At 43.9% G+C, this 144,179-nt stretch overlaps 3 protein-coding genes across 6 annotated transcripts in view; 1 reads left to right on the top strand and 2 right to left on the bottom strand.

Annotated features, from left to right (window-relative positions):
• Positions 1-7,181, bottom strand: part of COL14A1 (collagen type XIV alpha 1 chain) — a 121,749-nt gene extending 114,568 nt beyond the window's left edge. Inside the window, exons 1-3 of the mRNA XM_083359816.1 lie at positions 7,051-7,181; positions 5,028-5,144; positions 1,700-1,843 (exon numbers count right to left, since the gene is read on the bottom strand). Of these exons, the coding sequence (XP_083215942.1) occupies positions 1,700-1,843; positions 5,028-5,144; positions 7,051-7,150 (361 nt within the window). The 5' untranslated portion in view covers positions 7,151-7,181. The remainder of the gene's footprint in view (positions 1-1,699; positions 1,844-5,027; positions 5,145-7,050) is intronic.
• A 33,118-nt stretch (positions 7,182-40,299) lies between these two features.
• On the bottom strand, positions 40,300-126,590 carry DEPTOR (DEP domain containing MTOR interacting protein). 4 transcript variants are annotated; one of them, XM_083359825.1, is made up of 11 exons: positions 125,902-126,589; positions 124,250-124,351; positions 98,317-98,495; positions 97,655-97,778; positions 79,616-79,794; positions 78,433-78,618; positions 74,568-74,702; positions 67,279-67,349; positions 65,295-65,399; positions 46,656-47,962; positions 40,300-41,775 (listed from the first exon to the last, which is right to left on the bottom strand). In XM_083359825.1, exons 2-10 carry the CDS (start codon positions 124,336-124,338, stop codon positions 47,834-47,836), a joined length of 1,197 nt encoding a protein of 398 aa, XP_083215951.1. In that variant the 5' UTR covers positions 124,339-124,351; positions 125,902-126,589; the 3' UTR covers positions 40,300-41,775; positions 46,656-47,833. The 4 variants fall into 4 exon arrangements, with proteins under 4 accessions (XP_083215951.1, XP_083215953.1, XP_083215952.1 ...); XM_083359827.1 differs by lacking the exon at positions 125,902-126,589 and adding an exon at positions 124,388-124,493 and having other exon boundaries at positions 40,300-41,769; XM_083359824.1 differs by having other exon boundaries at positions 40,301-41,769.
• An 11,994-nt stretch (positions 126,591-138,584) lies between these two features.
• The window catches only part of DSCC1 (DNA replication and sister chromatid cohesion 1), a 9,364-nt gene continuing 3,769 nt past the window's right edge, over positions 138,585-144,179 (top strand). Inside the window, exons 1-5 of the mRNA XM_083358004.1 lie at positions 138,585-139,114; positions 139,649-139,817; positions 140,852-140,986; positions 141,627-141,717; positions 142,994-143,132. Coding sequence (XP_083214130.1) covers positions 138,945-139,114; positions 139,649-139,817; positions 140,852-140,986; positions 141,627-141,717; positions 142,994-143,132 — 704 coding nt within the window. The 5' untranslated portion in view covers positions 138,585-138,944. The remainder of the gene's footprint in view (positions 139,115-139,648; positions 139,818-140,851; positions 140,987-141,626; positions 141,718-142,993; positions 143,133-144,179) is intronic.

Here is a 144,179-nt window from a genome sequence, read left to right as displayed (position 1 = left end):
TGCAGTCCAAGGGACTCGCAGGAGTCTTCTCCAGCACCATAGTTCAAAGGCCTCGATTCTTTGGCACTCAGCCTTTCTTATGGTCCAACTTTCACAGCCATACATTGCAACTGGGAAGACCATAGCCTTGACTCTACGCACTTTTGTTGGCAGGGTGATGTGTCTGCTTTTTAGTGTGCTGTCTAGATTTGCCATAGCTTTCCTCCCCAGGAGCAAGTGTCTTTTAATTTCTTGGCTCCAGTCCCCATCTGTGGTAATCTTGGAGCCCAGAAAAATAAAATCTGTCACTACCTCCATTTCTTCCCAATCTATTTGCCAGGAATTGAGAGGGCCGGATGCCATGATCTTGGTTTTCTTAATGTTGGTACTAAATGCTGACGATCTTAACTGGGGCTTATTTTGGGGATGGAGCTTATATTACGAGCATCCTAAAAAATCATGGTAGAGCTAATTTTCCAGTTGGGTCTTATTTTCAGGGAAACACAGTATGTGCATTGCCTTGAGTAGTAAAATCTAAAAATGGAATGTCTAATAAACAAACAATCTTCCATATGTTCATTTCATGGTAATAGACAGCATATCAGCCCAATGTCTATACACTCTAGTTCAGGGGTCACCAACCTTTCTGGGTTGGCGGCAGGTGAGAAAGGGAGGGGCAGACACCTTTACGCGGGTATGCGCACAAATGTAGCTGCACATGCATAAGCGTGAACGGGGCTACAAGCAAGCGCACTCTGTAAATGGAGCTGCTAGCGCTGGCGTGAGGGTCACACTGAGGCTAGCACCAAAGCGAGAAGGGTTGAGCACCTGCGCACACGCATTGCCCAGCCACTTACGCGGCCCGATGGCCAAGAAGCCATGACCCAGTAGTGGGCTAAGGCCCATAGGTTGGGGAACCTCTGCTCTAGTTGTTTTAAAATTAGCTTCTAAAATCCTTTGTGTAACACCAAGCAAAACCAGATCACCCTCCTATGAATACCATGGAAATGCCCAGCTTCATCATATAAAGGGACCATATAATTTATTGTCCAAACAGAATCTCTTGTAGGAACCAATCTGGGTGGGTCAAGCTTTCGGACTCATACTAAAGTCCATCCTCAGGGACCTTCTCTCTAGCAGAATGTGTTGAAGAGAAGTTTCCTGGGGATGGGCTCCAGCACAAGCCCGAAAGCTTGGAAGACTAAACCTCTCGTCCCAGTGACTGATCCTGGAACACATGTGTTTGCCATCACTCGTGAGAATCTCTTGTGTTGAAAGAGCTTGAACCAACTGGGACCGATGGCTCAGAGAAAACTGAAGGTCAAGACGTGCAAACTGACGATCACAGGGAAGAAGATGGACATTGCCTGAAGCCTTACAAGGAAGTCCTAGCAAGCCATGGGTTACATGAGGAACACGTTGTATGCATGGAGAGAGATTAGAAAAGGATGACGACTGAGTCTTCGGAGAAGGGCGGGATATAAATGGAATTAAAATAAATAAAATAAATCTGTAAGATTGCCAACATTAACATTGCTCCACAAGTAAATTATTATTAAGAATAATAATGAAAAATCCAGGGGGGAAAAGTGTTAAAATGGGTGGGATGGTAGGAGGAGAGGGATAAAGTGGAACTTGTCCCAGGCCAACTGGGAGATATGGTCCCCCTACCCGTATAGCCCAGTCTTGTGAAGCAGACAGACAGAAAGTGAGGACATACTTCGGAACTGGCCTTGCGCTGCTTTGCTCTCCTGATCTTGAGCAAAGGCCACTATCTGAACGATGTAGCTCTGATCGGGGATAAGACCTTGAATAATTGCCTTGTTTGCATTGTTCTGAAGCATCAACTCATTTGTCTTCCCTCCTGCAAAAGAGAAACACGATCAGCACTACGCTTTCCATTTAATTATAATAGTATGAAGTAGAGTGTATTTGTTTATATACATGGGCAAGATAAAGCAATGAAGTTGCCAAATTCTAATTATTCCCTCATCTAGTCCAGTTCTGCAGCCCACCCTAAGCAAGATTTCTTGGACTTCTTTCTGATCCTTCCTCCTTTAATTTCTAAGGGAAGTCTTGAAAGGAGCTGGCTAGGAGTTTTAAGTGGGCGTCTAATGAAATACAATCATTGCAAGAAGTCACTACTTTGGCATACCCTGACATGATCTAGCTTTCAGTCATGTTTCTACATGGGGAATTACCTCCCCTTAATCATTCATCCTTGCAGGCAACTATGCAAACATGCCTGAGCATTGGGATTTCTGCCTACGAGGCCACTAAAATAAGGCGTCTTCAAGCCAAGTTCAATTTCTGGTGACTTTACTGACACATCTATGCAGCTTCCTTTGTAAGAACACAGGAAAAAAAGGTTGAGATTTCTTTTTTCCAGCCTAATTTGTTTGTATTTCCCAATGTAGTCTGTACTCTGGGGTCCCAAGTGGTCTCCCATACAAATATTAACCAGGCTTAATCCTGCTTAGCTTTCAAGTGCAGGCAGACTCATCAAGAGCTATTAGAGCCATCTATTAAGTTGTCGGCCACCCAGAATCACTTGACAGTGAAATGAGAGGCAAATAAAATAATAATATAAAGAAAAGAAAAGAAAAAAAGAAAAGAAAAAGAAGAGAAAAGAGAAGAGAAAAGAGAAGGAAAGGAAAGGAAAGGAAAGGAAAGGAAAGGAAAGGAAAGGAGAGGAGAGGAGAGGAGAGGAGAGGAGAGGAGAGGAGAGGAGAGGAGAGGAGAGGAGAGGAGAGGAGAGGAAAGGAAAGGAAAGGAAAGGAAAGGAAAGGAAAGGAAAGGAAAGGAAAGGAAAGGAAAGGAAAGGAAAGGAAAGGAAAGGAAAGGAAAGGAAAGGAAAGGAAAGCAAGTAAAATATAATAGCTATTCTGCAAAGGGTAAAGTAGTATATCTGATTTTGGGACTACTCCCCAACTAATTAGTAACTTCATATACAAAGATAACATACTAAGAACAAAATCTCTTAGGGGTGAGTTCAAATATGATACTTTCATTTGCATTTGGAAGGATTTGTTTATTTTTTAAACAGCACTTCATCCTGCAATCCCAAAGCAACGTAAGTTTTTATTGATTATATCAATTTATCTAACCTCCCATCTCAAATTCATGATTCTAGGCAGTTTGCATGCAATTAAAAACAATATAAAAATATCAAAGCAATCTAAGAATAATAAAAAAATGTTTTAATACCATACAACAATTTAAGGCACCACAATAAAAAAATGTGAGCGTACCGTACTCGAAGGGTTTAGTACATGTTGTATTTTTTCAAACCATTTATAGTAATTGAGTTTAGCCACTGTTTTTTGAACCACGATTTGCTGAATAAGCCACAACTAGAAGGCATCTGCTACAAAATCCATGCAGGGTTTTTTTTTAGAAACTTACAGAAGTTTCTAAAATGTGCAGGAAACCATTTTGTATCTGGAGAAAGAAGCTTTCAAAAATATTTTCTTAGTTTGGGAAAAAGATCCTCAACGGATTTCAGTTGGGATGCACCAGACCCTATTAAAAGGTGAATGTAATGTTACATTGGGTAATGATAGCCCGTGCAGACTTTTATTGTACAGTATATTTTCAAAACTGTTTCTTTTGGTTGTTATCTTATAATCGGTTCCATCTTTTCCTTTATAACTGTTTTATTACTTCCATCTGCTTTACTCGTCCCTTGAGTTCGCAGAAACCAAAATCTCATTAATAACCAAACATCTTTTAATCATTACATCAGAAGGAAGCAATTTTGGTCACTGAAGAAAAACAGGCACCATAGAACAGAGCTGAATTAAAAAATGGATTAGGTAGAGCATCTTCATGGGTGAGATGAGGATTACCTGGGAGGTAGGTTTTGGACTGCCAATTTTTTTTAAAAAAAGGCTTTTCAGTTAAGAAAAGCACCCCTCACAGACACCATCTGTTTCCTATAAACAGGATTTATTCATTGATACACCTGATGGGGAAATATTCTTCTTGTTCCGTGAAAGTTTTGTGCATTTCCTTTCCCTGTGCACTGATAATATTACCTAGTCGGGTAATGAAATGTTTGCAAGAAAGTTCAGAGAGCACCAAGGACCTCATAGTTCAACCCTGAGTTCATGAAAAACTAAATTCTTCATTGTCAATAAGAGGACAGGGAGAGGATAAAACCAAATGTTTCTTTCTGCACTACGTTGTCTCTCACTGATCTTTTGGGTGCCATTCTTCAGAAATTGGTCAAGGCTCTGATCAACTAGCTAGGACAGACATGTCAAACACAAGGCCCGGGGGCCGGATGCGGCCCGCTAAGTGGTTTTATGTGGCCCGCGAAGCCATCCTGGAAACAGTGAGGGAACGGCCCCCACTACCTTGGCCCTGGCCCAGAGACCCTCCTTCTGCCAGAGACCCTCAGATCTGTCCCACTCCTGCCCAGGCCCCCATAGGCACCCTTGATGCGAACGATGTAGAGCTGGCCATGCCCACCCAGTAGGCCATAGCACTCTAGCCACGCCCACCCAGTAGGCCACGCCCACCCTGCCCCCTGAGGGCAACCGCAATGCTGATGCGGCCCTCAATGAAATTGAGTTTGACACCCCTGAGCTAGGAGAATAATTTAAGGCACTTATTACGATGATAATTCATTGCCCATGGTTTTCATAATTTTCTCCTGTAGCCTTCAGAAGAACAACTCAGTGATATAGGTAGTCCTCAACTTACAACAGTTCATTTAGTCACAGTTCAAAGTTACAATGGCACCGGAAAGGTGACTTATGACCGTTGCAGCATCCTCATGGTCAGGTGATCAAAATTCAGACACTTGGCAACTGGTTCCTATTTATGACAACTGCAGTGCCCCAGGGTCATGCAATCACCTTTTGCAACCTTCTAACAAGCAAACTCACTGGGGAAGCCAGTGGAGCAGTGGGCTAATGCCTCCTTATATCCAGCTTCTGTGAGTATAGCACAATGGGGTGTGCTGTTTTGTTTGAGTTATGCACTTAGGCCAGGTGTGAACTTTGGTATTCAGGTGGAAAAATTCCTTCCCCAATTCTGCTTACCTGAACTAGGAGTGATGAGAAGCTTATATCCATCAAACCTCCCTTTAGGGGCTTTCCATGAAATTTGAATACTGTCAGGACCAATAACATTATATCTTAATCTTGATGGTGGAGCCACTGAAAGGGATTTTTTTAAAAAAGCATTGTTAATATTATTATGGTTTATCATATTTTATTAAAAATACAGAACCTACAGGCATTCAAATTCATCATACATTTTTCAGAAAAAGCAAAGGATAATGAATATCAAAAGTGTCATATGATACGAACTTCTAAAACGATATTATATTGTGATAAATGACATGATATACAGTACACCTGTGCAAAATGCATTATTTGTTCCCCCAAACAAACTCTATATAACAAATTAAAAAGGAACAGAGAAATTAGATATGAAAAGCAAGCTGAGCTATATGCTTTGTTTCTATAACTTTTTTGTTAGATATGTGGGTAGGAATAATATAAAGTTCTATCTAATGTTTTAGGTTTCTTGTAAGGAGGAAAGTAGAAATGATTTATAATCATACTTTCAGTCATTCCTAGGGCATGAAATACTCTTAAGTATATTCTATGTTTCACAAGGCTTCAGGAAAAATCATGATTTTCAGAAGAAAGTAAAGATGCTGGGTATGCATTAAATTAATAGTATGAAAGGAGCTATTTGGCTGGAATGCCTGAAATTTCAAGCAATTAAAGTTGTTAGATATTCCCTAGCCTAAAAGCAGAATGTCACTTAGGACAGAGCAAAGTTAATCTTTCTTGCCCTCCAGATAAGTTGCATTATAGTTTGATCATTTTCAGCAACTATAGCTATTCTATGCTGGCTGGGATAAGTGGACATTTTTATCCTACGCATCTGAAGATCTGGGATGGTTGATCTCTTGCTCTGAGAAGCAGAAGACAACTACAATCAATAAAATAATCATAAAACTGTTTATCTATCATGGTTTCCTGGTAATGAATCCTCAAAAGTACATACACATAGACCTCCATTGTCCAGCATTCCCTGCCCATGTGTATCCTTGCACCTATAATCCATCTAGTCCCTGTCTTACAACTGGTCACTTAGCAACCGTTTGAAGTTGCAATGGCTCCTAAAAATGGAATTTACAACTTGGTTTCAAAGTTCCAATGTTCAGGACACACACACACACACACACACACACACACACACACAGAGTGATCATTTGCAGTACCCCACAGTCACATGAGCACAATTCAAAACCTTATTGCCATAAACCAACATTTATTTCCAGTTTCCAGCAAAACCTGAGCCATAGCAAGCAATGGGTTCCCTTGATGCTTAACAACCACAGTGTTCACTTTAAGCTATCATGCTCACTTTAACAACCACCACAAAAGGTTATAAAATCGGGTTTGGTTATATGGTTCATTTTACAGCCATTAGGAGCTACAACCATAATTGCAGGCTCAATTATGGCCATAACACAAGGATTGCAGATGAAGTACAGTGTTTTCAGAATTGCATGATTTACCCAATGCACCTTTTCACAATTTGCCAAAGATCAGCACATCTGCAAAAGACCTTTATCCAAACCTGCAGAATTGATGATTCGTCACATCAAAGGCAGCATTGCATATTCTTTTGTACAAACCTATTTCTGCTACCTGTCCTGCACCAAAACAAACAGGGATCTGAACTTCGTTTGAGGCAATGGCATGTAAAAAATTGTATTGGTTTGCCTTAGGTTCAAAAAAGAAGCAAAATGAAGTTTACTGCTTGGGATGGATTGCATATGAGTTGTCTTTCTCCTCCATCCATCTCTATTCCCTCATTAAACTAACAAAGCCTCTGAGTGTTTTTCAGCTGAAGCAAAAACACTTTGGCCAACAAATGAGAAAAGAGGACTCATTGGAAAGGGCCCTGGAATTGGGAAAGATTGAAGGCAAAAGACTTAGATTTAACATCTAAATGACTTTAAATAAACTTTCAAGGTTTCTTTAAAAAAAGTGGAAATCCTTTTTTTTTGTATCCCAGAGAGTCACTAATTTCTGTATTTACCTTGACTTAAGACAGGATCACTCAGTTGAATAGACACAGCTATGAAGCCAAAGAGGAACCAGCTCAGGACCTTTGATTGACGGGTGTCCATTCTTCCCATGGCTTACATATAGCATCAATGAACCTGGAAATGTGTAAGCAAAGGATCAGAATTTCAGGGACCAGGCCTAGGAAGCAAGATTCTTACCAAAGTTAAAAGGATGGTCCTGGAATCCTAGGGACTATGTTGCGAAATAATAATATTTTTTTAACAAACCAGGAATAGTTGTTTTTAAAATTTATTTTTGCAGTGTACCTTTGTGATCACATGACCTGAGGACACCTGCAACTGTTATAACACATGCCAGTTGCCAAGCATCCGTATTTTGTTTACAAGATCACAAGGATGCTGCAACAGTTGTAAAAATGGTCATGCAATGCAATCTCCAGGGTGGAAATGCAGAATAACAGAGTAACAGAGTTGAAGGTCATCTAGTCCAGGGCTTTTCAACCAGTGGTACGAGTACCACCTGTGGTACATTGGCACCTGGCAGGTGGTACACGACCATCCTAGCAAAGTGGTAGCGGGGAAGGGGAATGAGCTGAACCAGTGGCAGCACCGCACAAGCCTGAGCAAGAGATGGCTGGAGCTGCAGGGCTGTCAGGGCTCAGCGGAAGTGCCAGGATCAGTGCTTCTTTGGGGCTGTCAGGGCTCAGTGGAAGCGTCAGGATCAGCGCCAGGCTCCAGCTGGAGCTTGGCGCTGTTTTTTGTGCTTTTGCTGAGCCTAGAAGAAGTGCCGATCAGCTGGAATGTTGCAGCATCTCCAGGGTCTTGAGATTTACATTCAAATGCTTGGCAACTGATTCATATTTATGACGGTCACAGTGTCCCAGGGTCATGTGAAGTGACCAAACCCTGCTGCAACCACCCAGCAGACAGGGGGAATAAAAACCAAACACCCCCCACCCCACCCCCACTGCCAATCCTCAGCGGAAATGCTCACAAAAATGAAAACCTCGGACAGGAGGAAGAGCGCCGCCAAGAGGCAGGCAGGTGTCTTGCTCAGCTGTGGCTTAGGGGGCACTTTTTTCAGTGCCACTGGAACTTCAAACAGTCACTAAGCGAACTGTTGTAAGTCAAGGACCACCTGTACTTCACTTTTTTTCCTTTTTTTGGTCATCAAGTTTTTGACACCTTGCTAGGTGACTGGTGGTACTCGGATGTTGCCACATCCTAAAAGTGGTACAATGGGTGAAAAGGTTGAAAAGCCCTGCTCTATACCAGTGATGGGGAACCTTTTAGAGACTGACTGCCCCAAAACCGCCTCTGCCCCACCCCCTGCCCCACCCCTGCCCTGCACACACCCCACTTTGCCCCAGCCCTGCCCACTGGGGCAACCCCCCCATGGTGGCCACGTCCTTCACTGCATCCTGCAGCATCAACTGCATGCAATGGGCTACGAGGGCTGAGTCTTGTCCCCGCTGCCCGGCTGCCATGTCCTTGGCTGCACTGCTCCGCATGGGCCCCGCTCAGAGTCGACTCTCCTCCGGGGAGGATGCTGGTGAGGAAGGGCCTGCAGGGGGAGGGGCGTGCATGGCCACAGAGAGGGCTCTGAGTGCCGCCTCTGGCACACGTGCCACAAGTTCGCCACCACTGCTCTATACCATTTCAGACAAATGGTTGTCCAATCTTTTCTTTAAAACCTCCAGTGATGAAGCATCCACAACATTTGGAGGCAAGCCACTCCGCTGATTTAACTGTTCTAACTGTCAGGAAGTTTCTCCTTAGTTCTAGTTTGCTTCTCTCCTTGATTAGTTTCCATCCGCTGCTTCTTGTCCTGCCTTCAGGTGCTTTGGAGAACAACTTGACTCTCTCTTCTTTGTAGCAACGCCTGAGATATTGGAATTATGTCACCCCCTAGTCCAGACATGTCAAAGACAAGGCCCGGGGGCCGGATCTGGCCTGCGAAGTGGTTTTATGTGGCCCGTGAAGCCATCCTGGAAACAGTGAGGGAACGGCCCCCACTGCCTTGGCCCTGGCCCAGAGACCCTCCTTCTGCCAGAGACCCTCAGATCTGTCCCACTCCTGCCCAGGCACCCTTAGGCACCCTTTATGCCAACGATGTAGAGCTGGCCATGCCCACCCAGTAGGCCATATGCACTCTAGCCACGCCCACCCAGTAGGCCACACCCACCCTGGCCATACCCACCCGGCCTCTTGAGGGCAACCACAATGCTGATGTGGCCCTCAATGAAATTGAGTTTGACACCCCTGCCCTAGTCCTTCTTTTCTTGAACTAGGCATATCCAATTCCTTGCAACCATTCTTCATGTTTTAGCCTCCAGCCTCCTAATCATCTTTGTTGCTCTTCTCTGCACTTTTTCTAGAGTCTCAACATCTTCTTTATATCATGGTGACTAACACTGGACGTCATATTCCAAGTGTGGTCTTATCCAGGCATTGTAAAACTTGAGCATAAGAATTTCAGGTTAAATGAACTGACTGTCAGAATGGAGACAATATGAGAGTTAGAATATCTGGACAAAGAAGTTACAAAGTCATTTATCTGCCCAGAAATCAAGTAAAACGAGTAAAGGTCAAAAACGTTAAGAATGACACCTTTAGTCTATCACCTCCTTGTCAGAACATGAGTTTTTCCAGTGACCCATTGGCTAATATGATTTTGAAGCTAATTTAGAATTCAGCTCAAAAACTTTAAGAATTACATCCTTAGTCTATCAGCTTCCTGTCAGAACATGAGGAATTTTACCACTGAAGCATTCACTAATGCGATTTTGAAGCTAATTTGGAATTCAAACATTTTGTCTTTGAACCTGGGCAGGAGAACTGACCCAAAGAGAGACTTACGTGACATCAGGGTCATTTCAAGTCAAGTGAATTCCATAAGCTGCAATGTAGCTACAAAGCTTGGCATGGCCAGTTTAAAAATAGGCAGTCAATTCTGAGAGAGCAGCAATTGTGAATTTACATAAAAAGTTGTAAAAGCCAGCCATGGTGGAGCAGTGGTGAGAATACACAATTGCAGGCTAATTCTGCCAACTGCCAGCAGTTCGATTCTCACCGGCTCAAGGTTGACTCAGCCTTCTATCTTTCTGAGGTCGGTAAAATGAGAACCTAGATTGTTGAAGGCAATATGCTGACTCTGTAAACCGCTTAGAGGGGGCTATAAAGAACTGTGAAGTGGTATAGAAGTCTAAGTGCTATTGCTATGTATTTTTTTAGTTATTCCTCCTAAACCAGGGGTCCCCAAACCCTGGGCTGCAGAGCATTACAGGGCCACAGCCTGTTGGGAAGCAAGCTGCTGAAGCTGCTGGCGAGCACACAAAGCTTTATATAATAGCTATTGTTATTACACCACCTGGTTCTTATTAATAGTGAACTGCAATTACTGGATTTATATCCCTCATTTCACTCAGAAGCTCAAAGCCGAATAGGGCTCCACTTCTTATTTTATTCCACACAGAACAGGTCCCGCTGGTATTTATATTCTTTGCTTTCTGTTTTTTATCCTTCCATAAAAGGACATATAGTCAAGGCTACGGTCTTCCCAGTTGCAATGTATGGCAGTGAAAGTTGGACCATAAAAAAGGCTAAGCGCCAAAGAATTGAGGCCTTTGAACTCTGGTGCTGGAGAAGACTCCTGCGAGTCCCTTGGACTGCAAGGCGATCAGTCCTAGAGGAGATCAACCCTGACTGCTCTTTAGAAGGCCAGATCCTGAAGCTAAAACTCAAATACTTTGGCCACCTAATGAGAAGGAAGGACTCACTGGAGAAGAGCCTAAATGCTGGGAAAAATTGAGGGCAATAGAAGAAGGGGATGACAGAGAATGAGGTGGCTGGATGGAGTCACTGAAGCAGTAGGCGTGAGCTTAAATGGACTTCAGAAGATGGTAAAGGACAGGAAGGCCTGGAGGAACGTTGTCCATTGGGTCGCGATGGCTCGGACACGACTTCGCAGCTAACAACAACAAGGACAGCTCCTCTTATCCCACAATGGCAATTTTATTTTGACCTCGAATGAGGAATTTTTTTCTGAGACTCTTTGAAAATCCAAGTGTGTCACACCAACAGGTCAAAAGTACAGTATGACCAGCCCCAAGATGAATGGACTTAGTTACAATGGTGATGGGTAAACCATTGGAAGAGCTGAAGGCCCAGATTGGAGACAGTTCCTTCTGAAGAAAGTCTATCAGGGTATTCCTTAAAAATAGACACTGACATGATAACACATGATTGATGATTCGCATCATTTCTCTACATCAGACATGTCAAACTCGTGATGTCACATGACGTCATGCAACGTATCAGGGTGAGGGGTGACATGATAGCAGTGTTCCAATATCTCAGGGGCTGCCACAAAGAAGAGGGAGCCAGGCTGTTCTCCAGAGCACCTGAGAGCAGGACAAGAAGCAATGGATGGAAACTAGTCAAGGAGAGAAGCAACCTAGAACTAAGGAGAAATTTCCTGACAGTTAGAACAATTAACCAGTGGAACAACCTGCCTCCAGAAGTGGTGAATGCTCCAACACTGGAAGTTTTGTCTGAAATGGTATAGGGTTTCCTGCCTCAGCAGGGGGTTGGACTAGATGACCTCCAAGGTCCCTTCCAACTTATTATTATTATTATTAGTTTTGCCATTGCCGGCAATGGGGTGGGCGTGGCTTCCGGATGACCCGTCCGGGCCCGCAGGCCGGCAGTTTGACACCCCTGCTCTACATCTTCTCCCCTCCCTTGTTAAGACTCTATTCATCCTTTGAAGGAAGTTTACTGAGCCATATAGTTCCTTTGATGCTCAGGAGCTAAGCCACAATTTCCATAATCTTCACTGAAGCAAATGCTTGACCAATAGCAGTTTAATAGTGGAACCAATTTCCAAGACAGATAATGGACTTCCTTCCCCGGAATATTCCAGCAGAGTGTCAATCTATGTCGAATTCTTTAATACGGATTTCTACATTGAGAGGAAGCTGTTTTAAGCGGCTCTTTTCCATTATTTCTACAAACACGCTAAGTCCTAAATCATGAGCAGCAGTTCTGCATGGGAGGTTCAGGGAAGGCAAGATGGATGCTGCTACGTATGATTCTCAAGGGCCGAGTTCACAAACTATTGAGCCAAAACCACACAAACCACATTATGACTTAGCATAAAGTCCTTCCATGTGCAGTGTCAAAGTAGCTTGCGCACCGGTCACATGTGGTAGTATTTCAGTGTAATTCTGCACCAGCATTCTCCCCCTGGGACTAACCAGATGTGCTGGAGTTGAGCTCATAGAATTACTAGTCCACCTTGGAAAAAGCAGAACTACACTCAGGCCCTGTTCACAGGACACTTTCAAACCTGGCCTATTCAATGAGTTTCCTTTGACTCCTCGACTTTCAGTCATTCAGTCATTCATTTAGCAACCGTTTGAAGTTACAACAGCACTGGAAAAAAAGTGACTTATAAATAACCGTTTTTCACATCCCCATGGTCACCTGATCTAAATTCAGATGCCAGACACCTGGCATGGATTACTGATGGTCTGCAGTGTCCCGTGGTCTGATGATTCCCCTTTTGCAACCTTCTGAAAGCGAAGCCAATGTGGAAGCCAGATTTCACTTAACAACCATGTTACTAAATGGGGCAAAGTTCACTTAACAATCATCTTGCTTAGCAACGGAAATTTTGGGCTTAACTGTGGTGGTAAGTCCAGGGCCACCTATAGGACAAACCGAGTCAAAATAATTTCACCAACCACAGAGGCGGCTGAGACATGATTGACTAATGGGTGCTTCCCGGTGTCACATGGACACAGCTGGATTGTGGGACCTGATATGAGAGCTGTTGGCCCTTTAAGAAAGCCACCCATTCTAGGCCATGGATAGGCAACCTTGGCTCTTTTATGACTCGTGGACTTCAACTCCCAGAATTCCTGAGCCAGCCATGCTGAGGGAAAAGGGAGAAGTCTCCAAGCTGAGCCATGCTGGCTCAGGAATTCTGGGAATTGAAGTCCACAAGTCATATAAAAGAGCCAAGGTTGCCTACCCCTGCTCTAGAGAAAAAGACTGGGTAAAGGCCCAAATTTTAGCGGGATTTCTAGGGGAGAGGAAGCTGGCAAGAAGTCTTGACTTCATTTTTCCTGCCAATTTATATCCGGGATGAATCCTGAAGGTCGAAAGAGATATGCGGAGACACGTCTAGCTCAATGTGAAGCCCTGAGAATTGCAGTGACAGACAACTAGCTCTCTGGACATGCTCAGAGACACTCTCCTTTGTGATTCCAGGCAGTCCTCGACTTACGTCCACAACTGAGCCCCAAATTTCCGTTGCTAACTGAGACATTTGTTAAGGTGAGTTTTGCCCCATTTTACGACCTTTCTTGCCACAATAGTTAAGAGGATCCCTGCAGGTGTCAAGTTAGTCACACGGTTGTTAAGTGAATCTGGCTTCCCCATTGACTCTGCTGGTCAGAAGGTCGTAAAAGGGGATCACATGACTCCGGCACACGGCAACCGTCATAGATGTGAGTCAGTTTCCAAGCGTCCGAATTTTGATCATGTGACCATTGGGGACGCTGCAATGGTTGCAAGCCTGAAAACCCATCCCACGTTTTTTCAGCCCCACTGTAACTTTGAATGGTCACTAAATGAGCTGTTGTAAGTCGAGAACTAACTGTACTTCGTTGACGGGGATATAGAGGGAGAGGTCCGAACAGGATCCACGCCCGCAGCCAAGCCGCCAACCTCTCCAAGGCGGAAAACTAAAGGCAACTCCTGCCGCCTCCCGAGGGAAGAAGCGAAGACCAGCGCTCACACGACACGTACCTTGCGTGTCTCCCGAACGAACGCAAGGAAAGATAAACGCGCTAAAAAATAATAAAAAATAAAAAATAAAAAAGCAAAATAATCCGTCCCACAGGCAAGCAAGGCACCCCTCGCTCTTATTAAACTCTCCATCTCGCTCCGATCCTTATTTCTGCCCCATCAATAAACCTGCCTTTGTTCGGGGGAGAAAGTCGCCAGTCCTTAAATGTTACACAGATCGGCCAAAATATTGAAGGCTTCGCGAAGCGCTGCGCCCTGCCAGCCTTCCTGGGATTTAAATGCACGGTTGCAAAAAAAAAAAAAAACACCCCCAAACAAAAACACCATCTCATTCTTCGCACACACACACACACACACACAAAGACAGACACACACAAAACACGTGTGCCATGCCCCCAAAAGAAGAAAATGAGTTTAGGGGTTTTTTGGGGGTGGGGTGGGGAGGGAGGGGGGTTTAAGAGTGAGAAAGAGAAACAGAATTAAAGAAACTTTCGGAACCGGGCTTAATTGTTCTTAAAAAGCTTCATGGGAAAATAGGAGGACTTGCCTGCAAAGGAAAAGGGACCTTCGCGGAAAGCCCGCGGGGAGCGCGCGTTGCGCTGGGCAAGCACGAGCAGCGGCGGCGGCGGCCCAAGAAGCGGCGTTTTCAAGCGAAACTTTTTTCCCCGAGTTGTTTTTTTCTTCTTCTTCTTCTTCTTCTTCTTCTTCTTCTTCTTCTTCTTCTTCTTCTTCTTCTTCTTCTTCTTCTTCTTCTTCTTCTTCTTCTTCTTCTTCTTCTTCTTCTTCTTCTTCTTCTTCTTCTTCTTCTTCTTCTTCTTCTTCTTCTTCTTCTTCTTCTTCTTCTTCTTCTTCTTCTTCTTTTTCCCGGGCCCTCTGCAGCGGCTTGTCCCTCCCTGGCGCTGAAACAGCAGCAGGGGAAGAGAAAGGAGACACCCAATTGAGGCTTAGAAGGTGGGAAAAAAAATGAGAGAGAGAGAGAGAGAGAGAGAGAGAGAGAGAGAGAGAGAGAGAGGAAGGGGGAAAGCGGGTGGGGACAGAAATCCAGACACATCAGCAAAGAGGAACATTCATTCTCTTCTTTCTCCCCCCCCCCCGCCCGCCCGACCCCCATCTTGGTCGACCCACCCTCTTCTACTCCCTTACTCATTTCGGAAAGGGGAGCCTCGGAGTTGCCAGGTGGCCCCCAAGGTACAAAAAAAAGAAAAAAGAAGAGGATTCCGCGGAATGTAAAATGCTTTCTCCAAGTCAAGAGCCAAACCCATCTTGGGAACAGAGGGGAGTGAAGATGGGAGGGGTCTTTATTTGGTACTGCAACAGCTTCCAAAGGGGCGGGGGGGGGGAGAAGGGGAGAGAGAATTTATAAGATTCGGTTTTTAGCTCTTCGATTTGGAAATGTCCCCCTTGGCCCTGTGAAAGCAGACAGAGAAGAGAGATGTCCCTGATTGTCCATGAAAAATCTTTATTTTCCAGCTTTGGGGAAAGCACAAGAGTTAGATGGTAGGTAGGCAGGTAGGTATTTGAAACATTTGTATTCATATACATATACATAAAAAGGGACGCGGTGGCTCAGTGGGTTAGGACGCTGAGCTTGTCGATCAGAAGGTCAGCAGTTTGGCGGGTCGAATCCCGAGTGCTGCGTAACAGAGTGAGTGCCTGTTACTCGTCCCAGCTTCTGCCAACCTAGCAGTTCAAAAGCATGTAATAATGCAAGTAGAAAAATAGGGACCACTCCGGTGGGAAGGTAACAGTGTTCCGTGCACCTTTGGCGTCTAGTCATGCCGGCCACATGACCACGGAGACGTCCTCGGACAAGCGCTGGCTCGTCGGCTTTGAAACGGAAATGAGCACCGGCCCCTAGAGTCGGAAACAACTAGCACGCATGTGCAGGGGAACCTTTACCTTTACCTTTACATATACATATACACCCAACCTGTGGGTTTAGTTTTGGGTTCTATAAACATGCCAGAGCACTGGCTTGAGTAAACCATGGTTATGTTAACATGGTTTTGTGTGAGCCATGTGAGCTGTCTGTGCTGTGTGAGACCAGTTGTTAATAAGTGTATCAGACATGTCAAACTTGTGACGTCACGTGACATTGCACGATGTACCGGAGCTTTTACCCCATTGGCGGCAATGGGGTGGGCGCGGTTTCCTTGTGATGCATCCGGCCCATGGGCCAGCAGTTTGACACCTCTGGCGTAGATGATGGATGATGCAAACAAGAGTGGCTTTTATCCACCCAAGTCATACTGTTGATACAGGAAGACGCCAGCCTTCCAGCTTCAGCAGGGAAAATACTGGTAGTCCTCAACTTACAACAGCTCTTTAGTGACCGTTCAAAGTCACAAGAGCACTGAAAAAAGTGACTTCTTCTCACCAGTTTTCACCCTTAACGACAGTTGCAGCATGCCCATGGTCACATGATTAAAATTCAGATGCTTGACAACTGACTCACATTTATGACGGTTGCAGTGTCTCTGGAGTCATGTGATCCGCTTTTGCGACCTTCTGACAAGCAAAGTCAATGGGGAAGCCAGATTCAATTAACAACCATGTGACTAACTTAAGAAGGGCAGTCAATCACTTAACAACTGTGACAAGGAAGCTCGTACAATGGGGCAAAATTCACTTAATGAATGTTTCACTTAGCAACAGAAATTTGGGGCTGTACTTCATGGATTGGTTTTTGAAGTGTGGGGCTATAGCAGTGTTTTTGTGATCTTGGACTTCAACTCTCCTGCTGACTGTGGAATTCTGGGAGTTGAAGTACACACATCTTAACTGCCCTGAGTCCTTCGGGAAAGGGTGGTATATAAATCTAAATAAATAAATAACTAAAGTTGCCAAGGTTTTAAAAACACTGGCCTAGAGTTTAAAACTATGGAAGTTCAACGAAAGGAGAGGCCTGTGAACAAAATTTAAGTCTGGCTCACCTTTTGGCATTTTCCCCCCAGTTTAGAACTTCACATACTTTCTGTTCCTCTCAGATCCTTCGGCTGGTGTATGTTTTAGGTTCAGAAGATTTGCTACTGGGTCATTTCCTCCTAAGAAAGCAAAAGACCTACACACACCTCTTGTGCCTGTTTATTTGTAACATCTAACTGGGCGACAATTTTTGAATCGACATACCTCAAGTGGGCTAAATTGCAGAAGGCATCCAAAATCTGGGACCTTTGACTCCCGTGGGAATGAAATTTGGAAAATTTGTGGCTGCTTCAGTGCTGCCGAGCGGCCACAGTCATGTGATCACCATTTTCAATCTCACCTTCCAGCTTCCTACAATCCCCGTTTAAAAGATGGGAAACGGGGGACTGATTTTAATTAAAGCTACGCTTAGGACAAATAAAGAGAAATCCAGGCTTTCGTTTAACAATATATATTTATGGCTCACCCCGGTTTGGCCCAACATTTGTACGGAAAATGCTGCATCATCCATGGCTTTTGTGGGGAAAGCCCTAGAGAGCTTCATCACGTATTAAAATATGGCAATAATACAGAGATGTTTCTTTTACTGTACTCCACGTTTCCAAGAAGTTGCAAAAGAACTTAACAGTGGTGTTTTGGTTTTTTTCCTGATGCACAGCTGTTTTCCAGTTATGGAGGGAACCAGTACGGACAGATGACAAGAATGGGAGCTTTAAGTTTCCTCATCACCTTAAGCAACAGAGCACCAAAAATACCTGAGCAGTAAAATACGGCGGGCCTACCCTATGGAATGCCCTTAGCGAAAATGTTCCCGTTTTTGCCATAAGCAACTCCCATTTCCTCTTTTCCTCTGGGGAGCAAGAGTTTAAGGCATTGAAGGCCAGTTCAGCATTCAATTGATCTAAAACAGGGGTCTTCAAACTTGGCCCTTTTATGACTTGTGGACTTCAACTCCCAGAATTCCTCAGCCAGCATGCCTGGCTGAAGAATTCTGGGAGTTGAAGTCCACAAGTCATAACAGGGCCACGTTTGAAAACCCCTGATCTAAAATAAAACCAAATCCTATACTTGTGGGGGAAAATGCTGGGAAGAAAAGGAAAAAAAAAGCAAAACTTTTAAGGAAGGGATGAAGCCTTCTCCTGCCAGTAAGAAATCCCAGCTGAGTACATCTTGAGTAAAGATTTTAAAAAAAAAAGAGGAATACAGATAGTCCTCAACTTACAACCATTCATTTAGAGCAGGAGTCCCCAACCATGGACCGGTATCAGGCCGTAACATGCCAGCAACCGGTCTGCACAAACAAGCAAAGCCCCATCCGTGGGATGCAGGCAGCACACAAAACCACGCACACTCTCCGGTCCGTGGAAAAACCTTTCTCCACGGAACCGGTCCCTGGTGCCCAAAAGGTTGGGGACCTCTGCTTTAGTGACCATTCAAAGTTACAGCAGCACTGAAACGAGTGACTTAAGTCCATTTTTCACACTTAACAACCATTGCAGCATCCCCGTGGTCACATGATCAAAATTCAGACACTTGGCAACTGGTTCATATTTATGACGGTTGCAGCATCCTGGGGTCATGTGATCCCCTATTATGAACTTTTGACCAGCAAAGTCAATGGGGAAGCCAGATTCACTTAACAACTGTGTGACTAACTTAACAACTGCAGGGATCCACTTAAGAGTTGTGGCAAGAAAGGTCGTAAAATGTCTCAGTTAGCAACAGAAATTTTGGGCTCAGTTGTGGACGTAAGTCAAGGACTAGCTGTAATCACAAAGGAAAGTGTCACTGAGCATGTTCAAAGAGCCAGTTGTCTGTCATTGTGATTCTCAGGGCTTCAGGTTGAGCTAGAGCTGTCTCTGCACATCTTTTTTGACCTTCAGGATTCATCCCCAGTATAGATGGGCAGGAACAATGAAGAGAATTCCTTTGGGTTTTTACCAAGTCTTTTTCTCTAGAGAAATGGGTGGCTTTCTTGAAGGGCCAACAGGTGTCATATCAAGTCTCACAGTCTAACTTAAGATAATCTTTATTGTCATTTTTTACTGTGGGCACAACGGCACACATCAAAAATGAAATTTAGTTGCCCGCTCTCAAAGTGAAACACATACATGACACACCCCTAAAACATACTACATACAACCTATGTATAGACCCACACCCCTACATATACATAGCAATAAAATATTAAATACTGTCCATCTTGAATATATAATGGAAGCTTGAGAGAGTTCACGAGGTTAATGCTGTATGGAATGAAACTATGGCTGAATCTGGATGTTCTGCTACGGATACCACGAAGCCCCCCTCCTCCCAGAAGGTAACAAGGAAAACAGATCGTGAAGAGGATGAGTCGTGTCCCAGATAATCTTACGGACCAGATAATCTTACGGACCCTGCTCAAGCAACGCTTCTGTGCTATGTCCTGGATGGGAGGGAGGGAACTGCCAATGATCTTTTCGGCCATCCTCACCACTCTCTGCAACGCCTTCCTGTCTGGAGCAGTGATGCTTCCAAACCAGACTGTGATGCTGTGTGACAGGATGCTCTCGATCGTCCCTCTGTAGAAAGTGGTCAGGACAGGGGAAGGAAGATGAGCTTTTCTCATGCGATGCAGAAAGTGCAGACGCTGCTGTGCCCGCTTGACCAGTGTCTCACTGTTGAGCGACCAAGCCAGCCTACTTGTTATCTGCACACCCAGGAATTTGATGCTGGTATAACCATCTCCACCGGTGAATCATTTATGCACAGAGAAGGGTGGTTGTGCCTGCCTTTTCTGAAACCGACAAATGGGTGGCTTTGTTGAAGGGCCAACAGCTGTGATATCAAGTCTCACAGTCTAACTTAACTGCAGTGGCAGGAAATGAGGCAAAACTCACATAGCAATTATCTCACTTAGCAACAGAAATTTGGGGCCCAGGTGTCATAGGTCAAGAACTGCCTGTAGACTGAAGAAGCTGGTTTTGTGGAAGAAAGGAGAAAACACTATTTAGACACGGATGAAGAATTTGCGCTGGATTCAGTTTGAAATGGTAGCTGTCGCAAATGGGAGAAATTGTGTGTTGCATTCCCACAAGCGTCTCCAGTGACTGTAATTTACCTTAACTGTGATTAGAAAGCACAGTACTTTGGTTTTTGCCTCTTCTGTAATATGTTGCCCTAATATAGAAGTAAATTCTTAAATGCCGGCAAGTATTAACAAGTTTGTTTAATACAGATCAATTTGTCATCCTTACAATCTTGCCTTTGCTTATTCATTGGTAGAATTTCCACCCAAGCTGTTCTCTAATTTTCACTCTGCAAACCTGTACAAAGTAGGTCCCTCAGGGATCAGCAAATTTTAATGCTTTTAATAATCCCAGATTCAGCGTGGTTAAATTTACTGCTGGTATCAAACTATTTAGGATAATTTTTTTTAAGAAAAAGATGCAAAAGCTGTTTCAAAATGGCAAATACAGATTTATTTATTTATTTAATTCAGTTTATATACCGCCCTATTCCCGAAGAACTCAGGGCGGTTTACAGGACAAAATTAAAACAGTACAATATAAAATTAAAATAAAATTAAATTAAATCAATAGCCCCAAAAAGTTTAAAATTAGAATTTAAAAAACCTTAAAACCCCTCAGTCCAGGCCAGATAACTCAAAAAGCCAGGTTTTTAGGTCCCGGCGAAACGAACGAAGGTCGGGGGCAGTCCAGAGTTCCACCGGCAATTGATTCCATAGGGCAGGCGCGCCCACAGAGAACGCCCTCCCCCTGGGGATCGCCTGCCGGCACTCCCTGACCGGCAGCACCCTGAGGAGGCCCTCCCTGTGGGAGCACACAGGACGATGGGAGGTTGATGCTGGCAGCAGTTGCTCCCTAAGATAATCTGGACCCAAGCCATTTAGGGCTTTATAGGTCATCACCAGCACCTTGAATCTCACCCAGAGGGCAACTGGAAGCCAATGCAGCTCACGGAGAAGAGGCGTTACATGGGAGTATTGGGAGACTCCCATGACAACTCGCGCGGCTGCATTCTGCACCAGCTGAAGCCTCCGAGTGGTCCTCAAGGGCAGCCCCATGTAGAGAGCATTGCAGTAGTCTATCCGGGAGGTCACGAGCGCATGAGTGACTGTGCGTAGGGCATCTCGGTCCAGATAGGGCTGCAACTGGCGCACCAGGCGAACCTGGGCAAAAGCCCCCCTGGCCACGGCACCTATATGATCTGCCAAACTGAGCCGTGAGTCCAGGAGGACGCCCAAGTTGTGGGCCCTATCAACGGGGGGTAACACCTCACCCCCCATAGTTAGGGCAATCGATTACAAATGTAATTTACATTTCATTTTTATATTTATTATCACTACCCGTATAATCTTGGATTCCCAGCAGTTTGTGTTTATAAAAATGTATATAAAATACACATCATAAGAAGAAATATGAAACATAATATAAAATGCAAGGATAATAAAAAGCACAAATTGTAAGTGCAAATGGAAATCACTGTTCAGTCTCCAAATACTCTCTGAAACGTTTTTAGCAATTTTTGGAAGGCCAATAAAGAGAGTACTAACTGAATGGGGGGAAAAGGGGGGGGGTCGTCCCAAAGAGTAGAATCCAAAATTGCAGATTTTGCAGATCATCTGCAGATTTCATAAAAAGAAGGGACAACTAAAAGATTTTTTAAAAAATGTATGCACTACATCAATGTTTCTCATCCATTTTAAGATGTGTGGACTTCAACTCCCAGAATTCCTTATTCACACTTCTGGGAGTTGAAATCCATACATCTTAAAACACTGGACTAGATACCTCAGGTGGGTTGTTTCTATGTAGAAAAGATATTATTTATAAGTTGAGTCTCTAGGTATCAAATTATGTAAGAGCTTGAAAACACATCACTGGAAACCTGTTGCCAAGCAACCACTGTGGGAATTAGAACATAGCAATTGCATTTGCTAACATGCAGACCCCTTTATTTTGAATCAATTACAATTTCCAAGTAGTCTTCAAAGGCAGCCCCATGTTGAGTGTAATGCAGTACTCTAAACAAATTCATGATTCACTTTTGCCGGAGCTTTCTTCTTTAGCCTGGCTGTCCAGAATTATCACTGAAGCTGGGAAGAGTACTCATTTGCATAAATAATTGCTCTGTCTTGATGAGATTCAGCTTCAATCTATTTTCTCTCATCCATACTTGACAACTTCTAAACATTGAGCCAATAGTTCCACAGTATCTCTGGTTCAGCCTGGGATAGACATGGTATATGTGCATCATTAGCACTTCATATCTCACACCAGGCAACAAATTACCGTATATACTTGAGTATAAGCCAACTCGAGTATAAGCCGAGACCCCAATTTCACCCCAAAAAAACTGGAAAAAGTTATTGACTCGAGTATAAGCCGATCCGCCGTTCTGCAAGCCTCTGCCGCCAGCAGAGGCTCAATCCGCCATTTTGCAAGCCTGAATACACAGGAATACCGTGTGGCCGCGGCTCTCGGGGAAGCCCTGGCTGTCCGCTTCCTCGCTCCACGCTGCCATTCGGGGCCTGCGCGTTCCCCGGGCAAATCGCGGCGCCCAGCAGGCGAGGAAACACGCCCGCTCCAGTCGCCCCCCCCTTCCCTCAGGAGACGCGAAGCAAGTGACCGCCCGGAACTTACCGAGGACTTGCGCGCGGCCGAGGCTTCGGTGCTTCCAGGATCGCGCGCATCTCTCCCAAGCCGCCGCCGTCCGGAGACCTGCCGAAGTTTGGGGAGGTTTGGGGAGGTGCGCGCGCACCTCCCCAAACCTCCCCAAACGTCGGCAGGTCTCCGGACCTCCGCGCCTTGCCTGCCTGCTTCTTTCCGCAGCGGAAAGAAGCAGGCAGGCAGGGCGCGGAGGAACGGAGACCTGCCGACGTTTGGGGAGGTTTGGGCGCCTCCCCAAACCTCCCCAAACGTCGGCAGGTCTCCGTTCCTCTGCGCAGACCTGCCGACGTTTGGGGAGGTTTGGGCGCCTCCCCAAACCTCCCCAAACGTCGGCAGGTCTCCATTCCTCCTGCCGACGTTTGGGGAGGTTTGGGCGCCTCCCCAAACCTCCCCAAACGTCGGCATGTCTCCGTTCCTCCTGCCGACGTTTGGGGAGGTTTGGGCGCCTCCCCAAACCTCCCCAAACGTTGGCAGGTCTCCGTTCCTCCGCACAGACCTGCCAAACGTTTGGGGAGGTTTGGGCGCCTCCCCAAACCTCCCCAAACGTCGGCAGGTCTCCGTTCCTCCGCGCAGACCTGCCGACGTTTGGGGAGGTTTGGGCGCCTCCCCAAACCTCCCCAAACGTCGGCAGGTCTGCGCGGAGGAACGGAGACCTGCCGACATTTGGGGAGGTTTGGGGAGGCGCCCAAACCTCCCCAAACGTCAGCAGGAGGAACAGAGACCTGCCGACGTTTGGGGAGGTTTGGGGAGGCGCCCAAACCTCCCCAAACGTCGGCAGGTCTGCGCGGAGGAACGGAGACCTGCCGACATTTGGGGAGGTTTGGGGAGGCGGCCAAACCTCCCCAAACGTCGGCAGGAGGAACGGAGACCTGCCGATGTTTGGGGAGGTTTGGGGAGGCGCCCAAACCTCCCCAAACGTCGGCAGGTCTGCGCGGAGGAATGGAGACCTGCCGACGTTTGGGGAGGTTTGGGGAGGCGCCCAAACCTCCCCAAACGTCAGCAGGAGAAACGGAGACCTGCCGACATTTGGGGAGGTTTGGGGAGGCGCCCAAACCTCCCCAAACGTCGGCAGGTCTGCGCGGAGGAACGGAGACCTGCCGACGTTTGGGGAGGTTTGGGGAGGCGCCCAAACCTCCCTAAACGTCGGCAGGAGGAACGGAGACCTGCCGACATTTGGGGAGGTTTGGGGAGGCGCCCAAACCTCCCCAAACGTCGGCAGGTCTGCGCGGAGGAACGGAGACCTGCCGACGTTTGGGGAGGTTTGGGGAGGCGCCCAAACCTCCCTAAACGTCGGCAGGAGGAACGGAGACCTGCCAACGTTTGGGGAGGTTTGGGGAGGCGCCCAAACCTCCCCAAACGTCGGCAGGTCTCCGTTCCTCCGCGCCCTGCCTGCCTGCTTCTTTCCACTGCGGAAAGAAGCAGGCAGGCAAGGTGCGGAGGTCCGGAGACCTGCCGACGTTTGGGGAGGTTTAGGGAGGTGCGCGCGCACCTCCCCAAACCTCCCCAAACTTCGGCAGGTCTCCGGATGGCGGTGGCTTGGGAGAGGTGCGCGCGATCCCGGAAGCACCAAAGCCTCGGCCGCGCACAAGTCCTCGGTAAGTTTTTTTGTTGACTGGAGTATAAGCCGAAGTGAAATTTTTCAGCCCAAAAAGTGGGCTGAAAAATTCGGCTCATACTCAAGTATATACGGTACTTCCCCAACTATTTAGAACAGAATAGAATAGCAGAGTTGGAAGGGACCTTGGAGGTCTTCTAGTCCAACCCCCTGCTCAGGCAGGAAACCCCATACCATTTCAGACAAATGACTGTCCAGTCTCTTCTTAAAAACTTCCAGTGTTGGAGCATTCACCGCTTCTGGAGGCAGGTTGTTCCACTGGTTAATTGTTCTAACTGTCAGGAAATTTCTCCTTAATTCTAGGTTGCTTCTCTCCTTGATTTCATGTAGATGTTGATCAATAGCAGAGTTAACACTGAACCTTAAAAATTTGAGCAATGAGTTCTTCCTCTTCAGTGCTACTGACGTTCACTCAAAAAGGAGTTAACCTCCCCACACACACCAACCCAATCCCTAGTAGGCAGACCAAAGGGATGCCATAGTCAATGGTATCAAAGGGCTGCTGAGAGATCTCAGGACCAAGAGGTGCATATTTCTTTCATCCAGGGCCCAGTGAAGATAATCAACCAGTGTAACGCCTGGGCAATACCCAGCCCAGATTCTAGACTGAACGTGGTCCAGATAATTTATTTGTTCCATGGTATTGTACACCTGGGTCCCCATCAAACTCTGAACAAAGAATCCCTAAAGAATGAATGCTGATAGTTTCCATCATTCCCAGATTAAAGAGGGCTTCTTGAGAAAGGGCCACTATTGCCTGGAGGGGGGCATGGGATAAAGTCCAAAAGCAGCCTGGGAGCTCACAAAGTCATCCCACCAAACAAAAGGGCAGCTGGAATGCCAGCAGGATCTCCGGCTTGTTGTTTTGCCCATTCCTAAGCCACAGACACCATCCATCTCACAATAATGGCTAACCCCCCTGCCCAATGTCCACTCTTGGGGTCAAGGGTGCTGAAGAAACTGAAATTCATAAGGACAGATCTCCAAGGAGGTCATATCGCTTCTCTCACATGATGCACGCCATGTCCTATCGCTTATCCACCATTAAATTATGAATGAACATCTTCTAGATGCACATGGACCTGGTATTCACCATCAGGTCAAGGCCAAGATTATCCCCTCTGCCCAGATGTGCTGGTAGTCTTCTAGAAGGCAAATGGAGAATTTTCATGAGGTTTTTGTTTCATGCTCTACTACACTACCCAGAATACTTTGAGACCAGGATGGGTTACGAGTACTGTAAAATAAATATGAATTGATGCATTGGGTATAGTAATCAACTATTTTGATTTGTTGTCTACCTCCCAAATCACAAGAAGCACACCTTAAGTATCAACTACTGAGGAATTATAATACAAGAGGGAGAACATTCATCTGTTCCTGTTGGTGAGCTTCCTGAATGAACCTGGTTGACGGAATGCTGGACTAGATGACTTTCGCTTGATCCAGCAGAACATTCTGAATGAACATTCATTCATTCAATAAATTAGTAGGCTTACATGCTGCTTCAATTATGTCTGAATGGCTTCCAGGCCTCCAAAACGGAAACAGATTAAAAACTGCAAGGCAGCAATATAACAGAGCACGCAAAAATAACCAAAACTACAATCACACACACACACACACACACACACACACACAGAGCCCAGAAAAAACAAAAAACAACCATCAACTCCCACAGGTTTGACAGAAGCCAGCTAGGAAGATTACAAATGGTGATCACATGATCCCAGGACAAGGCAACTGTGATAAATACAAGGCGCTTGCCAGGGGCCCAAATTTTGATCATGTGACCACAGGGATACTTCAATAGCTGTAAGTATGAAAATCGGTCATAAGTCAGTGCCATCAAACGCTCACTAAACAAATAGTTGTAAGTCAAGGACTACCTGTATATTAATTACTATGGATGGTGCATTTTGGGGGAAATGTGACACGAGTGCCACCATGTGGTGAATTCCAACCTTTGACTGAAGCTGGAATTGTCAAGCCAAGCCCTGAGTCACAGACACAGCAACCCCGAGTGAACAAATTAGTCCAACATTTCTCAATCTTGTCAACTTTACATCTGCTGGCTGGAGAATTCTGGGAGTTGAAGTCCACACATGTTAGAGTTTCCAAGGCTGAGAACCAACTGAATTATCCCATTTCTTCTGCGTTTTTCCCATCAGTTCTTTTGATGAAAGACAAATTGCTTTTGAAATTTCTTTCAAAGAAAATTTAAAATATGGTGGCATTTTCTCTGGTGGAACGTGGGGTCATTCTCATTCCTTACAGAATAGCTGTATGTGGGAAGGTCTTGGAGTGTCCTCTTTCATCCCAGTGATTCGCAGACCTTCCTGCCACCCCGCGTTTCAGTTAAATTTCAAAGACATCACAGGACTGCTCGTTTCGTGGAGATTGTCAATTCAGGTCCCGCCTTAGAGATGAAATCCAGCTGGGTGACTTTGAGCCAGTCACTCTCTCTTAACCCAACCCACCTCACAGGGTTGTTGTGATGGAGAAAAGAGGAGAAGGAAGGTTTGTTGGATAGGTTCACCACCTTGAGCTATTTGCAAACATAATAAAGGCAGGATAGCTAGCTAGATGATAACTAGCTAGCTAGGTAGATGATAAGAGATGATAGATAGATAGATAGATAGATAGATAGATAGATAGATAGATAGATAGATAGATAGATAGATAGATAGATGATAGATAGATAGATAGATAGATAGATAGATGATAGATAGATAGATAGATAGATAGATAGATAGATAGATAGATAGATAGATAGATAGATCCAGTGCTGTAGTCTAAAATACGTCCTTTCATTCACAGTTATTTTAAAAAGACATCGGAGATGCTATAAAACAACAGAGGGCAGCATTGTATAAAATGTGACAGCAACATTGTATAAAATGTGACAGCAACATTGTATAAAATGAGATTAACAACTTCCCAATGCTGTAACTACTTTGTTGAAGATACATATAACGAAAATGCAACAAATTTTTCAATTAAGGAATATATATACTGTATTCTTTTCCTTTAAAAGTTACTTGTTTTTACTGAAATGGCAGGGAAATCAGAGGTAAAATATTAAAATGTTGCCCTGGAAATATAAAATTGTTAACAAACTTTAGCAGAAATCTAATCTGAACAGTTGCCAGGACTAAATAATACAGTTTATGTTTCAATGATATATATATAGTATATGAGAAGCAGCATCTACTGCTCATTTAAGCAGAGTCCCAAATTCAGAGAATGGGGTAACACTTTTTCAGTCTAGCAAATATTATTTAAAATGCTGAATTTTCCTGAGCTACATGGCTGTTTAATTTTACTGCAAGCCTTAAAGGCAGATTGCAGTTACAAAAAGAAAAGTTGAAAAGAATTTTTCCAGATTCTGCTCTGCTCACATATGTGCTGTAGCTTTTGACTTCCCCAAATGTAAATTTGGCCCCAGAGTTTGCTTCTGTATATAATTAAGATTTAGTTCATAGTTTCTAAAGGTCATTGTCTAGATTCATCTAAGATAACTCCTCCATTACCACCTCCTCCTCCTTCAGGTGTCAGGGAGATACAAAGTCTGGTGGCTTCAACCATTGTTATTTGATGTTGCTGTAAGGTGTCTTTGACATTGTCTCTCCATCTTCTTTGGTCCTGCCTCATGTTCTTTGAATAAGATAACATCGGAGAGCGAAATCCATGAAAATAATGAAAAGCAACTGGCCACATAGTTATGCCCATTTCTGTCAATCTTCTTCATTTCCAAGGTACACGTAGTATGATTGGGAGCTTAGTAACCACTTGAAGTTATAAACTACTTAAATAAAGGGATTTATAATCCAGATCTGAAGTTCCAATGGTTGCCCCCACCCCACGGTCATGTGACCACATTTCAAACACTTGGCAGCATGTTCCCATTTATGACCATTTGCAGTGTCCCCAGCCACATGACTGTGTTTTATAATGGTTTTCCAGAAAACTGGCACTTCTAGTTTTTAACAAAAGTCTGCCATAGTGACCAATGGGTTTGCTTAATGACTGTGGTATTCACTTAATGAGCACAGCATCATTTTACAACCACCAGATTTACTTGATGACCACCACAAACAACATTGCCAAATTGGGTCAGGCATTACTGTCATAACTTGAGGACTTGTGTAGCCGTTCTTTCTCCTCAGATGTAAAGCAAATGAAAAAACTTCCTGCACCATTTGAACTAGTTATGGTTCCTTGCATTTTGTATATCACCTTAGAGACATTCATAGATGATGCCTTTCAGAGGGGAAGATATTTTTAGCCCTAGAAAAATATTTAATATTGAATCAAGCAATCTCTGGACATAATCTATAATCTGTCATGAGGAGCAAATATTTTTTTAGCTCAGGCTAAGCCAGCATCTTAGTCTTAATAACTTGGCTTCAACTAGCTACCTTGGATATAGGAAACCAGAATAAATATATTGCTAAGAAAGCAATAATAGTTAAACCATAATACTATGACCGGTTTTCTAGAAAAACAAAACAAAATCTACCTTATTTACTGTATTTTGCTAGCTTATACTAATTTATTCCTTTCATGTTTGGGTATATAGGTGGTCCTCAAATTACAACCGTAATGGAGCCCAAAATTTCTGTTGCTAAGTGAGACAGTTGTCAGTTGAGTTTTGCCCCATGTTACGACCTTTCTCGCCATGGTTGTTAAGTGAATCACTGCAGTTGTTACGTTGGTGACTTTGCTTGTCAGAAAGTCGCAAAATGTGATCACATGACCTCGGGACTCTCCAACTGTCATCAATATGAGCCAGTTGCCAAGCGTCCAAATTTTGATCGCGTGACCAAGTCATAAGTATGAAAAATGGTGACAAGTCACTTTTTTCAGTGCTGTCATAACTTCGAAGGGCCACTTAACAAAAAGTTGTAAGTCGAGAACTACCTGTCCAGCATATCAAGATTCAGAGACATCTTTCAACGCAAATAGTGATGGGGAAAATTAGAGAGCTGAGAAATACTGGGATATCCTATTTAAAAAAAAACCCTGGAGAATATGTCATCCATTGATTTAGGAGAACATAGAATGAAGGATAAGCCTAATTCTGTTGGATATGCAGACAAAGATGTGTGAACAGTCGAACTGCAGAGACTTTGGTTTCCAGATCGGTTGACAACCCACGCAGAAGCCCCGAGGAAGCAATTTGACTAAGATGAAAGCAGCTGAGGTTATCAAGTTTCAGAACTGATCTTCTGCCAGAAATAGATGGAGCCACCAAGGCCTCTTCTGCTTTGTTTATTTTAGATAATGTCTCTCTTAAGTAGGGAAGAAGGACTCCCCTGTAGATGGCATTCAGGTCAAGAGGCACTGGAGTGCACACTCCATGGCCTGAAATTAGAATCTGGCATAGCTGATCTAAGATAAAAGGCTGGATAAGATGCCAACCAGCTTGAGAAATGTGTAAGACATGTGTTCAGATCAGTTCTACCTTATCAGGGAGGAATTGAAGCTGAGGGGTCGTGCAGGTATTTTGCATGCAAGAAACATTTCTAGAAGGATCTGGGGGGAAAAAAGATTTAACATACTGGCAAACACCAGTGCTAATAGAAGGGTCTTCCCCCACTGCCGAGTTGAAGTGCTGAACATCCAACCATGAGTTGGCAGAAATTTATGCTAGCATGGACTTCCAATTGCCAACCCCTTATTCTGTCTCTATGGCCTTTGTTTCAAAAACCTGCCAACACCTGGTTTCCGTCTCAAGGAAGCCTAATGGATTTATACTCCTTGAAGTTGCTCCCAGAATGGTGTTAAGAAGAAGTATAAAGGTAAAGGTAAAGGTTCCCCCGCACATGCGTGCTAGTTGTTTCCGACTATAGGGGCCGGTGCTCATCTCCGTTTCAAAGCCGAAGAGCCAGCGCTTGTCCGAGGACGTCTCCGTGGTCATGTGGCCGGCATGACTAGACGCCAAAGGCGCACGGAACACTGTTACCTTCCCACCATAGTGGTCCCTATTTTTCTACTTGCATTTTAACATGCTTTCAAACTGCTAGGTTGGCAGAAGCTGGGACGAGTAACAGGCGCTCACTCTGTTACGCGGCACTTGGGATTCGACCCGCCAAACTGCCGACCTTCTGATCGACAAGCTCAGAGTCCTAACCCACTGAGCCACCGCGTCCCTCTAGAAGAAGTATTGTTGTTGTTAGTTGCGAAGTCGTGTCCGACCCATCGCAACCCTATGGACAATGTTCCTCCAGGCCTTCCTGTCCTCTACCATCTTCTCCTCTAATTGCACTACAGCCTAAGGATGCTTTAAGCCTGTCTCCTTCATGAGTAAGGTTGCTCAGGCCTTTCTGAGGAAGCCACCAGGGAACAAGATAAGTTGAACATTTAGTAGCTAGCAGCTTTGTGCGGATAAGGAGATCTTCTTCAAAAATGGGCTGACGGGCCTCCTGCCGAGTTTATATGTATTTGTTTGTTTAAAACATTTCTGTGACACCACAATCCAAAAAGATTCTTGGCCTTTTACATAGAAAAGGAACAAGCTAAAACATTCATGGTGGAAAAAAAACAATGAAAGCATGTAACAATACAAAAGTAACACTGTGCAAATTAAGAGTAAGAGATGACAACATAACACCAGGAGGGAAGGTCAGTCTTTAGGAGTTTCCACGACCCTTCAGCTTCAATTCCTCCCTGAGAAGGTAGAACTGATCTGAACATGTCTTACATATTTCTCAAGCTGGTTGGCATCTTATTCAGCCTTCTATCTTAGATCAGCTATGCCAGATTCTAATTTCAGGCTATGGAGTGTGCACTCCAGTGCCTCTTGACCTGAATGCCATCTACAAAGAGGGAACCGGTGTTCTTTGTTTTCCATAGTAAAACTCAATTGCAGTGACAATGAGTTCACCTTTGGAAGATATGAAGGACCACGTTAGCAACAGATCATCATGGAGAAAAGTCTATTTGTGTGGTTGCTAGGAGTTGACAATGACTTGATGGAACATCTTCATCATCATCATCATCAGTCTTATGATAAGATTTTTTTTGTAAATTATTGATGGTTGCTCATGGTACTGTATGTGGGAATGACCTCGAGATGAAGAATAGAACAGGATAGAGTAGGATAGGATAGGATAGAGTAGGGTAGGGTAGGGTAGGGTAGGGTAGGGTAGAGTAGAGTAGAGTAGAGTAGAACAGAGTAGAGTAGAGTAGAACAGAACAGAACAGAACAGAATAGAATAGTTGGAAGGGACCTTGGAGGTCTTCTAGTCCAACCCCCTGCTCAGGCAGGAAACTATATACCAGAAGTGTCAAACTGCCGGCCCACAGGCCAGACGTGTCATCCAAAAGCTGCGCTCATCCCATTACCGGCAATGGCAAAACCATCCTGATACGTGACGTCACAAGTTTGACATGTCTACTATATACAGTACTTTAGATACTGAGCTGAATAAACATATTGGTAAAGTAGCCACCACATTTTCCAGACTTACAAAGAGAGTACGGCTTAATAAGAAACTGACAGAAGATACAAAGATCCAGGTCTATAGAGCCTGCGTCTTGAGCACACTCTTGTACTGCAGTGAGTCTTCACGTATGGCAGGAGAGAAAGCTGAACACCTTTCATATGCGCTGTCTCCGACGTATTCTCGTCATCACCTTCCAAATAGCGCAGTCCTGGAATGTGCTGGAATTTCTAGCATGCATACACTATTGAAACAGCGATGTCTATGCTGGCTTGGGCATGTCGTGAGAATGGCTGATGGTCGGATTCCGAAAGATCTTCTGGATGGAGAACTAGTGCAGGGAAAGCACCCCAGAGGGAGACCAGAGCTGCGATATAAGGATATCTGCAAGAGGGATCTAAAGGCCTTGGGAATGGACATTAACAGCTGGGAAACCTTGACCTCTGATCGCTCAGCTTGGAGGCTAAAGACGCAGCATGGCCCTTCTCTAATTCGAAGAGACACTTGTGGGGCAGGCTGAGGCAAAGAGGCAGTCCCAGAACTAGCGAAATCTGGGGGCTGGGCAGGGGACAGATTGTATCTGCCCTCAGTGTGGAAGGGAGTGCCACTCTCAAATTGGCCTTTTTAGCCACATCAGATGCTGCTTTAGGACCTCTTTCCAGAGCACGATACCATAGTCTCTCGAGACTGAAGGATGCCAAGAGTCCAGTAAGAACAGTCCTACAGTGTGCCTGTAATACAGGTAAGTCCTTGACTTTACAACAGCTCATTTAGTGACCGGTCAAAGTTACTACGGCATTGAGAAAAGTGATTTATGACTATTTTTCACACTGATGACCATTGCAGCATCCCCAGGGTCATGTGATTTACATTCGGATGCTCGACCAACTGACTCACATTTATGATGGTGGTGGTGTCTCAGGGTCACGTGATCACCTTTTGCAACCATTTAACAAGCAAAGTCACTGGGGAAGCCAGATTCACTTAACCACCATGTTACTAACTTAACACCTGCAGTGATTCCCTTAACAAATGTGGCAAGAAAGTTCGTAACATGGGGAAAAACTCAACAAAGCTCCCTCACCTAGCAATGTAAATTTTGGGTTCAATTGTGGTCGTAAGTTGAGGACTACCTGTGTAACATACATATGCTAGTACACAGTGAGCTCGTGCCCTAATAATGTTGATTAATTCTAAAGGTGCTACCACACATCCTGCCTCTTTTGATGAAAACACATATTTTATGAGGGTGAATCTTGCAATTAATCTTTAAAACCCACCCACACAAACTTACCCCTAAGGCTAAGGCATTTCACCGACTAGCATGCCAGAGTTGGATAAATGACTGCAAACAAAATCATCTTTCACACAAGTGAAATATTGTGAGACAGAAGGAGGCTCCTGACGTATTGACGCTCACCATCCGACCTCTGCCTCCTCGGTTGCCTTGCTATAGCCTTCAGGTGTGGTGGAGGAAGGTTGGAAGTGAAATTGCCTGGTTTCCGAAACTAGAACAGCAGAAGCAATGCAGTCAGTTCCATTTGCGACCTTCTCAGCCAATTTCCATCAAGCAAAGTCAATGGGGAAAGCTGGATTCAGTTAATGATCACATGATTCACTTAACAACGGCAGGGATTCGGTTAACAACCATGGCAAAAAAAAAAGGTCATAGCACTGGGTGTGACTCAACCGCCTTGCTTTGCAGCAGAAATTCTGCTCCTAGTTGCGATCATAAGTCGAGAGCTACATGTAGTTGGGTCCCTCTTACCTGAAGGTATGAATGTTGAGGGCTATGTGCATGGATGGGATAAAGCAAGCCATTTTCCCAAGACTGGTGGCTGTATGTTTTGTTGAAAGTCTGCAGAATGGAAACAACGGTGGTTAACCAGAACAGAAGATCACTTCCCCCACCCACGCAAGCCTGCCAGGTTTGGCTCCAAGCCCACATTCTGGAGAGTTAATGAGAATATCTGTTTTCTCTTTATCTTTTAATAAAATGGCAAGCTAAGGAAGAAGAAGAAAAAGAAAATTGTCTCGCTGCAATAGTTTTGTGGAATCTCGGGTTCATCCTGGGGGCTATTTTTCCCCCCAATCAAACTAAACAAACATCCCACTGTTGATCGGAGGGTGTGTAAAACGAGCAAACAATCTGCGGTGGCTTTGCAAACATTTAATACTTGAGTGTATATGGAAGCTCTTGCTAAAATGTGTATTTTGCCCAGATCCTGAATCCCAAAGGAGGCTTAACAGTTTGACCGAAACATTTTAGAAAGCTCCTATTGAATCACAAGTCCTATTTACTTGTGTGAAGGGGCAAATCAAAAGCTACAGCATCATCCTTTTGCTCACGCTGATGACACCACTAGAGACAACCACTTTGGGCTGCAAAACTTCAGGTGACCCCTAGAGAGCAACAAAGAGCAGGAATTTTCTGTACCATGTGGTGGTGGTAATTTTTGCAGTACAGAACTGGAAGCCGAAATTGTTATATATTTATTCCCTCACAATCACATAATTGTCCTGTCTTTGTTTTACCATACACACATCAGTGTAGTTTGTTTGGATTGTTGGTTTATGCCACCTGAAACACAAAGGCTGTCTGGTTCTTTGAGTTTTTCAATTTCTCAGGAAATCCTAGCTAATCAATGTCAGAATCTTAGTCAATTTCACAACACTCATTAAAAACCATGCGGCTTAATTTGCCCAGCTTCCTTCAATAATATTTTGCAAGTCAAATCCCACACAACTGCAGTTTTGAAATATGTTATACTTGGCAAAACATAGAAACCACAAGTTCCCCAAAGATCAGTCAACAGAAAAAGTGGATCTGAGGGAAAACCACATGAGGAAAATGTGCTGAAACACTTATCCTACTGTATGTTCTGTGATGTGGCATAAGTCAGGGGTAGGCAACCTTGGCTCTTTTGACTCGTAGACTTCAACTCCCAGAATTCCTGAGCCAGCCATGCTGAGGGAAAAGGGAGAGGTTTCCAAGCTGAGCCATGCTGGCTCAGGAATTCTGGGAGTTGAAGTCCATGAGTCATAAAAGAGCCAAGGTTGCCTAGCCCTGGGGTAATTGAAACTCAATCTTTACACATAGGAAAATTGTATGTCCTGCAGTTGTCTCTGTAGCTATGCAGCTATTACTATAATACAGATAGTCCTCAACTTATGATCACAAATTTTTGCTACTAAACAAGATGTTTGTTAAGTGAGCTTTGCCCCCATTTTACAAGCCTTCTTGCCACAGTTCTTAAGTGACTCATTGCAGTTGTTTTTTTTTTTTTTTAATCCCATTTATATCCCGCCCTTCTCCGAAGACTCAGGGCGGCTTACAAGCTTAGCAGTAGCAGTAGTTAAGTTAGTTAACATGGCTGTTCCCCCAAGGACCTAGCTTGTCAGAAGTCAGGTTGCAAAACTTGATCACATGACCCTGGGACACTGCAACCGTCATATATACGAGTCAGTTGCCAAGTGTCCAAATTTTGATCACGTGATCATGGGGATGCTGCCATGGTCTTAAGTGTGGGAAAATGTCACTTTTTTCAATGCTGTTGTCACTTCAAATGGTCATAAAAGACCTGTTGTAAGTCGAGGACCACGTATAATGAAGCTGCATAACTGTTTCATAATGCAACGGAAGAAACAAATTATGATGGTGAGGATGCGGCAACAGCTGCATGTGTGAGGATAAGTCATAAATCACTTTTTTCAGTGACATTGCAACTCTGAATGGGCACTAAATGAATGGCGGTGAGTCGAGAACCACCTGCGCTTCCTACACAACCAAAAGTGAGACAGGTTTTTACCAACTTTAATGGTTAAAAAAAGAAGTTTCCCTTTTTTGTAGCTGCTAGTCAATAGAAGTACAGTTAGGGTTGATTTTTAAGCATCAAATGTTGCTTGTTCATATTCTTACAAATCTCGGTGACTTCACCACAGATAAGTTAGTATTCTTGATAAAGGTAAAGGTAAAGGTTCCCCCGCACATGCGTGCTAGTTGTTTCCGACTCTAGGGGCCGGTGCTCATCTCCGTTTCAAAGCCGAAGAGCCAGCGCTTGTCTGAGGACGTCTCCGTGGTCATGTGGCCGGCATGACTAGATGCCAACGCTCTTACCTTCCCACCGTAGTGGTCCCTATTTTTTTACTTGCATTTTTACATGCTTTCGAACTGCTAGGTTGGCAGAAGCTGGGACGAGTAACAGGCACTCACTCTGTTACGCGGCACTCGGGATTCGACCTGCCAAACTGCCGACCATCTGATCGACAAGCTCAGCATCCTAACCCACTGAGCCACCGCGTCCCTAGTATTATTGATACATGGGGATATAATCTTTGAATATCCGCACTGTGGATGCATAACTCGATCACACAATAAATCTTTCATGGTTCATAACAGTTGAGGCTGTCCAATTGTAATGTTCATTCGCATGGGTCTTCAAACCCTTTGCAATTTTTTAAAAAGTTTATTTTAAAAAACGTGACCATACTTGTTGGGTACAGCTTCCACACTTTTGTGGGAAGTATATAAACAGATATACATTCAAATAACATTAATGGCAGATTTGTCAAAGTTGAACTGAGACGTAATTGCACAAATGCAAATAGCTGCTCACATTCAGAACTAACCACGATCCTCCTGCAATTTGCAAACATCTTACTCCAATTTTATATATTTGTTTTAAAAAATCACTCCCTCCGTTCTTCATAGGATTCATTTTGAAACCGTGAGCCCCATAAGTCTGATAATTTCAGTTTCCTTCCAAGGCCTTGAGTGAAGTTCAATTTGTCAATTTGATACAAATAGTCCTTGACTTACAACCATTCGTTTAGTGACCATTTGAAATTACAAGCACACCGAAAAAAAGTGCCTTATGACCGTTTTTCACACTTACGACAGTCGCAACGTCACCATGGTCATGTGATCAAAGTTTGGAGGCTTGGCAACTGGCATGTATTTAATGCAGTGTCCCAGGGTCACATGATCACCTTCTGGAAACTTCTGACAAGCAAAGTCAATGGGGAAGCCAGATTCCCTTAAAAAACATGTTGTTAGCTTAATAACTGCAATAATTCACTTAAGAAGTATGGCAAGAAATGGGACGAAACTCACTTAACCACTGTCTTGCTTAGAAATGGACACTTTGGGCTCAGTTGCGTTTGTAAGTCAAGGACTGCCTGTATTTCCAAAAAAGCTAATAGCAAGACGTGGGTGCATTTATGTACACGTTTCTTCAAAAGCGTGTTATTTTTCTCTGAGATTTTGCTAACGTCTCCAGTTTCTGCAAATAGTTTTCCCTCACATGGTGTGTATCTTTGAGCTTTACTGTCTTCTATGCACTTTGTATAGACTTCCCTTAATAATCATTTTTTTTAAAAAAAAAAAAGGTTGCATTGCACTGCAAACGTTGGAAAGGTGCCCGTTCAGAATGTTAGCCAAGTTTCAGTTCTTTACTAATTTCCAACTAGAGACTTGGGAAAGTTCATATTCAAATGCAAACTAAATGAATTTCTCCTTTCCCCTTGCCAGAAACAAGGCTGAAAACCTGAGATTTTAATTGTTCCATCTAACAGCTACATAGCTCATGAATTTAAATGTCGTCTTTAAAAAAAAGACAATAGATTATTCAAGCTAAAAGGGATTTAAGAAAAGCCTCGTGTTTCTTTTTCTAGCTGGTTCAGCTGATCAAATACAGGCAGGCAGTGCTTTTTTTGTCACAGAACGCACAGAACGGTGTTCCGGCACCTTTTTATTTTTTTTGAACGGAAGAACCGGTTCCTTCTAAGCTGCCAGAGCGAGTACAGGTAATCCCCGAGTGTTCACTTAACACTCTCATGCTTCCCCCTCCCTTCCTGCCACGTGGGACTCACCTGGAAAAGGCCTGTCTCCTCTCTGCTGCGGTTCCTGCTGCCACTCTGATCTGAGGCAAGAGGACGCGTCCACAGCAGCCCGTGGCCTGATCTGAGCTCTGGTGGCCTGGAAAAGGACCTCTGCTGGCCTGATCTATGGCCACGGAGCGATTTTGCAGATCCCCACCCCACCCCGTGGCTTGATCCGGGCTCCAGAGGCCTTTTCCAAGCCTCCGGAGCCCAGATCCATGGCCAAGGAGCGATTTTGCAGCCCCCAGCAGCCCAATCCAGGCTCTGGAGGCATGGAAAAGACGTCCGGATCCTGGATCCATGGCTGCAGGGCGATTTTGCAGCCTCCCAACAACCGTACCCAGGCTCCAGAGGCCTGGAAAAGACTTTCAGAGACCAGATCTATGGCCGGGAAATGATTTTGCAGGCCCCCAGCGACACGATCCGGGCTCCGGAGGTCTTTTTTAAGCCTCCAGAAACTGGATCCATGGCCGTGGAGTGATTTTGCGGGGCCCCAGTAGCCTGATCTGGGCTCCAGACGTCTTTTCCAGGCCTCCGGAGCCTGGATCAGGCCGCAGGGCCCCCCACAAAATTGCTCCAAGGCCATGGATCCAGGCTACAGAGGTCTTTTCCAGGCCTCCGGAGCCCAGATTGGGCCACGAGGGGCTGCGGACCCATCTCCTGACCTCAGATTGGAGCGGCAGCAGGAACCGCGGCAAAGGAGACAGACCTTTTCCAGGTGATTCCCACGCGGCAGGAAGGAAGGGGGAAGCATGAGGTATCTTAGTGGGTCGGGGAGGCCTTGAGGGCCATCAACAGGCCCTCCATGGCCTTCCCCACCCCGAGATACCTCATGTTTACTTAACGAGCCACGTGTGTTTTAACAAGCAAGAGAGTGATCTCACTAAAGGAACGAGATTCACTCCATTACACTTGTAACTTGAGGACTAACTGTAAAGCTCTGGCTCGGTGAAAGAAGCTGCCTGGGAAAATTGGGGGCATCGAAGATCGACCCGGAAAGACTTCCACGGCCCTGCAAGCGCACTGCATTGGTTCATGGGCCTCCCCTTGCCATCGCCTGTCCTCATCCCTGTGTTGGCCACCAGGGACCAGGACTGACTCCTGGAGTGAATCTCTTCGAGGGACCAGGCGCGCTTCCAAAGCAGCAGTGCCGCCGCCTTGGTCATTCTGGCTCCAGAGGAAGCTTCTGGGTCATCAGAGGCGGAGGAGGACGAGGTGGCAGAAGACATGCCGGCTACGAACAAGCGCCCTCTCAAAAGCCGTGGCAATGGCGTCCGTCAGCTGATGCTGCTCACGTGATTGCGCCTCGGAAGCTCCCTAAAGCGGTTCCTTCTCCCCCCCTCCCCCCTCCATAAAGGGCTTTCGACTGGAGCCGGAGCTGTGCATGAGTTCCGGCACCTTTTTAGTTTGTTTTTTTTACAGAAAAAGCACTGCAGGTAGTCCTCAGTTTACAACAATTCATTTAGTGATCATTCAAAGTTGCAACGGCACTGAAAAAAGTGACTTATGACCATTTTTCACACTTACAACCATTGCAGCATCCCCATGGTCATCTGATCAAAATTCAGATGTCTGGCAACTGATTCGTATTTACAACGGGCACGTAATCACTTTTTGCAACCTTCCGACAAGCAAAGTCAATGGGGAAGCCAGATTCACTTAACAACCATGTTATTAACTGAAGAACTTCTGTGATTCCTTTTCTGTGATGACCTTTTCCACAACCATTTTTGAAAAGAAAGGATGAAAGAGTTCAAAAAGCGAACACTATGCTCCTTTCAAAGCAAAATATCTATCCCACAATGACAAGAGACACATTTGAAGGCAATTGTGCTTGCAACGTTCTCTATTTTAAGTGCTTCCAAAATGCTGCCAACTAAAGCTTCTGCAGATCCACTCCTTTTACCCAAACTGTACAAAAGTCCTTTTGACTTAATGAATGTCTGCCTGTCACTGAAGACTACAGCTTTAAATCCCCTCTTTTCAAAGCCTTCCACTGAATTTAGCATCAAGGCAGAGAAAAAAATGTACTGTATACTAAAGGATTCCCTTGAAAGAAACAGCTTCAATTAAAGCGGCGTTTAAATCAAGATACACTATGGGATCCTGCCACCCAAAAATATTCACTAAGACTTTTTGTGGCCTGGTTAAGCAGTTGTTCTGAAAATAAAAAATTATTGGGGTCTCAGGGTTGGCAAAGGGGCACTTCACAGCCTTGCTTCTTGAGAAAGTGTTTAAACTTGGTGCTGCAAGAGCATTTGTTATGAAGCCCCTATGAAGCCACATTTCACCTTTCACTTAGCTGGCATGGCTGCTATGGCCTTCCACAGACCACAGACATTTCAGTGGTTAGCGCTGCAAATTACAGTATATCGCAGTAGAGATGGTAGAGTTTTGTAGAAGGACCGTACCATATGTGATTGAACAGCCATTTGTCTGAAATGGTATAGGGTATTCTGCCTGAGCAGGGGGTTGGACTAGATGACCTCCGAGGTCCCTTCCAACATCATCATTATATTTTTATTATTATTAGGTCCTTCTCAGTGGGAGCGCCTGCCCTCTGGAACCAGCTGCCGGTGGAGCTGAGAACTGCCCCCGACCTCCGATCATTCCGCCGGGGCCTGAAGACCTGGCTCTTCGAGCTCTTGGGCCCAGGCTGAGGAGAAATTTTTAATTGGGGTTTTTAAGAGTACAGGGTCAATTTAATATTTTTTAATTTGGTTTTTAACTTTTGTATGTTGGATTTTTTAATTCCCCGTAAACCACCCTGAGTCCTCAGGGAAAGGGCGGTATATAAATGTAACTAAATAAATAAATAAAATAAATTATAATTATTATAATTATCATAATTATTAAATTATTATTATTATTATTATTATTATTATTATTATTATTATTATTATTATTATTATTATATCTTCCATTTACTTTAATGACCATTGATGATTTGGTGCAAGATTACCGTAATTATTAGAAGCAGGCTATGTTCATATGGGTTCGGAATCAACCATTTTTCTGGATACCCATAATAAACTGAATCATAAAACAACTAAAAAGGCTGGATTCACACAGCTCACAAAGCCATAGCAAACTAATTCAAGGTTAATATAGGCAGTCCTCAACTTATGAATGGTCAGTTTAGGATTGTTCAGAGTGTCCACAGTCTTGGAAGGAGTGCTTTATGGTCTATGAAGCACTTTCAGCCATCGTAAAATGTCATACTCTCCACCCCACCACTGCAGTCACACTTCTGCATTTTAAGCACTTGGCGACCACAGTTTGCAACAGATTTGGATGCCTTCTGGCATTTTTGCCAGATTCTGACAAAAAGTCCCATTAAGAATGGGTTCACTTAATGACCATGCTGTTTGCTTAACAACCAGTGCAAAGAATGTAAAAAAAAACCACACAAAAAACAAGTCCGGTTACATGGGTGCCTCAATTGATGACCAGATTTCCAGTCTCAACTGTGGTAGTTAGTTGAGGATTACCAGTACTACTTAATGAAATATGAAATATGAAGGCCACATTTCCTTCACCTTTCTGCCCTAAGTCTTCCTTCCTTCCTAATTTAACTGCAGTTAAATTAGAGCTGACAGACTTTTTGCTCTTCCTCGCAGTGCCCAATAAATATGTCCATTATGGCATGGCTTATTCAAAACCGGGCCGAGAAAGTGGAGGGCAAGCGCGAGTGGTGGACTGGCATCATGCCACACCGGCCTACCACTTGTGTGGCCTAGTTCCCTTCTTATCCCAGTCAGGCTGCCAATCTGCAAAGGTTGGGGACCGCTGTTCCAAATTATAAAAGCTCTAAAAGTATTTAGAGAGAAGAGCTTAATTCTTTGTTTCTGCTTGCCATGTTCCCGATATCAACCTTTCTCTGTGGCTATTATGTGTAAGACAAATTGTGTTTGATAAGTGCATTCACACAATTTCAGGTCTAGGTTGGCCATTAGAGATCTTATTAGGGACAGATGAAATGTGTGAATCACAGCTTCTCACGACAAGTTGATTAGGACCTAAAAGAATACCAGTGGGGTCTTTATCCCTTGCAGGAGAGTTATTAACAGAAAGATTGAAGAATACTAAGCAACTGTGATTAATGTACATTTATCTGCATGGCTTATAGGATTCCACTTTATTTGCTTGGGCTTCTGCAACTGACAAACAAGAGTAGATTGGTTTGTTTTTTGCAATATCATAGGTGTATTCAAAACAGTATCTTGGAATCTTGGATGTCTTAAAATTGTGGCATCTATATTTACCCACCTTATTTATAAAAAAAGGATCTAAATTGTAACAAAGTGCTTGTTAGCCAAATTACAGTGTAAGTGTAATTCCAGAAATATGTAGCATGTAGCAATAGCAATAGCACTTAGACTTATATGCCCAAGATGGCGGACGTGCTCAGCTGAGCTCCGCAAGTTCCAGCTCCAGTTCCAGCTGATAGGCGTCCCTTGGGAGCCCCTCACAAGCCTTATGGCCTGCTGAGAAGGGATTGGAGGTTTGGTGAGTGGCAGAGTGGCAACGCGGAGGCTGACGAAGCCGGCAGCGGTCTATCTGGACCTGTGTTTTTTCCGAGCGACCGGCTGCTGGCTGCTGGCCCTGCTGCCTTCCGGCTGCTTCTCCCCGTTTTTTACCTTCTCCGGAGCGTCTGGGCTGCTCGTATCTGGCGTGGCGCTCCCTGCTGCTTCGGGCAGTCCGGGCCACTTTGGTGTTCTCGGGCCGGCTCGGGTTGATGAGGAGGACGCCCGTCAGCGAGGAGTTCGCCCGTGTGGCTATCCGGGCGGCGGTGGTGATGATGGCAGCGACGGCGTGGGTGTCGGCCTCGGCGCGGGTTGCAGCCTGCGCGATGTTTCTTCGGACCGCGCTCGGCGGTGATGGCGGCGGTGGCGGCAGCCCGAGTTTGGCGGCTACGGTGACGATGGCATGCTTCGGACGCTTGGGAGTTCACCAGCTTGCCTTGGGGCCGTTTCTGGCTGTGCCGGCGTTTCTGAGACTGTTGCCTCGTCTGCGGGGGCCGGCTGCTGGCTTTGGTGCCTTTTTTGGGCTTTTGACCCTTTCGCCGGCGATGGGACTCTCATGTGGCCCCAAGCCGCCTTGGCCCGCTTTGGTGCTGGTGTCGCCCTCGGGCCGTTTTGGCGGTGGAGAGGGCGACTATTATTCATCTCGGCGGCAATGGTTGATCCTTACCCTTGCTTCAGGCCGCCTCTTATGGCGACGGCGTCTTCGGACCGCTTTGGTGGCGACGGCGTCTTCGGACCGCTTTGGTGGCGAAGAGGACGACCGGGGGTTATCTTACCGGAGCAAGGATGACATGGGGCTCTTGCATCTTGTATCATCTTCGGATTGCTATTGCAATGACGCCGGTGATTCAGACTATCTCTCTTACGCTGGCCTGCCTATCCTCTTTGCCATGGACATATTTTCTTACCATCCGCCTGCCTACCCTCCCCCCTCTCCCTTTGGACCTTCAACACACCTGGGTATCGGCCACGGTGGGAGAGTGGCTGGACTTTTCCATTTGCAACCTCATAGAGCTGGGAGCTCTATGGGGTTTGCCTACCCAGAGGATACCTGGTCCACCCCCAGGAACGGAGTCTCAACCCGTCGTGAGAGGGCGGGGAGCGGCCTGTCTCTGGGGGCACCCAACTGAGTGGCAGTGAAGTTGGGTGGGGATCCAGACATCTGTTCTTTATGTTCAACCCTCCCATGGACAATTAAGGGATGCCTATCCTGGACAGTCTGGACTTTTTGACTCATGCGGCAATATACTAGCATGGACTTGTACGCCCTCAGGGGTGCCCCACTCTCCTGGGTGCGACCCGCCTCTCTAAACATTTCTAACCTCGATGACGGGCCCGAGTTTTGGGTCTCTGAGAGATGGCTGGGCAGCAGTAGGGGCCGTCTATGTAAATCTAATAGAAGGCCTCTGATTAATTTTTTATCAAATTTTTTTATAGGGCTAGGGAGTGGGGTGGGAGATAGGGGTTGTTTGGCTATGGGGGGTGGCCAATCAACCATGGTCCAGGCCAGACTTGGGTCCGACTGCACGGGGGGAGTACGGGGTGGCGTTGTCGCCGGGGCTCATGAGCGGGTCGTGGGATTAGCAATTCCCACGACGGGGAATGGCAGCAGGCGGATAGACAGGGGGCCGTATCGCCATCGGGAGGGCCGTCTCCGCTACTTACAAGCGGTGAGGCGCTCCGACCCTCTGCGTCTTCCCCGAGATCCCGGGAGCGAGGATGTGCAGCCTCCTGAGCTCCGGCTGGTGTACCTGAATGCCAGGTCCGTGGTTAATAAAGCTCCCCTCGTTAGGGATTTAGTTGAGGGTGAGCATGCGGACCTGGCTTGCATCACGGAGACTTGGTTGGGCCCAGAGGGTGGGGTCCCTTTGGCTGACCTCTGCCCACCAGGCTTCCGGGTGCTACACCGGCCACGAGCTCATGGTAGGGGTGGGGGAGTGGCGGTTACTATTAGGGAGACCTTATGTCCGCGGGAGACCACCGTGTCTCAGATAGTCGGGTGTGAGTCTCTCTTTGTGAGATTTGGCTCTGGGGCGCAGTTGGGCTTGCTGCTGGTGTACATTTCGCCTAGTCGCACAGCAGCAGCCCTGCCCGAGCTGCTCGATATCCTCTCGGGTTTGGTGGTTGAGTTTCCCAAACTTATAGTTTTGGGAGACTTCAATCTACCATCCCTGGGAGGTTCATCTGAGCTAGCTTGGGAGTTCATGGCTTCCATGACGGCCATGGACCTGACGCAAGTAATTTCAGAGCCAACCCATGAGGGAGGCCACACCCTTGACCTGATTTTTTTATCTAGACGGTGGTTGGATGATCTTGGTGGGGGCGCTCCATTTATTATGCCCCTGTCATGGACCGATTATCATCTCCTGCGGCTGGTCTTCCGTTTTGCCACCCCCCGCCGTGGGAGTACGGAGCCAATTAGATGGTACCGCCCCAGACGCTTAATGGATCCTGATAGATTCCAAGCGGCGCTGGGGTCCCCACCTGCCTCCATTGCTCACAGCTCGGCGGATGCCTTAGTGGAAGCCTGGGAAAGGGCAGCCACTGAGGCACTTGACCGGGTTGTACCCTTGCGGCCCCTGACCCGGCGCAGATCCCAGCGAGCTCCATGGTTCTCCGCGGAGCTCCGGGAGATGAAGCGTCGGAAACGGGGCCTAGAGAGCTGTTGGAGGTCTAGCCGATCCGAACCCGACCGGTTGCGGTTAAGAACCTATATTAGGTCTTATCTCGCAGCGATGAGGGTGGCGAGGTGTAATTACTTCTCCACCCTCATCGCGTCCACAGATAATCGCCCGGCCGCCCTGTTTAGGGTGACTCGCTCACTTCTTAATCAGGAGGTGAGGGAGGATCCCTTGCAGGGCCGTGCCGAGGAATTTAGCCAACATCTGTCGGATAAAATCGCTCGGATTCGGACCGGTTTGGACTCCAACTGGGCAGAGTCAGGCGATCAGGACACGGGCGGTCTTGTCAACGTTACCTGGGAGGAGTTTGATTCTGTGACCCCTGATGAAGTGGACAGGATTATGGGAAGGCTGAGCTCCTCCACATGTTTGTTGGACCCGTGCCCTTCCTGGCTGGTTTATGCAGCTAGGGAGAGGACACGAGGCTGGCTCCAGGCGGTCATATCTGCTTCCTTGAGTGAGGGCTATTTCCCCGCCGTCTTGAAGGAGGCGGTGGTGAGACCTCTCCTCAAGAAGCCTGCCTTGGACCCAGCTGTATTGAACAACTTTCGTCCAGTCTCCAACCTTCGCTTTCTTGCGAAGGTTGTCGAGAGTGTGGTGGCGCATCAGCTTCCTATGGTCCTGGATGAAGCGGATTATCTGGACCCCTACCAATCGGGTTTCAGGCCCGGGTACAGCACGGAGACGGCATTGGTCGCTCTGGTGAATGATCTCTGGAGGGCTCGGGACAGGGGACATTCCTCTGTCCTAGTCCTATTAGACCTCTCGGCGGCTTTCGATACCATCGACCATGGTATCTTGCTGCGGCGTCTCAGGGGATTGGGAGTGGGAGGCACAGTTCTTCAGTGGTTCTCCTCCTATCTCCTGGGACGCTCGCAGTCGGTGTTGGCAGGGGGGCAGAGATCGGCCCCTAGGTCTCTCGTTTGTGGAGTTCCTCAGGGGTCGGTTCTCTCGCCTCTCCTGTTCAACATCTATATGAAACCGCTGGGTGAGATCATTCGTGGTTTTGGAGTTGGGTATCATCAATATGCCGATGATACCCAACTTTTCTTTTCGACCCCAAACCACCCCAGTGATGCCCTCGCTGTGATGTCCCGTTGCCTGGAGGCGGTTCGGGTCTGGATGGGGAGGAACAGACTTCAACTCAACCCTGACAAGACTGAGTGGCTGTGCATTCCGGCATCCCGGGACATTCAAAATGTTCCATCTCTTTCTATGGGGGGTGAGCTCTTACCCCCCGTGGATAGGGCTCGCAACTTGGGAGTCCTCCTAGATTCACGGCTTACTCTGGAAGATCATATAGTGGCCATGACTAGGGGGGCTTTCGCCCAGGTTCGCCTGGTGCGCCAGTTGCGGCCCTATCTGGACCGGGATGCCTTGTGTACGGTCACTCATGCGCTCGTGACCTCTCGCCTTGACTACTGTAATGCTCTCTACATGGGGCTTCCCTTGAAGACCACTCGGAAGCTCCAACTGGTACAGAATGCGGCTGCGAGAGTTGTCTTGGGAGTTTCCCGGTACTCCCATGTTACACCTTTGCTCCGCGAGCTGCATTGGTTACCAGTTGTCTTCCGGGTGAGGTTCAAGGTCTTGGTTATGATCTTTAAGTCCTTACATGGCATGGGTCCGGGTTATCTCGGGGACCACCTGCTGCCGGCGTCAACTCCCCTCCGCCCTGTGCGTTCCCACAGAGAGGGCCTCCTCAGGGTGCCTCCAGTCAGGGAATGCCGACTGGTGGCCCCCAGGGGGAGAGCCTTCTCTGTGGGCGCCCCGGCATTATGGAACCAACTGCCGGTGGAGCTCCGGATGGCATCAGACCTCCGAACCTTCCGTCGCGGTCTGAAGACCCATTTATTTGAATTAGCTGGTCTGGCCTGATGGGGGATTATGGGTTTTAAATTGTTGTTTTAGAATGGTATTATTGTTTTAATTGGGCATTGGTTTAATCTTTTTTTAACTTTTGTATTGTTATTTTTATATGACCTGTGAACCGCCCTGAGTCCCCAGGGAGAAGGGCGGTATATAAATTAAATAAAACCTTAAAACCTTAAACCTTATATACTGCTTCAGCATATTGCCCCCAACAATCTGGGTCCTCATTTTACCAATCTTGGATTGATGGAAGGCTGAGTCAACCTTGAGCTGGTCAGTATCGAACTCCTGGCAGTAAGCAGTGAGTTAGTCTGCAATACTGTATTCTAACCACTGCACCACCACAGCTCATATTAAACAAGAAGCAATGGATGGATACTAATCAAGGAGAGATCCAACTTAGAAATAAGGAGAAATTTCCTGACAGAACAATTAATCAGTGGAATGGCTTGTCTTTAGAAGTTGTGGATGCTCCATCACCCGAGGTTTTAAGAAGAAAGTAATCATTTTCTTTTGGGATAGTTTTTTAACTTCCCAGTCTAAAACTTTAGACACAGGATTTGCTAGCGATCTCCTATTAAAGAACTCACCAGATCTAACTGGTTTAGCTTTTCAAGATTAGCCAAGTTACAGAAAAGACTTAATTATGCAAAGCCGGCATGTTTCAAATGTCCACTTGCTTCCTGTTCCATAACTTGTCCAAGAACTGGGTCTTCCTTAGAACCAAATTTGTAACGATCCTTATTTTAAAATAAAAGTGTACAGTACGTCTAGCTGTACATTTGAACTGAAATTGTTACCAGATCCTTAAAATCAAAATGGTATCTGGATATGCTCCAAACAAATTGAACACTGACTTCTTGAATTCTCAGCCAGTTCAGTTATTGCTTCTGCTGGCTAGGAATTCTGGAAGTTGTGCTTATAATATGTCTGGAGATATTACATTGGAAAAACTGGGCTCATCCCTATACAATCACAAATTAAAACACAAATTAAAAGAAAAGACAACATTGAAGAGCTTGGCACAAACATGATTCCTAAAGGAGGGATTTCACAGCTGCATCGGATCTTGTTCATCCATTGGATTGACCGTCTAAGCTTGCCGTGACTTGGATGTGCAACAGTTCCTGTGTGTGGTACAAGCTGATTTGTGCTTATCTAGTTTAGGCTCACCAATGCGTACCTCTGGTCTTAGACTACATCCACTGAAGACTCTATTATTAAAGAGGGGAAGGAAAGTACTTAGAAGGCAAAATTGATCTCTGAGAAAAAGTATGTTTTTATCCCCTTGTGTAATGTTGGTTGGGTTTGCTCAGTGTCTGAATCCACAGTGGGGGAGGAGCAGGTCAAACATCTGTCTCAAGGCTCGATTTCTTCCATCACTTCCATGACGATGGTCCGTGGACCGGTTAAGATGAGGTTGCTCACAGTCCTGTAATCGGCGTGGAGAACGTTGAGCCCGTTCACTGAGATCACAAACTGACAAACCTAAGAGGAGAAGAAGCAGCAACCAAAGAAATTCAGTCACGATGGTGGAGAATAGCACCACTTTTTTCCTCTGAGCGTGAAAGCAAACTGGGTACAAAGCCCCCACAAGCTTTCTGCAGCCCAAAGCATCTGTTTTAATATGACAGTTACCAGCACTTTTAGAGTTATCCATTAACGTTTGAATGCCTCTCTCAATAATAAAGATTCTAATAAAGATCCTTCTGAATTTTAACAAGGGCAGTCTGCTAAACTGGAAAGACGGTTTACAGTGGCAGGAGAACAACAGAGGAAAGACAAGGAATGCGACAGAGGTCTTGGCAGGAAGAGGCAAGGTTGCACAATCCGACTGGAAAAATCCCAAGAGAGCTGCTTAATTTTGCAGAACTTTGGGAGCAAGTCTTAACCCAAAGAAGAGCTACCAGGAATGTAACAGGGAAGGCACTCAATGTTTTCTTGTACTGCAAAAACTAAAAATAAACTAAAATCTGACACGATTCCAAAGTTTTTGGAACGTTAATTAACTTCCTCAAAGTTACTGTTGATCATGCAGTCTATGCAGCAAAGATGCAATTCCCATTGGCCGAGCTATTCTCACGTTTCCTTATTAGAGCTGTCTTTTAAAATCTCCAGGCTGAAAAATTGTCTATTTTTGAGGCTCTTCCTTGGGGGAATCTTATAATTACTGAGTGCGCAAGAGGGTGGGGGCTGCATTTCCTTTGCACAGTTTAATCATGAGATCTTTTCCTGACTTTTCCTTCATGAATCTGTTCAGCCCAGATTTTCTCCACCCACTTTGGGGCAGAATTGGGAGTCCCCTATTTAAAAGAAGATTGAACCTTTGTGTGAATATATCACAGTCTAGTCTTCCTTTTAGCAGTGTCTTAAAATACAACAGAAACTGCTGGGGGCGGGCATGGCAATTTCCTGACAGGTTTCAGTCATGCAGTTCTGATTTTCTGCAGCTCATTTTGATAAACATGTGGGTGACCAGAAATAATGCAGGACAGAGCTTGGACATTTTAAATGAACAAAGCTTTCTGCAGCATTGGTCTGCAGTCCCATCTGTCAAAATGTGAAGACCCGCGATGTTTCTAAAAATCATAACGTTTCGGTCCTCTTTGCACGTAGCTTTCCCAAATCTATCTTTCTGTCTTTGTTGTGTACATTTTCTGCAAGCATTTCAATCTCTCAGTTCTATGATCCAGTGGCTGGAACTGAGAATGTGTAATCTAACCAAGAGAAGGACTAGAGGTCACATGAACAGCAGTCTTCCATTATTTGAGGGACTGCCACGGAGAAGAGGGGTTGAATTTATTCTCCAAAGCATCTGAGGGCAAGACAAGAAGTAACGGATGGAAGCTTAACCAAGAGAGATCCAATCTAGGACAAAGGAGAATTTTCCTGTCAGTAAGAACAATTAATCAGTGAAACGGCTTGCCTCAACAGCTGAGGATGCTTCATCGCTGGAGGTTTCTTTAAGAAGACATTGAGCAAAGCAATTTTTTCAGAATGGTACAGATTTCCCTGGTGGAGCAAGGGGTTGGACTAGAAGACCTCCAAAGTCCCTTCCAACTCTGTTATTCTGTGTGACTGAGTAAATATCTTGATCCCAGTGCCATGAGAAAAGGATTGGGGGGAGGGGTTTAAAAAAGGCAAGCCCCCAGTTCACCCTGGCTCAAAGAAGGGGATTACAATTAACTAAGGGGCCAACTCCACTGCTTAACGTCCATATTTTTTTCATTACAGTCTGTGTCACCTGTCATCTCAATTTTTTTTAAACAGGCAAGGCTCTAACCTGTTTAATTATAGCGAGCTTCCCCAATATGTCAGTATTATCAAAGTATTTTAGGCAGGAACTGAATGCTGTGCTTTCCATCAGAACATCTTTTGTTTCACACCCATCGCCAGGAACAGTCTTTCAGCACACACCCCATTTGTGTGAATGTCTCTCACTGCCATCCCATTGGCTGAGGAGTGGGTGGTGTGTGAGAGGGCAACGATCCAGCTCTGGCATAAACAGCAGATTGCTGTGCCAGAGAATAAATATTAATCGCTTTCAACCAGCAGGAGCTCCAAGCCAGCCGGTATCACATTACCGTAGAAACTTTCTAGGAAGTGTTTACTAGAAGCTCCGATTCCATTTGCAGAAGTGAGAAAAACAACACTGTTTATCTTCTGCAGGATTCTTCTGCCTATGTGGCAATGCTCTTTGTGTCGCTAAAGCAAGTGGTGAATCTTAATAAGTTAACAACAACGAGACAAAGAGAGGACCCAGTCATGTATGAACGTTCTGTCACACTTTACAACACAGAGAGAGTAAAATCTCCTCAGTCAAATGTGACCCCTGGTGATTTCATGGTTTCTTCACCAGTGGTACAGAAATGGATTGCCACGTCTTTCTTTTAGCCTATAGTCAATGGATCACCTGGAGATCTCACAATGAAAGAAGGAGCCACATCTGAATTCTGCTTAGCTCCCAAGTTGAAGGCTTTCAAAAAGAGACTGGACAACCATTTGTCTGAAATGACATACAGTAGGGTCCCCTGTTCGAGCAGGGGGTTGGACCAGAAGACCTCCACGTTTTCTTCCAACTCTATTATTCTATGTTCCATGAATCACTTCCAATAGCTACATATGGATGGAATAGCATCCAAATAGCAGTGGATGTAAACTAATCTAAGAGAGAAGCAACCTAGAACTAAGAAGAATTTTCCTGATAGTGAGAACAATTAATCAGTGGAACAACCTGCCCCAGAAGTTGTGAATGCTCCAACACCTTTAAAGAAGAGGTCCAGGTCTGGATGGGGAGAAACAGGCTTCGTCTCAATCCTACCAAGACTGAGTGGCTGTGCATACCGGCATCTCAGGTTACCCAGACTATTCCATCTTTAACGATGGGGGGGTGAGGTGTTACCCCCCGTTGATAGGGCTCGCAACTTGGGCGTCCTCCTCGATTCACAGCTCAACTTTGAAGATCATATAGGAGCCGTGACCAGGGGGGCTTTTGCCCAGGTTCGCCTGGTGCGCCAGTTGCGACCCTATCTGGACCGAGATGCCCTACGCACAGTCAGTCATGCGCTCGTGACCTCCCGTTTAGACTACTGCAACACTCTCTACATGGGGCTGCCCTTGAGGACCACTCAGAGGCTTCAACTGGTGCAGAATGCGGCCGCGCGAGTTGTGATGGGGGCTTCCCGATACTCCCATGTAACACCTCTACTCCGCGAGCTGCATTGGCTTCCAGTTGCCCTTTGGGTGAGATTCAAGGTGCTGGTGATGACCTATAAAGCCCTAAATGGCTTGGGTCCGGGTTATCTGAGGGAACACCTGCTGCCGGCATCAAGCTCCCTTCGTCCCGTGCGCTCCCACAGGGAGGGCCTTCTCAGGATACCGCCAATTAGGGAATGTCGGCGGGTTATTCCCAGGGGAAGAGCGTTCTCTGTGGGCATGCCGGCCCTATGGAACCAGCTCCCCATGGAACTTAGGACTGCCCCCGACCTTCGCTCATTCCGCAGGGACCTGAAAACGTGGCTCTTTGAGCTGTCTGGCCCAGGCTGAGGGGTTTTAATTTTTATTAGGCTTTAGTTTTAAATTTTGGGGACTTTATTTAATTAATTGTTTTAATCTGATTTTAATTTTTGTATGTTTGTTTTAATCTTCCCTGTACACCGCCCTGAGTCCTCCGGGAATAGGGTGGTATATAAATTTAATAAAATAAAATAAATAAAATAAATACTTTGGCCACCTAATGAGAAGGAAAGACTCACTGGAGAAGAGCCTAATGCTGAGAAAGGTTGAGGGCAAGAGAAGAAGGGGATGACAGAGAATGAGGTGGATGGATGGAGTCACTGAAGCAGTAGGCGTGAGCTTAAATGGACTCCAGAAGATGGTAGAGGACAGGAAGGCCTGGAGGAACGTTGTCCATAGGGTGATGGGTCGGACACGACATCGCAGCTAACAACAACAATAACAACATGGTCTGTTGCAAGTGGATTTCATCTATTCCCCGCAGAACCAGACCAAGAATTAGATAATTCGGAGGTAAATAAAATGAGGACCCACAATGTCGGGGGCGATATGCTGACTCTGTAAACTGCATAGGGAGTGCTATAAAACACTGTGAAGCAGTATAAGTGCTATTGTTATTGCTGTAATGGACTTACTAACTCAAGGAAGAGGACGACAGAGCACAGTGAAGAGCAACAAAGAGGATAAGGGTTCCGGAGGCCCAGCTGTATGATGAATGGTTAAGGGAACTAGGTGTGTCTAGCCTAACAGAAGAAAAAGATTGAGGTGACATGACAACTCTCTTCTGGTACGTCAGGGACTGTCACAGGGAAGAGGGGGTCAAGTTATTCTCCGAAGCAGGAGACAAGAAGGTAAGACAAGAAGCAATGGGTGGAAGCTCATTAAAGAGAGAACCAACCTGGAACTAAGGAGAAATTTCCTGACAGTGAGAGCAATTAATCAATGGAACAGCTTGCCTGGCAGAGTTGTGGGTGCTCCATTATTGGAAGTCTGCAAGAAAAGACTAGAGTCTAGACCAGGGGTGTCAAACTCAATTTCATTGAGGGACGCATCAGCATTACGGTTGCCCTCAAGGGTGGGTATGGCCAGGGTGGGCGTGGCCTACTGGGTGGGTGTGGCTAGAGTGCATATGGCCTACTGGGAGGGCGTGGCCAGCTCTACATCATTCGCATCAAGGGTGCCTATGGGGGCCTGGGCAGGAGTGGGACAGATCTGAGGGTCTCTGGCAGGAGGAGGGTCTCTGGGCCAGGGCCAAGGCAGTGGGGGCCGTTCCCTCACTGTTTCCAGGATGGCTACGTGGGCCACATGAAACCACTTCGCGGGCCGGATCTAGCCACCGGGCCTTGTGTTTGACATGTCTGGTCTAGACAGTCATTTGTCCAGAATGCAATAGTGTCACTTCCCTTGGGCAGGGGGTTAGAGTAGAAGACCTCTGAGGCCTCTTCTGGCCCTATGATTCTATGATTCAGATGAACCAACTCAGCACCATCTACAAGTTAAAGCATAATTCAGATATCCTCCTTGCTTGCTTCCTTCTGCTCTCCCACCAAGTGGCAATGGCAGGAAGGTGGGGGGGGGGAGGGAAATGGCAAATGACTGAAGCACATTGCACTAAACAATGCAAGCTCACCTCTTTTGTACATGAATTGTGACCTCACCTGCACATAGGAAAGAACTGGAGCTTTGGTTACAACAGCCTGCCATAAAAAATGTGAAGTTTGACATTTGCAGTATGATATGGCAATAGCACTTATATACCACTTCGCAGTGTTTTACAGCAACCTCAAAGCAGTTTACAGAGTCAGCATGCTGCCCCCAACAATCTGGGTCCTCATTTTGCCCACCTCAGAAGGATGGAAGGCTGAGTCAACCTTGAGCCCATCAGAATTGAACTGCTGGCAGTTGGCAGAAATAGCCGGGCACCTATGTTCACATAGTCAATAGTGGTTTGGGAACCCAGCTTGAGGATGCTTCCAAGCAAGGCTCTTCTAAATGGAAAAATCATACCCAAACCAGCATTCTATGCAATATATCTGTTGCTGGGAAATATAGCAATAGCACTATAATAATAGCACTTACACTTATATACCACTTCACAATGCTTTACAGCCCTCTCTGACCAGTTTACAAGGTCAGCATATTGCCCTTAACAATCTGGGTCCTCATTTTACCGACCTTGGAAGGACAGAAGGCCGAGCTGAGTCAACCTTGAGCTGGTCAGGATCGAACTGCTGACGGTCGGCAGAATTCTCTGCAATACTGTATTGCATTCTAACCACTGTGCCACCACAGCTCCTATGTTGCTTTCATCATATGGAGCGCCCCTAGACACAACTGCTGGAAGCTAAAATAATTGGATATTCTCCCGTTGAGGAAAGCTAGCTTAATTGAATTGGAGATTGGTCTAGTTCCAACATGAGACACAGAGGCTACTTTGTGTTCCTGAGATGGGAACACCTACAGAGCAGGCTAAGATGCCACATTTGTTGGCATTTATCATCCTTAGGGCGGAAGGGGAAAAAAGGAGACTCCAAAACTGATTAACCTCTAAGGCAGACTAAATTTCAGCATCTAAATTCCCACCAAGAGCTGCTGAACTTTAAAGGCTATTTTAAGTTGCCAGCAAATACTGAAGGGGGAAGAGGTCACAGCTGTGCGGTCTGGCAGCGGGTGCTCACACTGCAGCAGGAATTGGGACTTCTGCCCAGGCTGCAATTTGCAAGCTAAATCAACACACAAGCAAAACCTTGTTGCTCTGCTGGCAGTCCAGGCTGAAGCAGCTCACCACTACTTAAATGGGCCCAGCTGCTGGGGCTCAGCACTCTTCTCCCAGGCCTTTCCATCCAAGACATTTATCCTAGGTGCCGTCAAGCACCTTCAGCAAAAGAGACTGCTAGACCTCTTATTGGAAATAGTCATCCCTCAGAAAAGCAGAATAACAGAGTTGGGAGGGGCCTTGAGGTCTTCTAGTCCAGGGCTTTTCAACCAGTGGTACGGGTACCACCTGTGGTACATTGGCACCTGGCAGGTGGTACGCAACCATCCTAGAAAAGTGGTAGCGGGGGAGGGGAATGAGCTGAACCGGTAGCAGCACCGCACAAACCTGAGTGAGAGATGGCTGGAGCTGCAGGGCTGTCAGGGCTCAGCGGAAGCGCCAGGATCAGCGCCAGGATCCAGCTGGAGCTCGGCGCTGATCCTGGCGCTTCTGAGCCCAGAAGAAGCGGCGATCAGCTGGAATGTTGCAGCATCTCCAGGGTCTTGTGATTTACATTCAGATGCTTGGCAACTGATTCATATTTATGACGGTCACAGTGTCCCAGGGTCATGTGAAGTGACCAATACCTGCTGCAACCACCCAGCATACAGGGGGAATAAAAACCAAACATCCCCCACCCCACCCCTGCTGCCAATCCTCAACAGAAATGCTCACAACATTGAAAACCTCAAACAGGAGGAAGAGCGCCACTGGGCAGGCAGGCAGGTGTCTTGCTCGGCTGTGGCTTGGTGGGCACTTGTTTCAATGCCATTGTAACTTCGAACAGTCACTAAGTGAACTGTTGTAAGTCGAGGATTACCTGTACTTCATCACATTTTTCCTTTTTTTTTTTTGGTCATCATTTTTGACACCTTGCTAGGCGACCGGTGGTACTCGGATGCTGCCATATCCTAAAAGTGGTACAATGGGTGAAAAGGTTGAAAAGCCCTGTTCTATTCCAACCCCCTTCTCAGGCAAGAAACCCTATACTATTTCAGACAAATCATACTCCAACCTTTTCTTTAAAATCTCCAGTGATGGAGTAACCACAACTTCTGGAGGCAGGTTGTTCCATTAACTATTAGAAAATTTCTCCTTAGTTCCAAGTTGGATCTCTCTTTGACTAGTTTCCATCTGTTGCTTCTTGTCCTGCCTTCGGCTGCTTTGGAGAATAGCTTGGCTCCCACTTCTTTGTGGCAACCCCTGAGATATTGGAACACTACTATCATGTCAGTCCTTCTCTTCATTAAAGTAGACATCCCCAATTCATGCAATTGTTCTTCATACGTTTTAGCCTCCAGTCCCCTAATCATCTTTGTTGCTCTTCTTTGCACTCTTTCTATTCTCAACAATTTTTTTAATATTGTGGTGACCACTGGATGCAATATGCCAACTGTGGCCTTACCAAGACATTAAAAAGTGGTACTAACCATCATGTGATCTTGATTCTATTCCTCTATTAATGCAGCCAAGGACTGTGTTGGCTTTTTTGGCAGCTGCAACAGATTTACATGTTCAAAGAAGCTTTTTTTTTGTTCTCTCTCCCCCTAAAGCAAGATGAGTTGGCTTAAGATAGATATGGGCAGCTGTGAGTTATTCGCAGTCTTCAGGCGTGGTCTGCAAAATGCAGTCAAGAAAAGTCAAGTTGGGAGTCACAATGATGTGATCAAAGATCTCCCTGTTTTTATGTATGATCCTTTGCAGATGCCCCTGTCACAACCCTGCACCTTGTAGTGCTTGGTGGCAAAACCATGCCCTTTCTTTGCTTTACACTTTATAATTGGCAGCAGCATGGGTTTGATAGTCCCCATACATCTGAAAAGCACCTGTTTGGGAAAAAGTGGCTTTATTCTGCTATTGCTTCAGCTGCCTTCTTTGGTTCTTTGTATATAAGGTAAAGGTAAAGGTTCCCCCCACATGCATGCTAGTCGTTTCCGACTCTAGGGGCCGGTGCTCATCTGCGTTTCAAAGCCGAAGAGCCAGCGCTTGTCCGAGGACGTCTCTGTGGTCATGTGGCCGGCATGACTAGATGCCAAAGGCACACGGAACACTGTTACCTTCCCACTGTAGTGGTCCCTATTTTTCTACTTGTATTTTTTACGTGCTTTTGAACTGCTAGGTTGGCAGAAGCTGGGACGAGTAACAGGCACTCACTCTGTTACGTGGCACTCGGGATTCAACCCGCTGAACTGCCGACCTTCTGATCGACAAGCTCAGCGTCCTAACCCACTGAGCCACTGCGTCCCTTTGTATATAAATAGTAGCAAATGTACACCTGGAAAATCCATCTGGGGGAAAAACGGTCTGGGAAAGGTCTTGTTGACAGGTTGAATTCCAAAAACCAATTTTCCCTTTTTCTGGCTGAATCCACACATACACTCCAAACTAAGCCAAACTAACAAACTGCGGCTTAGCATATTGTATGAATCTAGGTCAGGGGTGTCAAACTCAATTTCATTGAGGGCCGCATCAGCATTGTGGTTGCCCTCAGGGGGCCGGGTGGGTGTGGCCTGGGTGGGCGTGGCCTACTGGGTGGGCGTGGCTAGAGTGTGTATGGCCTACTGGGTGGGCGTGGCCAGCTCTACATCTTTCGCATCAAGGGTGCCTATGGGGGCCTGGGCAGGAGTGGGACAGATCTGAGGGTCTCTGGCAGGAGGAGGGTCTCTGGGCCAGGGCCAAGGCAGTGGGGGCCGTTCCCTCACTGTTTCCAGGATGGCTTCGCGGGCCGCATGAAACCACTTTGCGGGCCGGATCTGGCCCCCGGGCCTTGTGTTTGACATGTCTGATCTAGGTGCTGTGGCTTGTATAGCATGTTTTCTAGGTTAGTGTGCTGTGTGAAACCAGCCAATTTATTATGTTCAGCCAGTCACGGCTATGCCAGATGTGAAGGTTTGTATGCTCAACTGGAGGACAAATCCATTGTGCAACCAATTTAAGCAGCCAGATCTAACCCCCCTCCACACACACCCCAACACAGAGACATGTGTAAATCAGATGTCACAAAAGAAAATCCTGTGCCCTTGAGATTTTACACATGCTGGCCTCCCATTGCATGTGTGAATTCTTTACTCTACTGACATGGATATTTTGAGATAGTTTACATCAGTGAACCATGGTCAGGGTGCAGGGGATACTGGTAGTTCTTGGCTTATGGCCCAAATTTCTGTTGCTAAGAAAAGACTCTTGTTAAGTGAGTTTGCCCCATATTATGACCCTTGTTGCCACAGTTGTTAAGTGAATCACTGCGGTTAGCAGGTAGAGTAACACAGTTAAGTGAATCTGGATTCCCCATTGCTTAGCCATCTGCCACTAAAGCTTTAAAGCAGCTGCATCCTTTACAAGAGTAACACAGTTGCTTCAAAAGTTATCCCCAGATAGTATGGAAGTACATACACTGTCATTTTGCTTCCGTGGCAATCTCAGTGAAAATATTGTGGGAACAGGCACAAGTAATAACTGGGGACAACCTCTGAAGCAGCCATGCAATTTTTTTGCCAAGGAAGCAGCTGCTGTAACACTACATAGGGAGGCATTGTGGGTGCTTGTGTGCTGTGTAAAGCCCTTTTCAATGGTTGCCAAGAATCCTGCTGAGTATTCTTCCTGTGTGAATGCCAGATCAGAGCTATTACTTTCATGAAAAATATCAAAACCTGGAGAAGTGATTCTAGAGGCCGGCACTACTATTTCCACTGAATGGCTAATATCCTTATCACAACTGGCTGTGGGTTAAGCAAAAACCAAGCAAACTCCTGAGAGCACTTGAGGCAGAAGTAACAGAAGAAACAGATGGAAGATCGTTAAAGAGAAATCCAACCTAGAACTAAGGAGAAATTTCTTGATAGTGAGAACAGTTAATCAGTGGAATGGCTTCCTTCCAGAAACTGTGGATGCTCCATCCCTAGAGATTTTCAAGAAGAGATATTGGACAACCATTTGTCCAGAATGATATAGAGTCTCCTGTTTGACCAGGGGGGAGGGATGGACTAGAAGACCTTCAACCTCCCTTCTAACCCTATTATTCTATGTTTGGTGTTTTAACTTCCAGGTGGATCCAGCAGGCCTTACTGGCTCACTGTGAGCATTGACTACAATGGTTTGTTGGAGAGAGCAGCAAATGTTTGCCAATGTTTACCTCTGGGTCAATATTGACTCCACTTCGTTTCAGTCTTGAGATACAAAGCTCAACTCTGTTAAGTTCTTGAGTGTGCCAAGGAAAGTTGTCACTTCCCATCAAACTGATTTCATGCTCCTATAAATCTGGTAGCAAAGTGCCAGAGGATCTTTTCAAATTTCTTTAAACAAAGAATGATCTCCAAAACCCAAGAAAAATACACAGTTACTTCCAAGCAGATTCCTTTATTGTCCTTCACCTATAAACAGAAATCTTGCCAAAACTAAAGCAACTACTTGCATCATTAGAGATGTACTCTGACAATTGCTAGGTTGAGCCATCTTAACTCTCTTTCACCCAGCCAAACTATCTAAACTTCGCTGTCTCTTGGTCCTCTGGAATGAAATCCCTCCCTCCTGGGAACCCAGACTATATTCCCCCACAAATGGACTGTCCGCTGGTTATTTTGCTATTACGGAATTTATTGAATTGTTAGATTCCCTTCTTCCTTCAGAAACTCACGGAGATTTGCACGAAAAATTTCTTTCATTAATCCTCACAACCATCTGCAAGTCAGGTTGGGCTGAAAGAAAATGACCACCCCAATGTCAGCCAGCCAATTTCCCGAGGATGGGTTCCGACTTGGTTTAGCCATTTAATCCTAGGGGTGTCTGTCGAGGGAGGGAGTGAAAAAAGTCAAGATGAGGCCCATGGAGGTGAAGTGAAGGCCCACCGCTTTTTATAGCCCATATAAAAAGGGGATGTGGCTTTGATCACATGCTCACAACTGCCATCTTGACTTTTTACCCTCTACTCACAGATGCCTTATTAACCACTTCCTATTCAGTTCAATTTGACTGAATGTTGAGAGTCATTTCAATACAATCCATATCTTCATAATCTTTTCCAATATTTCAAGCAGCAGCTTTAAAGGTTTTGTGCCATTGGAAATATTACGATTCAAATCTTAAAAGATATTTAAGATTAAGATGTTCCATTTCTTCTCAAGTTATTAAGGAATATAATCCTTCTTTGGCCTTTGAAAGATAGGAACCCTAAGTACAATGAGCAACTTTAATGAACAGAGAGCCAGTTTGAGCTAATGGTTAAGGCACCAGTTCAGAAAGCAAGAGATGGTGAGTTCAAGTCACCCTAGCCATGAAAGACAGCTGGATGGCCTTGGTTCAGTCACTCTCTCTCAGTCCAAGTCACCTCATAAAGTTATTGTTTTCTTGGGCAGGGGATTGGACTAGGTGACCTCCAAGGTCCCTTCCAGCTTCTATTCTATTCTATTCTATTCTATTCTATTCTATTCTATTCTATTCCTATTCCTATTCCTATTAATCTATTTCTATTCCTATTCTATTCCAGACAAGATGATTCTATTCTATTCTGTTCTGTTCTGTTCTATTCTAGATTGTCATCTTCATAAATTTTGCAATTCTCTTTTGACAGTGCATTTCAAAATTATTATTATGGGGTAACACTTGAAGTAAATTACTGATAAGAAGCAACCTTGAATTCAGTGAAATAATCAGCTAGTGTTGGTTAACTGAATCAGATCGGGGGGTCATGACTTCTAAAAGCCATATTTGTTTAGAGAGCTGGCATCAATTGAATTTAATTAACAGTTAAGAAAATAATTAACACTGCTGGAAAGGTAGTAGGTCCTATGGGATCTATTCCGTAAAAAGCTAAAATAACCCTGTATTTGGAGGTAATGGGAAAATGTGTGTGAGAGATAAATCAGGAACAGCTAGGATGAAAAAAAATAATTTAGAAGGAATATCTTTTCTGCCAAGATACCTGCCCTCTGGAATAACATCCTCCCCTCAGTTCCCACCCTGCAGCTGTTCTGCAGGTTTTAAAAAGTTGGCTCTGCTCCCAGGCCTGGGCTTAAGGTGGCTGACGAGCCTCTGATAAAAAAAATGTTTTTAATATTTTATCACTGGGGCTTGTTAGTTTAATCTTTTTTAACATTTGTATTATTGTGTTTTATTGTTGTTAGCCGCCCTGAGTCCTTCGGGAGATAGGGCAACATATAAGTCCCAAATAAATAAATAGAGAGAGAGAGAGAGAGAGAGAGAGAGAGAGAGAGAGAGAGATAGACAGACAGACAGACAGACAGACAGACAGACAGACAAATAGATAGTTCTGGAAGCACACGTCTTTCTTCTTTCCTTTACTGTTTCCTAGTTTTGGACATATAGGCTGCCCAGAGTTCTTGGGAGTTAGGCAACCTCTAGATCCAATAAATGAATAAATAAAGAGTGATCGAATCAGGGTGAGATGAAGCTGGTGAGACCCTCTACAAGAAAAAGATGAGAAGATTTAAGAACAAAAGGCAATGGCTGCAAGTGGTGGATGGGTGTGGGAGAATGACAACGAGAAATTATGAGGAGAGAAAGGTGTGGAAAAGCAATGTGGGGGAAAGAAGGGCAACTAAGGTGATCAAAGGCCTGGAGGCTAAAACATAGGAAGAACGGCTGCAGGACTTGGGTTTGGCTAGTCTAAAGAAAAAAGAAAAAGAAATAGGGGAGACTTGATAGCAGTGTTCCCTGAGGGGCTGCCACAAGGCAGAGGGGGTCACGTTGTTCACCAGAGCACCAGAGGGAAGGACGAGAAACAATGGTTGGAAACTGATCAAGGAGAGAAGCAACCTGGAATTAAGGAGAAACTTCCTGACAATGAGGACAATTAACCAGTGGAATAGCTTACCCCCCAGAAATCGTGGGCGCTCCATCACTGGAGATTTTTTTTAAGAAGAGACTAGACAATCACCTGTCTGAGATGGTGTAGGTTCTCCTGCTTGAGCAGGGGGCTGGACTAGAAGACCTCCAGGGTCCCTTCCAGCTCTATTCTATTCTACAGAAAAGAAGTCTATTCTTCCTGAAATATCCTGAAAGTCTGCTGAAATATACCATTGTGGTGACACACAGCACCATTTGTGTCATTTAAATACAGCAATTTGCATGATGTCATTACAGTTAAACCTCGACTAATGATCACAGTTGAGCCCAAAATTTCTTTTGCTAAGTGCGACGTTTGTTAAGTGAGTTTTGCCCCATTTTACGACCTTTCTTGCCACAGTTGTTAAGTGAATCACTTAACAGTGGTTAAATTAGTGGTTGTTAAGTGAATCTAGCTTCCCCATTGATTTTGCTTGTCAGAAGGTTGCCAAAGCGGGTCACATGACCACAGGGCACAACAAGTTATAAGCAGTGGTGGGAATCAAATATGTGAACAACCGGTTCTCTGTGTGGATGACGCTTCTGGAAGTCCATTCTGGGCCTGGGCAACAAAAAATTAGCTACTGGTTCTGCTGAACTGGTGCAAACCGGCTGAATCCCACCACTGGTTATAATTCACTTTTGTCAGTGATGTTGTAACTTTGAATGGTCACTAAATGAATTCTTTTAATTCGAGGGCTTCCTGTACACAAATAACATAACTGGATGCAAACAATGGAATTTGCACCATAACGATGTCATCTCACACGTTATTCAATTTTCTCCATTTTGTTGTTAGTTGCAAAGTCATGTCCGACCCATCAAGATCCGATGGACAACGTTCCTCCAGGTCTTCCTGTCCTCTACCATCTTCTGGAGTCCATTTAAGCTCACGCCTACTGCTTCAGTGACTCCATCCAGCCACCTCATTCTCTATCGTCCCCTTCTTCTCTTGCCCTCAATCTTTCCCAGCATTAGGCTCTTCTCCAGTGAGTCCTTCCTTCTCATTAGGTGGCCAAAGTATTTGAGTTTCAGCTTCAGGATCTGGCCTTCTAAAGAGCAATTTTCTCCATAGTGCATTCCAGAACAAATGATTTATTTTTTTTAAATCAGTTTTCCTGCCACCTTGCAAAAAGCAAAACACAGCCCTGACTTTGTGACATGTGTGTTCTTTCCAGCTTTACATAGCAACAATACTTCAAATCTGCCTGCTGAGTTGTAGGGCAAACTCTTGCCCTAGGCGTTGGTTCTACGGGATGCAAACAACAGGAGTGCAAGGTGAGAGCGGGTGAGGAGAACGGAGACTGCAATTTTCCCTAACAAAGGTTGCAGGAATTGGGTATGTCTAGTCTAGTGAAAAGAAAGACTGTCACTAGGGGATGACACAATAGCAGTGTTCCAATATGTCAGGGGTTGCCACAAAGAGTCTTGGTGGAGCAGTGGGCTAATGCCTCCTTAAGTAACACCAGCTGCCTGCAATTAGTGCAGGTTCGAGTCCCACCAGGCTCAAGGTTGACTCAGCCTTCCATCCTTCCGAGGTAGGTAAAATGAGGACCCAGATTGTTGGGGGCAATAAGCTGACTTTGTAATAATGCTGCTTGGGGTGTGTGTGAAAGCCCTAACAAGCAGGCATATACATAGAATGAAGGCTACTGCTAAGCTTGTAAGCCGCCCTGAGTCTTCGGAGAAGGGCGGGATATAAATGGAATTTAAAATAAAAATAAATAAAAAGAAGAGGGGGGTCAACCTATTCTCCAAAGCACCCAAAGGCAGGACAAGAAACAATGGATGGAAACTAATCAAGAAGAGAACTAACCTGGATCTAAGAAGAATTTTCCTGACAATTAGAGCAATTAATCAATGGAACAACTTGCCTCCAGAAGTTATGAATGCTCCAACACTGGAAGGTTTTAAGAAGAGATTGGACAACCCTTTGTCTGAAATGGTGTTGCCTGCCTGAACAGGGGGGTGGATTAGAAGACCTCCAAGATCTTTTCTAATTCTGTTATTCTATTGCAAGGCAGCAAGCAAAATCCTACAGAAACATGCCGGCGTCTGAGGACACCTCAAAGCAGAGCAGTCAAGGTGCCACGAGCACTTGCAGAAAGCAAAGGTTAAATGTGGGCTGTGGTCAAATTCTTGCCCTTTTCACTCTCACCAAATTTTCTCAGTCTTCTCTTTTGGTGAAAGTTTCCAGGCTAATCTAGCAGGAGCATTTGATTAAAGGAAAAAAAATAATGTTTTCAATTCTGGGGTGTTGTTACAAGTAGTCCTTTCCTTATGATCACAACTGTGCCCAAATTTCATACTGCTAAGCAAGGCAGTTGTCAAGGGGGTTGCATCCCATTTTACGTCCTTTCTCGCCACAGTTGTTAAATGAATCATTACAATTGTTAACTGAAGCATGCAATCCTTAAGCGAATCTGGCTTCTCCCATTGACTCTGCTTATCGGAAGCTGGCTGGGAAGATTACAAATGGCATTCACATGACCCCAGGACAGGGCAACTGTCATAAATACAAACTGCTTGCCAAGGGCCCACATTTGGCTCATGTGATCGTGGGGATGCTGTAATGGTCATAAGTGTGAAAAACAGATATAATTCTTTTTTCCCCAGCGCCATTGTAAAGTGATAGGATAAGATAACCTTTATTGTCATTTTTTACTGTTGAGCACACTGGGCCACATTAAAAATGAAATTCTGTTGCCTGCTCTCAAAAGAAAGTATATATCTATCCATACATATACATAACACACATATACACATGCTGTATACATGCACATGCTGTGTACATGTGTAGTGAACATATTAAAAAAACCCTCAAAAGATGCCTTCAAATCAATGCCATCTCCTTAGGACTACAGGAAGTCCTCGATTTAGTGACAGAAGTTACAACAGCATTGAAAAAAGTGTTATGACTGCTTTTCACATTTATTACCATTGCAGCATCCTCTGGTCACGTGATGAAAACTCAGGTGCTTGGCAACTGGTTCATATTTATGATGGTTGCCATGTCCTGGGGTCACGTGATCACCTTTTACGACCTTCTGACAAATAAAGTCAATGGGGAAGCCAGGTTCACTTAATGACCATGTTACTAACTTAACAACTGCAATGATTCACTTAACAACTGTGGCAAGACAGGTGATAAAATGGGGCAAAATTCACTTAACAAATGTCTTGCTTAGCAACATAAATTTTGGCTCAATTATAGTTGTAAGTTGAGGACTACTTGTACAAACACAGTCTCTTCACAACAGGACAAAAATAATTTGCTATAAAAATTATTTCCTTCTGCCTAGAATGTTTTTCAACTTTTTATTATACACTCCCCGCCCCCAATCCATGTTACTAGTCAGGTTTGTCAGGCTTCAGTTCTGGGTCCCTACTAAGATTCTATGAGCATATTAATTCACTTAATGAATTAAATTCAGATCATAATTGAATGTCAATTAAATAAAACCATGTTTATTTTTTGTCCCAGCCCTAGTGAGTTGCTGGTATATATATGTAGTCCTCACTTAACAACCTGTAAACTTAGTGACAATTTGATGTTACAATGGATTGCCCAAAAGGTACTTATGACTCAGTTCCAGAATTCTGATGCTTGCACACCCTTCTGTGGTCACATGACCGGATTTTGGACACCTGTCAACCGGCTCATTTTTACGGTTGATTGCACCCTTCTGAGATCGTCTGACTGCAATTTACGGCAACTTTTGCTGGTTTCTGGCCTTTTCAGCCAGTTTCTGGCAAAAAAACCCCATAGGAATTAATGGACTCACTTTATGACCACTGAGCTTGCTTTACAACTGTCACAAAACAACGTTGTAAAGTCAGGTTGGTCACGTGGGTATCTCGACTTAATGACCGACATGGCTTACAATGGAAATTCTAGGCTCCATTACAGTCGCAAGTCAAGGACCATGGTGTGCAGCTCTCAGCACACACTCAAAGGCTGAGTGGGCCTCTTGCTGAAATTATAAGAACCACAGCTAAATTAACTTCTACCACGGGTTGTAGAAGTTCTACACTCTAGATATGTAGATTAGTGATGTAGGCAGCTGTCATATAGGGCTATTTTTATAAGAGTGCCATGGAAGTTCTGGGCTGGCTTTTATCCCAGATGAAGTGGTCCAAAAACCTGTTCCTCCAGCTCCCAATGCCCCACGCTCATTAAAAACGTTCAACTGTATTAATTCAAGTTACCTTCATTCCCGATGCAGCTGCTGGCCCACTGGGATCCACTGCTTGTACGTGGCAGGGCTTACTCCCTCGTACCACAAATCCCCACCCAACAGCATCACCTATAATCTTAAAGAAAAAGGAGAAGATGGCCACACTGAATCTTGTTAATAATCTCTCTCTTCTTTCTTTAAGCAAAGCGATGGAATTTGATGTTCGGTATTGATACAGTGATTTTAATCTACAGCCTCACTTCATTCCTGTCCAAAAATGGCTAAACCTCTTGGTAAAGCAGGTCATCCTGGAACAAATTCTTAGGTACAACTACATCCCTCTGTACGTGCACATGAAATCAGGAGATTGTGAGGTTTAGTCCTGGCTTAGGCATGAAAGCCAACTGGATGTTTTTGAGCCAATCCTTCTCATTCAGCCAAAACCACTGGACAGGATTGTTGTAGGGAAAATAGATGGAAGGAATATTATGTATATTCACCACCTTGAGTTACTTATAAAGCAATAAAGGCAGGCAGGCAGGGAGGAAGGAACAATGAATATGAAGGTGTTCTAACTCTTATTTTGAGAGATCACAATAAACATCTTAAAGACAGAGTAAGCATAGCTCAATTTTTAGCCCCTGCTTTCTTCAAACACTACATTCATCTATCTTTAACACACACACACACACACACACACACACACACACACACACAAAACTTGCAGTGTATCTGTTGGAAATTATCCAAGACATTTACCAACAGATTTAACTTGTCTCTACAGTGAGGAATAATGTCTTTCCTTTGGGCCAGCAAAACAACAGCAATGTAAGGTGAAAAGTTAGTTAACTCACCTATAGTGTTTTCTAAATCTGCATTCCAAGAAGTGTCAAGAAAGCAGAGCTTAATTGTAGGCAATTTTCCACCAGAGAGATCAAAAAGCAGAACTAATCTGAAGCCTTTATACTATATAGGCTATAGGTTAGTATATATGCTATCTTTGCTCAGATAATGCATATAAAGTGTTTCTTCTAAGTTGCAAAGCCTCCCATGTTCAAAATGTTTCTATATATATGTGTTTGTATGCATATGGGCATGTGTACAGAATTCATATATATGTGCATATGTATGTGTCTACCTGTATATCTGTATATGTATCGACTGTATCTGTATACAGGTAGTCCTCAAGTTATAACCATAACTGAGTCTAGCAATTACGGCCATAAGTCATGTCAGTGGTAAAGGGGGTTGCCATGCGACTGGGCCCAATTATATGACTTTTTTTTTTGCAGCAGTCATTAAGTGAACATCACGGTTGTTATGTGAACTCACTGTTCACTGTGGGCTGTTTTTGCCCCAGAAACAGGAAGTAAATGCTAGTTTCTGACAAAACTGTTATAAATCATGGTCACGCAATTATGGGACACTACAAACGGCCGTAAATGGGACTGGCTGCTGAGTGCCCAAAATGTGCTCACACGACCATGATGCAGAGTGACTTTGGAACTATAAAACCAGGTTGTAAGTCCCTTTTGGAGGGTCCGTCATAATTTTGAACGGGTGCTAAGTGATCGGACATAAGTCAAGGACTACCTGTATATCTGTCCAGCTCATTTCTTGGCAACTGCATGCATGTGTTTGTGTAGTTTTCACTGGCAGTGATATCAAAGCAGCTTGCCATTGTCTTTTCCTAGCCTACTTCCTTGACATTTCATGCTGGTGTCCCATCCAAGTACCAGCCCATTGCAACCCTGTTTAACTTTCTCCAGCTAGGTGCATAAAAACACAATGCCCTAATCTTATTAATCATATTTATAAGATGATTTCAAAACAACTGTGTTACTTCTATACCACTGCACGAAAATAGCCTTTAAGACCTCAAATTACACCACGGTCAGGTTCAGCACCAGAAATTTAATAGCTAAAAGTCTAAGCAATGGTCGCAACACTGCATAAACCTTTGTGGATAATAAATGATCAAATATAATAAATAAAGATGTGGAACAGAAACTTACAGTGAATGTTTTCCGTGCATATGGAGCCCCAGGCCTCAGAAGTTCCTCAGGAGTCACCGTTCTTTTTAGTACTGGGGGGGGGAGGGAAGGGAAGGAAAGACACCTAAATAAGATTTGGTTCTGATTATTCTTCAGAGATTGAAGCTGCTTCCAAATTAGGAGTATAATCTGGAATTGTCCAGCTTCATTCAGTCTATTTTTTTTAACAAGGGTTATATTGCAACTTCTGCTTTTTCCTTCTCCCAAAGATATCCTTTTCTGAGAACAGAACAGTTATTCTGTACCTGCTTTAAGAAAGAAACCATGGGCAATTTTTCACAACAGCCAAAAACATCAAATGTTCAATGACAACAAAGTAATTTATACAGCACCCCAAATAATCCAGATGTTCTCAAGCTATGAAACTCTAAGGGAAAAGGCTGGAGAGCAGGGAGTGCCCTCTTGCCTCAGAAAACATATAATAAAAACTAAGCTGGTTGCTGATTTGTGCCTCTCCTTTTCACAAAGTCTACAGGTGTGTTTTGACATTTGTGCACCTGCCCAGGAAATGCCCAGTTTCTTTGGATTTAAATCAGGGGTCTTCAAACTTGGCCCTTTTATGACTTGTGGACTTCAACACCCAGAATTCCTCAGCCAGGCACGCTGGCTGAGGAATTCTGGGAGTTGAAGTCCACAAATCATAAAAGGGCCAAGTTTGAAGACCCCTGATTTAAATCTAAAGAAACAAAACACAGTTACAACCTTGTACAGGTAGTCTTCGACTTATGACCATAATTGAGCCCAAAATTTCTGTTGCTAACATTTGTTAAGTGAATTTTGCCTCATTTTATGACCTTTCTTGCCACAGTTGTTAAGTGAATCACTGTAGTCGTTAAGTGAATCTGGCTTTCCCATTGACTTTGCTTGTCAGAAGGTCACAAAAGGGGATCACATGACACCGGGACATTGCAACCGTCATAAATAGGAGTCAGTTGCCAAGTTTATGAATTTTGATCACACGACCACGGGGGATGACGCAGTGGTCATATGGTGTGAAAAATGATCCTGAGTCACTTTTTTCAGTGCCATTGTATCTTTGAATGGTCACTAAATGAACTGCTGTAAGTAGAAGACTACCTGTATAGCTACAGTGAAGAGGAATGATGCTTTTATTTTACTACTACTACTACTACTACTAATAATAATAATAATAATAAAGTTGGAAGGGACCTTGGAGGTCATCTAGTCCAACCCCCTGCTCAGGCAGGAAACCCCATACCTTTTCAGACAAATGGCTGTCCAGTCTCTTCTTAAAAACTTCCAGTGTTGCAGCATTCACAGTTTCTGGAGGCAGGTTGTTCCACATTCATTTATTCATTCATTCATTCATTTATCCTGCCTTCATTATTTTTACAAATAACTCAAGGCGGTGAACCTGTCTAATACATTTTTCTCCTCTTATTTTCCCCACAACAACAACCCTGTGAGGTAGGTTGGACTGAGAGAGAGTGACTGGCCCAAAATCACCCAGCTGGCTTTCATGCCTAAGGTGAGACTAGAACTCACCACCTCCTTGTTTCTAAGCCACTACATTAACCAAGAAAACTGTCTGGTCCTGGGTTAAAGTTGTGAACAGTGGATGCAGATGAACTAATCATATTTTGCCCTTTGAATCCAGATCGCTTCCAAGTCCTAAATTTTTACATGCTTGTGGAGAAATTAAATAAATAAAACATATACTTGAATGTCTATGGAGATACTCAGTCATCCAGGTGGCAGTTATCCGAAAGATTCTTTTTCATGAGGCAACTGGACTTTCTTGTTTTTCTTTGAAGACATTTTGCTTCTCATCCAAGAAGCTTCTTCAGCTCTGACGGAATGGTGGGGAATGGAAAGATTTATACTCCTTGCAAACAGCTGGTCATCTGTATTCTTTCAGAAGGGAAACTTCTTCAAAGAAAAACAAGAAAGTCCAGTTGCCTCATGAAAAAGCCTCTTTGGGGTATATTTGAATGCACTGTCCCATTTTCTAGCTTTGTGTCTTAACCATTTCTGAACGACATCCCAAGCACTGTTCAATAAACCCCAAAATGTTTTTTTATTGCTTGGTCCATAGAAATCCTGCAACAGTTCTAATGAGCTGAAGTCAACACTTTTAACCATACATGGATAACAACGGGCTGACATTCAGTGCCACTGAAACTCATGTGAAGAAGCTAACTGCGCAATCATTAACACGGCCAGCAACCCAGCATTTATACTTTATACATTTATACTAAGCGTAATGTCCAGAATATGAAGGGAAATTACAGGTAGTCCTCGAATTACGACAGTTGGGACCAGAATTTCTGTTGCTAAGCAAGGTGATGTTTAGGTGAGTGGCACCTGATTTTACGACCTTTTCTGCTACAGTTGTTAAGTGAATCACTGAAGCTCAGCGACTGAACCCAGCTTCCCATAATGACTTTGCAATCATGGTGAATACGTGTGCCCGAATTGTGATCACATGACCGTGGGGAATGCTGTGATGGTCATAATTATGAGGATTGGTTTGTAAGTCACTTTTTTTTCAGGGCTATTATCATTCTGAACGGTCACGAAACAAATGGTTGTAAGTCGAGGACTACCTGTGGGAGGAAATATACCTAGAACCACAAAATCGGTCATGCTTCTGGGTTCCTCAGATGATTAGGGAGCACCTGCGACCAGCATCAACTTCCCTCCGCCCAGTGCGCTCCCACAGAGGGCCTCCTCAGGGTGCCGCCATTCGGAGAATGCCATCTGGTGACCCCCAGGGGGAGGGCGTTTTCTGTGGGTGCGCCTGACCTATGGAACCGTTTACCCGGATGGCTCCCGACCTTCGCTCCTTCCGACGCGACCTAAAAACCTATTTGTTTGTACAAGCCGGCCTGGTCTGATGGGTTTTGTTTTAATTATTGTTTTAATGTAATTTATTTTCTGCATTTGGGCACTAGGGTTAAATTTGTTTTTAATTTCTGTATTTTGGGTATTTTGATATTTATGTCCCTGTTCACCGCCCTGAGTCCTTCGGGAGAAGGGCGGTATACAAATCAAATCAAATCAAATCATATCAAATCAAATCAATCAATCAATCAATCAATCAATCAATAAAACGCCTTCTATCACACAGCCGGAAAAGAGCTACTGCGGGCTGCAGAAACTGTCTGCTGAAGTTGGTAATGCACAACAAGGCTGATGCGAAAAAGGAGAAGCCCAAATTATTTCTTCCTAGTCAAATTTTCCTTAGAATCAGCATATTTTTATCCTTTTATTTTGAAGCCCAGAAAAGAGTTATCTTTCATCTTTTCTGGATGCACAGGAAATCGCTTAGAACAAAAATAGGCTGATGGTAGCTTTCATCTGGTTCAATAAGGGCTTGTCAGATAGGAATCGATGTGACAGCTGAAAGAATTCTGTGGCTCCTCTCAGTCACAGCGTCATCTCTTTGTTGTTTCCCCTTTCATGTGTTCCCTGTTTCATTCATAGCTCCACATAAATCAATCTGCCTGAGCTGTGAATTGCACAGTTGAGATGGCTGGCTATGGAAATAAAATAAATAAAATAAATAAATAAATAAATTGTAAAGTAAACCTACAGACCGATCTACAATTGAGAAGTCAAACCAGGCAGAAAACATGGATTTTAATCTGATTCTGAGATGATTTTGCATCCATTCTACACACATACTCTAGTTTCAGTGATTTAGGATTTTAGCAGATTGCTTCTCCAGGAAAGTTTTTTTTTATTCTGGTATTGCTTCGCCTAGAGAAGACAGCATTTGTCAAGCGTTCAGCCATGCATATATCTCAATTTGTTTTATTTAAACAGAAAATCCACTAAGGAGAGACAAAGAAAAAATAATAAAAACCCTTCAGGCAGCTTCTGCAATCTAGAACCATGTTCTAGACTTGAGAATTTGAAGAAGCGTGGACTTCAACTCCCAGAATTTCTCAGGCAGCATACTGGCTGGGGAATTCTGGGATTTGAAGTCCACATATCTTCACGTTGTCCAAGTTGAAAAGCACTGACCTAGAAGCATCTCTAATTTCTAACCAGCGCTTGAGAGACACAGCAACAGTCCTCTCCTCACTGTCTATTCACATATCATCACTGCTGTGAATTCAACAAAGGCGGCACTGAATGTTAGATGAAGGATGACCGTATGGGAATCCATGAAGAATTGCTTGTAAAATCAAACGTATTGCTGCTTAGTCAATGTTCGCAAACACGGTAGACATCAAGTGCTGAAACACGGCAAGACAAGTGGTTGCCTTTGTGGCATCAACCTAAGAAAAATCTATTAGCCTAGAAGTCGTTTAAATAATGTGGTTAGTCTGGTTTTCTGCTCGACACCTATGTCAACATAGTTAATAGTGCTTTGCGAACACAGCTTGAAGATGTTTCCAAGCAAGGCTCTTCTAAATGGAAAAATCAAATCCAAACCAGCACTTTATGCAATATATCTGTTGCTGGGAAAGACAGCAATAAATTAACCTCAAGCCTATCAAGATCGAACTCCAGGCTGTTGGCAGAGTTAACCTGCAATACTGCATTCTAACCACTCCGTCACCAGGGTTCCAGAGATCACTTCCCACAATTTATTTTTCTACACTGTCTAGCAAGCCCCTGATTCTCAAATAAACTCTTTCTCCTTCAAATCCACTAGTAATAATTTGGCTTCTATTCCAACAGTCTGTTGCAGGGGTCTTTAAACTTGGCCCTTTTATGACTTGTGGACTTCAACTCCAAGAATTCCTCAGCCAGGCATGCTGGCTGAGGAATTCTGGGAGTTGAAGCCCACAAGTCATAAAAGGGCCAAGTTTGAAGACCCTTGATCTATTGTTTATTTTTTTTTATTTCTACAGCTGACCATCTCAACAAGTAAGTCTGGAAGGCTTAAAACAGGACAAAATAAATGTATATGACATCAAATAAAACAGTTAGTAGAATCTTAATACAACCAGGAAATGGGACTCTTAACACATTCGGGGCCTCAGGCCAGGGCACACAACCAAGTCTTCACAGCCTTACAATTTTTTTTATTTTATTGTGCCAATAATAATGTACACGTCAGCTGAAAAGCTGAAATGTTTTATCATTTAAACACCCCAGTTTATCTGACATAGCTTATCAGGGTTCTCTTTACCTTGGCATGCTAGCTTTGAAAGTGCCCAGTGTGTTTGTTTGTTTAACTATTGGGAGCCTGTAGACATTTAGTTCCACGTCTTTGAATGGAACAGGTCTCCAAAAAAATATTGTATAACATTAGCCTACAGGTGATAATTGATTTGATTATTTGCACTACAAAGACAGACAGGTAGTGAGTGACTTTTGCTTTTTTAAATATACATTTTATTTAATTACTTGCATCACAAGCATATAAAAAGGTTAGGACTGTGCAGGGATCTGGAGAGCAAAATAAGATTAGGAGTTCATCTGTATCTACTGTTCGTAACCTTGACCCAGGACCAAAAAGTTTCCTTGGTTAAGGTAGTAGCCTAGAAACAAGGAGACTGTGAGTTCTAGTCCTGCTTTAGGTAAGAAAGCCAGCTGAGCGACTTTGGGCCAGTCACTCTCTGATCCCCACCCACCTCACAGGGTTGTTGTTGTGGGGAACATAGGAACAGGAAGGTGGGTTATATAAGTTCTCCACCTTGAGTTACTTCTAAAACATATGAAGAACGGCTACAGGATTTGGGTCTGGCTAGTCTAAGGAAAAGAAGAAATAGGGGAGACATGATAGCAGTGTTCCAGTATCTGAGGGGCTGCCACAAGGCAGAGGGGGCCAGGTTCTTCACCAAAGCACCAGATGGAAGGACGAGAAACAACGGTTGGAAACTGACCAAAGGGAGAAGCAATCTGAAACTAAGGAGAAATTTCCTGACAGTGAGGACAATCAACCAGTCGAACAGCTTGCCTCCAGAAATTGTGGGCACTCCATCACTGGAGATTTTTAAGAAGAGACTGGGTATATCCACCTGTCTGAGATGATATAGGTTCTCCTGCTCAAGAAGGGGGCTGGATTAGAAGACCTCCAAGGTCCCTTTCTATTCTATTCTATTCTATTCTATTCTATTCTATTCTATTCTATTCTATTCTATTCTATTCTATTCTATTCTATTCTATTCTATTCTATTCTATTCTATTCTATTCTATTCTATTCTATTCTATTCTATTCTATTCTATTCTATTCTATTCCATTCCATTCCATTCCATTCCATTCCATTCCATTCCATTCTAATTAAGGGTGAGTTAACAAATCTAAACAAAACAGTAAAGTAAATATTAGATATCAACCTGGCTGGGGAATTCTGGGAGTTGAGCTCCACTTATCTTAAAGCTGCCAAGTTTGAAAAACATGGCTTGAAAAGGTTCCTGACAGGTGTTATGTGCATACCTAGATATCCTCTAAATCCAAATATCTGGGCAGCCCTAAACGAGGACTACATTCTGCTAATTCAAACTCAACTTCTGGTTTCTAAGTGTTATTTGCAACCATGCAGGAATGGATTACTCTTGCCTCCTGCCCGGATGTAAGATTTGGAGGGGCAGAAGTGATATACTGAGCATAAAGCTAGTAAGTTATGCAACTAAATATCTTTATAATGCTATTTTTATACTGAGGCTATAAGGATGTGCCCGAGTGTCAAGATGTGACTTGAAGTAAGTTTTAATTCTGCCTGGGATGGTAATTGCTCCTCCAAAGTTATTAATTTCTGCTCAAGGCAAACAGCCATTTCCAACCCATTTTCATCATTGGAAACAAAAAAAGAAAGGGTTAAATTTGCTCTCTAATAAATAGCCACAATCAACCATCATCACATTCCCCAGCCCAGTAGCTGCTACTTGCATTTTTTTTAAAGAAACAACGTGCATATAATTACATGCAATAATGCAGACCCCCTAAACCAGGGGTAGGCAACCTTGGCTCTTTTATGACTCGTTGACTTCAACTCCCAGAATTCCTGGGCCAGCCATGCTGAGGGGAAAGTAAGAGGTTTCCAAGCTGAGCCATGCTAGCTCAGGAATTCTGGGAGTTGAAGTCCATGAGTCATAAAAGAGCCAAGGTTGCCTACCCGTGGCCTAAGCCTAGGCCGCTTTAAGACTCGTGGACTTCAACTCCCAGAATTCCTGAGCCAGCTATGCTGAGGGGAAAGGGAGAGGTTTCCAAGCTGAACCATGCTGGCTCAGGAATTCTGGGAGTTGAAGTCCACGGGTCATAAAAGAGCCAAGGTTGCCTACCCCTGCCCTTAAACCATCACTGTTGCAAACATGCTTCAGCATCCTACCAGATTTTGGGTTGCAAAGGACAGGTGGGCTGCTGCCGAGGGTTGGGCTGCTGCTGAAGTACCCGCTGCTGCCACAGCTGCTCATGCTACTCCGTCTGACTGCAGAGACAATCTTGATCTCCTTGCTGGGGCTCACTGACCAAATCAAAGAGTATGGGAGATTTATGTAGAAGACAAGAACCAAGCTTGGGTCTCTTACTGTTTTCCATATGTTACTCTGTCACTTCGGAACCCTATTACAGGTAACCCTCATGGAACGGCCACTCGTTCAGCAACCGTTTGAAGTTATGATGGTGCTGAGCAAGGTAAACGCATGACTAGTTGTTGCACCTCATGAACCTTTTGCCCTCCTCTTCTGTACACTCTAAGAGGGGCATGATCGCTCAGCGGTAAAAGATGCTGGAGAGCTGACAGCCCAGGTTTGAGACCCGAGCATCATGCGATGGGGTGAGCTCCCGTTACTTGCCTCAGCTTCTGCCAACCTAGCAATTTGAAAGCATGTAAAAATGCAAGTAGAAAAATAGGAACCACTATGGTGGGAAGGTAACAGCGTTCCGTGCGCCTTTGGCATCTAGTCATGCCAGCCACATGACCACGGAGATGTCCTCGGACAAGCGCTGGCTCTTCGGCTTTGAAATGGAGATGAGCACCGGCCCCTAGAGTCGGAAATGACTAGCACGCATGTGCGGGGGAACCTTTACCTTTACCTTTACTCGATGGGATGGTAACAGCATTCCATGCACCTTTGGCATATAGCCATGCTGGCTATATGACCACGGAAAGGGTCTTTGGACAACGCTGGCTTCCTTGGCCAAGAAGCAGAGATGAGCACCATGTCCTAGAGTCAGACATGACTGGATAGGAGGAAACTTTTACTTTTTCTGTGCATTCTAGTCTAACTAGACTTTGGTTTTGCAATGTTTCTCACTGTTTGAAAAGTAATTGTCCTAAGACTATTGGGGTAAGCCATCTGCTACATGGGAGGAAGAAAACATGGAGTGAGAAAGTGAGAAAGAGTAAGAAAGTGAGTGAGAAATAAGTGGGTATGAAGGATAGAATAAGTGTGTCCCACTCTGATTTCTTACCAATTGTACTACCCATCAGGTAGCTGCTAAAAGACTGTAACCCTAAGACAGGGGTAGGCAACCTCGGCTCTTTTATGACTCATGGACGTCAACTCCCAGAATTCCTGAGTCAGGAATTCTGGGAGTTGACGTCCATGAGTCATAAAAGAGCCGAGGTTGCCTACCCCTGCACTAAGAGTACAGGTAGTCCTTGACTTGCAACCATTTGTTTACTGACTGTTTGAAGTTACAACAGCACTGAGATCAGCAACTTATGACCGTTTTTAAAACTTACAACTGTTCCAGCATCCCCATAGTCATTTGGTCAAAATTCAGGCGTTTGGCAATTGGCTCATATTTATGACAGTTGCAATGTCCTAGGATCACGTGATTTATCATTATACAACCTTCTGACGAGCAAAGTCAACGGGGAAGCCAGGCTCACTTAACGATCATATTACTACAGTAAGTTAACGACTGCAGTGATTCACTGAACAACTGTGGCAAGAGAAGTCGTACAATGGGGCAAATCTCACTTAACAACTCTCTTGCTTAGTAATGGAAATGTTGGGCTCAGTTGTGGTCATAAGCCGAGGACTACCCATAAAGAACAAATACGTTTGCTCACCTTTGGTTTCCTGTACTTAGTACTAACTCTCCAAAAGTTCAGATGGAGATCTGTTCTATCACCAGATGCTTCCACAGAGAATTGCCAGGGATGAGAAGTTTTGCCTACAGGGTGTATTCCCTGCCGCATCCTTTTGTCAAGAATTAAAGGCCAACACCCTGGTGTAATTAACAGCAATGAACTTTGTGGGAATACATAAAAATTTCCTGGAACCACTTCACTTCCTAAGGCGTTAAAAGGAAAATATACCTCTTCAGGGGAAACTGGTCATAAGCACAATTTTGGATAATTATTTGCTTGACATGTAAGCCTCTCTTGTAACAAGGTTGGGGACTCAGGTGCCAGTGCAAGGAGTGTTGTAAGAGTGGGGAACCTGATTTTGTAAAAGAGCTGTCTTCCCTTGAGCAAAATCAGCCAAGGGCTGCCTGCTGGCTATCTATAGCAAAAGGAAAGGAAAGAAGCAAAACCAACAAACAAACACCCTATCTCCAAGTACAGTCAGAAATTACCAATGTTTTTAAAAGGAAACTTGTCATGAATCAAATCTAGTACTGGTACATAGGGGCCAGGCTGGCTGAATCAACGTTCTGAGTCAGAGTAAGGTAGATTCTTATCTCTATCTCAGAACTTAGAAAGCAAGTAGAAAATATGGGAGCGAGTGCAAGACTTCACCCAGATCTCAAATATGAAGGTCAGTAGGACGTAGCTTAGTGGTGGCGAACCTATGGCATGCGTGCCAGAGGCAGCAATCAGAGCCCTCTATGTGGGCACGTGCGCCATTGCCCCAGCCCCGCCTCCCCCCGTGGCCCCCTCCTCACCAGAGGCCCCTCCCCGGAGAGTCAACCCCAGGCGTGGCCTGTGTGGAACAGCGCAGCCAAGAACATGGCAGCCAGGCAGCAGGGACAAGACTCCGAAGCATGCAGATGCTGCTGCTGGGTGCAGGTGGAGGGCATGGCTGCCATGGTGCTACAGGACCGCCTGGGTGATCAGCAGGCCGTGGAGGCGGTGGGTGACCCTGCGAGTGGGCGGGGTGGAGCAGGGGGCGGAGCAGGGGTGGAGCAGGGGCAGGAGGCAGAGCAGGTAAGCGGGCCAGGGGGCGGGGTGGGTTTTGGGCACTCGGTCTCTAAAAGGTTCACCCCCACTGCATAGCTCTTTGATTATTTTAATTTTATTATAGAGACTAGAAAAGATGTAATTAGAGCAGAAAACCAGCAATTGCCAGGATCCTTCCGGCGGGATCTAAAAACTTATTTATTTGAGCAATCCGGCCTGGTTTGATGGGTTAGGGGGTTGGGGTTTTAACATGGTTTTTAATTACTGTATATATCGGGCATAATATTTAATTGTTTTTTTAACTTTTGTATTTTGTTTTTAATATTTATTGCCCTGTACACCGCCCTGAGTCCTTCGGGAGAAGGGCGGTATAAAAATTTAATAAATATAAAATATAAATATATGAGCCCAGATTCAAACCGTGTATTTCTTTCCCCCCACCTGTGTATCATGATAGACAGCAAGCTGGTTATTTCTCAGTGATGGACACTTGTGTACTGTTACTATATAGGCCTGCTTAGTCTCTGATTTGGGGGGGATCTGACCTTGGTCCTTCTAGTTTTCCTATATGGTATCCAAACCATGCAGTACTTCAAAAACAATTACCCATCTTTTGAGCTGCATCCAGAAATACTGGATGTTAGTTAAACATGCTGTACAATCTGAGACAGTGAACCAGTTCCTGTACATACAGATAGTCCTCGACTTACAACTGGTGATTGCCCAAAGTATGACAGGCTTGCCAAAAACTGCTTACGATTCTGATTCTGAAGTTCCAACAGCAAGCGACCACTTTTTGGGCCCACGGCAACGGGCCCACCTTTACAGCTGTTTGCAGCGTTGCACAATCGTGCAACTGGGCTTTACAATGTTTTTTTCCAGAAACCGGTGTTTACTCCCAGTTTCCGCATAATGACCGCAGCATTTGCTTTACGACTGTAGAGTTCATTTCATTACTGTGGCGGTTTTCTCAATGGTCATAAAACTGTATCTGGTCATGTGACGACCCATTTTACAACTGTCACAGTTTGTGACTGCAATTGTGGGGCTCAGTTATGGCCATAACAAGGACTACCTGTAGTTCCATTTACCCTCCAGCTCTAGTCAAAACATATTGTACCTGAGAGGAAAGTGGCATGTTTTTTGTGGTCATGGTTTTGCTTCCGCAGGCAAAAGGGACTACCGTGGCTCTCGGGCACCAAGTGAGACTTCTCGGTCAGCAGCTCCATCAGCCTTCTCCTGCGGCGGAAATTCATCCGGAACTGATAGAGCAGGTTGCTATCCATAAAATGGTGTTTGTTGGACACTGGAGGCAGTTAAGAAAGACAAGGAAAGCCTTCATTTTAGCAGAGTGGAAAAATTAGGAGGGAACCTCTATACCAGGGGTAGGCAACCTCGGCTCTTTTATGACTCGTGGACTTCAACTCCCAGAATATTCCCATCATTTCTTTTGGCTTTGAAAACAACAGTTCTTAGCTCCCAATCCCAAGCTTCTTATCATTAGTGGAACTGTTATCTCCCTGAACCGCCAGCAAGTGAAACACAGACCTCCCTGAGAATGGAAGAAAAGCTAGGTGTCTCTCAAATAAGAGCAATGGAGACCACAGAAAAGACTGCGATCAAAATGTTCTATTGATTGATACAAAGCATCAATGTAGATTCTCAATCATCCCTGTCATGGTTATCTCAAAGGTGCTTTTTCCAAAAGACAACTGGACTTTCTTGTTTGTTCGTTTGTTTGAAAATATTTCATTTCTCATCCATGAAGCTGAAGAAGCTTCTTGGATGAGAAGCAAAACATTTTCAAAGAAAAAAACCCAAGAAAGTCCAGTTGCCTTTTGGAACAAGCACCTCTGAGATGTTGATATGAAGCTAACACAAGTGGTAAATGCAAGAAAATTGTTAGCTGTGTATCCAGTTGCCTTTTGGAACAAGCACCTCTGAGATGTTGATATGAAGCTAACACAAGTGGTAAATGCAAGAAAATTGTTAGCTGTGTATGTAGCAGTCCACGGGAATTCCATCAAAATGGAATTGCAAAAGAGGGATTAATCACACTTGACAATTGGCAATTTATATCTCATGGCCTACAGTTGACTGGATAAAGTACACCAAGAACAATACTTGGAACAAAATGCAAACATGGAAAAATGGATGCTGCCATTTTCAGCCATTTTGAGCTTAAAAATGGTTCCCCATCCTTGGGTTTAAACAGGATGCCTCTTGTACCATCTTTCTGCTCCCTTTATGGGGACCTTTGTCATCTTGACAAAGAGTTATGTAACTGAGAAGACATTTCTCACCATGTTGGATAATTCCATGCTCCAGAAGTCTGCGACCGAGTTGTTCAGCCTCCGCTCTCGTGGCAGCCTCCCCTTCCTGGATCAACCAGTCAATCAGTTGAGAGGCCATGAAAGTACGCTCATATTTTGCTCCTTCTTCCTCTCTGGCTTGTAAAATCACATTTTCAGTATTCATAAGCCTACAAGGAAAGTAGGGAATGGAAAAGGAAAGAGTCAATGCACACATAAGTACTGTACATCACACAGGTAGCTCTTGACTTAAGCTGGTCATTTTTACAGCTTGGAATGGGTGTTTTACGATCTGTAAAGCACTTCTGGACATTGTAAAACGTCATGCCAACCCCCTTGTCACATGACCACACTTCAAATGCTCGGCAACTGACTCGCCGTTATGACCAGTTGTAGCATCCCAAGGTCACGCGACCACGATTTGTGACTTTTTTGCCAGTTTTCCCGCATTCTTGCAAAAACCGCTCATTTAGAAGAATGGGTTCACCTAGAAACCACACCGTTTGCTTAATGATCGTTGTGTTTTCCTTAACGGTTGCTGTGAAAAATGTTGGAAAAACGGTCATGTAGGGGTGCCTCGACTTACAATCACAAGGACAGAACCGGATTTCCAGTCCCAATTGTGATCATAAGTCAAGGGCTATCTATATTGCAGAAATTTGTTCCTAAGGTTCCAATTTCAGAATGAATGAATGAATAAATGAATAACCCAAGCCATTGCTTTGATCTAAGAAAGCAGATGATCTCATGTTTAGCTTGCTGCTTATCAAGCTGATTTTACACATGGTTGAAGCAAGTATCATCTCTCCCATTCTCTTATGCCAGTCAAACTCAGAAAACTAAAGCAGAAACTACTTTGTGCTTGAGGTGGGGGAAAAAGGAAACTCTGAATTTAGGTTTTACCGATTGGATAGGTTTGTTGTTATAGAAATGGCTGGTTTATACTATTGTGTAAAAGTAAAAAGTTGAGGTTTGATGTTATTATCTTATTCTACTGCACCAAAGTGAGTCGGAAGTCGATGCCTTTTCTTTCTTTCCACCCTTTTCTCTTCCCTTTTCTCTCTGCTATCTTTCCTATTCTTTTCTTTTTTGTATTGTAAATTAATAAAAAAAAGAAAACTAAAGCAGAAATGTCAAGGTACGTTAATTTCATAGATAAAGCTACAATTATGCCTCTGTTTTTCATAGTCTGTGGGTCAGGTTATAGTTCAACCAATCCATTTGCCTCTTTCCCAAATGGATATCCTCCAAATGTATAGAAACTACAATTTCTAAAAGTTACAGTTAGTGTGAGAACCTAGCCATTCTGGTTGGAAGCTCTGGAACTCGCAGTCCAAACACATCTGAAAACATCAAGTTTAGGACAGTTCATGCACAATTTTTAATTTGTCAAAGGTTCAATGCAATGTGGAGCTTAGATGGGGTGGGGGGGCTCAGTATTTTGAGCAGCTCCTTTTTAATTTCTTCTTCATCCTTAATGGGAGTTATTAGCCTGCAAGCCCCTGGTACCATCACAATCCTACCACTTAAGCATTTTTTCACATTTCTGTTGTTGTATAGATTGTCCTTGACTTACGACAATGGTTTGAAGTTATGACAGCCTCTAAAACAGTGGGATTCACATCCCATCTGTATAATAAGGGCTGTTGTGATTGCAGTGCAGGAACTTGGCAACTGGCTTACAATGGTTGCAGCATCTTTTTGATTTATCAGGCTTTTTGATTTATCAGGCCTGGACTGAATGGGTTTTAATTGTTGGGCTTTAATTTATTTAATTCATTTTAATTTTATATTATCTTTTTATATTGTCTTTTATATGCTGCCCTGTAAACCGCCCTGAGTCCTTCAGGAATAGGGCGGTATAGAAAACTAAATAAATAAATAAATAAATCTTGCAGTCACATGATTGTGATTTGTGATTTTCCTAGCCAGCTTCCAACCGGCCAAGTCAACTGAGGAAGCTGGATTTGCTTAGTGACTGAATGGTTTACTTTACATCTATGTGATTTATTGAACGACTGTGATGATTCACTTAACAACTGCAGTAAATGGATAGACTGACGTTAGAGATTAAAGAGAAAGAAGATTCAGTTTATTATAGAACATGGGATAATTTTTACCAATGGTTAGGAAAACGAACTAGTGAGAAATGCATGTGATATGTTATTTTGAATATATATTAGTAAGAAGAATAACATGCATTGATTAACTGATACTGTTTTTGATTATCGTTTATTACGTTCTCTACAGTTATCTATTACTATATTAACTATTGTTAATTGAACATATGTACCCTGACATTAGCCTGTTTGCTAAGAATGAAAGTGTTATTGGGGGACAATCCCAATGTTGATGCCAACCCTGTCCTAATCCCAACCTCAATCCTGATCCCAACCCCACCCTAAACCCTAATCCCTAACCTGATCCTATTTTACCCCTAACCCTATAAAATTCAATAAAATCCTTTTTTAAAAAAATCAACTGCAGTAAAAACATGGTTACAAAATCAGTCCTGACTCGCTTAATGATTGCATTGCTTAGCAACTGAAATTCCAGGCCCATGTTAAGGTCATAAGTTGAGAACTACCCATAACAAACAGTTAACAATTAACAGAATTCAAGGTTGAATTGCTGCAATGCCTGCAAACTTCTATTGCTACTCAACTTGCCCTAGAAACAAGGGCGAAGGGTAGAAAGTGTGGGAAAGTAACAGGATTCTAAGAAGCTGTCCACTGACTGTGAGAACCAAGGTCAAAAAAGCAGGTGTCTGATGGAGAAGTGGACCGTTCTCATAACAAAGCAAAGAAGTATGATTGGACAATGTGAACAGTTGGTGCGTGGGGGTTATGGAAACCTATTATTAACTGACCAGACTTTTGCGTGGGAAAACCAGAGCTGGTTTTGCTCCTTCAGTTCCAAGATGTGCATTCAATAAAGTTCATCTTTTATAGCACTTCAAAGTCTTGAAGATTCCTTGATTCTGAATTCAGTATTCGTATGGTTGACATGTGCCTCATATATTTGCATAATGAACAAATTGCCACAAATGGAACAATTGTTCTTATAACTATGCCAAACCCTTAAATTGGTCAGGATACAATAATGTTTCAACCAACATTTTCATTTCCAAATTGATGATTTGGTGAAGTCACCAAATCATCAAAAATATTCACAGTTTTCTACTTATTTTTTTTTAATAGAAGAATTTAGTCCCAGATCATTCACTTGGTACAGGTAACATTGTGGAGATAAGCTTTGTTTTTATGTCTGTCTTCTTCCAAAGCCATTAATCAAACCAGATGCCAAAACCCCATCGCCCTAAGTCCAAGGCCAAATCAAATGTAAAATCCATTAGCTAATGGTTTCAAAACAGCTGTTGCATGAGAATTTGAAACTCTGCTTCTGCAGACACAAAGTCAAATGGTTGTCCAATTTCTTCTTAACAGAAGAGTCACACACACTTTATCTAAGAATGGAATGTTCTCAATAAAAAATGTAAAATTGAAAAGGTACTCATATCAATGCTTGCAAAAGAAAATTGCTAGCATTAATGCCTTTTGAATGGAAACAGCAGGATATTGGCTTATACAGTAGCTAGGCCAGCAAATGGTATATCAAACATGAGCTTGGAGGTTTTTGAAAGTTCAGAAATTGTTCTTAGGATCAAACCCCATCATTTTTTCCAATAAAAATAAATATAATTTTCTTCTTGGAACTGTTTCTTATGCAGAATGTGTGATGTACTGGGGAGGATTCCTTATATACAGCCCATTAGGAACTATTTCAAAGGGCACGCACACTCTCACACACATAAGAACATGATTTTTCTTTCACTGAGGATATATTGAGCAAAGTGAAGATTTTTTGGGGGGGGTTGATTAATTCATTTCCAAATGGTGAATATATGGCATAATATAGAGAACTTTTTTACATGAAAGTCCAACCATTTTCATGCTAGGAAGCAACATTAGTAGTCCTTCCTACTAATTCTAGGAATGGAAGATTATTGAGCTAGGGATGATACTTTTTGGACAGGTATGTACAAAACACCTGGGAGTTGAATTTAGGTGGTTTTTTTCCTTGAGGAGCCAGGATTTTTGACTTTTTTCTTGGAATTGGAAATTATGTGGTGGAATGTGGTCTGGATTCCCAGGAAGGAGGAGCTGAATTCCAGAGGACCAAGAGACAGCGAAGTTTAGACAGTTTGGTTGGGAGAAAGAGAGCTAAAATGGCTCCTCCTTAGAGATTCTCAGAGTGTATCTTTAATGATGCAAGTAAATGTGTTCGTTTGGCAAGATTTCTGTATATAGGCAGAAAACAATAAAGGAAACTGCTTGGACAGTTTCTAGGTGTCTTTTTTGGTTGGAGGGGGTCTGACAATTGTGAGGGGAATTGGAAAAAGCATGGAAAATGTTATTTTTTTTAAAAAAAACTATTGCAGGATTTGCAGCGCAGTTTTGTTCCTTTTCCAGTTCAAAATTTTCATCAGGAGGGTCTCTTAGATGTCAGGGCCAAAGGCAGCCTATTACTGATCCACTTGAACTTCATGGTGACTCTCCTTCTCCTTCTCAATTAACAAAGGGCAAGCAGAATTCTTATCATAACTACCCTTAATTGTTCTCTTCTCAGGACCATGGGAGGAATTAATCTTATGTCACCAAGGTAATACCAATAGTAATAGGCGCCTTGGTGCAACACCAAAACAACTGGAGTACCACTTGTACAACACTGGCATTGACAAATTCGCCATCAATCAATTGCAAAAGGCAGCTTTACTTGAAACAGCTTACATCCTCTAACACAGGCCTCTCCAACCTGCGAACTGTAGCCCACTGCTGGTCCGTGGCCTGTTCACCACTGGGCCGTGTAAACGGCTAGCCATTGCGCTTGCATGTGTGCATACACTCACCCCCCCCACTCGTGCTAGTGCCACCACGAGCACCGCTGTGAGCATCACACAGGGACTAGCGGCCCCATTTATGTTGCACGTGCTCTAGCAGCCCCATTTGTGTCACATGGGCGCTAGCGCCACCCTAAGCGTCATGCTGGTACTAGTGGCCCGTTTGTGGCACACACGCGCTCACGGCCCTGTTTGAGTATGCGCATGCACATGTAAAGGTGTCTGCCCCTCCCTTTTCCTCCTGGCCAACCCAGAAAGGTTGGGGACCTTTGCCCTAACACCATCTAACATCAACATCTACCTATTTCAGGTCCTTGAGAAGCACTCGATAGGTGGATAAAAATGCCAAATCCAATTTGAACATCTGGCAAATTGTGCAACCAACCATAATAAAATAAGGTAATAAACATGGGATACAAATAAATAAAAATATTTTTTTAGGGGAAATACATTCAAATGCACACACTTGTCAAAAGAATACCTCATCTACACCTGTCTTTTATTCGCAGAGGAATAAATTCAAGGATATCAACACGAGAGCAATTTTCATTATCATTATTATCATCATCTTTGGTTATTGGGCTGTGCCATGGTAACAGGAACTACCAAATACAGCACAACTAGAGGATGCGTTGTTCAGATACAAGCCCAGCAGGCAAATCAGTCTCATAATTAAAATTAAAATTACTAGTTTATGTGCCTGTAATATTGATAGTGTTGTGGAACTGGAATTGTGAAAAGAATAAAAGGTGCCAACTAGAAGAAATATTCACTACTTTCTTTCTTCACTGGCATCACTATAAACTTCCTTTCTGGTACAAGAAAAGATTTTGGAATGGAAAATTGATTCTGTGGTTGTTGGAGAAAAGACCCAGTGTCTTCCTTCAGTTTTCTTGTGATTTGTTCTGATTTTAAATTTATATGCTTTTTGGTTACTGTAAATAAACCAAACATAGAAACAACAATGCGTTACAGAAGTTGCTGAGATCATGGCTGCTGGGTGTAGGTTGTCTGATCTGATTCCCAATTAATTAGCAAGGTTTATTAAAACGTGACATCATTAGTTGTATTGCCTAACTGCAGAGAGAAATACAAACAGCGGAAATACAGTATATATTGCTTTTTCTGAAAGATGAGACAAGCATTTCCAGTAAGTTAGAGCCTTCTGCTGGGATGAAAACTAATAAATTCGGTTAAATCAGGGGTGTCCAAACTTTTTTCAAAGAGGGCCAGATTGGATAAAGTGAACATGCTGGAGGGCCGAACATTTTTCCGAACATTCTTTGAACAATTACAATTAAATGCAAATGAATTATTTTATGCCAAGTTAATTGCAAATGGCATACTTTTCATTTTATAACATAAGATCAACTGACAGCTGAGTTTTCACAATGTATTTTAAATAAATTTTAAAAAAACTTACTGTGTGAGCTGTTACCAGAGAGTCTGACCTTGTCAAACTTACTTTGACAAGGTCAGACTCTCTGGTAACAGCTCACACACTTCCACCACTTCACAAATTCTGCTAGGCCAGGGCCCTACCTACCCCTGTCCAGCTCCCCACATCCCAGCCCATAAAATGGCTGTGAAACACAGAATGCACGCACGTGCACACACACACACACACACACACACACACACACATGCCCTTCCCTGGATGTCGCCTTCGCCCAGGGGAGCCAGAGGGCTTCGAAGCCGGGGCAGCTCTGGCGGCAAAGAAGGCGCGCCCTCGCTGCACCGGCACAGACGCCGCGCCAAGCCCGTGGCGGGGGGAGGAGCGTGGCGGTTCGGCCAGACAGGAAAAGGTGCAGGAAGCAGCCGCCGCCTGGTAACGGCGCCCGGGCTCACAACGTGGAGGCGGTGAGCAAGCACGCGCTCAGGGCGAGGCGGCCGCGGTCTGGTGAGGGAAGACCGCCGAGGGAGTGGCTGGCCGGGCTGCGCTGCTGCCGAGCGAAGCTCGGCCGGGGTGCCCGCTCTGCTCTGCCTGGCGCCAGCTCAGAGACTCCGCCCGCCAGGCCCTTCTCCCGCTCAGCCAGGCCAGGCGCGCATCATCAGCCTCGCTGCACCGGCACAGACGCTGCACCAAGCCTGGGGCGGGGGGGGAGGAGCGCAGTGGTTCGGCCAGGCAAGAAAAGGTGCGGGAAGCGACCGCCGCCTGGTAATGGTGCCCGGGCTCACAACGTGGAGGCGGTGTAGCAAGGCTGACGGTGCGCGCCTGGCCTGGCTGAGCAGGAGAAGGGCCTGGCGGGCGGAGTCTCTGAGCTGGTGCCAGGCAGAGCAGAGCGGGCGCCCCGGCCGAGCTTTGCTAGGCAGCAGCGCAGCCCGGCCGGCCACTCCCTCGGCACTCTTCCCTCACTGGACCGCGGCCGCCTCGCCCTGAGCGCACACTTGCTCGCCGCCTCCACGTTGTGAGCCCGGGCGCCGTTACCAGGCGGCGGCCGCTTCCTGCACCTTTTCCTGCCTGGCCGAACTGCCACGCGCTCAGCCAGGCCAGGCGCGCACCGTCAGCCTCGCTGCACCGGCACAGACGCCGCGCCAAGCCCGGGGCGAGGGGAAGGAGCACAGCGGTTCGGCCAGGCAGCCGGCCCTTCAACCCACCGGAAGAGCGGCAGATCGGCGCGGCCGGAGTTGGGAAAGCCACTAGAAGGGGGAGTGGAGTCACCTCTCCCCACCGGGGGGTCACCCAGCCCGTCCCGGGAGGCTGACATTTCTGCAGCTGAAAAAGTCATCTCGGATTCCATGGCGGAAGGTCACCCCCGGGACTCCAGCGCCAGGCAGGGCTGAGAGGGGGAGGGTGGGAGAAAGGGAGGGAAGGAGACAGGGAGGAGAAAGGATGAATGGGGGGAGGGAGGGAAGGAGAAAGAGAGAAGGAAGGAAGGAAGGAAGGAAGGAAGGAAGGAAGGAAGGAAGGAAGAAGAGAGAATGGAGGCAGGAGAGAGGAAGAAGAAAGAGAAAAGAGAGAGAGAGAGAGAAAGAAAGAAAGAAAGAAAAAGAAAGAAAGAAAGAAATCAGAGGCTTGGACAGACCCCGCTCCAGGCTCCGGGGCCGCCACCACGGAATGCCCAGCCTCGGGGGGAATCTTCTGCAGGCGCGCCCTGGCCCCCTCCCCTCCCTCCCTCCCGCGGCCCGTCCCCAAGGTGGTGCCCGCGGGTCCCCGGACTCACAGCATGCAGAGGGCGAAGGCGCCGGCCACACTCTCGCTGTCGCGCACCAGCCTGCCCAGCCCACACCAGCAGCTCCTCAGCCGCCGCCCGGCTCAGGTTCTTGTGGTACCAGAGCGGCCAGCCCGGCACCGCTGGAGCCCCCACGCCCGGGAGCCCCAGCGCCGCCGGAGCCGCCGCCATGGGCAGCCGCGGCGTGCAGGGAAGGTGCTCAGTGGGATGGGCGGGCAGGCCGAGACCCCCGCCGGCCACCCCCGCCTCGCCCACAGTGCCGCATGGCCTGACCGGAGACCCCCGGCCGCTCAGGGCATGCCCGGCCCAGCGGCTCCTCCTCTGGGCTGCGCTCCGGCCAGGATGAGGGCGCGATCCGCTCTCCGCACGCTTCCCCTGCGCACTGGGCCCCGAGCAGGCCTGGTGGAGGAGGAGGAGGAGGCGGAGGAAGCCGCGTGGAGCCCTGGAGCCTGGCTGGCGGGGTGGGGGCAGCAGCTGGGCTGGCCTGCGCTTCCTGGGGCGGCCCCTCGGCAGGGGAGGCGGGAGCAGCTCCTGAAGGGGCGGCCCTCAATCAGAAGGGAGGGCCGTGGGAGGGCCGTATTTACATACAGCAGGGAGGGCTGTTGCGGGCCGTATTAAACCGCCCCGCGGGCCGCAAATGGCCCGCGGGCCGGACTTTGGACATGCCTGGGTTAAATGTTATGACCAGGGGACAGGGAACTGAGATTTGCTACTTTAAACTTGGGAGAGGTAGCCACTTAATCAAGAGTGTACAACTACGGCCCCTCTATAACTTGTAGACTTCAATTCCCAGAATTCCTGAGTCAGCATGGCTGTCTCAGGAGTTCTGGAAATTGATGTCCACAGGTCATAAAGGGGCCATACTTGCCCACCCTTGCCCTTAATATTGCTTTTATTCAGAAGTTGATTTAATTTGGTTTCAAAATAGACTTTTTCTAGGAAAAAGTTGAGGAGATTTATACAAAGTGGACTATAATGTCTATTCCTGATGTAATTGAAAGGGGTAGGACACACCTACAACACAGAGAGAATGTTCAGATATAGAGCAATTTGCTAAACAATTCTAATCTGTTGTAAACTATCAATGGGTCAGAACTGAAGAAGAAAGCAATAATGACATTCTAAAAGTGTGTGTGTGTGTGTGTGTGTGTGTGTGTGTGTGTGTGTGTGCCTTCAAATCAATGTTGACTTCTGGTGACTGCCTGGACATCTTGGCAAGATTTCAGAAGTTCTGTGCCATTGCCTGATTTCTAGGGCTGACAAAGAATGATTGGTCCCAGGTCACCCAGCTGGCTTAACGTTGAAGATGGGGATTAGAACTCATGGTCTCCAGGTTTTTAGCTGGATGCCTTTACCACTGGAGTGGGACAACTGGGTGTAGCCAACTTGCTGTGGCCAACTTGCAGTGGGACAACTTGCTATGGCCAACTCACTCTGGGACAATTTAACAATTCAAGTATTTAAAACAATTTTTAAAAAAAACATTTTAGTTTTTGTCATTCACATTTCATTTTGTCTCCTTTTGCATCCTTTGTTTAATGATTCTATTCCAGGGCCAGATGCATCATAGCGAAACCGCGCCCAACCCATTGCCGGCAATGGAAAAAAAGTCAGAACACGTTGCAACACGTCACTTGACATTGCGAATTTGACACCCCTCTTCCATTCTATCATTTCCTTGGTATTGATGTAACTCTTGTCCTGCAATGAGTTGTCCTACAGCAAGTTGACCATGATGAGTTGGCCGTGATGAGTTGGTACACTGAGTTGTCCACTACACCAACTGGCTCAAATCAGTTACAGAAGGGGAGTAATAATAGCAACTGCAGTGGCACCGGAAACCAAATGCTATAGTTATTAGAAACAAGTACAGATACGTCTCCCAAGATCCATGAAGCCTTATCTAGTCATTCCCAGGGAAGGCAACCAGTTTGGGGAGATTCTTGTAACATAGGTGTTAGATAATAAAGTTACTGACTTTAGCTATTCACGAGTGGTTCTGGTTGCTTGTGCCTGACAGATCTAGAGGCCAATGCTACGTACTCTGTACACATAAGAAAAATCAAACCACATTTTGACAAATGGTGAGTACAAAACCATCAGCTTTGCTATATTCAATCCCCCTTACAGAGAAGCCAAAATAGCACGCCTAGGAAATAATTCTTCCTCGGTTCTTGACAAATAGTATGAAACACCGATCTTGGATTTGAAGATTAAATGGTTTGCAAAAGGATGTTTTGAAATGAGATGTTGACTTTAATCCAATTCTTTCACAGAATTTTCTGGAAGTTCAATGGCCATCATCTTCACCCTGTTGCAATTCTTCCATGATTTCTGGACACACCTTCTGTTTTTTGAAAATCCGTTACGAAGGGAAAGATTTTAAACTGATGCATAATGTTTAATACATTGTTAGTTAATGTATTTGGAGACATCTATCATTCAAAATCTTTGGTTAATGAGTTCTGGATCAAGTAAGCTTTTTATTAATTCCTATGAGTTAAACAAGCATTTCCATAGTATCCATGCATCTATTTTGAGTTCAGAAATCATGATTTTTGGCTGCAGAATTTGGCTTGTTTTAAAACCACACAGGGAATAACCAACTCTCCCTTTCATCAAGTTACATTAGAAATTGCTGTGGTTTGGGGTGGACGATATAAAGTCCTGTTTTTTCAAGGAGGTAGGAAAAAGACACTTTAAAGCATCTGTTTATATTCCATCACTGGGACAAAGAGCATCTTCCAGCTCTCCTTTAGGAAAAATTACAAGTTGGAACATCTGACTCAAATCGCTGCCATGAAGCTTCCAAGTTCCCTCTTGTTTGTTAAACAATGTCTTCTTTGCGGCTTACAACAGAGTAGCGAAAACACAGCAAGCCTTCTCATTTTCTATATCCCTTGCATTAGGAAAACTAAAAACAAATTGTTTTATTGGCTACTGTAAACAAAAACAGCCACAAGGCATTAAAAAAAAGAAACAAAAGAAAGAACAAGTGAAAAGAGACAGAAGGGAAACATATGTCTACCACAGGGCCGTTCCTGGAGGTCTCGATAAGATTCCAAAGACAATCAAGCAATCTCAGAACAAAACACAACTTTCTCTTATTTCTTCTCTTCTATTAGCATGCTGTTCAAGCAGGTTTTGCAGATTTTTAAAGTATTAGAAAAATGATTCACAGCGTGCTTGATCATTAACAATACAAGCTTCATTTTAATTCTCTCTGGTTGCCTTTGTCCCAATAGATCTCTCGGTGGTGTTTGATATCATAGTATCTCTTGAAAGCAGCAGCCTAGTGGTGAAGATCCACACCTTCCACTTGGAAGTTTGAGAGTTCAACCCTAAGTACCAGCAGACGACTCTCTCTTAGGGTGCAAAGAAAAAATATCTGCTGTGAACTCCATGTAGGCATCAGGAAGGGAATCCGGCCAGTAAACGCTCAGCTCCATCCAGTTGACCTGACTCTACCCAAAATAGGGACTACAAGATCATAAAAAGGGAGTTATTTGTAGTATCTCTTGAGCTATTTGAAGAGTTAGGGGTCAGAGACACTGTGTTGCAGTGGTTCTACTGCCTCCTGAATGGAGAAGTCAAGCCAGAATCAATTTCCTGAAGTCAGTTTTGGGGGTGGGGCTTCTGAACTCATTATTTCTGTTGGAAAAATCAGGTAGAGACAATGACAGAGCAGCCTTTACCTTGTTTATGGTGTGTTACATGTATGTGTGCGTGTGCGCGTAGACATGCACATACATAACAACTTCACCCATTTCTGGACCAGAAAGCATTGAAGCATTTATGTCCAAAGGTGCTTTTCAAAAGGCAATTGGACTTCCTTGGTTTTTGCCTTCAAAATGTTTCACTTCTCATCCAAGAAGCTTCTTCAGTTGTGACTGAATGGCGGGGAATGAAAAAATTTATATAAATATATATCAAATAAATCCTTCCATTCCCTGCCATTCAGTCAGACCGGAAGAAGCTTTTTGCATGAGAAGTAAAAATGTTTTCAAGGAAAAGGTCCAGTTGTCTTTTGAAAAGCACCTTTGGGACAACCATGACCAGGATGACTGAGAAACTCCATAGACATTCATGTCTTGGTCATCTTTCGATTAAACTACTGCAATTTGCATTTTGTGAGACTCTCTGCAGAAGATGATTTAGAAGCTGCAACTGGTTTAGACTATGGCTGCCTGCTTGGTTTTTTTATTATTTATTGTGTTACTCATTCAAATGTATCGCTTAAAAAGTTCCGCATTAATTTATAAAATACACCAATGATTCTCCCTTTCTCACATCGACATAAACAGACACACATATGGACATTCCCTTTTCTCCTTCCAGTTGCAATAAAAAGGGAGAAGAAAAAAAAGGTGGATTGAGAGGTACAATGTAATGGTATGTGGGAATGATCTCAGGAATCAGGAGGAAGAGCCACAGATTGGAGAACTGGCTTGTAAAAATGGGCCTTGACTTACGACCAGATGCTAAACAACTGATTTTAGTCATGAGGATCCTCCCAAAAGGTACTTACAACCCAGTTCCGGAGTTCCAATGGCTGCTGCCCTCCTGTTCATGTGACCACATTTTGGTTGCTCAGCAACCGGCCTGCATTTACAGCGTTTTCTCCCCTGGTGGTCATGTGATCCCAATTTTGGAAAGAAAACAAGAAGCACTGTATGATGCCAAAAACCAGCATTTACTGTACTTGCATTTTGGGCAAAAACATCCCACAGAGAACAATGAGAACAGCCACAGATTCATTTAATCACCATAGTGATTCACTTAATGAATGCTTCAAAAAAAATTGGGTTGGGCATGTGTAGCGCCACCCCTGTAGGGAACGCTTAAGTCCGGGCCCTCCCGACCTGTCCTCCAAGTGGCCCACCAGCCCAAAGAGGTCTCTCTCATTGGCGCCTCTGCCTAACAGGGCACGTAATACGGTAGTATTCAGTCACGATCGGCAGCCATGCACATTGGGCGGTGATGGTCGCTCTCTCTCTCTCTGCGGCGACTCACGTGCGATGATGGCGGTTGATCTCAGGCAATAAGAACTTACAGGGAAGATGGTAGTCAATCTCTAAGGACAACAACTTGCCCAGAAAACCTGCCCCCCTGCAAAGCTTCTCAGCTGGCCCCATTCTCACCCCAACTCTGCTAAACATGTGTTGACCTGCTTTACAACTGTCATGACCTACGACTCAAATGTGCAACCTCCATCATGGTTGTAAGTTGAGAACTACCTGTAAAAGGTATCTCAGTGCATAAAAGAGGAGAGTGTGTGGGAGTGTTTCAGAAGGGATCCTCCCTAGTTTTTCAAAGAGTAAAAGAAAGTGAGGGGAGAACCACTTTCAGTCTTGCAAGATTCAATGAATGTAACCTTACCATAAAAATAGAGCTAGAAATCCTGGTAGTGTTTCTTGTCTGGACTACCTTGTAGGGCTAACAAAGAGCCAGTTTGGGCTAGTGGTTAAGGCATCAGTTCAGAAAGCAAGAGGTGGTGAGTTCAAGTCCTACCCTAGCCATGAAAGCCAGCTGGATGACCTTGGGCGGGTCACTCCCTCTCTCAGTTCAAGTCACCCCACAAGGTTATTGTTTTGGGGAAAACAGGAGGAGGAAGGTGTGTTTGCTGCCTTGAGTTATTGGTAAAAATAATAAGGAAAGGAAAGTAAGAGAAACCTTGTTTAGGCATCATAAAAGGATGATATTCACCCATCACTGACAACGGCCTTCAAGGGCTCCTGGTACCTCATCTTTAATGGCACCTCCCACGTGCTCTTATCCACATTTAAACAAAAACAGCAACACTTCAATTCACAAAAAATTTTTGGAAGACATTAAAAGCAACTCCTCATCTGTCACCATGTACAATTTCTAGAGCAGCGTTTCCCAACCTTAGGAACTTGAAGATGCGTGGACTTCAACTCCCAGAATTCCCCAGCCAGCTATGCTGGCTGGGGAATTCTGGGAGTTGAAGTCCACGCATCTTCAAGTTCCTAAGGTTGGGAAACGCTGTTCTAGAGCTCCCGTCTCCTTTTTTTCTTAATTTTGACTTTAATTTTGACAGGATAATACTGTACCGTCAACTACAACACATAAATCAAAATGCAACCTTTTTTTTCTGTAAGGTGCCCCATAAATAGCGACCTTTGCTTATTCAGATCGGGAGCATTGTCCCAAAGCCTCCTATTTAATTTGTCCAATTACACAATGGTTCACCTTTTGTACTACCCAGATCTAGTAAATGTCAACTCCTAGTAAATGTCAACACCCATGTTCCGAGCAAGCTGCAAAGCTTGAGCAAAAATCACATGCCTGTTATTGTGAACGGAGAGTATGATTTACTTCCACTGTTATTTGACCCAAACAATCTAGCATGACATTCAATATTTCCCATGCAGCCTTCGGTTCTGAATCTTGATGATACACTGTGGATTTATCTTCCATAACCTTTGCTAGTTTTTAGCATAACATTTCTCTTGGGGGAAAAATCCCCAAAAGCTGCAACAGGATGAAAATCATGCAATTAAATGAGTAATGTGTATATTAATTCTTTAAGACATTGAAGATGTTCTTTCACCCTGTTTTTCCTGTACCAAACCAGTAACTCAGAATGACTTTATATACAAACTGTAAAATAATAAAACATGCTGATAAGCTTAAAATAATGAAAAAAACAACAACACGTAAACATCACGAAACATTAGAAATATAGTGGAAAATAGTGGTAGCTCGGAGGTAGATGATGGCGATGATTTTTGTTCTGCAAGTTTGCAGTTTAGTTTCCGAACGTTTCATCACCAGGTGTTCTGTACCAGCCTGCTACCGGCCTTGCAGAAAAGGCAACCCCTTTATAAACGGCAAGAGGCTGGAATACGTCTGCCAAATTTATTACTACAAAAAACAAACAAGACACGTACCAAGATACAGGAGCTTTGAAACACTATCTGAGCGGTTGCTTTCAGCAAACCAGCCCTCCCCAAACATTCCCTTTATAAAGAGTTCAGGGCGTGGCCTCTCTTTGCCTCCTTCCGAGAAGCCCCACAGCCTTCCTCTGTTTGCTCCTACTTGACTGCCTCCTGCGTCGGGCGTCCTTGAACAGGGCCAGCTGTGGGTCATCTTCATCCACACTGTCAGGCTCACAAAGCTGGGTCTCCATGGTGACCAAGTGGGAGGGGCCTGCCTGAGGGCTATCATCAGCAAGATCTTCAACACCCCCCTCCTCCTCTGAGTCATCGTCCAACCCAACTGCCGAACCCACAGGCTGACCCTGAATCACAACACCAGGCTAGGCAACATCAGCAGCAGAACTTCGGTTGAAGTGTCTTGTTTCAGCTCTCTTTTGCTTTTTATACATCTTATGTGATCAGTGGGACACGTGACCAACTGGTCACACCATGTGGGGGCCATCTGATGGTGAAGTCATCCAGTCGGTCACGTAATCCACTGACCATATAAGAGCTATAAAAGCAGAAGAGAGCTGAAACAAGAAACTTCAACCAAAATTCCGCTGCTGATGTTACCTTGCCTGATGACGAAACGTTCGGAAACTAAACAACAAGCTCGGAGAACAAACCACTACCGACATCACAAAAACCTCCTCTGTTTTGTAGTTGTCTCAGCCATCCCATAAATCATTGCATTATACTGGGATTTCCCCCTCTAAAATCAACAGAGAAGGACACATGACATTGGATGGCTATGCCCGGCTCCTGCTGATATTTCAGCTACTCTACTCTCTCCTCCAGAACTCTGCAGAATGCCTTGAGAAATTCAATCTGGGAAGTTTGGAAGAAATGTTAGCTCTGCTCCTCACTCTGCTGTTTTGCAATCCATCTGAAAGTTAAGGCCAGTGTTAGTATTAGTCTAAACTGATTGCCTCCCCGCCACAGCACAAGACATTGTGGGCTGTTCCCTGACACCACTGGATGACATCGCCAGGGCTCGTTGCCTTGGAAGAGTGAGGAAGGTTCTCAGGGATGACTCACACCCTGGACGGTATCTCTTTACTCTCCTACCATCTGGTAGGAGATATAGGAGTATAGCCAGCCGCACCTAACAGGCTGAAAAATAGCTTTTATCCGTGGGCTGTTAGACTTTTAAATGGGACATAATCTCTGTGAACATATGCAGAATTGACTTGGGAGGCCGGTGTGTGGTGTAGATGGTTCACATGGTGTGGTGGGATGGAGGGTTTGTTGTCACTGTGTGTTGGGGGGTGAGAGCACAGGGGGGGAGGCTCAGCTAATCTCAATGTACACATGTTGTACTTTGACAATAAAGGTTTATTTATTTATTTATTTATTTACACACACACAAACACACACACACACACACACACTTTCTGCTTTCAGAAGAAGACTTCTTCTGTTGTTCCTCCCTATTCTCACTTTCCCCAAGTCTAATATCATGGGCAGAGCTTCGACTGGTATTCCATCACTGGAGATTTTTAAGAAGAGGTTGGAGAGCCATTTGTCTGAAATGGTATAGGGGAGGGGTAGGCTCTTTTATGACTCATGGACTTCAACTCCCAGAATCCCTGAGCCAGCCATGCTGAGGGGAAGGGGAGAGTTTCCAAGCTGAGCCATGCTGGCTCAGGAATTCTGGGAGTTGAAGTCCACGAGTCATAAAAGAACCAAGGTTGCCTACCCCTGGTATACGGCAGTGGTTCTCAACCTTTTCTTCACCATGGACCCCCCCCTTTAAATATCTTTTGTGGCCATGGACCATGGCCACAGACCACCAAGACTTAATTCATTTTTCAAGCCTTCGTGGACCCCCTGTGACATAACAGACCGCCATGGGATTGTGGACCACAGGTTGAGAACCACTGGTATAGGGTCTTCTGCTTGAGCAGGGGTCTGGACTAGAAGACCTCCAAGTCCCTTCCAACTGTTATTCTATTATTCTGCCAAGCTTTTTGAGATTGGATCTTTTCTACGTTAATGTATTAAGATTATTTCGTAAGCAGTTTTGAGTGTTAGAAAAATGCCTGTACTTGGCAGTAGAAAATAACTGAAGGAGAATACGCCTTAATTTCCTTGGAGAGAAGATCCATATACAAGGTGTTGCCAGTGAGAAAGCACTTTTGTATGCTCATGCTAACCATGGGTGTGAAGGTAACAGTACAAAAGAAACAACATCTGATTCTTAAGAACAGGTGAATTCACACAGGACAGCAATGTTCTAGCATGCAGGTTAGAATCCACTTAGGGTTTTAAAGATGGACAGATTGCTTCCTCATGATCATGAGGTTAACTGGAACTACTAGCTGCTGTAGGAAAGGTGGGCCAAATTAAGGTGGCCCGCCCCAGGCCCCTGATGGATCCAGAGAGTTTCCAGGGTATATCTGGGGCATTTCCCAGTGTTCTGGAGAACAGTTTTGTAGATATCAGTTTAACCTCTGGATAACGGAAGCAACTTAGCTGCTACATAAAATTAACTCTATCTTCTTGTCCACCAATCCAAGGTGGTGCCTCCATTCTCTGAGAAGCTCCAGGAAATGAAGTCACTGAACAAAACTGTTAAGCAACACTGGTGGAAAATAAGGAGCAAGTATAACTAGACCTATGTTCCACTATATTCCATTCCCACTAGTGATCAGACTTGCTCTCACTACCCCCACAACTTATTTTTATTGATTGAGTTGAGTTGATTTCTACAGCTGCAGATCTCAACAAGTAACTCTTAGTCTGCATTCCCTGGCTACTGAGCAATTTACAAGCATTTGTAATGGGGTCGGACTAGAAGACCTCCAAGGTCCCTTCCAACTCTGTTACTCTGATGTTTATTTCCTGTATAATGGCTGTGTTTCTGCAAGTATTGGTCCCAACGATTTCCTTTCTGAAAGGGCCCATGATCTTTTGCCTAGATATGTCACAAGACCAAAATGGAACATCAGAAACAAAGGAGAAGGGCGGGAAAGACTAGATGTCCTTTTAACCTACTGTGTGTGGAACGTACTTTTCGTATATTCTCTGTCCTCTCATGAAAGCCTTCACTTCGTTGTCAAGTGGGAATGTCCCATCGTCTTTCCTAAAGCGGTAGAAAAGTTTGAGATCCTTGAATTCCTTATGCTCATCACAAACTGAAACATAAAACACAGGAAATCAGGATGAAGCACTCCAGATATTTTTATTCAAGTTTTGTGGTTTCACGTTTACATTTCCAAACCACAGCATTCACCTCCTCAACGTATCCTGAGCTCTTTTCAGAACCCCTAACTCAGGGGTGTCAAACTCAATTTCACTGAGGGCCGCATCAGCATTGCGGTTGCCCTCAAGGGGACGGGTGGGTGTGGCCTGGGTGGGCGTGGCCTACTGGGTGGGTGTGGTTAGAGTGCGTATGGCCTACTGGGTGAGCGTGGCCAGCTCTACATCGTTCGCATCAAGGGTGCCTATGGGGTCCTGGGCAGGAGTGGGACAGAGGGTCTCTGGCAGAAGGAGGGTCTCTGGGCCAGGGCCAAGGCAGTGGGAGCCGTTCCCTCACTGTTTCCAGGATGGCTTCGCAGGCCACATGAAACCACTTCGCGGGCCGGATCCGGGCCCCGGGCCTTGTGTTTGACATGTCTGCCCTAACTAGCATTTCTGGATAAGAGCTTGAGAACGTTGATTCTTTTCACTTACCATGGTGGATAATGCTACGATCCAGTAGCTTCTGCACAAGTTTAATTGCTGTCTCCCTGTCAAAGGCCTCTTTGTGATCAATCAGCCAGTCAATCAATTCTTTGGCAACAAAACAGTTTGGGTAGGTCTTCAGGTGGTGTCTTCGGTCCTTAATAATTTTTTCTTCATGCAGCCTGAGCCTGTAAAACAATTGATATCACACTGAAAAACAACTTTTGTTGATTTGTGTTTACCCTGAAAACCGGAATTTGTCTATATACTGCAAACTGAAAAAGGATGAGCGCACCATTGTATTTTGGGATTTGCATGCAGATTGTCAAATATGTCGATTTCTCATTTTTCGCCATCATACATTCATTCTGAAGGAGATATCAATGGCCAAAAAGGACGTTCTGCTTCTGAAGTTAATATCATCCAACCTATGAAGGACATCAGGATGAACCTTGGGTCTTCCTCCTTCCTCTCATTAATTAAATCAGAAATAAAAGAGCTAGCGAATCCCAAAGTAACAAATATAGTGGTTCAATGTAAGTCCATGATTCCCCAACATTTTAGGATTGATAGGCACCTCTGGAACTTTAAGACGTTATTATGGGGAACATCAAAAATATCTGTTTTATCTAGCTACAACATGGCTACTGTAATGGCAAGTCATAAAATATGCATTTCACACAAACTAAAGTGGTAAGTTGTGCTACACTGCACTTTCTAGCCCTAGGGGGACCCCACCATGAAGATAAAACTTACCTTTACCCTCTTCTCTGGGAAATTAAGTGTGATTAAAGTGCTACATTAAAAACTGGGAAGCATTCCAGTTTTCCCTTGAGCATGAAAGCTAGCTGGGTAACTTTAAGCCAGCTATTCTCTCTCACCCAAATCCACCTCGTGAGGTTGTTGTTTGGAGGAAAATAGAAGGAAGAAACTATATCTACGGTGCCTTGAAGGCAGGATATAAATCTAACAAATAAATAAAATCTCCAAAGAAGATACTCGGTAGCAGCCATCTGATTGAATGCTTTTTAAAGAGCCAGTTTGGTATAGTGGTTAAGTAGACTAGTAACCATGAAACCAAGTTGGGATGAAGCCCTCTAGGTGTCCTTATGCCAGTCACTCTCTGTCAGCCCTAGGAATAGGGTAACTGAAAACCACTTCTGATATCTTGTCAGAGAGGGGGAGTGGGGAAATGCTTTTGAAAAGGATAAGGTAAAGGTAAAGGTTCCCCTGCACACGCATGCTAGTCGTTTCCGACTCTAGGGGCCGGTGCTCATCTCCGTTTCAAAGCTGAAGAGCCAGCGCTTGTCCGAGGACGTCTCCATGGTCATGTGGCCGGCATGACTAGATGCCAAAGGCGCATGGAATGCTGTTACCATCCCATCAAGTAAAGGTAAAGGTAAAGGTTCCCCCGCACATGCGTGCTAGTCGTTTCCGACTCTAGGGGCCGGTGCTCATCTCCGTTTCAAAGCTGAAGAGCCAGCGCTTGTCCAAGGATGTCTCCGTGGTCATGTGGCCGGCATGACTAGACGCCAAAGGCGCATGGAACGCTGTTACCTTCCCACTGTAGTGGTTCCTATTTTTCTACTTGCATTTTTTACGTGCTTTCGAATTGCTAGGTTGGCAGAAGCTGGGACGAGTAACAGGCACTCACTCTGTTATGCGGCACTCGGGATTCGACCCGCCAAACTGCCGACCTTCTGATCGACAAGCTCAGCGTCCTAACCCACTGAGCCACCGCGTCCCTTTTGAAAAGGATAGAGGGTGCTTTTTTATTATTAAAAGTATTCATTAGGTAGGTAACCTATAGAGAAGCATTCAGAGGATTTTGATGCCTATACATGCCGTATCAGTCTTAGCATCTTTCTTTGCAAAGTAGACATTCTCATCTTCATTTTGAAAGCACAAAATCAGTAAACTATTGCTTTAATGCAGAGGTCCCCAGCCTTTTGGGCACCAGGGACCGGTACGATGGAGAAAGATTTTTCCGTGGACCAGAGCGGGTCTGGTTTGGAATACTGCCTGCATTCCGAGGATGAAGCTTTGCTTTTTTGTGCAGCCCGCTTGCTGGCATGCTGCAGAGCAGTGCCTGTCCATGGACCGGGGGCTGGGGACCCCTGCTTTAATGGACTAATGCATGTTAAAGCAGAGTGGCCACTACTGAATAAGATTTTTCCATATGCATATTCTCAATACGTACAGAAGCATAAAGTTGTAAAAACAGATTTTGTCCATTGCATCAAAGTCTTCCAAATTGAGGTCTCTCAAAATCAGGGAAAGGAGAGGTGTGATTTCACAGGGAAGAGTATAGAAAGCAAAAATATTTGCAGATTAATTTTTAATGTTTCCCAAATAGGATCCTGGGAAATTTACCATAGTTTAATTAGTGGCTGAGAACCCTCTGCTAAAAAAATCTCTTGTTCACTTCCTAGAATTACAGTTCTAGAGCAGTCTGGAGAGGTGAAAATTAACTCAGTAGTATAACCACAACCAAGAACAATCAGGCATTTGTAAATCTAGCAGATGGTGGAATTGGTTCTTGGCCCAACAGGCAATAAAAACACGAGGAGTTAACAAAAGTACTTTTTCACCGCCACGCACGGAAAGGAATAAACATGTTCCAATATGTTTATTAAAAATAGGTTTGCACGTCAGCTACAGCCAAGAATAATTCTCTCGTGGAAGTGCTAACAAGTCTGGAATTACTACATTATTTGCAATATCCTGCCACCAAAGGACTTTAATAACTATATCCAGAGCTAAAAGCAAAGGTTTTGAATGCATAGTGTTTACAAAAATGAGTAAGTATTTCAGACTCAGGAGTGGAAATAATCAACAGGAACAGTTTCAGACATTTCAGTATAGTTGTAAATCTAGGTGGAATGTACCACTTGACAGAAATCTGAGAACTTATATATCTTTCCAGGATTTCTTACTCATGACATATATTTATGAAAGCTGCACAGGGGAAATTATTTTAAGAAAAATCTGACAGTTCTCTAAGTGGCTTAAATTTTCTCTTGTGGAAACCATCAACCATTTTCAAGGATTAGATCCAAGACAACTGAGCCTCAGTCATAACAGCTCTACATTTTACATAAGGAAAAAGTAATCAAAGGGGTACATGGGAAAACCAGAAATGGCTACAGCATGGTTACATCAATTAGGTCAGCTTAGTAGATTGCAACAACCAGAGATATATTTACCTGGTGCACAGGCACCAACGTGTTAGCAAAGATTTCTGTTGATGTTGGCCAAGTCTCCTCCCACTGACTTTATTTTTAAGTGCTTCTTTATTGCAAAAAAACCAAAAACCAAAAACCAAAAACCAATCAAGTTGGCATATTACACATTCTTCATAATATTACATATTATTTGTTGATTGAAATGATAATCTTTGGGGGGAAATGAACTTCCTTCTTATTTGATCAGAGAGATCTCAGGTTAAACTTGGACTGGGAGGAAACTTCATCCAATTAGATTGGTGTTTCTCATTGCATTTTATTCTTTGTCTAGACCTTATTCTAATTTGTGTTTTTTAAACCTTTTCAAAACGTGTGTGTGTGTGTTGCAGTACTGTAAACGTATTGAAACAAAACAAAAAAGAAAGTAAGAAAAAAGGAAAGGAATGAAAAGAGAAGAAAACGTATAGTTTTGCTTTCCAATTGTCTTTCTATCAAGTAATTATCACATTATACTTTTTCCCATTCTCTTTGACTGATCCAGATATCTACTGTCAATTTGGATCTGAAATCCAGATATCATCAATTTAATGATTTGCTGCAAAAAAAGAGGGGGGAAAGTAAATTTCTTCTAAATAGATTGAACTGCTTTTCAAATACATTTGCTTTCAACAGACAGTAAAGTATGTAAGCCTTACACTGAGTCACATTGTACATCAGCCCAGCCAAGTGTTGTCCATCTTGAAGGAGAACAGCTCTCCATACTTTTAGATGGGCAGCTTTCCAACCTTACTTGACAACAGTAATAACTAAACAGACTACAATGGAAGAACACTGTATATGGACTTAAAAAATGTTGCTTGCAGATCCCAGGGAGTGATAAAAATGATGTATAAGTTGAAATCGTTAATAAGGCAAAAGTAATTATTAAAAGCCATGACCACAGAATATGTATAGATTAGAATATACATCCAAATTACATTTTACTTTTAATTTGTCTTTAAATGAAAATCTTGCTGGTCCTCTTCTTGGAATAACAGTCCATCTGAAATAAGCACCAATTACCGGTACAAGTAGTTCTCAACCTACAACCATTTATTTACTGACCACTCAAAGGTACAACGGCACTGTAAAAAATGTCTTATGATTGTTTTTCATTCTTACGACCATTGCAACATCCCATGGTCACATGATCAAAATCAGGCTGTTTGGCAACTGGCTGGTATTTATGACTGTCCTGGGGTCATGTGATCAACTTTTGTGACCTTCTGACCAGCAAATTAATAGGGAAGCCAGATTCACTTACTGTTAACAACCGTGTTAATAACTTAACAGCTGCAGTGATTCACTTAACAACTGTGGCAAGAAACATTGTAAAATGGGGCAAAATTCACTTAACGTCCATTGCATTTAGCAATGGAAATTTTGGGCTCAATTCTAGGGTCATAAGTCAAAGACCACCTGCATGTAGGTAGCTTAGCCATTAATTATGTAGTTAGAACTTGTAGTTAAGTAATTAGAACTTTAGCCATTAATAATAGTAGTTATTAATTTCTAAACATTATTTTCTTCTAAAAAGTTATGCTTATTACTCAGGTTTTACATTGCAGAATAATGTACCAAAGGTTACAGCTAACAAGGAGCAGCTGGCCAGAGATGGAAAGCTTGTGGACTTTGGTTTGATCTAAGCAAGGTAATATTGATTTATTATTTTCCAAGCTGGAACAAAAAGCTTGGTCATATGAGGGTATTTTTACAGTTACGACAATATTCTAATTGCCAGTGGTTTAATGTCTGTAATTTTAACCTCTGGTCTTAATAACTTCATAGGCCCTCCTCTTAAGAAAGTAACTGATTTTGAAAGGATATACCAGGGGTAGGCAACCTTGGCTCTTTTATGACTCGTGCACTTCAACTCCCAGAATTCCTGAGCCAGCATGGCTCAGCTTGGAAACTTCTCCTTTTCCCCTCAGCATGGCTGGCTCAGGAATTCTGGGAGTTGAAGTCCACAAGTCATAAAGCGGCCTAGGCCTAGGCCACGGGTAGGCAACCTTGGCTCTTTTATGACTTGTGGACTTCAACTCCCAGAATTCCTGAGCCAGCATGGAAACCTCTCCCTTTCCCCTCAGCATGGCTGGCTCAGGAATTCTGGGAGTTGAAGTCCACGAGTCATAAAAGAGCCAAGGTTGCCTACTCCTGGGATATACTATGCCTGCTGAATTTACAAGCTCTCTGTGGCAAGCTTCCCAAACCTGATCTAGAGTGAAATTCCCCAGGGGCTTGAAGAGCACAGCTAAGAATTAAACCTTTACTGTATGTCAGGAATGAAACCATTACAAACACGTGACGGTCTTATGTTGGGCTGTCTGAGGATGAATTTACATCTCCTCCTAGTTCAAATCCGGTAGCCTCTTTTCCTGTGTTGTCTCCTGCAATGGAAATCTTGTCTTCTATTTCTCATGCTCAATTGTTACTAACACTTGCCTGACGGTACTCTCTGCATTCTTGCTCTGATTATTTATTCCCAGTAACAGGATCCTGCAATCCTGTCCTAGAGCAGGTGGTGAGAGGCCCCTCTTTCTCTCACAAGCTGGAATCAGGCGGAAAAGGCCAGGTGAACAGCACTCTAGCAGACAAGATGGTGCTGGAGACTACCAAGCTGCTATTCCAAAGGAGGAGATAGGGCAGGAGTATGAAGATCTAGAGTAGGGTTCTCCAACCCCTGCTTTGCAGACCCCTCTCCCCACCACCACCGCCAGTCTGCAGAGTGGGAATGGTTGGGAACCGCTGATCTAGTCAGAGGTCTTCTATGAGAAGCAGGGTGATTCCCAGCTTTCTGTCCTACGGGCTCTGCTGGGCCACTTCAGAATAGCTCTTTTTAATATTAATCTTCTATTCCAACATGTAAAAATTAAGCCACAGGATAATGACTGTCAAAAGACAGATGAGCTTAAAATGTTCGTATCTGATTTGCAATGGACCAATAAAACTCTCCCAGCACTGTAATTTAAGCAAAGCAACCACAACCATCCTCCTCACTTTTCTGCTGAGCAAACGGGAAAAAAAAACCAGAACAAATTTGCAAGAGACAAGATTTGCATACAACTTCTAATAAAACTGCTGAAAATAAATTCTATTGGGGTTCCAGGTATCCCAAAATTCAAATGTCCCCTTCTTAAGAGAACCCAGAATCTTGCATCCAGTTGGCAGACCTCCAGGTTCTACTAAAACAATACAGTAGACCCAGTAAATTAATTTTTGCCCATTCTCTTCCATGATGTTTTTTTTAAAATTAAAGAGTTTTACAAAAACAAAATTTTACAATATATCCCCAAATCCCTCCCACCCCAACCCCCCCACTTCCCAGAGCTAAATACAGGATTATAGTTACAATAATCATATTCTAAATAAAAATTATGCATAATATACAATTAACCAAATTCATAATGTGCTTTAACTCCCCTTTAACGTAACTACAAACAAAGTACCAATAACAATATCCCACTAAAATCTACTCATGAGCTAAATGGAACTTTTTAGTCCCATATTTGTTCTGAATATAATTTATCCATCTCCTCCAAACTGAAATATATCTTTCCTGTGAATGATCTTTCAAATAAGCAGAAATCTTAGACATTTCTGCAAGATCCGAAACTTTAAACACCCATTCTTCTATAGTGGGCAAACTATCCTTCTTCCACTCTTCCATGATGTTTGATGTTGCCATATACCAGGGGTGCCCAACTGCCAGCCCACGGGCCGGTTTCATCATACCGAAGCCGCGCCTACCCCATTACCGGCAATGCAAAAAGAGTCGCGATGTGTCGCGATACGTCACGTGAGGTAGTGAGTTTTGACACCCGTGCCACATACAGTTCAACACATTGCAAAGTAAATAGATTTGGTAGCCTGATGTAGGGCTTCCTTAACACTTCTTGAAGAAAGTAGCTTTAGGAACACAAGTTTTCTTGCTTGCAATTAGCTGTTTTCTAGCAGCTTCCTGAAATTAATGGGTAAGACTTTCCAGCTTCTTGCTCTTTTTTCTATTTACATCTCATCCCTTGGAAAATTATCCTCAAAATAGGAAGAAATGATAAGACCTCACCCTCCCCCCCCCCACACACACACACAGACCAGAAAATATAAACCAAACTGGGTTCAATAAAAGAAAGTTATGCATACTCCTGTATACAGGTGCCAGCTATAAAAATGTTACTGTAGATAAAAAAGGGTGTGTGTGTGTGTGTGTCTGGTAAAGGTTAATTTAACTGAAATGCATCCAATACTTCTAAAGTTACACATTTAATTACTTATAATATGGATCTTTTAAAAAGACCTGCATTAATGGCAAACAAACTCCAAACTTCAGCCACTAACCCACAAAATGCATATTTTGGCTCACAATATCATATTTTGCAAATAAAGGCAAGCCTGTTTCAAAATGGGTGATAAAATTATTGCATGGAACCTGGTTTTCAACATCACCATGACAGTGATAGTGATAGAGAACCAATGATAACATGTATCAAAGCTGATACTCCATGATGTGAACATCGCTTGAAGATAGTTGATTAGTTTCCATCCATTGCTTCTTATCCTGCCTTGAGGTGCTTCCAGGGGTTGCCACAAAGAAGAGGGAGTCAAGCTATTCTCCAAAGCACCTGAAGGCAGGACAAGAAGCAACAGATGGAAACTAATCAAAGAAAGAAGCAACCCAGAACTAAGGAGAATTTTTCTGACAGAACAATTAATCAGTGGAACATGTTGCTCCCAGAGGTTGTGAATGCTCCAACACTGGAAGTTTTTAAGAAGAGACTGGGTAGCCATTTGTCTGAAATGGTATAGGGTTTCCTGCCTGAGCAGAGGGTTGGACTAGATGACCTCCAAGGTCCCTTCCAACATTATTATTGTTGTTGTTGTTGTTGCTGCTGCTGCTATTATTATTATAAAACTTTTATTCACAAAACATTTTATTTTATTTTATTTTTAATTTTAATTCCATTTATATCCCGCCCTTCTCCGAAGACTCAGGGCGGCTTACAAGCTTAGCAGTAGCCTTCATTCTATGTATATGCCTGCTTATTAGGGCTTTCACACACACCCCAAGCGGCATTATTACAAAGTCAGCTTAATTGCCCCCAACAATCTGGGTCCTCATTTTACCTACCTCGGAAGGATGGAAGGCTGAGTCAACCTTGAGCCTGGTGGGATGCGAACCTGCACTAATTGCAGGCAGCTGGTGTTACTTAAGGAGGCATTAGCCCACTGCTCCACCAAAGCTCTCTTGGTGAAGCAGTGGGCTAATGAAACTCAGTCGACTGAACACTGAGTTTCATGTTTTATGAATAAAAGTTTTATAATAATAATAGCAGCAGCAGCTATTATTATTATTATTATTATTATTATTATTATTATTATTATTATTATTGTTATTATTATTATTATTATTATTGGGGCATGGCAGATCCTGAAGAGCCAGAGAGGAATCATGCCGTTCCCCAAGGCTTGCACACCTTGGGGAATGGTGCAAAGTGGCTTTTTGTAGTGGCAGGGGTCACGCTAGGGCTGAAGTCAAGGACTTGACCTCTATACTTAAGATCCAGCCTTGACACTAGAACCAAATGCCTCTCTTCAGGGTGACCTAGATGGGGAGTGGGGGAGAGATAAAGAATTCTTTTTATTTGGGTGTGTCTGTGTGTGTGTGTGTGTGTGTGTGTGTGTGTGTGTGAGAGAGAGAGAGAGAGAGAGAGAGAGAGAGAGAGAGAGAGAGAGAGAGAGAGAGAGAGAGAGAGAGAGAGAGAGAGAGACCAGCAGAGTCAAAATAGGCATTTTCTGAATTTTCGACATGCCAAGCCCACAAGGTTCACCCTCACTGCCCCTATGACTTGCTATTTACAAGCCTGGCAGAATAACAAGTTTTTTGCCAAGAAGGTGGAGCTTCTAACAGCCAACTTTCCTAGCAAATGATTTACCATCTTCAATATGGAAACTTCATTATTTGTACACTCCTTTTTTATTATGACTGGCAAGATCAAAGAAATGCATACAGCTGAACCTTTTAAAAAGCATCAGTGAATTGCCCATCTGGCTTGTTAGCTAAGAACCTTTAACTCTTTTGACTACGGATACGAGTTTGTCCACAAAAGGGCTTTCCAAATATATTGCTCCTTCAGATGACAAAGTCTAAATGGTGCCTGTGAAATCTAGAACAGGGATCCTTACCAAAGGGGGGGGGAAAAGTAATCATCTCAGCCTGGGTGTAGAAGTCGCCCATCAACTCTTGCAGCCTTAGCATAAACAGGTCGCAATTTTTGTTAAAAGATGATTTGTGGGGTGTGAAGGAGGTAAGAGTTAGCTGAAAATATACCTGTTGACATGAGAGATCAAGACTGTTTCTAAATTTAAAAATCTGCATTGATCAGTTTTTCAAATAGTTGGGTCTTTGACAATTTGGCCTTTCCTTCTCTTTCTATGCACATTCCTCTTTTTTTATAAGAAAAACAGAGCAAAGTGTTCAAAAGTTTCCATAACAAAAACATTAAAGCCTTAACTGTGCAATCCCATGCATGTTTAACAGGCAATCTCAGGATAGGTTATTTAGTAGGCTGGCTCAATCCTCCATCCTTAGCATTCATGTAGTTTTAACAGCCACATTGATCTTCTCAAATTAAAAAAAAAACAACCACCCACACACTTGACAGTATGTTTATATTATGGAGTAAAATAAACATCTACAATTAATTTTTTAAAGGAACATAATTTGCCCATGTTGCTGCTCAGCAGAACTGGCTAGGCTGAGGAGGATTAATCAAAATGGAATTAAATTGGGAGTTTGTCTCAGTACATTGTGGCTTCGGCAGCAGAGCTAGTTGACAATTTTTAGAAGCAGTACATCACGATAGCAAAATGAATGAGTTTAAAAACAAACTCACAGAACCACAGAGCTGAAGGGGGCCCATTCAGGCCATTATGTCCAAACCCAAAGTGGGGATGCCTCAGATATATTTAGCTGTCAGCCACTGAAAACCCAGTAAGGGTGAAGAACTTGTCTTTTTAAGTTCTGGAGAACATCACTGGAATATCCTGAGTATCCTGATTCTCTTTTCCTGTATCCGTGACACTGGCCTTGACTCTTCTCCTAGACCCCTCTCCTCTTCTATCAGACACATGAACTTCTCCCATCACTTTGCCCTGGAGAACACGTGTGAGTTACACGTGGTGGAAGAAATCCAGAACCACAAAGCACTTTGCTGGCCATTCATTCTGTTCCAATAGTAAATACTGGGTCATTTAAAGATCACTAATTAAAAAGGGGGAGGGATTTTCTCTCCTGTTAGAGACCACTAACTGCTCATGGGAGAGGGGATCTTGTCCGTGGAAGGACTATCACAGTTCAGAAAGATCTCGGTGGCTTTCCGAGGACTCTAATCCAATCTTTTGTCTTCCCTTATTATATATCTTCCTGAACTTCTTTGCTTTCTGTAAGATTCCCCCACTGGACCGGTGTGAAAAAGACCAAAAGCTGGTTGGGTTAAAATATCCATCTCAATATCTGGTCTGAACGAACCAAGTAACTCTTACATGAAGCCTATGCTTCTTCAGTTATGAAACCTGAGCCCCAAACATTATATATGTACATTCTGCGTTTTGTTCCAATAAACTTTCACCCTGATATCTCTCTTTCACCTGTCTTATTACATCCTGCCAACGAGCTCTGCTATGAACTTTTTAAAAATGTTAGTGTGCTCAGTGTGCTGTTGTATACTCAGGTTGGGGAAATTGTTTCCGCCCCAAAGCTCTTCCACTGCATTTATTTCCTTCAGGGTCTTCAATAAAATGAAACTGAAATGATCTTCTAGATCTATTTCAATAGACAGTAGTTTCCAGCCTAACTAGGAACAGAAATTGTCTTGGTTGGCTTGTGAGATGGCTTCTGCTGAAAGAAAGATCCAGTTGTGTCTCCTGGACTTCTCATCAGATTTCAGTACCGTTGACTTGTATCCTCCAGGACAGGTTATCAATGTTATGATGAGGGCAACTTTATTATGGTGAGTCCAACCCCTAATTTCCAGAAGATGATTTGGGAACAAATTCTTCTGTCTCATGGCAGTTGCATTATAGAATTCCCCAGGACTCCATTTTATGCTCTTTAACATCTAAAACTTACGAAGAACAGTTACAGGAATTACGTATGTCTAGTTTAATGAAAAGAAGGACTAGGAGTGACAAGTTAGGGGTATTCCAATATCCAAGGGTTATATCCAATTTCCTGACAGTGAGAACAGTGAAGTAGTGGAACAACTTGCCTCCAGAAATTGTGGGTGCTCTTACACTGGAGGTTTTTAAGAAGAGATTGGGCAATCATTTTTCTCAAATGGTATAGGGCAGGGGTAGGCAACCTTGGCTCTTTTATGACTCATGGACTTCAACTCCCAGAATTCCTGAGCCAGCCAAGCTGGCTCAGGAATTCTGGGAGTTGAAGTCCATGAGTCATAAAAGAGCCAAGGTTGCCTACCCCTGGTATAGGGTTTCCTGCTTGAGCAGGGGACTTGACTAGAACAGGGCTTTTCAACCAGTGGTACAGGTACCACCTGTGGTACATTGGCACCCGGTAGGTGGTACGCGACCATCCTAGAAAAGTGGTAGCGGGGGAGGGGAATGAGCTGAACTGGTGGCAGCACTGCACAAGCCTGAGCGAGAGACGGCTGGAGCTGCAGGGCTGTCAGGGCTCAGCGGAAGCGCCAGGATCAGCACCACTTTCCAGCTGATTGGCGCTTCTTCGAGGCTATCAAGGCTCAGTGGAAGCACTAGGATCAGTGCCAGGCCCCAGCTGGAACACAGCGCTGATCCTGGCACATCTGCTGAGCCTAGAAGAAGCGCCAATCAGCTGGAATGTTGCAGCATCCCCAGGGTCTTGTGATTTACATTCAGATGCTTGGCAAGTGATTCATATTTATGACGGTCACACTGTCCCAGGGTCATGTGAAGTGACCAAAACCTGCTGCAACCACCCAGCAGATGGGGAGGAATAAAAACCAAACACCCCCACTCCACCCCCGCTGCCAATCCTCAACAGAAACGCTCACAATGAAAACCTTGGACAGGAGGAAGAGCGCTGCCAGGCAGGCAGGTGTCTTGCTCGGCTGTGGTATGGGGGGCACTTTTTTCAGTGCCATTGTAACTTTAAACAGTCACTAAGCGAACTGTTGTAAGTCGAGGACTACCTGTACTTCATCACTTTTTTCCTTTTTTTTTTTTGGTCATCAAGTTTTTGACACCTTGCTAGGTGACTGGTGGTACTCGGATGTTGCCATATCCTAAAAGTGGTACAATAGGTGAAAAGGTTGAAAAGCCCTGGACTAGAAGACCTCCAAGGTCCCTTCCAATTCTGTTATTCTGTTATCTTCATGAAAGATAACATTCTGTTACCTTCATGAAACTGCTAAGAGAGGTCAACCAGGGATGTGGTCTGAGATGCCATGTCTGCTACCTCGAACTCTACTTGTAGAACAGGTGAGGCTCGGGTAGACATTCTGAATCAACATCAGGGTAGTATAATGGACAAGATAAGGATCAATAAACTGAATGTTAACCCAGACAAGACAAAGATACTGTTTATGGTTGGTGCATCTAGCCAGCTAAGTGATATCTTGCCTGTCCTGGTGAGATCCACACTCATTCCAAAGGAGGTTCACAGTTTGTGACCGGTTCTAGAACTCCAGGTGCCTTCAGTGGCACAGAGTTCCTTTTATCAGCCTGTTCTTATTTATCAATTACAACTTTATTCGATGGAGAACTTTGTAACAGATGCAGTGTTTATGCTCTGATAACTTCCAGCTGGATTATTGCAACACATTGTACATGGGACTGTGTTTGAAATGATCTGGAGACTTCAATTAATATAAAACCCAGCAGCTTGACTGCTCACTAGGATTGGTTGATATGGAACATATTATTCTAGGACTTTTCTATTCACACTGGGTTGTTTTGGACACAACTCAAAGTACTGCTTTGACCTTTAACATCTTGGTCGCAATCATTGGTTGCAAAGTGCCTGAATTCTGATCATGGGATCATGAGGATGCTGCAATAGTTGTAAGTGTAAGTCGAGGACTTCCTGAATTCATTTGACCTGCCTTTCTTCATGCAGTTCCCATCTCCTACTTCTCCTTACATGAACCCTGTGAGGTAGGTTGGGCTAAAAGCGCCGGTATCAAAGTCATTGAGAGAGTTTTCACATTGAGAGTTAAATTAAAACTGATCTCTCTGGTCCCACTTCAATACTAAAACAGCATCTCTTTCTTAATATTCAAAAAACTTTAATTTCACGTGCATCCCTAAGAGGATTGACCTGGAATAGAATGCATGTAATAGCACAGCTGCAGAGCAATTCTCAAAATTGTTGTTTTAAAAAAAGCTATACACTCTATTGATTTAACTTACCAATTCATTTAACTTAGAAAGCTCACATGCTGGTAACTTGGGAATTAGGTGCATTTTCTTAGAGAAATATTTCTATAGGTTACACACTGGGCAGATAAGGAGAGGGTTTACACATCAAATTACATTATAAGATTTGTATGTTGCTTAAGTATACTTATTGTGGCTTGCAGCTTGCATTAATACATTCACTGTGGTTTGTAAACTGTTGCTGACGTCTTAGACATAAACCAGGAAGCCACCCAATTACGGCTTACTCATTCATGATTAAATAAACATTGTCTAGCAGAATGTATGAACTAGTAGCGAATGTCAGAAAAAGTGGGAATGCATAGAAACAGAAAATGCAAGGCAGGTAGTCCTCAACTTACAACCACATTTCTGTTGCTAACATGTGTTAAGTGAGTTTTGCCCCATTTTATGACCTTTCTTGTCACAATTGTTAAGGGAATCACTGCAATTGTTTAATTAGTAACACGGAGGTTAAGTGAATCTGGCTTCTCCACTGACTTTGCTTGTCAGAAAGTCGCAAAAGGTGATCACATGACCCCCGGGACACTACAAGCGTCATAAATATGAATCTGTTGCTAAGCTTCTAAACTTCGATCATGTAACCGTGGGGTTGCTACTACCATTAGTACCTTAGGGAGCACCTGCTGCCGGCATCAACTTCCCTCCGCCCTGTGCGCTCCCACAGAGAGGGCCTCCTCAGGGTGCCACCGATCAGAGAATGTCAATTGGTGGCCCCCAGGGGGAGGTCCTTCTCTGTGGGCGCCCCGGAGCTATGGAATCGGTTGCCGGTTGAGCTCCGGATGGCGCCCGACCTCCGCTCCTTCCGTCGCGATCTGAAGACATTCTTATTTGAACAAGCCGGCCTGGCCTGAAGGGGGATGGGTTGGGTTTTTATGGTCATTTTAATATCTGTATTTACTGTTTTTAGTTGGGCATATGTTTAATTTTCTTTTAACTTTTGTATTTTTGTATTTTTTATATATCTGCCCTGTTCACCGCCCTGAGTCCTTCGGGAGAAGGGCGGTATATAAATAAAATTATTATATTATTATATTATATTATTATAAGTGTGAAAAATGGTCATAAGTCAGTTTTTCCAGTGCCACTGTAATTTTGAATGGTCACCAAACGAACTGTTGTAAGTCAAGGACTACCTGTACTTCTTCACACAATTTTTTAAAAAAATCATGACATTTTTTTTTTGCTAGCAATGCTCTGCGTTGGATTAAGCTGCATAATTAAGCTGCATTGAACAAAAACAGAGGAGGAAATGAGGCAACTTTAGTTCTGAACATTGACTTAACAAACAATATTAGATCTTAGGACATTAATCATACTGAAATAATTGAATTTACTTTCAGGAAGCAGTGGTGTAGGTTTGCTAGATCCGTGGACCTGATAAACTCTGAGGAAGTCTTTTTAGTGTTTAGGATTGTGATACAAGAGAACAATATGCCAAAAGTGATAAATATGTAAGCAATACATCACTCTTTCCTTCCTCCACATGGAAATTTATTTAGAAACTTCCTAAAGACTGTTTCTCCGGGTTTGAGAGGATGCAGAGCAAAAATGCCATACGCTAAGATTTCTCTTTGAGGAGCTATATACCTTAGAGCTATTTTTCAGAACTGGCTAGCAACTATAGGTAGTCCTTTACTAACAACCTGTCACTTAGCAACTCGTCAAAATTACAACAGACCACTCCCCCCCGCCCGCTGCCCAAAAGGTACTTATGACCTGGTTCTGACGTTCTTAATGCTGTCACTCACAGCAAAGCAGCAACCAGCCTGCTTTTCAATATCCTGCAGTTACAGAACTGCAATTTACAATGTCGAAAACTGGCATTTATTTCTGGTTTTCTGCAAAACCACCCCATAGCAAACAACGGGCTTGCTTAACAACTGCAGTGTTTGCTTAACAATTGTGGATTCACTTAATGATCACCGTAAAAATAAAATAGGGTTGATCATAAAATAGGGTTGATCAGGTGATAACTCGTAAAGGGCAAGCTCCATTACAGTCGTAAGTCGAGAATTCCCATTAGTATCTCAATTTTTCATGATGCCATGTGTGTATATGTGTATGTATGTGTGTTGATAGACAGACAGACATGAATGTAGAAATATATAGAGAGATAGAGATAGAGATGCAGAATACAGAATATCAGAGTTGGAAGTGATCTTATAGGTCATCTAGTCCAGGCCTCCCCAACCTGTGGGCCGTGGCCCACTACCAGGCTGTGGCCTCTTGGCCACTGGGCCAAGCCTTGGTGGAGCAGTGGGCTAATGCCTCCTTAAGTAACACCAGCTGCCTGCAATTAGTGCAGGTTCGAGTCCCACCAGGCTCAAGGTTGACTCAGCCTTCCATCCTTCCGAGGTAGGTAAAATGAGGACCCAGATTGTTGGGGGCAATTAAGCTGACTTTGTAATAATGCCGCTTGGGGTGTGTGTGAAAGCCCTAATAAGCAGGCATATACATAGAATGAAGGCTACTGCTAAGCTTGTAAGCCGCCCTGAGTCTTCGGAGAAGGGCGGGATATAAATGGAATTAAAATAATAAAAAAACCCTAAATGACTGGCCAGTGTGCGCATGTGTGTGCATGCACACGTCCCCCTCACGCTAGTGCTGCCCTGAGTGTTGTGCGGGCACTAGGCCTCCCCAAGCATCGCACACGCAATCATGCCTCCCCCCTCATTTCTCCACGGGCTGCCAACCTAGAAAGGTTGGGGGCCTCTGATCCACCCCCCCCGCTCAAGCAGGAGAACCTATACCGTTTCTGACAAGTGGCTGTCCAGTCTCTTCTTGAAAGCCTCCAGTGATGAAGCACCCCGAACTTCTGAAGGCAAGCTGTTCCACCGGTTAATTGTTCTCACTGTTAGGAAATTTATCCTTACTGTTTGATTAAGTATTGCTAATATAATAGTATTGATTGATTAACTATGGAAAAGGTGAACAAGTGGTTAAAATTGATTTTAATGGATGATAAGCAAGTTTTGTCTAATATAAGCAACTACCCATTACCAAGCATGCATATTTACAAAAAAATCAAATTCAGCGTGTCTCCATCTTCCCCTTACAGTGCAGTTTCTCCCTTGTCTTTATAAGCTTGTGACTGTCAAATAATTTATGCAAGAATTCACTGAAGAGGGAGCAAAACTTCAACATGACAGATTTTGCAAAGAACAGCAGCCCGTGCTATTGCCTAAAGCCGTGGTGGCGAACCTATGGCACATGTGCCACAGGTGGCACGCAGAGCCTTCTCTGTGGGCATGCGCACCGTCGCCCCAGTCCTAGGCCTTCAGCTGGGTTTTACAAAACCTTTTCGCTTTAGGCCTCCACTGCCGTGTGCAAAAAAATAAAAAAAGGTTCAATCAACCAATCAATTTCAACTCGCAGGGAAAAAAAAGATCTCACAAAGTTGGAATTGATTGATTGAACTTTTTAGTCCCACCCAGTCTGCCGTTACCACCGCAGCCACGCCCACCCAATGGGCCACGCCCACCCAATGGGCCACACCCACCCGGCACCCGACGATACATAAGTGGGTTTTGGGTTGCAGTTTGGGCACTCTGGCCTAAAGGTTTACACAGTTCCTACATTATATGGTCATCGAGCTCTTCCTATAATGAGCCGAAGAAGGAAAAATTTTGAGGAACAGGAGGAAGAGCCACAACCACAAGCCTGGTCAAAGAAATCTGCGTCTGGGGCAGAAGTATAACCTGAGAAAAATAATGACTCAGGAAAGACCCTCTCTAGTTCTCATGAAGACAAAAAGTATGTGTGTGGAGGGGGGGCAATACATTCAGTCTTACAAGATGCTGTTATTGTAACTTTATCGTAAAAACAGCATTAGCACTTTGTTTTCTAGTCTGGTCTACACATTGAAGGGCTGACAGTTTCTCCATCCCATTACATGCATAGTTCCTGTAACGTGCTTGATCAGATTCTCCCTCTCCAAGACAGTTGTTAATGAAAAAGAAAGAAAAGCATTTTCTTTCTTTTTAGGGATGATACAATAGCTGCGTTCCAATTATCTCAGGGGTTGCCGCAAAGAAGAGGGGGTCAAGCTATTCTCCAAAGCGCCTGAAGGCAGGACAAGAAGCAACGGATGGAAATTAATCAAGGAGAGAAGCAACCTAGAACTAAGGAGAAACTTCCTGACAGAACAATTAATCAGTGGAACAGCTTGCTTCCAGAAGTGGTGAATGCTCCAACACTGGAAGTTTTTAAGAGGAGACTGGACAGCCATTTGTCTGAAATGGTATAGGGTTTCCTGCCTGAGCAGAGGGTTGGACTAGATGACCTCCAAAGTCCCTTCCAACTTTATTATTGTTATTGTTATTGTTATTCTATAACCTCAGACTCAGTATTCAAATATTGATTTAACATGGAGAGACCTATCATTTTGATTATGTTTATACAAGTAGTCTTCAATTTATAACCACAACTGAGTCCAACATTTCTGCTGCTATGTGAGACATTTATTGTGAGTTTTGCCCCATTTTATGACCTTTCTTGCCACCGCTATTAAGTGAATTACTGCAGTTGTTAAGTTAGTTGTTAAGTGAATCTGGCTTCTCAACTGACCTGTCAGAAGGTCGCAAAAGGTAATCACATGACCCCAGAAGATGAAACAGTCACAAATATGATTCAGTTGCCAAGTGTCTGAATTTTGATCATGTGATCATGGGGATGCTGCAATGGTCATAATTGTGAAAAATGGTCACTTTATTGAGTGCCACTGTAACTTTGATCAGTCACTAAATGTATTGTTGTAAGCCGAGGACTACCTGTATATATACTACTAACGCTCTTGCATATGATTGTAACCTTCAATTGGGCAAAACGATGTATCACACACAGGGCAACAATTTTTGAATCAAATGTACCTCAAATAGACTAACTCAAAGAATGTTGCCAAAATCTGCAACTCCCATGGGATTGAAATTTGGCAAAGTTGTGGCCACTTCCATACTGCCACACTGTAGCGGTCAGCTGTGGTCATGCGGTTGTCATTTGGGTCTGCTTCAGCGGTGCTGCACCGCTTTCTGCTGTCATTGTTTTCAACACTCTCTGCTACCTTCCCACAAGGAAATTCAATGGGCAAGCCAGCGGGAAATTGGAATTTACTCCTGTTCTAAGTGCTTGCCCATTGTTATTCTGTTTCTCTGTTTAGGTAAGGAGATATCTCTGAAACAATGACCCAATAGTACACAGGTTGTCTAGTATAAGTAGTTCTCGAGTTAGAACAGTTCATTTATTGACCATTTGAACTACAGTGGCACTGAAAAATATGATTCTTTTTCCACACTTATGACCACTGCAGCATCCCCATGATCAAGTGATCAAAATTCAGATGCTTGGCAACTGGCTCATACATATGACGGTTGTAGTATCTCGAGATCATGTAATCACTTTTTATAACCTTCTGATCACTGAAGTCAATGGGTAAGCTGGATTCACTTAGCAACCATGTTGCTAATTTAACAACTGCAGTGATTCACTTAACAAATGGGGCAAGAATGGTGGTAAAATGGGGCAAAACTCATTTAACAAATATCTCACTTAGCAACAAAAAGTTTGAGCTCAATTGTGGTCATAAGTCAAGGACTACCTATATATACTAAAATGGAGATGGGTAATTTGTTTCATCACCCAGTCAATCTCAGCTAATCTTGAAAAGCTAAATAGGGTCAGATCTGGTTAATATTTTGTTGGTTTTATGGGAGATCTCCAGGGATCTCCAGGGGATTCATGAAGTTACCAAGAGTCAAACTTAAACTGAGGATTTTACTAACCTAAATTGTGGTTTGTGTTGAACTAACCTAGCAACTGCCTTACATTTTGTGTCAGCCAGGTCATCATGTTAAACCATAATATATCTGGGCATAGTATGTTATGGGATCACAGAACAGATTTTTTTAAAGATAGGTCAACATGGGCATAACACAAAGAACAATGTTACCAAAATTTAGACATACTCATTTTAGAAAATATATTGATTCAGCACAAAGTGCTCTGGTGCCCACACAACAAATATTATTTTAAATTAGTAATAATCTTTTCCTTTCTTTAAACTCCATGCTCTAAACGAAGCTACCGTGCTGATTGTCTTCTCTTGGAGAAAATTTCTATTTTTCAGTTGTTTTTGCTCCCCTCCCCACCCCACCCCAGCTTTTTCTAAACATTTTGGGCATTTGCTATCTTCCATGCAGATCAAAACCTTAGGGGTAATCATGTAAGGAGAAACTTGTTTTGTTTTGAGCTGTGACTACACAGCAGCACTTGAAACCTTCTGCCAGAACAATCTGAACTGGCTACATCTATTAAGGAGAAAACATGAAATGGCTCAGTGCTTTATTCTGATTTGAAAACCATCTCTTGGTTCTGAAATAACATTTTGTCCTCAGCGCAAAACAGTCAAAACAGCCTAATTCAAGGTTAGAAGGCTGACAGTGGCCACAATAGTCAAAATGCTGCTGTAAGAAAGGATTAAATGTTCTGTTGCATCTTGAACAAAACTCTTAAAACACCAGGAGTTTTGCTTCAAGTTTGGAACAGTTGAAGCAGCAGTTTTGAACTTGAAACGTTTTGTACAAATTTAAAGAATATTTTCTGTTGTTGCTGGGTTTGGTTTTTCCAGCCATGTGCTAGCATCCAAGAGACAATTCAGTTATTATAGAACTGAGCTAAGGAAATCCTAACTGAGAAAACTGGCAAAGCTTTTCTTAATGTTCACTGAATGTCAGCCCTACAAGGAATCCTAGGTCAGAAAATGGACATTCTAAGGCAGACATGTCAAACACAAGGCCCGGGGGCCGGATCCGGCCCGCGAAGTGGTTTCATGCGGCCCATGAAGCCATCCTGGAAACAGTGAGGGAACGGCCCCTGCTGCCTTGGCCCTGGCCCAGAGACCCTCCTTCTGCCAGAGACCCTCAGATCTGTCCCACTCCTGCCCAGGCCCCCATAGGCACCCTTGATGCGAACGATGTAGAGCTGGCCACGCCCACCCAGTAGGCCATATGCACTCTAGCCACGCCCACCCAGTAGGCCACGCCCATCCTGGCCACACCCACCCAGCCCCCTGAGGGCAACCGCAATGCTGATGCGGCCCTCAATGAAATTGAGTTTGACACCCCTGTTCTAAGGGGTTACAGGAATGATCCTTTATTATTGAAGTGTATAATAACAGAATCTTGAAACATAAGAGTCATTGGTGCTCTGTCAGCTTGGTTGTTTTCTTGCAGACATTTCATTACCCAAGTAGGTAACGTCATCAGTGCTAGAAGGGAGTGGGGTTTCTCTCTCTTTATATGCAAGTCACTTGCTCTGTCATTGTTGGTAGGAGTGTTCTTGGTCGTTCCTTGATTAGGCTGTTGTTTACTGAGTTAACAGTTCCTTGGCTGTTTGCTACTTGGTTATTTATCTCTGCTTATCTGGGGGTTGACTGCTGATCAGGAGGTGTTGTGGTCTTCTAACTTTTTTTGTCTCTTTTGAGCGGCATGTAAACATTATTATCTCTATGTGCCTGTTGATGCTGCTTTATCTGAGCGCCAGGTTTCCAGGAATTCTCTAGTGTTTTTGATTTAGGTTGATCCAGGATGCTGTTTACCGGTTGAAGCTATGGTGAAGTCTGTCCACATGTTCAACAATTGAGGAGTTTTCATCATGCTTTCAGACTCTGAAAGCAAGCCCCACTCCCTTCTAGCACTGATGATGTTACCTAGTTGGGTAATGAAATGTCTGCAAGAAAACCATCAAGTTCTGAGAGCACCAAGGACCCCCTCATATCAATCCTGAGCGACAAATATCCACTTGTATTAGAATCTTGAGGTTCTTTCAGAGTTTCTCTCTGCTCCATCACAATCAAGACAAGATTCCTTTGAGTTTCTTTCCCATGCTTTCCACTTTTCCAGGACCAGCTCTTCCAATTTTTCTTCTCGATTATCTCTGTCTTCCTTTATGTGAAGAAAAGTGAATGGAACATTCAGTTCCAACCTTAAACAAGCTTGATACATCTAAGCACGTAGCTTTCATTGCTTGATTGGCTGTATTCTTGGTGCCTCCCATAGCCATGGACAGCAATGGTCCTGCAGTTCAGACTCCCCTCTGCAGCCTCCCCTCTGCAGCCTCCCCTCTGCAGCCTCCCCTCTGCAGCCTGCTGCACAGGTTTATTCTGTGTCCATTTTCGAAAAACGCCTTTGCAATGGAATGCATGTGCTCAGCAAGCTTCTCCACTTGTGTCTTGGCTACACCTGTATCTCCCTCCTTCTCCTGACTATCTTGCCTTCTGTCAACCATGCCCTCATGCATTGCTGCTCTCAAGGAAAAGGAGAAAAAAGAGAACAATGTTATTTTAAGCTACTGAGTCTCCTTCTCATGCACTCATGATGGTGCCATTATTTGCCTCTGGGGCCTTATCTGTGCAATGATCTTCTGCTGGAGTGGGAAAATGTGGTGTCACACACCAGTGCTCTGGCCCTGTTGTATGGGTAAAACTACTCATAAACCCTTCTGCTTTGTTCTTGTGATCTGAACATTTTTTTTGCCACTTCACAGTACTTTCTCTGGCTTCGGCACATCATGGCAAATTTTGTTCCTGCCTCTTTGCAGTTCAGTTTGTGTCACCTGCTCAGTTCCCATTTCTGCAGCCCATCACGCACCAGCCATCACGCATCAGCCATCACAGCAATCTGCCATGCCAAGACTCAGTTGGAGCCTCCATTAGGTGACCAAATCAATGTGCCTCTAATCTTTGAGAGAGGCCAGGAGAAATGGAATGCATGCTTTAGCCATCTGATAATGTGCAGAATAGCTTGAGGAAGATCTGGAAAAACCACATGCCTCTTTGTTGACCAAAATGAAATTAGGGGACCCTGTATGGACACAGGCAGATAAGATCAAAGGGCCATTAATCCACACTGCTTTGGAAAGACAGAATCCTCTAGCACTGAACCAATAATCCTGAAACCTCCACAAACATCACACACAACCCAGACTTTCAAAGCAAAAACCAGGCATGGCTCAGAACAGAGCTGATATCCATTACAAATAAGGTAGGAATTTTACTCCCCAGTTGTTCATCTTTCACAAAGAAGGCGTAACTGATTTTCTTATTCCTCCACTGAAGATATTGACCAGTGTTTTTCAAAACTGGCAATTTTAAAGTGTGTGGACTTCAGCTCCCAGAATTCCTCAGTCAGCATGAGATGACTGAGTTCCACCCATCTGAAAGTTGTCAAGTTTGAAAAAGAATGCCGGAGACTTAACTTTTCCCATTAAGGACTTTCCAAGTATACTGGATCACACTTCCCAAGAATTCTCATGGTGGCTTGTTAGAGAAGCTGGCTGAAGTTAACAGAAGAATAGCTACTACTTGCGCCATTCCTTAAAATTTGCTCAGGTAAAAGCAACCCATTAATGAATAAAGATACTACCTCCTCTTCCAGGAAGGATTGTCTGGTTCCAGGTGAATACAAGTAGTTCTTGACTTACAACTGATCGCTTAGTGACTGTTCAAAGTTAGGATGGACCCCCCCCCCCATGATACTTAGAGCCTAAATTCAAAATTCCAATGGCTGCTCCTGCCCCAAGACCATGTGATCATGGAACACTTGGCAACCTCCCTGCATTTAAGCTGTTTGCAGTTTTCTACGGTCACACAACTATGATTTATGCCAGATATTTGGCATTTACTTCTAATTTCTGAAAAAAAAGTCCCATTGAAGATGATGGGTTTGTTTAATGACCGTTACAAAATACGTCGTAAAATCAGGTCAGTCATGTGGATGCCTTGACTTACAACTGTTATGACATACAATAGAAACTGTGGGCTCCATTACAATCATAAGTCAAAGGCTATTTGTATGCAGGGAAGCATGCTTACAATCCTGTCCTCAAAGACAGCAGTCCCCAAGCTTTGCAGCTTGGTGGCCCAGCGTGCAAGGGAGCAAGTTGAGCTGCATGCACACACAGACACTTCCATGCATTCCGGCCCACCACTCACGTGGCCCAGTTGCAAATTGACTGCGGCCCGGTAGTGGGCTGCAGCCTGGGGGTTGAGGACCCTTGCTCAAGAAGACATGGCCTAAGAATTAACCTTTTATCTTTTGGAATGATTTGGTTAATTCTGTTTTTAAACGTATTATTTGTAAACCATACGAAGTGTAAATATCAGGGCATCACAATGCTTGAATTTTTTTCAACCTCTTTAAGCGAATGGAGCCTAACGTCCTACAAGAAGTGAACACCACAGGATAGTATGCAACCAGAAACAAAAATAAAAAAAAATCTTTTCTATTTGGTATGACAACATTAGCTCATATGTTTTACTTGTCGTAAAATGTTTATACCTCAGTACCTCTTACCTGGTTTCTTAACTTTGATGCTGGCTCTAATGAAGGCTTTGTAAATTCGACATGGCTGCAATCTTACTTTGCAGCGAAAACCCTTTTACAATGATTGGTGGAACACCCTCCTAGATTTTAATCTCACCTCATCCTGGAAAGTTCTTTTTTTAAATAAATAAGTAAGTAAGTACACACCTACTGGGTCCAATCAAAGAGACTACCCAAAAGAAACTCTTGCTACCTTTAGCAGCCATCCTGAGTTGAGATACCTTTTGCATGACAGTTATCATGTGACTCTCCCCTTTGGAGAGGAGTCCAAAGTGTGTGATTGTGCACATAAAAACAGGGTGGAGTTTCAATCGCATTATGGCCACCATCTTGACCTTTTTGACCCTATCCTGTGGACATCCCATAGGATGGGGTGGTATAAAAGCAATACCTTTATCCCACTGTTGTTCCTCCACAAATGGTGAGTTATAAACATGCCAAAGTCCACATTTTGGAAAGAGTGGACTGCTGGTTTGAAAGAGGGGTCAAAGAGGCCATCTATGTCAAAATTGAACAGCCTTCCCTCAACAGAGGGGGAGGGATCTGACATCATCTATCTCCAGTCTATAACACAGTCCTTTCATCAGTTCCAAGAAGGCCCCACACCCATTTGCACTACGCAAGTGACCCCGAGGACACAGGTAAACCTCCAAGTGGCCTCAATGACTCTAAAAGAATGCAAATGACCAGCTGTCTGCAAGGAATATCAATCCTTCCATTCCCCACCATCCAGTCAGAGCTGAAGAAGCTTCTTGGATGAGAAGCGAAACATCTTCAAAGACAAACAAGGAAGTCCAGTTGCCTCTTTACGAAAGCACCTTTGGGACATGCCTGAGTATAGATACGGTATTGTAGACTTTGCCTTATGTAGCAGAATCAAGGCTGTGTATCTTGAAAAAGAAATATTGTTTGATAGATGGTTTAGTTGGGCGGGCAGTGATGTGAGAAGGTATCAAACAAAATGTTTTTAATTGAAGGTTTGTTTGTTTTTTAAAAAAAGAATTTCATTCTCAGACTCTGGCCATCCTATAACACCCTCCTGCTTTTGTACAGAAATGAATGTATTGAGAGATAAGCCTAAATCACTCTTTTGAATTCATCTTTGTTTGCTGCCAATTTGGGGGAATGAACACAAAGGTTAAAATAAGACACAGGCTCTGAAGACTGATGAATCTCTTCTCCCAGAAAACTACCTTATTCCAAACTAGGCTTCCAGATGAGCTACAGCTCCCAATAGCTCCACCCAGCAAGGCCAATCTGGTAAAGAATGATGGAGGCACCAGATCTGGACTGTTACCCTTGGGCGTTTGTGGTGGCACAGTGGCTAGAAAGCAGTATTGTAGGCTACTTCTGCTGACTGCTGACTGCCAGGAGTTCGATTCTCATTGGCTCAAAGTTGACTCGGCCTTCCATCCTTCCAAGGTCCGTAAAATGAGGATCCAGATTGTTGGGGGCAAGAGGCTGACTGTGTAAACCACTAGAAGAGGGCTGTAAAACACTGTGAAGCGGTATAGAAGTCTAAGCGCTAATGCTATTGTTCATTCCGTGCACTCTTTTCTTCTTGTGATGTGAAAATGCTGAAACTTCTTGAAAATATGAGGCGCTGCTACACAGCTGGACAAAGCATCAACTAAATTCTGTTATAACACAGTGGCTAAGAGATGAGGCTTGGAGTGATGAAGGGGGAAAAAAATCACCTGGTGCCTTTGCGCCAGTCATGACCTCCCAGTCCAATCTACCTTGCAGGGTTATTTCATTGCCAATAAAATAAGAGACCCTCCCCATATAACCTTCAGCCTTTAAAGGATCATTACAGGCAGCCATCCATTAAACTGAAACCTGGGGTACGACCCAGTTTCAGTTGCTCCCCCTCCTCCCAGGCCACGTTTCTGTGAAAAGCCACATCCCTACCTTAGTTGTTCCCCTGTCAGCAGAACCTCCGCCATGCACTCCAGCTCAGCTGCCCTCTGTTGCAGGGTGCCCAGGCTATTTTCTTCCATTGCTGCAACCAGCCTGGCCAGAAACACACACACACACACACACACACACACACACACACACACACACACACACACACAAAGGAGAAGACGAAAGGTGTATTTTTAGTCTGGGTGCATTTTTCAGCATCCCAAAGCTTGCAGATGCTCCTTTTCAGAATCCTGACAAGTCTCTGACTTTAGACTCAGCCTTCCGCGGTCTGACAAGGCTCCTCTTTAGGTGGTGGCCAGTGATGATGATAATAATAATAATAATAATAATAATAATAATAATAATAATAATAATAATAATAATAATATAAAGTTGGAAGGGACCTTGGAGGTCATCTAGTCCAACCCCCTGCACAGGCAGGAAACCCTATACCATTTCAGGCAAATGGCTGTCCAGTCTCTTCTTAAAAACCTCCAGTGTTGGAGCATTCACCACCTCTGGAGGCAGGTTGTTCCACTGGTTAATTGTTCTAACTGTCAGGAAGTTTCTCCTTAGTTCTAGGTTGCTTCTGTCCTTGACTAGTTTCCATCTGTTGCTTCTTGTCCTGCTTTCAGGTGCTTTGGAGAATAGCTTGACTCCCTCTTCTTTGTGGCAGCCCCTGAGATATTGGAACACTGCTATCATGTCACCCCTCACTCTTCTCTTCCTTAAACTACACATACCCAATTCCAGCAACCGTTCCCTATATGTTTTAGCCTCCAGCCCCCTAAGCATCTTTGTTGCTCTTCTCTGTACCCTTTCTAGAGTCTCGACATCTTTTTTACATCGTGGTGACCAAAACTGGATGCAGTATTCCAGGTGTGGCCTTACCAAAGCGTTGTAAAAGTGGTATTAGTACTTCACTTGATCTTGATTCTATCCCTCTGTTAATGCAGCCTAGCACTGTGTTGGCAAAGGGATGCAAGCACCGCTGGGCAATGAGGAGCCCTGTCCTTGAAGACTTCCAGACAAGGCCTTGATGTCGCTGGGTTCTAGGAAGGCACTAGGGCACATCCCGGCGTCGCCACCCCCGTCCCCTCGCTGGTCTCCCCCTGCCAACTTGCTTCTCCGGCTGCCTCCCCTCCCCAAAGCTTACTCTGCGCCTTTTTTTTTTAAAAAAAATTGCCAATTCTCCCCAGCCGGCCTTAGGTAGCAGAACCAAAGGCTGCTTGATTTGCTCCTTGCAATTAGCAGCCTCCCAGCGCTTTCCTCCCACTGGCCCGAGAAGCGCTCCTCTCGGACACGCGGCTTTCCCCGGCTGCGCACACCCACCCCCACACCCCACCCCTTGGATCGCCCCCGCAGCAGCACCCCGATGCGCGCAGCTCTGGATCCCCGGCCGCGCAAAGGCACGCCTCCACCCCCCCCGCCCCGCCGCCAAGGAAAACAAAAACAAGCAGCCACCCCCATCCCTCGGCCACCCAAAAAAAAAGACAAGCTGGCATTTGGCAACGCCAGGGGTGGGTGGGTGGGTGGGGTTACAGTCCGGGTTTGGGTGGGCAAGGGGAGCATCCTGACATGCGGGGTTTCCCCACCTCCTATCCTCTCTTTTTTTTCCCCCCCCGCCCCCCTCCAGTGCTTTTTAGCGGACTCACCTGGATCGGGAAAGGGGCGATCCGAGGGGCTCAGCTTCCCCCGAAGGCTTCCTTGTGGTTGTGTGTGACAGGCAGGCTGCGAACGGCACGTGGTCGCAGCAAAGCGCAGCCTGGCCGGCAGCGTCCCCCTCCGTCCGGCCCGGCGGCGAGGGGCTTCTTCGCTGGGGCCCGAAGGCGTCAGCTCGGTAGCAGCGGCGGCGGCTGCACGGGAGCCAATTCGCCTGAAGGTCGGGCGGGGAGGGGCGCTGGGAAGCATGGGGAGGGTGGGTGGGAGGGAGGGAAACAATCGCTCCGCGGTTAGCAACGCACCGAAGAAAGGCGAAGCGGACAAGGGAGTTGGAAGGAGGCGCTTCTGGAGCGCGTTGCCGCCCCCCCGCCCCTTGGATGATTCTTCTTCTTCTTCTTCTTCTTCTTCTTCTTCTTCTTCTTCTTCTTCTTCTTCTTCTTCTTCTTCTTCTTCTTCTTCTTCTCCTCCTCCTCCTCCTCCTCCTCCTCCTCCTCCTCCTTCTTCTCCTCCTCCTCCTCCTCCTTCTTCTCCAACTTCTTCTTCTTCTTCTTCTTCTTCTTCTTCTTCTTCTTCTTCTTCTTCTTCTTCTTCTTCTTCTTCTTCTTCTTCTTCTTCTTCTTCTTCTTCTTCTTCTCCTCCTCCTCCTCCTCCTCCTCCTCCTCCTCCTCCTCCTCCTTCTTCTCCAACTTCTTCTTCTTCTTCTTCTTCTTCTTCTTCTTCTTCTTCTTCTTCTTCTTCTTCTTCTTCTTCTTCTTCTTCTTCTCCTTCTCCTTCTCCTCCTCCTCCTCCTCCTCCTCCTTCTTCTCCAACTTCTTCTTCTTCTTCTTCTTCTTCTTCTTCTTCTTCTTCTTCTTCTTCTTCTTCTTCTTCTTCTTCTTCTCCTTCTCCTCCTCCTTCTTCTCCAACTTCTTCTTCTTCTTCTTCTTCTTCTTCTTCTTCTTCTTCTTCTTCTTCTTCTTCTTCTTCTTCTTCTTCTTCTTCTTCTTCTTCTTCTTCTTCTTCTTCTTCTTCTTCTTCTTCTTCCAAACGAGGAGGAGGGTTGCGGTCCCGGGAAGCGGCCCAAAGGGAAATCAATACGAAGCAATAGCAGCGGTTCCTGTTTTAAAGTCACAGAGATGCCCGGCCAAGCTGGGCCTCCAATTTCTGGGTCGGCCGGGAGAGGCTTCGAGGCATCCTGGATCTTGGCTGACTTGCACCGCTGCTGGCAGTTTATTATTATTATTATTATTATTATTATTATTATTATTATTATTATTATTATTATTATTATTATTATTATTATTTAATTATTATGCGGAGCATAAAGGAAAGTGAACCCTTTTCATGCGGCAGGTGTCCAGCATGGTCCGGTTATTGCGGGCGGGGGGGGGAGGGAGGGAGAAGGGACCTATGACCATTTTTCAGAGTTACCTTTTGTAGAATTCCCCCATGATCATGGATGGGATCAAAATTCAGGTGTTTGGCTACTGGTTCATACTGTATGATTGTTGCTGTGTCCCAAGGTCATGTGATCACCTTATGCGACCTTTCGGAAGAGCAAAGTCAATGGGGAAGCCAGATTCGCTGAACAACCGAGCTGCTAACTTATCGGCTGTCGTGATTCACTTAACGACTGCGGCAAGACAAGTTGTAAAATGGGGCAAAACTCGCTTAACAAATGTCTCACTTAATGACAGAAATTTTGGGCTCAGTTGTGGTGGTAAGTCGAGGACCACCTGTACTTTGTAGGAAGGAAGCTAAACATCCTTTCTCCAAAACAGCCAGGTTGGTGGTTTGGTTAATGGGACAAGCCAAGATCTAGTCCAGTATTTCTCCACCTTGGCAACTTTTAAGATGGGTGGACTTCAAGTGCCAGAATTCTCCAGCCAGGTCATGTTGGCTGGAGAATTCTGGGAATTGAAGTCTATCTTTCTTAAGGTTGAAAAACACTGGTCCAGTTTATGTTCCACCAATACGTGATTTTTGGGCCAGTTACTTTCTCTCCCCCATCCTACCTCACAGGGTTGTTGTTGGGGTCAAAAAAGAGGTGGAAGGACCAATCTATATTAACTGCCCTGCACTAGTGTACAAAAAGCAGAACAGAAATGTAATAAATCGGTGTTTTTTCCGGCATGGATGGATTTCATCACTTGGATAAGAACCTCCTTTGTCTCAGGTTGACTTTTGGTAACCACGTGAACACATTTATGAGCAATGAAAGGTGTTTTATTTATTCAGTTTATATGGCTGCCCATTTCACATGGATGATTTCGTTCTGCTGCTGCTCCTGTCACAGATGAATTTCAAACTTTCTAATACAAGGAAAGTAAATATAGGAGATTTAGAGTTATGCCCTTCTTTTTGTCAGAGCAGAAGAGACTACAGTATGTGGGTGTGGAAACCAGGAAATGAAAAACAAATTTGAAAATGGCTGAGGAGGGGGCCATTAAAAATGTCCCCAGTGCATCCACAGGGCAGAAGCAAGGGGACAGGGATGTAAAATGTGGCCATCAGCTTCAATCTAAGCCTTCTTATCAAAAAATCTCAAGCTAAGACTGCTATTAAGCAGTTTAAAAAACCTTCAGAAACCACTTATTTTGACTTCTTTCCAGTTTAGTCTACGCTCTAGATTAGATGGGTGGCAGACAAATCTAATAAATAAAATTCCTAATGGCCTCTCACCCAAGCATCATCAGATCTGACCCTGATTAGGTTTCTGAAATCTGCAAAGGTTATCTGTGCAATGCGAGACCTAGCTGAGCACCCCTTTAAAGCAGCTTTAAAAAAAATGTTCAGGGTGGGGTTCCCCCCCCCCTTATAATTCCCAAAGTTTGATTAATAGCTGCCATCTTGTGGCAGCTTTTGTTTGCGGGTTTTGCATTTTGTAAAGTTAATCTGGTTTTTCTTGTTCAAGATTTCTAGTTCAACATTTTCATTGTCGTGTTTGACAAATCTGCTACAAATTCCCAAAACGAAAAGGAAAGAGAAGAGATGGAGAAAAGGTTTAGCCTACAGCATTCTAGACCAGAAACTTTTATCAGTTTTCAAAAGAGTAAAGTGCTTTACTATATAACTTTAAAATCACAGCATGATGTCAGTTTACACTATATTAATTTAATTAAATAGGTTTCTTAAGTGAGCTTTTCAGTAATTAAAAAAGTCCTGGATGAAGTGTCTCCTTGTGCTACATATCATATACTACTTGATTCTTAAATAACCCTAATATGACAAATAAATAAATAATAGATAATATCGTTCTTTTACTAATGGCATTGCTATGTTCGTGTTTTTTTTCTTTCTCCTTGTAACGTCAAAGAAGCATTGTTATCCTTCAAAAGTTACCAAATATTTTTAAAAGTGTAATATGTATGATATATATGCAATAAAAAGGAGAATATCACATATAATAAATCAAGCTGTAGCAATCAAAACAGAAATTACAACTTGTATAAGGTATTGGTATTTATAAACATGTAATATATATATATATTAAGGGACACAGTGGCTCAGTGGGTTAAGACGCTGAGCTTGTGAATCAGAAGGTCGGCAGTTTGGTGGATCGAATCCCGAGTGCCGCGTAACAGAGTGAGTGCGTTACTCGTCCCAGCTTCTGCCAACCTAGCAGTTCGAAAGCACGTAAAAATGCAAGTAGAAAAATAGGGACCACTACGGTGGGAAGGTAACAGTGTTCCGTGCGCCTTTGGCGTCTAGTCATGCCGGCCACATGACCACGGAGACGATGAGCACCAGCCCCTAGAGTCGGAAACGACTAGCACGCATGTGCGGGGGAACCTTTACCTTTACCTTAATATATATATTGACAAAATTCATTTCATGTTATTTATTGAATTTATTGGCAGCCAATCATCAGCATAATAATAACAATAATAGAGTTGGAAGGGACCCTGGAGGTCTTCTAAATCTAGACCAACCCCCTGCTCAGGCCGTATGCCATTTCAGACAAGTGGCTGTCCAGTCTCTTCTTAAAAACTTCCACTGTTGGAGCATTCACAACTTCTGGAGGCAAGCCATTCCACTGGTTAATTGTTCTAACTGTCAGGAAGTTTCTCCTTAGTTCTATGTTGCTTCTCTCCTCGATTAGTTTCCACCTGTTGCTTCTTGCACAGGGTAACTCCCTAAACTAAAATTTAATTTGCATTACTCCTTAAACTGAAATACAGAATAATATCTTGATTTCATGTGAAGAAATCAGAAAAATAATTCAGCAATATTGTCTTTCCTTAAATGTTATGTGGTGTGTTTTGACACTTCACAGTAGTGTAATTAATACTAGTCTACTAGTAAGACACATTTCACCGGAATTCTGCATTAAATTCACATTATCTGCAAGGCCATTGTAATGAAATGAGGGGATGACCTTGGAAGGCAAGAGAAAGAGGTAGCTGTCATTCAAAGGGTATCTCAGCTCAGAGGTAAAAGGAATGTGGGAAATATTTCAGAAGGGATGTCTGTGGAAATTCTCAATCATCCAGGCCATGGCTGTGCAAAGATAGATCTTCGAAAAGGCAACTGGACTTTTTTTTCCCCTTTGAAAAATATTTTGCTTCGCATCCAAGAAGCTTTGTTGTATGAAGAACTGAAGCAGATCCTTGGATGAGAAGTGAAACGTTTCCAAAAAAACCCAAGGAAATCCAGTTGCCTTTGGAAAAAGCACCTTTGGGATTTCAGAATGGATCCACACTGGTTTCTGGAAAGTAAACATAAAGGAGGTGCAATGGTATATGAGGATGACCTTGGGATACTGGGCAAAGAAATGCTGTCAAGGGAACAGTCAGATAAACAACACTGAGGTGGGCCTTGCAGGACATACAAGATAAGAAACACAACCAGATCAGCTTACTTTATTGTAAAGTTACACTGACAGAAACTTGCAACTCTGAAAGTGTTTCTCCTCTCCCCATCTCCTTTAACGGCCCCAAGAGTAGAGTCTCTTCTGAGCCTCTTGCCCAGCCCACTATCCAACTACAGGCTATGCTATCTCTTATCTGACTGTTCCCTTGGCAATGTCTTTTGACCCAGTTTGCCAAGGCCATTCCCACATACCATTACAGAAGGGAAGAAATGCTTTTCAGATATGCAAGATTCTGTTACTGTAACCTTATAATAAAGGTAGTTTTATTTTGCTTCTTGTTCTGGATTACCCTGAAAGGCTGACTGACAATCACTTACCCAGGAGAGGATGTGCTGGGTTTTCTTCCTTGGCACGTTAAGGGTAGGAAGGAATTGAAAAGAGGTTTTTTTGGGTAGCTGTTTCGCCTTTTAAAATCTGCTGTTTGGGGGGACTCATAAGGCCCTATTATTTTGTAAGGAAACTAAGACCTGATCCTTTAAGAGCACTTTTTAGCAATATTTAAGTAATGTTATTTGTGAACTGGTTCCCCCCCCCTATGATTTTGAATGTTACTGTCAATTTTAAGTAGAAGGGAGTGCAAAGGGAATACATTAAATCAGTAAGTAAACTTTCCCCCCCTCTTTTTCTACTGCTTTTTCTTCTGACTAGCCCAGAGCATTTCACAAAAGAACCATAAAATGATTTGGAAAATAAAGTGTGAAGATTGCTGTCTTGCTCTTTCCGTAAAAGTCTAAAGAAATGAAATAAGGTTCAATAAAATAAAGAACAGTCTACAGCACGTCCTGTAACAGAGCGCTATGGTGCAAATGTGTGAATGAATAAAAACCCTCACTTGTCATTTGAAGCAAGATTGTGACTCTCACGGAAGACGGCTCCTGAGTTGAAGTTTTGCAACCAATCATTGACAAGGTTCTGCTTTTAATCATTCCACTGCAAGCCGGATCCAACCATAGGCCAAGAGCAGGGCATCTTTATCTGAGCTTAAGTGATATTGGGAAGTGGGTCTCATGGAAAACGTGAAGCGCGTAAGCAACCCGTTCCACTTGCTTCATAAATGGAAGATAAACCTTAAACCATGTTCAGCAAGATAGATCAGATGAGAAGCCCCCACCCAAAGCACTAGCTCTATCTTTATTGTAAGGTTACAATAATACGTAATCTTGCAGGTCTGAAAATCCCTCTCTCCCCCACTCCTTTACAGTCCACTAGGGAGGATCTCATTCTGAGATATTTGCCATATTTCCATTTCTTCTGAAGGCTCAACTTATCTGACTATTGTCTAGTCTCCAGCTTTTTCTCCTATCTCCCAAGGTCATTGCCATAGACCAGGGGTAGGCAACCTTGGCTCTTTTATGACTCGTAGACTTCAACTCCCAGAATTCCTGAGCCAGCATGGCTCAGCTTGGAAACCTCTCCCTTTCCCCTCAGCATGGCTGACTCAGGAATTCTGGGAGTTGAAGTCCACCAGTCATAAAAGAGCCAAGGTTGCCCACCCCTGCCATAGACCATTACAAACTGGGAGCTGTGACAGTGCAGCTTACCATACAGGTAATCCATGACTTACAGCCACAATTGAACCCAAAATAGTAGCTTTGACCCTGTTCAAGGCACTGTTGTATGAGAACTGTCTTGGTCTATGGTAGCAAAAAAAAAAAAAACCCAGAAGAATTTGTTAGCATCTTTTCTAGCCGACACATTTTATTAAAAGGCATAAGCTTTTGTGAGCTTTGAAAAAAAAAATATTAGCAAACTCCTTTTACTCAAGCTGCAGAGTAAAGTAAAATAAATCCTGAAAAGTAAAAATAAATAAAAAAGAAAGACAGGAAATAAAGCAAGCCCTCGCAATATCGGCTACAATATTGTCGGTTTAAAGGGTTGCTGGTACTAATTACTCTATTTTGTCCATGGTCCAATACCATGGGTGAAAACCTATGTGTAATATTTTCTATGTAAATTTCAGAGATTTCCCTACACCGTTGCAGTAAAATCTTTTAGTAGGTCTGCACAAGGTGCTGAGCTATATTGTGGTTTGACTAAGTGGAAAGTTCTACCCTGCAACAAAATTCAAGGCTGTGGTTGAAATAAATGTCGTAATCGCATATCATTGACCTGCTTTGTTTCAAGTTACCTAATTTTTACATTAGTGATGATTAGATTTTAATCCCACCGTTACTTTACATTAACCTTGTGAACTCTCAGGCTTTCTCCTTGCATTATATATTCAAGATATTTTATTGTTATGTATATGTAGGGGTGTGGATCTATACACATGTTGTATGTAGTATGTTTTAGGTGTGTGTCATGTATGTGTTTCACTTTGAGAGCGGGCAACTAAGTTTCATTTTTGATGTGTGCCATTGTGCCCACAGTAAAAAATGACAATAAAGGTTATGTTATCTATCTTAAGTAACTCAAGGCAACAAACATACCACCTATTTTCCTCACAATAACCCTGTGAGGTGGGTTGGGCTGAGAGAGTGACTGGTCCAAAGTCACCCCGCCAGCTTTTTGTGCCTAAGGTAGGACTAGAACTCACAGCCTCCTGATTTCTAGGCTAGCACCTTAATCATTACACCAAACTGGCCTCCAGTACAGTTAAACTATGGTCAAACATGTCCGTCAAACCCAAATGAGGAATTAACTCCCTTAACTTGAGGTAGTCCTCAACTTAAAACTTTTCATTTTCCAAAGTAATAACAGGACTGAGAAAAGGCACTTACAACCAATCCTTGCACTTGCAACCATCATTAGCATTCCCAGTGGTCATTTGGTCAAGACTCGGGTGCTTGGCAATTGGCATCTATTTATGACAATAGCAGCATCCCAGGGTCATGTGTCTACCATCTGTGACCTTCCCGGGCAGCTTCCAATAAGCAAAGTCAATCAGGGAAGCCAGACTGTTTAACGACCATGTGTTTTCACTCAACAACTGTGGCAAAAAAAGGCCATCGTATTTGGTGTGACTCACATATCAATTCCATTGCTGAGCAATGGAAATTCTCTTCTCAACTGTGGTTATAAGAGGAGGATTAGCAGTACTTGATTTCTTCTTTAGGCCTCCAGATATAAAGGAAGCCCCTTTTTTGTTTTAGTTTCTGGCATTCTATTGTAGCTAATTTTAATTCTCCCATCCTCCGCAGAGTGACTGTAATCCCACGGGGGCCAGGCATACTTTTGCTTTTTTAATTTACAAGATAAATATCAGCCAAGAAAGGGGAGTGTGAGTAGTACATATTTTCTGGTTAATGTGGCGTTCTGCTGTTTGTCATCTAAATAGCCTTGATATTTCCATGAGCTATCTTGATTAGCGACCCCATGGCAGGGATAAAATTTACAAATATATACACTTCTGCATATTTTGCCCTCTAGGACAAGATGCCATAACCTCAGTTATGACTGCGAAGACAGGGAGAATTGTCAGTACTTGGCAGTTGAAAGTGGGTTCCTTTTCTTGAAAAGACAGTAAAGGATCCAGGAGAATAATGTTTTTTCAATTGTTAAAAATATTTGTTTCCTCAAGCTGAGAAAAGCAGGTCAAATTAAGAGGGTGTTCCAGTTCCTTGTTCCACTCTTCTCTAATAAGAATTCCATTTTTAGCCTTATCAATAGTTGCCAAAGTTGCTTGAGATAATTTGTTAGAAGCAAAATAAAACTGTCATCCCAGTGTTTTTAAATACCAGTAATTTTTTTTGCATTTTAAACTATGGTATTTAAGACTATAACCTCAGAAATAAGTCTTCACTTACTGATAGTATTCATCTACTTGAGAATATCAAATTTGTTTTTTTAAAAAATGGATTGGCATGTGCAATTCTAACCATATACATCTCTAACTAACTACCCACTGAAGTATAAGGCTCAGACCTTGTGTGATTAATTCATAGTTAATTATCAGTTTACTTGATTAATTTATGGGGATTTCCAGGGTACACTGAGCTATTTATTTATTTATTATTTATTTATTGATGGGATTTATATCCCGCCCTATCTCCCGAAGGACTCAGGGCGGCTAACAACAAAACATATAATAAGTACAGAAATCAAGATAAAAATAAAATTGAGAACATCTGTGCAATAAATTAAAATTAGAGAATTTTAAAAATAAATTAAAAATTCTAAATATAAATTAATTAAAATGCCTGTCAGTCCAGGTCAGCCTGGTGGAACAGGAGTGTTTTGAGGCCGCGGCGAAAGGATTGGAGGTTTTGGGCCATCCGAAGCTCAGGGGGGAGCTGATTCCATAGAACTGGCACTCCTACAGAGAAGGCCCTCCCCCTGGGGGTCGCCAACCGACATTGCCTAGCTGACGGTACCCTGAGGAGGCCTTCTCTGTGTGAGCGTACTGGACGATGGGAATTTGTTCCCGGCAGCAGATGGTCCTGCAAGTATCCCGGACCTAAGCCATGTAGGGTTTTAAAGTTAAGTACCAGCACCTTAAATCTCACCCGGAGGGCAACTGGTAGCCAATGCAGCTCACGCAGGAGGGGTGTAATATGGGAGTATCGGGGAGCTCCCATCACAACCCGTGCAGCTGCATTCTGCACCAGCTGAAGGCTCCGGGTGGTCTTCAAGGGCAGCCCCATGTAGAGAGCATTACAGTAATCAATACGGGAGGTAACGAGTGCGTGGGTGACTGTACGTAGGGCATCTCGGTCCAAAAAGGGGCGCAATTGGTATATATGACGAATCTGTGCAAATGCCCCCCTAGCCACGGCTCCAATATGATCTTCAAAACTGAGTCGTGAATCTAGGAGGACGCCCAGATTGCCTGCTCTATCAATGGGAGGTAACATCTCTCCTCCTATAGTCAGAGATGGAACCTCTTGGACTAAACGAGATGACGGTATATACAGCCACTCAGTCTTGGCCGGGTTGAATCGAAGCCTGTTTTCTCCCATCCAAATCTGTACCGCTTCCAGGCAACGGGACATCACATCGAGGGCATCACTGGGTTGGTTTGGGGTGGAGATGAATAGCTGGGTATCATCAGCATATTGATATTTCACCCCGAAGCTACGGATGATCTCTCCCAGAGGCTTCATATAGATGTTGAACAGGAGGGGCGAGAGCACCGAACCCTGAGGCACTCCACAATTAAGAGGCCTAGGGCTTGACCTCTGCCCTCCTGCCAACACTGTCTGCGAACGGTCCGAGAGGTAGGAGAACCACCGCAGAACGGTGCCTCCCACTCCCAGCCCCTCAAGACGATGCAGTAAGATACCATGGTCGATGGTATCAAAAGCCGCTGATAGATCTAATAGGACCAGGACAGAGGAATAACCTCTATCTCGGGCCCGCCAGAGATCATTCACCAGTGCGACCAATGCCGTCTCCGTGCTGTGCCCAGGTCTGAAACCCGATTGGTACGGATCTAGATATTCAGCTTCCTCCAGGTTCAAAGGGAGCTGTCGAGCCACCACGCTCTCAACGACCTTCGCAAGGAAGCGAAGGTTGGAGACAGGACGGAAGTTGTTTAAAACAGCTGGGTCCAGTGCCGGTTTCTTGAGGAGGGGCCTTACCACCGCCTCTTTCAAAGCAGCAGGGAAGTGCCCTTCACTCAGTGAGGCATTGATAACTGCTAGGAGGCAGCCTCGTGTAACCTCCCGAGATGCATAGACTAGCCAGGAGGGACACGGGTCCAACAAACATGTGGCGGCATTTAGTTTCCCCATGATCTTGTCCACTTCATCCGGAGTCACAGGATCGAACTCTTCCCAAATGTACTCGGCCAACTTCATCGTTTTCCTCTCGTTAGATACTGCCCAGTCAGAGTCCAGACCAGCCCGAATCTGAGCAATTTTGTCCACCAGATATTTACTAAATTCCTCAGCCCGTCCATGTAGGGGGTCCTCATGTTCCACTTTCTACAACATGCTAGACTAAACTGATCAGATTGTAGCTCAGCATGTTGGGCAAAACAAAGATATTTGTTTAAGTGTAGTTAAGCCCATTATGCCAAACATTGCCCATATGTTGTACTTTAAAGAATGTACCAGTTTTTAAATGTCCAGGAATTTCTTCAACGGTGCAAAAACAACCAGCAGCTGGAGAACAGGAAGCTAGAGCAATGCAACTGAAATCTCCACCTTCAATTATATTATAGTTTCATTAGGGCTATCAGATTTAGGTTGCAAAATTCCAGATCACCATTTATGTAGGTGTCAGGAAAGATACAGAAAAAACTCACTCTTTGCTTTTCTCTAAGTGATCATCCTGATTTCTGAAGCTTGGGAGAGTACATCCATATTTTGATTATAGTGTTTTCTGACCCAGCATGGTTATTCATGTGTTATAGCACTCTGCCCCCATGTGGCATTCTGGAATATAGAATTAAATAGTGGAATGTAAAATAATTGCATTATAATGGGTTGCTGAGCAAGTCAAGGAGTTTCATCCTCAAACCAGGACTGGGAGTCCATGCCCTTCAGATATTCAGCTGAACTACAAGTCCCAACATCCCTCCCTCACTGCTTCAACTGCTTGGAAATTATTCACCCATTCAATTAGTTCTCCCCACAGCCTTAAAAACATTTGGAAGGATTAAGAATCCTTTTTATAAAGGAAGGGATCCTTTGTAAAATGTGGAAAGAAATTCTGCTAAAAGGAATGTTATGTGCAATGAAGACATTTGGTAGGATTAAATATTTGTAATCCCAATTTTTCAAAATTGATTGAAGCATAGATTATTGCAATACTAAGCAGTAAATTTTTGCTCTATTTGTGCATTTTTAGGGAAACCATCTGAATGACTTGGGAAGCCTTGAGGTCCCTATATGTTACTCAAATAGCCTTCCTTTTGTTATTGCTGCATTCAAAATGAATCCAAGTCTTTATCTGACAATAATGAGATGAGGTTGGCTTTCTCTCTCCTCTTTCCAGGATTTGAATCCTGATACCATGAGACCTATATTTTTTCATTAGGAATGGACTATTATTTTTCAAAAGACTCTAATTGTTAAAAAAAAAATCTTTGGCTGTAAGTCAGAAATTAAGATAATGCTCTTAATACTTGTCTACTAACTGGATTTAGCAATGACTTGCAGGTTTTAAGATAACTAGGATATTCAGTTATATAAAACTAATGAAATATTGAAATTAGGCAAAAAAATTGGTTTTATTTCATTCAATGCTGCTTGTAAAACCTATTTTTTTGCCACATTTATGTTATTTTTTTCCTCCCTCAAAAATAACCAAAAAATACATTAATAAAGAAGCATTACATTACATACAGAATAACAGTTGAAAGGGACCTTGGAGGTCATCTAGTCCAGCGGTCCACAACCTTTTGGACACCAGGGAGCGGTTCCATGGAGAAAGATTTTTCTCCGGACCAGAGGGGGCATGGTTTGGCGTGCTGCCTACATCCCGCAGATGGGACTTCGCTTGATTGTGTGGCCCAGTTGCTGGCATGCCACGGACCAGCAGCGCTGGTCCACAGGTCAGGAGTTGGGGACCCCTGATCTAGTCCAACCCCTGCCCAAGCCGGGAACCCTATACAATTGCAGACAAGTGGTTGTCCAAACCCTCCTTGAAAAAAAACCCAGTGTTGGAACACCCACAACTTCTAGAGGCAAGTCATTCCACTAATTGTTCTGCCAGGAAATTCCTTAGTTCTAGGTCAGGGGTAGGCAACCTTGGCTCTTTTATGACTCGTGGACTTCAACTCCCAGAATTCCTGTGCCAGCCATGCTGGCACAGGAATTCTAGGAGTTGAAGTCCACGAGTCATAAAAGAGCCAAGGTTGCCTACCCCTGTTCTAGGTTGCTTCTCTCCTTGATTAGTTTCCATCCACTGCTTCTTGTCCTGCCTTCAGGAGCTTTGGAGAATAGGTTGACCCCCCTCCTCCTTGTGGCAGCCCCTCAAATATTGGAATACTGCTACCATGTCCCCCCTCGTCCTTCTCTTTGCTAAACTAGATATAACCAATTCCTACGACCGCTCTTCCTGCGTTTCTGCCTCCAGTCCCCTAATTGTCTTCGCGGCTCTTCTCAGCCTCAACATGTTTTATGGCCCCGCCTCCTCCCTTGCCGGATTGGGCGCGTAACCAGCGGAAGCCCCGCCCTCTTTCCATCAACGTGACGACGTGATTTTTTTTGGCGCGCTTTCGGAGGAAGTCCCGTTCTCCGCCTTTGCTGTTCCTCTTGGGAGACGCCCGTTGGCTCTGAGGAGCGAAAGCCGCCAAGGATGCGAAGCCGCGAGGAGGTCGATGCCACGTTGCAGGTCGCTAAACTAAACCCCGCGGAGCTGCTTCCGACGGTGCAGTGCCTCAGTTTCAGCCCGCAGGTCGACGCCGGAGATTACTGCCTTCTGCAACTGGAGCCGGAGCTGTGTCACGAGTTGGAAGCGGGGCGAAGGTACGCGCATGCTCGGTAGCGTCCGCCCCCTCCCCGCGGTAGAGCTTGCGGCTGGTTTAAAAAAAAAATCTGGCGACTCTACAGCGACCCCTAGCACCTGGGAGGGTCATCTGATCTAATTCAAGGAGGGAATTGCATTGCCGGCCTCTGCATGCTCCAGATGTGTCAATCCAGTGTTGCTCAAATTTGGGGGATTCTGGAAGTTGAAGTCCATACATCTTAAATTTGTCAAGTTTGAGAAACATTGCATTAGACCAGAGGTAGGCTCAGGAACTCTGGGAGTTGAAGTCCACGAGTCATAAAAGAGCTAAGGTTGCCTACCCCTGCATTAGACTAAAGTTCATCCCGTTTCTGTGGGTTTTTTCCTTGACTGAGCATTATGATGCAACATACCTGGAATATTGGGAGAAGTTCAACTGTATCTTTTCAGCTGTATCAGCCTCCCATCTTTATTTATTATTGCATATTTTTAAACCCTTTGGTCAACACATTGTAGTTTAAACCTGGCTTATATGCATTTGTTTGATCCTGCAGCCTGGTGATCCGTGGAGAGAAAAACGAACATGCTGTGATATGCAGTAAGGATAAGACTTATGACATGAAAATAGCAGATACTTCCAATATGTTGCTTTTTATTCCTTCCGGTGAAACTCCACAGCAGCTTCTTGCAGCCAAGGCTACCACTAATATACTCCACCCTGAGGTATTGTGTGCCTAAAGATTCTCCAGAGCAAATCAAAATCTTTGAAAAATCATTTCCCTTCCATTTAAAAAAATAAATCACATTTAATCCTTTTCCAAGGAGTTCAGATTTGTGGACGTGAGAGAAACCTAGTTTATCTAATGAATTAAGTCTGAGCATTGTGTGGTCAAGAGATGCAATAAATATTTTAGTACTTAGAGATATAGTGTATAGTGCAATTATTTAAAATAGGCATATCTATGTGGGTTCTTGGATTCATAACAGATGACTGAATATGAAATTCAGTAATCTCTGGGAGGACATGTATTATCCTTGGTTTAGCAGGAATGTGATGTTTGATAGGATGACTGGAAAATGACTGAAACAGATTAATGAGTCTTTTTTCCCCATGTATGGCTCCATGATTCTGTGATTACAGCAGTTATTTCTCCAAGAAAATGCAATAAGTTAAAACAGTAGCTTTGAGAGAAATTTAAGTAGTAAAACTATAACATGGATACCAACATAATTGGCAACCTACCGTTGGAGAAAGCAAGGTTAAGATTGCTCGATTCCTCATTCTGTTTTCTCACTTAATAGGCCCTGCCATGCATTGATATTTAAGACAGCAGCTAAGAAATAAAAACATATTTTTGCTTTAAAAAGTGGTAGTTTGGGTAAGAGATTTGTAGTACTTTAGATATGGTTGTTGGATGGTTGGACTGTATCCAGGGATGATAAGATGTCCAAAATATTTGAACAAGTGACAATTGAATCTTCCTGTGTTAAAACAACAGATGAGTTAAATGGAAGTGAAGCAAATATACCCCAAAGGATGAAGTTCTAAAGCAGTTTTCCTCAACCTTGGCAGCTTGAAGATATATGGACTTAAACTCCCAGAATTCTCTAGCCAGTGTTCTGGCTGGGGAATTCTGGGAGTTGAAGTCCACACATTGGACTTATATATGCAGTTATATATGCTATTTGGCAGTTATATATGCTATTTCCAACTTTACAGATTAGTCTGGCAGTTCAAATTTTAGTTCTTGCTATAGATTGCAGGCTTCTCCAATAATTTTTGGGAACTAAGAAGATGCCGGCCTAAATTGAAGAAACTCAAAAAACTTCTGTTGGAAAATCCTTATGAAGGTCCAGATAGTGAAAAAGAGAGAATTGATACAAACTCAAAGGTAATAATTATGTAAGGTAAGGATGAATGCATAGATGAATGGAAAAGTTCTCATGAGTTCTCAAGATAGAGTTTTTCATAAGGAGACATAAACTTTGTGCAAGAATAAAAATTAAGCAAGGCGCGAATTGCAGTTAAAGAGTACTAACCCATATTGGATTCCCAAGAATGTATGTTTGTATTATTTTCCCATATGGCCCATTGTAAAGAGTATGTTAAATATGTGTTCATGTATTAATTACCTAAACCTTTTAGCTTGGTGTGTAGAGTGACTACAACTTTCCACTCACAAATGTATTCTACTGGGAATCCCAGTTGCTGTAGTTGAGATATTTATTATCAGTGGAGTAATATTTTTCCTTTAGCAGTTTCCAAGTGCATAACTTATTTATTTTATTTCAGATACCTGAAATAAATGCAGCTTGAAATAAATGTGGGCAGGAGAAGTAAACAGGGCTTATGAAAGCCTCATTCAGCCTCCAGCTTTATACTACCTAGTAATTGAAAGCTGTGAAAATAAAATATTAATAATTAAATGTACAAATACAGTTTTAAACTTTTTATTTATAAAGCAATTCCAAGGCACTCCGAATAGCATTCAGACTGAAGGAAGACATGTATCTTTTGTTTACTTCCTATAGTATACAACAGAAAACTTCTTGGATTTGGTCCAAGCAAGTGAGGAAGAAATAATGGATCAACTGAAAGTTCTGAAAACATGCAAAGTTCAAGGTAGTTTTAGCTATAAAATGGGTCTAGATCCTGTTTTAAATGTCTCTTGAAATTCCTTATTTAAGCAGAAAATTGCTTACTTCTACACTGCAGCGTCCTCAAACTTTGTGGCTTGGCGGCCCAGTGAGGAGGGAGAACCAGGCCACGTGAGCTGTGGGACGGCATGCACATGTGTGTGCGTGCAGCTCAACTTGCGCACATGGCAGGCCGGCACACTCATGCAGCCCGGCTGCAAATAGGCCATGGCCCAGTAGTGAGCAGCGGTTTGGGGGTTGGGGACCCACGTTCTACTATGTTTTACTATAATACAGAATATATTTGTGAGCCTTTGAATCAGCGTTATATAGAATAACAAGTATGTTAAAACCTGTTTGCAAGAATCGTGAGAATTTTTCTAATGTTTGACAGTTACTTTATTCACTTGCCACATTTCATTTTAGGAGACCAGAGAGTCATACAATTGTTTAAGAATCTTTTTTTTTAAAAAAATACTTGGTAAAATAGCAAAGCAGTTCCTCTCCGATAAAGGAGAATATTTGTAACTCGAGGTTGAAATGAGGGGACCTTAGTGTTCTCTGAGCTTGGTTGATTCCTTGCAGACGTTTCATTACCCAAACTAGTAACATCTTCATTGCTACTGATGATGTTACCTAGTTTGGGTAATGAAACGTCTACAAGAAAACAACCAAGCTCAGAGAGCACCAAGGACCCCTCACTACCCCTTTTGCCACTTTATACTGGTCTTGTTCTCTGCCTAACATATTATGTAACTAGACAACCAGAATGTAGAACACAGCTGTGTAGATAGTTGAATTGTACTCTTCGGTGGAGATATTTGCATATGTGTGCACACGCACACCTTTGAATCAATTTTGATTCCTGGCAACTGTCTGAACTAGTCCCCGTGGTTTTCTTGGCAAGATTTCTCAGAAATAGTTTGCCATTGCCTCTTTCCTAGGGCTGAGAGAGAGTTACTGGCCCAAGGTCATCCGACTGTCTTCATGCCTAGTGGTTAATGCACTAGGCATGAAGACAGTCGGATGTCTTGCCTAGTGGTTAATGCACTAGGCTAGAATTCACAGCATCCTGGTTTCTAGCCTAGTGCATTAACCACTAGACCAAACTGGCTTGTCTACAATTGAGCATGAAGAGAGAAAATAACTAGGCTGGCACCATGACCATTATACAGATAAAAGAGTAGGAAAAGATCAACAATGCACTTGAGCAAATAAAATATTTTTTTAGAATATACGCTAACGCCATTCTCTGCTTGCAGGATACTGGAGGATTCTAGACTTTGACTATGAGATGAAACTGTTGAATCACGTGACCCAACTAATATATTCAGAGTCCTGGTCATTCAATAAAGTCCCTTTAAGTATATGTGTTCAAGAACTTGGACCTCTAGAACCCAAGTAATTATTTTATTTATGTGTATTTCATTCTAAAAGAATGAGGCTCACCCCGCTGTTTGTTTGTGAGAAGCTTTTGTTACAATTGTAATATGTTGTTTACAAAATGACTGTTTTCAGATTTAAAGCCAAAGAAGATAAGGCTGGATTGATGTGCCAAATCTTTCCTTAATATGGCTTGTTTACTAAATTAGGTGCAATTACAAGTTCACAAAATGCACTAAAACGAAAACCATGTTTTGCAAGCCATAATGGCTAGATTACATAATGTGCTAAGTTACAGCCCCAAAAGTACATCATGTTTATTGTGTGATGTGTGAATTTAGTCTCACACGAAATTAGAAATCATATCCATCTTTTTTCATGGCAGATAAAATATAACTGTAATTGGAACATACTGTTTTGATGAATATTTTCCCATATTTTATACATGCACAGTTTCAAGTCGTATTAGAATTCTGAATGGGGAGGAAAACAGTAGAGTTCCCTCCCATGGGATGGTGGTCCTCAACTTACGACCTCAATTGAGCCCAAAATTTCTGTTGTTAAGCGAGACATTTGTTAAGTGAATTTTGCTCCATTTTATGACCTTCCTTGCCGTTGTTAAGTGAATCACCACAGTGGTTAAGTTAGTAACATAGTTGTCTGAATCTGGTTTTCCCATTGACTTTGCTTGACCTAAGGTTGCAAAAGGGATCACATGACCCCGGGACCTACAACCATCATAAATATGAGTCAGTTGCCAAGTGTCTGAATTTTGATCATGTGACCATGAGGATGCTGCAACCGTCGTGTAAAAAAAAGTCATAAGTCACTTTTTCAGTGCTGTTGTAACTTCAGACAGTCACTAAATGAACTGTTGTAAATCGAGGACTGCCTGCATGCAAGTAGTTCTAGACCACAGGTCTGCAACCCGCGGCTCTGGAGCCGCATGCGGCTCTTTCAGCCGTCTCCTGCGGCTCCCAGTCCTCTGCCATGTGCAGTCCAAAAAAAAAGTGGAACTAAAAAAGTTTAACCAAAAAATTCAAATATGCAGGGTAGGTGCATATC

Source organism: Vipera ursinii, assembly GCF_947247035.1.
Source record: "Vipera ursinii genome assembly, chromosome: 3".
In the NCBI taxonomy this organism is placed as follows: domain Eukaryota; kingdom Metazoa; phylum Chordata; class Lepidosauria; order Squamata; family Viperidae; genus Vipera; species Vipera ursinii.
Note: the sequence above shows the minus strand (reverse complement) of the source record. Positions and strands in the feature narration are given on the sequence as shown.

What these genes read in the sequence shown, in the direction of transcription:
- DEPTOR (XM_083359825.1), bottom strand. Translation starts at nt 124,338, where the DNA reads ATGGAAGAAAATAGCCTGGGCACCCTGCAACAGAGGGCAGCTGAGCTG. An exon ending in ACATGCCACTTTCCTCTCAG is followed by an intron (nt 74,703 to 78,432) that starts GTACAATATGTT and finishes TGATTTGGTCAG; the next exon opens with TGAGCCCCAGCAAGGAGATC. An exon ending in ATGCACGGAAAACATTCACT is followed by an intron (nt 65,400 to 67,278) that starts GTAAGTTTCTGT and finishes TTTTTCTTTAAG; the next exon opens with ATTATAGGTGATGCTGTTGG.